General features: G+C 36.5%; 12 protein-coding genes across 19 annotated transcripts; 7 read left to right on the forward strand and 5 right to left on the reverse strand.

Moving 5' to 3' along the window:
• The first annotated feature begins 2,362 nt into the window (after window positions 1-2,362).
• On the forward strand, window positions 2,363-6,876 carry LOC103964215 (endoglucanase 4-like). Its single transcript, XM_009377125.3, has 9 exons — window positions 2,363-2,534; window positions 3,225-3,632; window positions 3,848-3,940; window positions 4,082-4,279; window positions 4,388-4,499; window positions 4,803-4,969; window positions 5,145-5,456; window positions 6,504-6,630; window positions 6,812-6,876. The coding sequence occupies exons 1-9, from the start codon at window positions 2,370-2,372 to the stop codon at window positions 6,874-6,876; spliced, it is 1,647 nt and encodes a 548-aa protein (XP_009375400.3). The 5' UTR covers window positions 2,363-2,369.
• Window positions 6,877-7,440: 564 nt separating this feature from the next.
• On the reverse strand, window positions 7,441-10,027 carry LOC103964191 (pentatricopeptide repeat-containing protein At1g02150). Its single transcript, XM_009377091.3, has 2 exons — window positions 9,585-10,027; window positions 7,441-8,676 (listed from the first exon to the last, which is right to left on the reverse strand). The coding sequence occupies exons 1-2, from the start codon at window positions 9,951-9,953 to the stop codon at window positions 7,441-7,443; spliced, it is 1,605 nt and encodes a 534-aa protein (XP_009375366.2). The 5' UTR covers window positions 9,954-10,027.
• Window positions 10,028-18,593: 8,566 nt separating this feature from the next.
• Window positions 18,594-19,449, reverse strand: LOC125471450. The gene has a single exon (XM_048571825.1). The coding sequence runs from the start codon at window positions 19,358-19,360 to the stop codon at window positions 18,782-18,784; it is 579 nt and encodes a 192-aa protein (XP_048427782.1). The 5' UTR covers window positions 19,361-19,449; the 3' UTR covers window positions 18,594-18,781.
• Window positions 19,450-26,116: 6,667 nt separating this feature from the next.
• LOC103964190 (dol-P-Man:Man(7)GlcNAc(2)-PP-Dol alpha-1,6-mannosyltransferase) lies at window positions 26,117-33,107 on the reverse strand. Of its 6 annotated transcripts, none has more exons than XM_048572181.1 (20): window positions 32,957-33,107; window positions 32,558-32,599; window positions 32,395-32,440; window positions 32,064-32,150; window positions 31,526-31,581; window positions 31,279-31,396; window positions 30,578-30,636; window positions 30,310-30,381; window positions 30,145-30,208; window positions 29,859-29,962; window positions 29,355-29,426; window positions 28,884-28,970; window positions 28,730-28,797; window positions 28,297-28,365; window positions 28,136-28,218; window positions 27,865-27,964; window positions 27,211-27,276; window positions 26,637-26,733; window positions 26,460-26,556; window positions 26,117-26,415 (listed from the first exon to the last, which is right to left on the reverse strand). In XM_048572181.1, exons 1-19 carry the CDS (start codon window positions 33,077-33,079, stop codon window positions 26,479-26,481), a joined length of 1,491 nt encoding a protein of 496 aa, XP_048428138.1. In that variant the 5' UTR covers window positions 33,080-33,107; the 3' UTR covers window positions 26,117-26,415; window positions 26,460-26,478. The 6 variants fall into 6 exon arrangements, 4 of the variants coding, with proteins under 4 accessions (XP_048428138.1, XP_048428140.1, XP_009375362.2 ...); XM_048572183.1 differs by having other exon boundaries at window positions 26,117-26,388; window positions 26,457-26,556; XM_009377087.3 differs by having other exon boundaries at window positions 26,117-26,556; window positions 26,637-26,730.
• Window positions 33,108-33,265: 158 nt separating this feature from the next.
• LOC103964189 (pentatricopeptide repeat-containing protein At1g71460, chloroplastic) lies at window positions 33,266-35,518 on the forward strand. Its single transcript, XM_009377086.2, is given in 3 exon segments — window positions 33,266-34,698; window positions 34,701-34,946; window positions 34,949-35,518. Coding segments are annotated over 3 exon segments (2,040 nt in total). The 5' UTR covers window positions 33,266-33,302; the 3' UTR covers window positions 35,347-35,518.
• A 145-nt stretch (window positions 35,519-35,663) lies between these two features.
• Window positions 35,664-35,984, reverse strand: LOC103964214. The gene has a single exon (XM_009377124.2). The coding sequence runs from the start codon at window positions 35,982-35,984 to the stop codon at window positions 35,664-35,666; it is 321 nt and encodes a 106-aa protein (XP_009375399.1).
• A 9,479-nt stretch (window positions 35,985-45,463) lies between these two features.
• On the forward strand, window positions 45,464-52,760 carry LOC103964213 (probable helicase CHR10). Of its 2 annotated transcripts, none has more exons than XM_048572201.1 (17): window positions 45,464-45,720; window positions 45,822-45,829; window positions 46,509-46,587; window positions 46,697-46,857; window positions 47,013-47,144; window positions 47,591-47,771; window positions 48,005-48,140; window positions 48,223-48,340; window positions 48,993-49,082; window positions 49,337-49,444; window positions 49,543-49,746; window positions 50,063-50,188; window positions 50,266-50,909; window positions 51,611-51,756; window positions 51,998-52,153; window positions 52,262-52,376; window positions 52,468-52,760. In XM_048572201.1, the coding sequence occupies exons 1-17, from the start codon at window positions 45,540-45,542 to the stop codon at window positions 52,490-52,492; spliced, it is 2,610 nt and encodes an 869-aa protein (XP_048428158.1). In that variant the 5' UTR covers window positions 45,464-45,539; the 3' UTR covers window positions 52,493-52,760. The 2 variants fall into 2 exon arrangements, with proteins under 2 accessions (XP_048428158.1, XP_048428155.1); XM_048572198.1 differs by having other exon boundaries at window positions 45,466-45,720; window positions 51,611-51,757; window positions 51,990-52,153.
• A 2,367-nt stretch (window positions 52,761-55,127) lies between these two features.
• LOC125471451 (type III polyketide synthase A-like) lies at window positions 55,128-57,092 on the forward strand. Its single transcript, XM_048571828.1, has 2 exons — window positions 55,128-55,643; window positions 55,965-57,092. Exons 1-2 carry the CDS (start codon window positions 55,433-55,435, stop codon window positions 56,948-56,950), a joined length of 1,197 nt encoding a protein of 398 aa, XP_048427785.1. The 5' UTR covers window positions 55,128-55,432; the 3' UTR covers window positions 56,951-57,092.
• Window positions 57,093-57,561: 469 nt separating this feature from the next.
• Window positions 57,562-62,713, forward strand: LOC125471592. Of its 2 annotated transcripts, none has more exons than XM_048572213.1 (9): window positions 57,562-57,756; window positions 57,861-57,920; window positions 58,559-58,691; window positions 59,217-59,496; window positions 60,394-60,522; window positions 60,615-60,664; window positions 60,954-61,051; window positions 61,146-61,433; window positions 62,022-62,713. In XM_048572213.1, exons 2-9 carry the CDS (start codon window positions 57,876-57,878, stop codon window positions 62,502-62,504), a joined length of 1,506 nt encoding a protein of 501 aa, XP_048428170.1. In that variant the 5' UTR covers window positions 57,562-57,756; window positions 57,861-57,875; the 3' UTR covers window positions 62,505-62,713. The 2 variants fall into 2 exon arrangements, with proteins under 2 accessions (XP_048428170.1, XP_048428164.1); XM_048572207.1 differs by having other exon boundaries at window positions 57,568-57,756; window positions 59,220-59,496.
• Window positions 62,714-68,998: 6,285 nt separating this feature from the next.
• On the forward strand, window positions 68,999-79,886 carry LOC125471597 (E3 ubiquitin-protein ligase BRE1-like 1). The gene is given in 20 exon segments (XM_048572222.1): window positions 68,999-69,526; window positions 70,731-70,892; window positions 71,022-71,106; window positions 71,277-71,504; window positions 71,600-71,761; window positions 72,871-72,915; window positions 72,918-73,048; window positions 73,145-73,228; window positions 73,355-73,474; window positions 73,572-73,758; window positions 73,849-74,009; window positions 74,080-74,151; window positions 75,404-75,480; window positions 75,881-76,075; window positions 77,319-77,391; window positions 77,474-77,560; window positions 77,730-77,867; window positions 77,950-78,152; window positions 78,231-78,396; window positions 79,133-79,886. Coding segments are annotated over 20 exon segments (2,619 nt in total). The 5' UTR covers window positions 68,999-69,415; the 3' UTR covers window positions 79,265-79,886.
• Window positions 79,887-81,159: 1,273 nt separating this feature from the next.
• Window positions 81,160-86,545, forward strand: LOC125471600 (autophagy-related protein 3-like). The gene is made up of 10 exons (XM_048572229.1): window positions 81,160-81,435; window positions 81,880-81,950; window positions 82,341-82,457; window positions 82,533-82,693; window positions 82,823-82,896; window positions 83,117-83,168; window positions 84,387-84,452; window positions 84,935-85,062; window positions 85,618-85,727; window positions 86,108-86,545. Exons 1-9 carry the CDS (start codon window positions 81,275-81,277, stop codon window positions 85,712-85,714), a joined length of 927 nt encoding a protein of 308 aa, XP_048428186.1. The 5' UTR covers window positions 81,160-81,274; the 3' UTR covers window positions 85,715-85,727; window positions 86,108-86,545.
• A 15,526-nt stretch (window positions 86,546-102,071) lies between these two features.
• Window positions 102,072-103,162, reverse strand: LOC125471456 (ethylene-responsive transcription factor ERF034). The gene is given in 2 exon segments (XM_048571837.1): window positions 102,072-102,825; window positions 102,828-103,162. Coding segments are annotated over 2 exon segments (879 nt in total). The 5' UTR covers window positions 103,054-103,162; the 3' UTR covers window positions 102,072-102,172.
• Window positions 103,163-115,172: the final 12,010 nt, after the last annotated feature.

The following is a 115,172-nucleotide window of genomic DNA, read 5'->3' on the forward strand; positions in this document are numbered from 1 at the left end:
AAGAGAAAGGCTTATGCACGAAAGTATCCCAAAATATTGCCAAAAAACCAAAAATGGGCAAGGAAATACCAAATTGACAAGCCAAACATGTCCAAATTTGCTTTGATAAAGGACAACGAAAGCAAAGATGAGTATCAGATTCCTCAGAACCATTACACAAGCGACAAACAGATGCCAAACAAATACCTCGTTGTTGAAGTGCAGCCTTAGTGGGAAGTAAGTATGGGCAATGGTTATGGTGAGCGGGTAACCACGGTTATTTACTCTTAACCATTTAAGCTCTTACTTGCATAACCGTTTACCCGTTGAGTAATTGCATAAACGGGTATACCCATACCCATAATCATTTTATAAACGATTAACTATTTAACCGTTTACCCCGTTGGAGTCAGTGTTAAACCGACGAAACTATTTTGGCGGAGATGAGAAAGGGGGCATCGGGGAGAGAGAGGAGTGAGGTTGGGAGAGGTCGAAATGTTTATAGGGTTTTTAATTTTAAACTTCCAAAATTTTACAAATATTAAAACAAATGGTTAAATGGGTACCTATTTGTAACCGCGGTTAATACTCATAATCATCCATTTATATTTCACAAATAAATGGTTTTATCCATAACCGTTTGTTTATTTTGTTACAATCCTATTGGAATAGGAATGTGATTGTGTAAATCCTAGTAAATATAAGAATTTATCTTATATTCCTATTAGGAGTAGATTACCTATTAAATGTTGTAATCCTAAAGGGTAAAGAATTAACCTTCCCTACTACTATAAATAAAAGCACAATGGGGTGGAATAACACACATCCACAATTACACTCTCTCTCCTTCTCTCTCTATGCCGCACCCTCTTTCTCTTTCTAGCCTCCATAATTGTTCAGTAAATTATACCTACAATATATTTATTTATTTATATGGTTACTCATAACTGTAACCGTAAATTAATAAGCGGGTACCTATACCCACGGATATTTTGTCCATCCCTCATATGAAGTTTGTCATGAGACAACCGTCAAACCAAAATAGAGAGTCGTGGAGGGATGAAAGAATGCCATTTAACTTTAGCCTAAGCGCAATCAAAATGTTTACTTCAAAGAAGCTCATGCCCAAAAGAAAATTAAAATTGCCCCAGTAGAGGAGGATAGTTACTTTTGTCATCTTCCACTGTTAAAAGGAGAGGAAGTATTACAGGAGAAATGACGGGAAATAAAGGATTGATAATCAAATCCTCCAACTATATTTATCAAACCAAAAGAAAACTGACATTCCATAACCAATAAACCAACGACTATGATTATTTAAATAAGATAAAGCACGCTTCAAACCATACCACACTAAAAATCACAAGTAGACATCTTTTATTTTCTTTTCCATATGGTGCAAGAGGAACACGTTGACGTGCAAAAAAACCCCACAAAAATGAAGATTGTGGAGGGCAACAACATCGAGATGACAAATAAAGAGATTCGTCTAGTTGAGTTAAGTAAGTTTAGAACTCTGCTCAGAGCTTCTTCTACAAGACAAAATAAAAGTGGAGAAAATAAATCTTCCTAATGCACAACAACAAATCATAGTATAATTAGTAGTAGAATCACACGATATAAGTCATATTTTTATCATGTTTGCGACGCGGCTTTTCATGCTGCGATATTAATACTGATCACGGTGAAATATAACGTTCTATTTCTACCTAATCTGGCATGTGGTGTTGTTGTGGTGTCTCTCTCATTTAAATTCACGTGACAATTGATTAACAACTCTCTAGATGATTTATTTTGACAAATTCGTGTGTGTCTAACAGAAATAACGAAGATTGATCTTGTACGCATAGATAACTGTTGTAACAGAAAAGTAAAGAAAAGCTAACTACCTGTATACTACGTACCCATCCCAGATAATAAGTAAATCATTCAAGCACATATGGAATGGCTCTTAAAGGTGACTTTGAATTGACCACTTGACCTACAATAATATTGGATAAATAAGTTACCAATTAAGTTACGAAAAAATATTGAATGGGTTAATTGTACCTAGCTTTCTTCCAAACTGTGCAGAATTATATGGAAAATAGGCCAATTTTGATGACCTCGTGGACTTCCATCTACGAAATAAGCCAACTGTGTGTACAATGCACGCATATAATTCATAACATCTAGGCACGCATAAACACGCGTTTAAGTAGTATATAAACAGTTGCTTACTGAGTTTCTTTTCATCAAATCAGAGAGATTATATTGGTTCTTCTCCAAAATTGAGAATTCTTTAAGTTTTTGATATATATATAGTGAAAAAATTGGGTTGTAAAAGAAGAGAAACAATGAGTAAAATCATGTGTGGCAGTTCCCTTCTAAGGTTGTCAATATTAGCATGGATGTTGGCAATGGCCACAGCACAAGTTGCGTCTTCACATAACTACGCAGATGCATTGTCAAAGTGTCTTTTGTTTTTTGAAGGCCAAAGGTCGGGAAAGTTACCACCTTCACAACGAATCACTTGGAGGAAAGATTCTGCTCTAAAGGATGGCTCTGATGCTGGTGTAAGTCTCTCTCTCTCTCTCTCTCTCTCTCTCTCTCTCTCTCTCTCTCTCTGAGTTAATCAATTAATCGCAATACATTGTCCGAAACAGATACTTGTTGACTATTTAGTCTACAAAAGTCAACAATCATCATAAATTTTGGAAAAATAAAAAAAAAAAAACAATAACCATAAATTAATGACTTGCTTGGTTGTGCTTTTAGAATGGCTAAAAACGATTTAAGCTATAAAAAGTCCTTTTAGCAGTGTTCGACAAAAATAAATTGTAATTACTTTAATTACGGTTTATTGAAAGTACTTTTAAATGATTTATACATAAGCATCTACTATAGCTTCATCAAATTAGGTGTTTCTCTAAGAAGCAAGGAATCGAGAACACAGAAAAGAAGAAGTAAGCAAGGATCAACTAGCCCTTTAGTTAATTTGATTCTCGATTTTCAGGTGTTTGCTTAAGAATTTTGAGAAACTCACATTTTTATTTTGATGAAATGATTCTCATGCCCATGTTTTAATTAGTGAACAAACAGCACTCAAGAATCAGAATGATTCAAATTTCCTATTCCCTATGAGTAAACGTGCTTAATTTCATGAACCACTCAAGAGTACGTGGAAGCGCTTAGAGTTTGATAAAGGTTTTGTATCAAGTACTACCTAAATGCATGACATATATATGCTCTTTTTCCATCCAAAGATGGATCTTGTAGGAGGTTACTATGATGCCGGTGACAATGTGAAGTTCAACTTTCCCATGGCATTCACTACAACAATGTTGTCATGGAGCGTTCTAGAGTTTGGACAATCAATGGGCCCGGAGCTTCCATTTGCTTTGGAAGCTATAAGATGGGGGACAGATTATTTGCTTAAATCCACAAATGTACCTGATTCTGTTGTTGGCGTTGTTGGTGACCCCAATAGCGACCACACTTGTTGGGAAAGACCTGAAGACATGGACACCCCTCGAACCTCTTATGTAGTAACTAAAGAAAAGCCAGGCTCAGAGGTTTCAGCTGAGATTGCAGCTGCACTCGCAGCTTCTTCCATGGTGTTTAAAGATTCGGACAGATTCTACTCGGCTTTGCTTCTTAACCGGTCTATTCAGGTATACAGTATTTTCTTTCTAGACTTGTAAATGTATTGTGAGTCAATTAATCTGTCTCGTATATCCAGACAACAATCAATCTGATGATTCTGATCGAGATTCACTGTCTCATAATAAAAAATTCCAAGCATTAGATAGCATTCTACTTATGTTTTGTGCTATGTATATTGAAACTTTTTAGGTTAATAAATTTTCTTTGTATGGTTATTAATCAGGTGTTTGAATTCGCGGATACGTATAGGGGGTCTTACAATGACAGTATTGGTGAAGGAGCATGCCCATTTTACTGCGACTTCAGTGGCTACATGGTATATAACTGATTGATCATGGGACCTTATAATTTGCTTTCCAAATTTAATTACATGTCAAAAATTTTGATACAGTGTCGTGTTAAATAAACTTTTTTCAGCATAAACAATTATGTGCGACTAATAAAACAATTGTTGCAGGATGAACTGCTCTGGGGAGCTGCGTGGTTATACAAGGTAACCAAGGCACCATATTACTGGGACTATGTCCTAGCTAACATACACTACTTGGAGTCCACTGTAATAAGAAAGGTTAATGGCGGTCCGTACTTAACTGGTTCTGTCACTGAATTTGGATGGGATTCAAAGCATTCTGGCATCAACATACTTGTTTCTCAGGTCAGTTTTCAGTTAACACCATTTTCTTCATCTCTTCTCTTTTGATCAACCTACGTTAGGTTTTCAATCCAGCTAAATTTTCTTTTCTTTTATTTACTTTGTTTGCAGTGGGCGATGACTGATCCCAGCATTTCTAATCCCTTTATTCCCAAGGCGGACGAGTTAGTATGCTCTATTTTGCCTGAATCACCTGCTCCAAAATCAGTCACATTTTCACCAGGTAGTTTCCTATAATTGACCCAACTATTTATGTCATTAGTTTTCCAAAATGTGAATCACTATCGTAAAGTATTGAAAATATGTTAATGACGAAAAATGTTAGTCACACTCTTACTTTGTCACTGTACATTTATTTATGTGCGTATTTTGAAATAGTAAAACTAATGAATTTATAAATAAAATTTTCAGCATTTATGCATATCACACACACACCTGCGTAAAAGATCGGTACGTATTTCCCTATCTTGATATACTAATTTTCTACTTTCATATATATATATATATATATATATATATATATCAGGTGGGCTATTGTTCAAACCTGGAGGAAGTAACCTGCAACATTCAACATCCTTATCATTTCTTCTTTTAGTTTATGCTGGCTACATGAAAGCTGCCAACAAAGTTGTGAACTGTGGCAACAATGTTATTATCACTCCAGATAGGCTGGTGAATTTCACCAAAGGACAGGTACATATACGTCTCCATATTTGTCAAAATGTCCGGTCTAAATTTACAGTCTAGCAACATATGTGTAAGTCCGGCCGCAACATATATCATCATCTGTATGCGCGAACAATCCTATTAGATTTTTAATTGTTACATTATAATTTGTGGCTGAAGTTAATTGGTAATTTTAATGCAGGTTGATTATATACTAGGAAGCAACCCATTGGAGATGTCATACATGGTTGGATTTGGGCCAAAGTTCCCTCAGAAAATACATCACCGGGGATCAGTGATACCTTCCATGGATAAGCACCCACAACACATGCAGTGCCATGAAGGAGACTTGTATTTCAAAAGCACCGATCCAAACCCTAATTTATTAATAGGTGCAGTTGTGGGAGGGCCTGCTGAGAATGATACATTTCAAGACTCTCGATATAATGTTCCACAATCGGAGCCAACCACATATATCAATGCACCTTTTGTGGGTGTATTGGCTTACTTCAAAGTTTGAGCTTTCCTAATTTTGTGTAGGACAATTTGGAGGAAGTGACTATTAGCCATCCTAAACAATTCATCATTAGAAAGATCAAGAGTATGAGTTGATGTAGTTCCTTATCATTTGTCAAATATTATTAGAACCTACATAAAGAATGTGATGATCCTTTAGAATTATTATTTACCTTCTAGTAAAAAAATTGATCCTTTCTTCTATCTGTTTTTTTATACAAAGGTTATGTGGTCGTTCTGTCCTCCTACTATTGTTTGTACAAATAAATAAAATTTAGTGTTGTAGGAAATTAAGAACTTATTCAGCATAGCAAGAGGCTTGTAGCTCAGTGAATCAAAAGTATTGTTAACTCTTGTATCTTAATTCCCGAGTTTGATTGCTCCACTCTGATATCTCGTTTGTTTAAGAAAAGACTTTATCACTTTAAACAAAACTAGAAAGAAAACAATTCACGAGTTATACTTAGTATAAACACCCATCCAGATAATGCCATCCACCTCAGCTTTGGGATGACTTAATCCAATAAAGACATTACCAGCCAAGTTTAACGTTAATTATGTATCTAATAAGCAACTGCCATGCCCATATAATGATAGCAGATCTTGGTCCATTGAGTCCAAGAAGGTAAGAACTCCAACCTGTCCAATGCTTCTTCGGCCAAATACGATATACAAGTGGGACTTGCACTATGAGCAAGCTGTGCGAAAAACCGCTTCTTTTTTCCAGTTTCACACCAACTTGGGTGAAATGGGGTTCTAGCGGGAAACCATGGATTTTTTAGTTTTCACCATTGGTTACTACTCGAGCCACTGGAATGGAATGAGATAAGAATCTATGTGAACATGGCTACAGGCTCCTTGCTTGCATGTTTGGATTTACCAACCGCCACACTAACTTCATTGCACATGGAAAATGGGCCTGCAAAGACCACAATGTGTGCGTGTGCGTTTGTGTGTGTGTGTGTAAAAATGCAATAGTATTCCGCTTTTCTCACACAATCATATATAGTCTTGGCTAAGTTTCAGAACTTGTTTCCATGGGCAGTGTCCATGGCTCTTTTGGTTCCAGCCATGGGCAACAAAAGCGCCATTGGCCGAGAAAGCCGTGAGCAATGATTGGGACGATGCACACGCAACGCTTTATGGTGACATGGGTGGATCAGGAACCATGAGTAAGTGAAAGAATTTTTATTTTATTCACTGGTTTCATATAACACCTCTCTCTCACGATAGTAATGAACCCATTTAGTGCCATACGTATGAGAGGAATGTATATATAACCGGCACATACAAAATTTTTGTTTCCGATACATGGATAGTTTTAACTTGATCTATTTCTTGTACTTTAAACAGAAGGCGCATATGGATATACAGTGATCTTTGCCAAGAAGGCTATGACTCGGAGACAACAGCTGTAGAGTACTATTCAACGACGGGCTCGTTTGCGGTGCTTGTTTCGAGGTAATGTGCGTCGATCATCCACAATGGTGTCCTCCTAATGTTGGGACTATCAAACTTACAGCAAACAACTTACGCTGCTTTCGCCCTTACTTCTTGTTTTAACCCTTCAACAACTAATGTTGAAGAGAGAGAGCGGGAGAGACGGCCAAAATTGGCTATATTAACATATCATTTAGGAATTTATAGTTATATGTAATCGACTGCATAGATTCTTGCTCTTTAACTACACAAATTACATCAAGAACTTCATAACAACACTCACCGCAAACGATGAGTGGAGATGGCGTCTCCAGTCACAAATCACCAACATATTCTTCTGCAGAGCAGAATCTTCCGTTCAGAACTCACTCCGATATGAAGGCCCTATCAACTTGGCAGCTCGCATATACCCAGCCACAACAAGTAGAATGTAATCATGGAAAGGAAGGACCACACTGAAACGTGAATGGATCCTATCTCAGTGAAAAACTTTCGGTAAACCCGATAAATTAGAGCAGATTTTCCCAAACATTCAAGAAGTATCACGGGGTAGTGTCCTGCAATTGGTTCAAAAGAATTTCTGACCCGTCATCTGCTTTCTCATCATCATCCTCATTAACAATAGTTTTATCATTAACATCATCAGTTAAGCCAAGAAATGATGCATACAACTTATTTTTTAGCTGTCCTGACTGCCTCAAAAGTCCCATGAAAACCTCTTTGCTTACCGAATCAGATTCTTGCTCACAAAGTTCGAGGAAGGCAGAAACATTTACCGGCTTTGCCCTCCAACTCTTTGATCCCTCAGCAGAAAAAGCTTCTTTCCAGCAGGATAATGCCTCAGAAATTCTCTTCTCTTCCATATGCCCTTCAGCGAGGGACTCCCATGTACTCGAGTTGGGTTTTCCTCCTACATCAACCATGTGGTCATAGAAACTTTGGGCAGAATCAAAATCCCCTTCTTTAATATAAAACACTATAAAAAGATTTGCAATTCTAGGGTCGTATGTTGACTTAACCGTCAGCCATTCCTCATAAAGCTTCTCAGCCCCTTCAACATCACCTAATCTGAGCAGAGAAGACATTATCGCATGGTAACCCAAATTCGGAATGCTGGGAAAAATTGCTTTGTATACATTCCACACCCGATAAGCATCCTCTTTCTTGCCAACACTGCCGTAAAGACTTAAAAGATAATGATAAGGTATCCGATCCCGACCTGTGATTCTACTCTCAACCTTCCTCAGGCAAGCTTCGGCTTTGTCAAGCTTCCCCATCTTGATGTACATTGTAGCCATTGTGCTGAATGTGGTCCAGTTGGGATTAATGGTTCTGTCCACTTTCATCTTTTCAAAAACCTCTTCCATCCGTTCTGCAGATCCTTGGGATCCACGAGACGATAACCAGATATTGTAGGAGTATATATCTAGCTGGATGTTTTTCTCTATCATTTCAGAAATAATCGAATCAACTTTATCATAGTCTTTGAGATTCATATAGAGTGTCATCATCACATTAAATGGAAGAGATTGCAATGCATGACCTTTAGTTCTCATTTTATCCAGTAATGCTTCTGCCTTCTCTTTCATTCTAGCCCAAACATAGGCATTGAGTAGAGCCCCATATATTCTCCTGTCCTTTAATGTATCTGGCAGGCTCAGGAAGTAATTTTCAGCGCTAGCAACTCCCCGAACTTTAGCAAATAAATCTAGTTGAATTGCAGCATCACTAGTGGATATTCTAAACCTGTCTCCCCTGTTGCTCATCCAATCATACACCTGCAGGGTGCATGAAAAATTCAGAACCGATAATACAACATGCCATATTGTCTCTCCAATACGACATGCCATCTTGCCTCTCCAATTCAAAAAATACAGCAAATCAGGTGAAATTTACTACTTTACCACTTCTATCCTCAGACTTCTCCACTCCATGTCATTCAGTAATAAAATCTTACTCTCTCTCGCTTTGGTTCATATGAGTCAAAACCTTCCGTATGGTCATAGAGCCCTTATGATATAAATCAATTTAGAATCCAGGTTACATTTTCATTTGTATGTATTGGCTTACTATAAGGTGACAAACAAAAATTACTAAAAGTTTCAAGACATTGTAAGAGTTGGCCTGTAACGAAAACATCCTTTCAGAGATTATTCCATTTCGCAATCACAGTATACAGATACTTGATGATTTGTCATTTTATACGAACATGCATAATGCATTCCAATATAAGCAATCTCAAGACATCTTGAGAGAATCAGCAGTTGTGACATCTAAAAATCTCATTGTTCCTTCAGCTAACAGACTCGGAATAGGCCTTTAAACTGTATCGGTTGCTTAACACTTTAGGCCAAGAGTTTCCAAATACCGATACTATAACCTAGAGAAACATATGAACTGCATTACCTAAACCAATGCATGATTGTACCGAGACATGAGAAACAAGACTTTCAGACCAATCAATTTAAATAGTAAATTTGATTTTTCACTTACCTATCAATAAAAGTACACTCAGAAACACCAAATTGAAAAACCCAATGTCGAATTTACCCAGGAGCATAAAGACACAGATTCAACTGAAGCATTTCCCAGCAAAACTATGAATGACCCACTAATCAAAACACCCTAAACCCACAAAATAACAGCACAAAATACAAATTTTCAGTATAAATTTCACTTCTTTTACCTCAAGAGCTCTGTCATAGCGCTTGTACTTCCGCAATTCCTTGACCACTCTACAAAGCTCCCACTTGGTGAGCTTCCTGCCCTCCTTCTCCCACTGGTTCAACACGTCAGCAGACCGCACTTCGGGGTCCTCCGTGAGCGATATTTTCCGGTAAATGGCGTTCCATTTGACCATGGGCCTCCGCTCGTAGTCCACGGTGCCATAGTTGTGGACTTGGGATATGGAGCAGAAGATGGCGGGGAGTTTTAGAAAATTTATGGAACCGGGCAGGGTCCGAGTTGGGATTTTGCATGGGAGGGGGCGGGAGTAGGAGAGGGAGGAGGAGAGGATGGCGTTGTGGTGGTGGTGGACGGAAGTGTGGGGAAGCATTTTGTTTGGTGGAGGAGAGTTTATCGTTAAATTTATAGACTAAATTTATTACGGAGATTAAATTTTACAAACCAATAGAAATGGGGTGAGAGAGGGAGAGGAAGTTTGTGAAAATACTTCATGGCCCTATTATTTTCATTTCCTCTTTCTTCTTTTATTTTTTTTCTTTTCCTAAAAATAAATTTATTTATAGTAGAAGTCTAAACTCTCTAAGTAATGATTTATTTTATTTTTTCATACAAAAAATTTTTACTCCAAAGAGTGGACGAATAAACTCACTCTTCATGAGATTCAAACATAAAAATACTACTAAAGTATAGTAGTAATTTGCAATTCTAAAGTAATTTTAAGATTACCACTTAGTACTACGGTCTAATAGTACTCATCTTCATTTGTAAGTGAGATGTCTTAGATTCGATTATCTCCAAAGGCAAAGTTGAATCACATTATTACTAGCTCATCTTAAAGCTAAGTTCACCTTCCCTCCTTAGTATAAATAATATTTTTTGAAGTAATTTTAAAATTACAAAATTTGAGTTCAATTTAATAACCCCAGAACCAAGAGGTTTTCTATGATAAGGATGTCATATTTTTTCAAAAAATAGAAAAGGACTGTCCACATCTTTCTTTTAAGGCTACCCATAATGCATTTTAATTATCAAAACAATCTATATTTTAGGTTTCTTTCGATAATCATCACATAAAATTTTCAAGGCAAATTAATTAGTCATTTTAAATTTTTGAGAAATTATAATTTATTGGATAAAATAAAATGAAACTGTGGATAATCAAACGTAAAGGGGAATGCTAGCAACCTTCTCGTTTGGACATTTTCGTTTAACTTTTCCATCTCTCTATCTCATCTTGCAATGTTGCTTAATGATCATAATTGTCTACTTTTTAGATCACTACTTAAAATCCTCAATGTTGTTGCAGTCCTATTGGATTAGGAATGTGATTGTGTAAATCCTAGTGTATCTAGGAGTATCTTGTATATTCCCTTTAGTAGTTTAATTCTTATTAAAGACATAATCTTATTAGGGTAAGGTTTCTACCAATCCTACTACTATAAATAAAAGCATAAGGGGGTGATGCAATACACACTTCAGAATTACATATCTCTCTTTTCTCTCTGTTGTCGTCGACCCCTCTCCTTCTCTGCCCTTTATACAGTTCAGTCAAATAGGCCTACAATACTTTATCAACACGCTTTTGCTAGAAGCTAAGGAACTGAAGGATCGTAAGAGGAGGATCTCTTCTACAAATTCAAAGGCTTTCAATTGTTTTCTGCCAATCAGGTTCTTCTAAAATAAATTAAGATATTTGAAAAAACTTTGAAGCATGAAAACATTCCCCATGATGCATGAACTCCCTATATTTATAGTTTCCTTTCAATTATATATATTGTATATATGCATATATATTTTGTCAATATATACTTGTTCATACAACATGCAATTATGATATGTGGAATTTGTGAGTCCAAGTATCGAAATTAATTTAAAAGCAATTAGGGTTTTTAACCCTAGAATTCGAGAAAAAAAAGCTAGGATTTTTTGCGGCTGAGCCGCGACATCACTGCCGCGCCACCGTCAATACCACCACCGCCATACCCCATCATTGGCCTGAAGCCTAGCTACATGGACCATCTTGGGACAGAACACTCGCAGTAGCCCTTTGGGCTTGTTGCCTCTGCGCAATACAACTAGGCTTCGACCTGGTTTAAGTTTCACACGAGCATGAAGACCCGAGCCCACCAGCACGTCTGCAGCTTTGCTGGGCCAAAACCCTGCAGCTTGGCCTGATCTACTAGCAAGCCTTTGTGCTTGTTAGGCTTTGTCCTAGCTCCGACCCACAACCAAACAGCCAGCCTAGTAGGCTGGGCTTGTTCCCCCAGCCCAAAATCGAAGCTAGCTTCGTTGGATTTTGCACGCACCCACCTTTCAGGCCAGCCCCGTGCTAGGGCCTATGCACCCACTGCCGTTTCGACTTAAAACGTCAACAGTTTCACTGCTGGGCTCGTCCCAATTACATGGCTCGTGGCTTACAGCCATGATTTGGGCTGCCTTCGTAACCACCCGAGGCCTAATATGCCCTTTAAGGTTTTGCCCTACTCATGGCACCCAAGCCTAATGTTATTAGGCTATGGTTTTTTGAATCCAATTTTTTTAGCATTTTAAATCATTTTAACCCGAATGTTATTATTATTTTTTGCTTCTACGATCGACCTCATATGGTCTAATCCATTGAATTAATTAAAGTGACCAACAGTCCATTAATCAAACAATTAATCCAAAATTATTGGCCTGGAGCCCACTTTTTGGCATTAATGATTCAATAAATTTTTTCGTTTCTTTAAACCGTTGACTATCTTTCGTAGTCCCGACGCACTCACACTTAGGTTCCTTAAGGAATCCATAAATTCACTACACTTTATTGTATGTTGTATTCTGTGTTCTTGCAGGTACTCTATACGAACTAAACGTTCATAACTAAATCGAACCTACAGTTTCGAATTTAGTGTCTTTGAAACCCGAGGATTTCATTCAAAACTTACCACATGAAACTCATAGCTTTCATACTTAAATTAAACCAATACATGTCTATAGAACCCGAATGTTCTATAATGTATGTTTATGGATTTCGATATGATTAACCATGTTTTCTTATACCCTTTGTTTAAGGACATGTCGAACATGAACAAGCACTATTTCACTGCTCTAGAAGTCTCTGGAAGAAGTGGGTTCAAGATGTGAAGCTCCATCTTACTGCAAAGAGTTTTAAAGCTACTATCGAGGAACCAATCGACGTTGAACCCACCGACGAAGCTCAAAAAGCTACTACTATGATCTTCATTCGAAAACACATCCATGATGCACTATAGACCGAGTGCCTCGTGGAGGAATATCCACGTACCTTCTTGCTCGCTCTGGCGGAACGCTTCGATCACCAGAAAGACATTTACTTGCCTGAAACAAGATATGACTAGCAGCATTTACGCTTCCAAGACTTTTAAGTCTGTGAATGAATACAACTCTGAAGTTTGTAGAATCCGATCACTACTTAAGTTCTTTAAAGAAGACTTAACTAAACAAGATATCCTGGAGAAGACATATTCGACCTTCAATGCCACCAATATTGTCACACAGCAACAATATAGGGCACTGAAGTTCACCAAATTTTTGAATTTGATATCTGTTCTACTTCTTGCTGAAAAGCAGAACCAGTTTTTGATGAAGAATATTCAAGCTCGACCTACTAGCTCGAACGCTTCGCCTAAAGTGCATGTGACCAATCTAACAACCACAATTGACGTAAACCTCGTCGTGACCGTGGTAATGGGCGGCAAGGCCCACCATAGGCCCAAGGTCCATCGAATAGAGGCCCACCCAAGGGAGGAAATTTGACCCAAAAGCGCTAACCCCTTGCCCCGAAGGCCCCAAACTTTAAGAATAAGGGAAAAGCTACCATTCAATCGGATTCCATTAAAATAGACATGTGCTACTGTTGTAGATCAAAGGATCATTGGTTACACGTATGCCGAGCTAACCCCGAGGCTATTGTCAAGTATCACTCCCGTCGTATGACTAACTTTGTGCACGTGGAACATCCCGAAGATGCTACTACAACTCCGGAGGTTTCAGATTTTAAGGAGGCATCTGCTCTTACGGAAGAATAAAGTTTTATTTTTCTAAGACATATTAGGGTATTTTTATACCCTTAGTGGCCGAACCCAATAGGAGTGGCTGAACTCCCCCCTAAATTTTAGGTTTATGGTTTAATTTTTGGACAATTTTTCTAAGTCTTTGGAATTATTTGTTTGGTTTGGTTTGTTTTGAATTATGGATAATTATTTTATGGACATTATTTCTCAAACTGATTAATTGAATGAATGGACTTATATTTATGCATGTGACTTATTCAATTAATTTATTTCTAGGTATGACTAGTGGAGAAGTTAGTTGTCTGGCTGATAGTGCAACCACGCACACCATTGCATGAGAAACACTATTTCACTAACTTCGTACCTAAGAATGCACCTCTGACAACCCTCCCAGGCTTATCTAACTTGATAGAAGGATACAGAAAGGCCCGTATAATGTTGTCCAATGGTACTAAATTAACCATTAAAGAAACACTTTATTCTCTATGTTGAACGTTGCTGAGTTTTAGAGATATTCAAGATAATCAATATCATGTTGAAACCACTAAAGAGAATGGTTCTGAATTTCTTTGTATCACTTCTTGCAAATATGGCTAGAAGCGTATTCACGAAAAGTTGGAACGTCTCCTGAGTGGGTTGTACATAACAACCATTCGAGCCCTCGAGACACACCATGTGGCCGGTCCTATGGTTGGGTTCGAAGACACTCTCCTGCTTTGACATGATCGAATGGGACATCCCGAATGAGATATGATGCACCATATCCTCAAACTATCACATGGGCATCACTTGAAATCTTATCCCGGCCATTCGCTTTGCAAAGCATGCTCCCTGGGGAAGTTGAACATTTAACCCTCAATTACAAGATTATTCACGACCCTCTTAACTTTCTTCAAAGGATTCAAGGGGATATTTGTAGACCTATCCAACCAATATACGGACCATTTAGATATTTCATGGTGTTGGTTGATGCATCGACACAATGATCACATGTCTACTTATTGTCCACACATAATGCTGCATTTGCGAAACTCCTAACGCAAATTATTAAGGGTTCACCACCCTGATTATCCGATCAAATCGATTCGACTAGATAATGTTGGAGAGTTTACGTCACAGACCTTTGACAATTATTACATGTCTGTTGGGATTGCAGTTGAACATTATGTACCCCATGTTCACACCCAAAACGGTCTGGCAGAAGCTTTCATAAAGCGCATTCAAATGATAACTCGGACTTTGGTTATGCAAACCAATTTGTCAATATCTGCATGAGGCCATGAATATTGCACGCAGATATGTTGGTATGCCCTGAACCCCACCGCTACCCAACCTCATTCACCGTTACATTTGGTTACTGGATACGAACCTGATGTCTCGCATTTATGTGTGTTTGGGTGCGCAATCTATGTGTCAATAGAGCTGTCACTACGTACCAAAATGGGTCCTCAGAGAAAAATGGGAATCTATATCGGTTATGATTCGCCATCAATTATTCGTTACTTAGAGCCATTGACAAGAGATCTCTTTACCACACGTTTTATGGATTGTCACTTCGATGAGGCAGTTTTCTTGTCGTTAAGGGGAGATAAGATCACTAACGTTCATGTGGAACACCACGAATTGTCATGGATTACTCCCACTATGTCTTATTTAGATCCCCGCACACCTCAGTCTAAAACTGAAGTGCAACGTATTCTAGATATTCAGAGCATCACTCAAAGCATGCCATATCCTTTTACTGATCTAGCAAAAGTGATGAGATTACATATACCCGCTGCAAACGTACCTGCAAGGATGGACATACTTAACGTACGCCGTAACACCGCCGTGGAAGGCTGGACCGTCCCCAAGGGTGGGGCGGCTGCACCTCCTAAACAACAAGGTACACTGGTGGCTAACCAATCACCTGTTTTTACCCTGAAGCGTGGTAGGCCCCCTGGTTCAAAGGATTCACAACCCGAAAGAGGAAAACGGCACAAACTAGTGACCCTAGTTTGAATCCAACCATTGCTTACTCATGTATTCCAACACATGAGGTTATTCTAGATTACGGTGATGTCTTAGACGAGATATAATAGCCTCTCGAGAATCGCGAGATTTCGGTCCATTATTTAATATTAGAAGAGGTTTGGAATCAGAATGAGAAGATTGTCGATGATGCATTCGAGTATACCGTTGCTTCCAGCATCATGTTTAGCGATGACATTGAACCACATTCCGTTAATGAAAGTCGACGTAAAACGGATTAGTCAAACTGGAAACAAGCAATCCAGGTCAAACTCAATTTGCTTGCGAAGGTTTGGGCCTGTAGCTCCTACTCTACCACATGTGAAGCCTGTGGGCTACAAATAGGTTTTCGTGAGGAAGCATAATGAGAAGAATGAAATAGTGCAGTACAAAGCACGCCTCGTAGCGCAAGGCTCTCTCAACGTCTTGGGATTGATTACGAGGAAACGTATTCCCCTGTAATGGACGTCATAACGTTCCACTACCTTATTAGTTTGGTAGTTTCCCAAAAAACTGAATATGCAGCTTATGGACATGGTAACCGTGTGTCTCTATGGGGATCTAGATACGGAAATGTACATGAAAGTTCCAGAAGGACTTCCATTAAATGGTTCAAATAGTTCTAGACCACTGAACACTCTTTCGATTAAATTGAAAAGATCTCTCTACGGATTGAAACAATCCAGATGGATGTGGTATAAACGTTTGAGTGAATATTTGAAAAGTCAGGGTTATGTGAACAATGAACTATGCCCATGTTTGTTCATTAAGACGTCACATTCCAGATTTACGATCGTTGCAGTTTATGTCAACGACATGAACCTCATCGGAACTCTCATAGAGCTTGAGGAAATTGTCGTGCACTTAAAATCGGAATTTGAGATGAAAGATCTTGGGAAAACTTGATATTGTCTTGGCCTAGAGATCAAGCATTGTTCGGATGGAATCCTAGTACATCAATCGAACTACACCCAGATGGTGTTGCAAAGTTTTAATGAGGACAAAAGCGAAGCCTTCGAGTACTCTTATAGTCGTTCATACTCTAGATGCTAAACGATATCCCTTCCATCCCAAGGAAGATGAAGATATTTTGGAGCCTAAAGTTCCATACCTAAGTGCAATTGGTGCTTTATAGTACTTGGCTTAATGCACTAGACCCAACATCTCATTTGTTATTATTCTTTTGGCTAGATACAGCAACGCGCCTACACGCAAACACTAGAATGGTGTTAAAAACATTTTCCGCTACCTCAAGGGTACGATGGATTTGGGCTTATTCTACACCCATGAATCCTCGAGATGAGCCACGGCCCCCTTCTAACTTCGGGTTGATTCCTGCCTCATTGGTTACGCAGATGCTGGTTATCTATCTAACCCATATAGGGCACGTTCTCAAACGGACTATGTCTTTACCATTGGAGACACCGCTATATCTTGGAGGTTTACCAAGCAAACACTAGTTGCGACTTCTTCGAACCATACTGAGATTATTGCCCTGCATGAAGCATCGCGTGAGTGATTTTGGTTTAGAGCAGTCATGGAACATATTCAAAGCACTAGTGGTCTTACTTCCGTCGTTGACCTTCCTACGACGATCTTCGAAGACAATGCAACATGTATCGAACAGTTAAAGAAGGGATACATCAAAGGAGACAACACGAAGCACATAGCGTTGAAGTTCTTTTATTCTCACCAGCAACAATAGCATCAGAACATTGAAGTCAAGAATAATCAATTCCCATGACAACCTGGCCGATCTCTTTACCAAATCATTGTCCAAGTCTACTTTTCAGAAGCTCGTCCAAGGAATCGGTATGCGTAAATTATCTGAATTGAATTGCCTGTAGTTCTCTTATTTAGAAGTTATGTCTAACTCAAGGAGAGTATCCTGAAGCATACTCACTTGATCTTAATGTACTATTTTTCCCACGATTAGGAGAATTTTTCCCACTCGGTTTTTGCTAACTAACGAGGTTTTGATGAGGCACCCATCAGTGGGATGATCATACTCCATTGAGTTCACTAATTTCATCATGTTTGACGTTTGTCTTAGACATTATGCATACTTCTCACTTTTCTCCTTAGTCTATAGGTTTTTCACTTATCTTAGGTTTTACCATAACGAGGTTTTGTGAGTTTTACTACCAATGCATACTTACTTTCTTATATCTGAGACTCACATTCACCCGTTGTGCCGACGACTTCATCAAATGTTCTACCTCATATGCTGAATATTTGATGCGACATTTTGTTTGAGTATTTACACACTCAAGGGGGAGTATTGTAGTCCTATTGGATTAGAAATGTAATTGTGTAAATCCTAATGTATCTAAGAGTATCTTGTATATTCCCTTTAATAGTTTAATTCCTATTAGAGATGTAATCTTATTAGGGTAAGGATTTTACCTATCCTACTACTATAAATACAGGCATAAAGGGGTGATACAACACACACCTCAGAATTACATATCTCTCTTTTCTCTATGTTGTCGTCGGCCCCTCTCCCTCTCTGTCCTTTATACAGTTCAGTCAAATAGGCCTACAACAAATGCAAAACATTAACTAAACCCGAAACATTTAGTCATCTAATGGTTATCCAATAAATAGACAAACCATGCTTCTCATTTTACTGAAATTTTGACCACATTAATCAAATGGTTAAACGATATATCTGATTATTGGTTGATTTTTTTACAAAGTTGATCTTTAAAGGGTGATCTAGAAAGTAGACGGTTCCGGTAATCAAGCAACATTGCAAGATGAGGAAATCTTTAAAGGGTGATCTAGAAAGTAGACGGTTCGGGTAATCAAGCAACATTGCAAGATTAGGAGAGCCAAGAAGGTAGAACAAGAATGTCCAAATGAGAAGGTTGCTAGCATCTCTAATGATAAAACAATTTCATTTTTAACTGATTTTTTGCAAGTATATTAAAGAAATTAAAATTTGAACAATTATGATCATTGGATTAAAACCAAAAAATAGGTCTTTATTTGTGTTAAATAAATATCTCAACCATAATCTTTCGACACAAGCGGGACATTGGCAGATGGAAATTGAAGGGAGGACATCAGGTGCAAAGAAAAATGCTCTTACCAACTAAAGCTACAAGTTACTCGATCAACTCAAGTACCATTATTAAAATCCACAGAATTTTCAAACTGAATCCGCCAACTTGGGTTCTTCGGTTGTTGTGGGGGGAACGTATTCACCAAAACCACAATCCTCTTCCTTAACAAAACCATCATCTCTAACCCTAAAAACTGCATGAACCAAAATAATTGGCACCGTACAAGCTAAAGTCACAAACAGATGTTCGGCTGCGTACGTAAGTATGAGCTCAATCATCGTCCCAATGGCCAACAGAACCAGCACCAACCGCCCTTCGACGGTCTTGTGCAGCAGCAGAGAATCAGGCACTACCCTCAACAGCGCAAGGTACGAGCATCCCACTGCAGTCATTATCACCAAGAAAATTAGAGACATCTGGCGCTGAGGCACTAGGGTTATGGAGAGTACGGTCCATATCAAGAGTGTGTAGTACGATCCGAAATAACCAAAGTTACGGGTGACGCGAACCGCAGCGGCTTCTGGGGTCGCCGGGATGTTGAAGAAGCAGAAGAGCTTGAAGTCCTTGCTCGTTTTTCCGGTTGAATCTTTCGGTTTATGGGGATCATCAGTAGGTGTTGGTGTGGAGATGGTGGACGGCCTTTTCACGGTGCCGTAGTCAGCCATTTTCTGACCAAACAAATATGGTGTTTAATTTGACTTGAAGGGATTAGAAAGGTACTCGCTGATGTTTTGGATCGAATAAGTTATAAGTTTTGAAAGGATAATGCATATTTATATATACACACACGCATGATAGAGAGTGACAGTAGCAACTTCAAGGAAATGATTCAAGACGGACGTTTTAAACAAAGTGACAATTACAGCGACACTTTTGTCCACATTTGAGTGGAAATTTCAGGGTGAATTACAAGAAGAGCGTCCTAGCTAAAAACAAATCTGTTGCTGTGCGGTACGTTTATTTCAAATTCTCGAATTCTCAGATTTGTTTGGTTAATTCTCTTGATACATAAGAGATACTCTTATTACCAATTCATTACGTGACAAGTTTTTAATATACGAATGATATACTTTTTGAATCATGACAAACATATATTCAACAAGTAAATAGGGATGTAAGTAGATAGGATAAAATATTTCTTATTTTGTTCCTTATTGTAAATAGGGTTGTAAGTAATTTCCACATATATTGCCTATTGTATATATTTACAACTTTCAGATATTTTATATGGTTATGAAACCCAGTGGCATAGCATGGGCACTCCTTTCTAGTTTGAGCTAAAAGAAACAAAATGATAAGTTTGGCATGGCTCGTTCAACGTATCCTCTCTTGTTTGTGGGGGTGGGTACTTGGAATCGAAACATGGACCAAACCAGATTGCACCGAATAGTTTGGTTTTTGCGCTTTTGAAACGGTTCAGCTTGAAACCAAATCGCAAGCTGAAAAATGGTTTAGTTTTGGTTCCCAATATCTAAAACCGAACCTAACCGCATAATATAAGAAAAAAATATTTAATTTTATAGCGTTTAGATATTGTAATTTAATTGATTATTTGGTCGAGTCCCACATTTAGTATGAACTCAACCACATCATAACATTCCCACTGCCCAGACTATCAGAGGCTTTCTCTCTAATAATTCGAGTCTCGACCCAGAAACAAAGTCAAGACATCTCCTCCTCCTCTCCCACAACCTCTACTCCTCGCTCCTGTTCATCTCTTTCGAGTAAATCTCTCCTCACTCCTCCAATCTTCAAACGAACCATTACTCGCCCTCAAGTCTTCCTCCCATTTCGAAATTGAACTCCTCCCGTCCTCTCTTGCATGAAAATTTTATTTTTTTGGGTTTTATTAATGTCATAATGCTTTGACGTTGAACTTTGCTTGAACTTTAATTTAAGTACGGTAAACTTAACTTTTTCAATTGGTTGTAATAAGGTAATTCCATAAGGCATTTTGATGTTGAACTTTGTTTCAAGTTGAATTTTAGTATGGTGATCATAATTTTTATTTTTCAAGTGGGTTGTATTAATGGCATAAAATGTTTAATTTGCTAAACTAAGTTTTGAACTTTTTTTTTTTTTGTCAAACAATAGATTTTGTTAGATTAGCCACCGACGGAGTTTGAACCCACATGTTTGCTTGAATGTTGAATACTTATATTAATGCCAATTTTTAACCAGCCTACAAGTGAGGCACAAACCAAAATCAAAATCATTTGAAACTGAACCAAGCCAAAATCAAATGGTTTGGTTCAATTTTGGTTCACACTGTAAAATCGAACTAAATTGAACTTAATTGAAATAAATTTCGGTTTTGGTTTACCCGAAAATCGCATCACACCAAACCAAATCGTTCCCACCACTACTTTCTTTTTCTTTTTGTGTGTGTTTTTTTTTTTTTGTTTTTTTTTGGCTCATTTTCATTAATAAGAATGAAGGAAACAATTCGGAATGAAACATAAATATGCAAGTTAGGGTTCGGTTGATATACATTTGGTTTTTCGTTTTTTGCTTTTTATGCTTCAAATATAAAGGGTGGTGAGGTAGGGAAAGAATAAAAAAAAAAAAGAATGACCAAAAACAAAATCTTGAAAAAGCCACTTGAAATAAGTACTTTTGGTTTTCCTTTTGTACCATTTCTTATAAGTTTCTCTCTCCCAACATTCTTCCAACTCTTCTTCATCTTCCCTTTCAATATACTTATCCCATATTTCAAACAAAAGAAATAAAAAACTAAATGCATAAGGATCGTTTGATAGTCATTTCATTGTTGGTAACTTCTATCCAACAAATACATAAGCCTTAGTTTTTTTTTTTTTTTTTCATTGAAGATTCAAAACTACACTTATATAATGATATTGGTTGATCATCTTTTCTCGTTCGTGCCTATAGAATAGAATACACAACCTTTTCACTTTGCTTGCAGCCTCTTTGTTCTGCTTCATTTCTCCTTTCCCTCTATTACTATTATATATAGTCTATGAAACCAAAGAAATAGAAAAGGATTTCCTGTTTCCAAATTAATACAACAAAGGCATTCAATTTCTCTCATGACTTATGTTTCGACATTATATGCATTTCCTTTACATATTCTATACTCTAAAACGTGACTCTCCTAACATAAAGTTCTGGCTCCCCGCTCAGAGCATGTCATCCATGGTGATCCACAACTTTCCTCACAAAAATCACGAAACAAGCCCCTAATGAAGCTCTCACATTAATCTTATATGATGTGAGACTGCCTTTATTCCGCAACGTAAGTAATTTTCTCTCGTGACCAAGACTCCACCTTGTTTACTAAAAAGAAAGTCAAGTGGGTCCATGCTAGACCCAGCAATTTCCACGTTGTTTCTTATGTTGCTTTTTGCCAAAGTCTCTCATTCATTTTGTAAATCGAAGGTCACAAATTAAATCTCTCCCTGGAGACTTCCAAGTTATAATAATTAATATTACTGAAACTGAGAAAAATTCTCATCTTACAATGTTGTTTGATAATCGAAACTGTCTACTTTTTAGATCATTATTTACAAATCATCTATGCAAAATACTAACCAAGCTCGAAATTGTTTAGTCATCTAAAAGTTTTTCAATAAATAGACAGTTTTTCAATAAATAGACGAACTCTTTCTCACGCAAACACTAAAATTTTGACAACATTAATCAAACGGTTAAACGATATCTAATTGTTGGTTGATGTTTTATAGAGTAGATCTTTGGAGGGTGAAGAAAGTAAACAATTCCGATCATTAAGCAACATTATGAGATGAAGAGAGTCGAGAATGTCAAAATGAAAAAGTTGCTAGCATTCCCAATTGTGAAACAATTTCTCATATAACCAACTTTTTGCAAGAATATAAGAGAAAGTAAAATTGAACAATTCTGATCATTGGATTATAATGAAAAAGTTAGGTCTTCATTTGTCATAAATAAATATCTCAACCATAATCTTTTGATACAAGCGAGATATTGGCGGGAAGATTTGAATAGACACCGGTACAAGAAAAAAATATTTCTATCTACTTGAGCTAAAAATCGTTTGATCAACTCAAATACCATTATTAAAGTCCACAAAATTATGAAACTGAATCCGACAACTTGAGTTCATCGGTTATGGTCAGGGGAATGAATTCACCAAAACCACAAGCCTCTTCCTCAACAAAAAGATCATCTCTAACCCTAAAAACTGCATGTACCAAAATAACAGGAACCACTCAAGCTAAAGTCACAAGCAAGTGTACGGCTGCACTCGTGAGTCTGAGCTCAGTCATCCTCCCAATGGCAAGCAACGCCAGCACCTGCCGCCCTTCGACGGTCTTGTGCAGCTCCAGAGACTCAGTCCTAACCCTCAACAGCACAAGGTACAAGCAGCCCACTGCAGTCATTGCCACCAAGAAAATTAAAGAAAACTTGCGCTGAGGCACTAGGGTTATTGAGAGTACTTCAAAACTTAATAGCCTTTGTGCGATGGAACCTTATGGTTCGTCAGCCAATATTTGACACAATACATGCCATTTTTTTCCTTGGCACCAAATGATTACCTGACGAATTCCTCTTGACCTCCGAAATTATTTCGTCATATGTAAAGTCTTGGACAAAACTCTAGATTTAACCAGCTTAATTTGTTTGACCAACTGGAATTTTTGTCGAATAAAATAACTTGACCCGACGAAATATGGTTCCTCATGCCAAATTTCGTAGGGCAAATATAGCATTTTCTGGTAGTGGGTGTACAAAACAGTACTGTTTATGTTTATTATAGTTATATATGGTGGTGACAGGTGTAATTGTTCGACAATTGTATTGATCCTGAGATGGGAACAATGAACATGTGCATTCCCACTGTTGGAAGAGAGAGAGAGAGAGAGAAAATTTCTACTTATTTTGTAAGACTGTTAATCTGAACGATCAAAATTTAATTAAGAATTTATTTTACTCACTGTTTTAAAAATATCGAGTAAGGATTAGGCGGGCTAGGCAGCCACCTAGGTAGGTTAGGCATGCTAGGAGGTGGCTAGGCGGTTCTATTGTTTTTAATTTTTTTTTTTTTTTAAATTAACTCAAAGGGTTTTATGGGTAACCTATTAAAAAAGAACCTAAATTATGAAATAGTGAATTTTCAATTTTGGTTTTTAGTTTTGAGTTTTTCTTATTTTTACAGGCATTAGTTTGTGATGATGGTAATGCCATGATGACTTAAGTTTTAAGTTTTAACTTTCCCAAATTCTCAATACAAGTTTAATTTATTTTTATTTTTTTGAGTGTAAGTAGGCATTTATTTATATGTTATATAATAACTTTAATTAAATCTACCTAGCTACCTCGACATTAGGTGTCCCAACCCACCACCTGATTATCGCCTAAAATCTTTTAGAATCTTGATTTTACTATTGAGTTGTAAAAGTTTGATGAGTTAGCTTAAAGAATTTTATTAATTTGTCATCAAAATAATGTTTTACGTTAACTAATTAATATATTGCGTTGTTAGATTGTTAATTGAAATGACATTTAAATAAGAATTCACTTGATCACTGAACCAAATTAATAGTCTAAATTATACATTATGACAACATAAGCATGTCTGTCAAATCGACAACTTGTTGGCATGTGAGGGGAAAGTGCATCGAAGTTAACATAAAACATAAAACAAGCATGTCTTGTCCCCCTAACTCTTTGTCTAGAAACTGAGAGAATGATGCTTGGCCTTTGGCCAGCTAGTTGTATAATCACTAGAAAGTGAACTTGCAATTTGTTATTTCTACCTCCTCTGTTCTGTACTCAGAGGACTAGTTTAAATTACACACATCAAATCTATCTATGTGGTAACCCCATTAGGTACTTGTTGATCACTCTAGTATTGTCCGGTTTTAATACTACATAACATTCGATGTTACTAGTGTTTTAATTGATAGATTCAATTTTAGCTATTCATTTTCAGTATCATGACATTCTATTAAAGAATTTTTCCATTTTTTTTCTCTCTAATCACACAACTTGTACATATGGACAGAAAGATAGGGACAAGTCACATGAGATGAGAGTCACAATTAATCGTAGAAACAGTGGCCACCTATACCTCAAAATGGAAGGGGAACTTGGGAGTGAGTGATATACTTATGAAGATTTCAGTAGAGAGAGACAAGGTGTGATATCGACAACGCATAAAATGCTGTCTTATGATGCGCATAAATGGCTCTTCCGACAGTGTGACCCTTCTTACCATCTTGCCAAAGCCCTCCTCGCAGATTGACGCCGGCTTGGAAGGTCGCTGCTGCAACTCTGATTGTTTTGGTGGATTTTCCATTTTTCTTTGAAAACTAGCAATGATGTTAGTTATAGTTTCAAAGGTGTCTATGTAAATAAGCAATGCTCACCACATGAGCTGTTTCATCGATGGTTCCCTTGTAGGCTCCCCTTAGTAATTAACCCATCGGAGGATTTCGTTTGGTTACCTAATCTTCGAACATTTGTTTTTTGTGATTTTTGATGTATGAGATCTTGGAGCATATACACACAAGTTTGACGATTGGATCGTTGAAACTTATTTTGTAGTATGTGCATCCAGTCAAACAATAGATTCAACAAATATTTAGAGACTATTCTATACTGCCAGTAAATAGACGTAAGTTTTTGTGGTATCCGCTAGTGTAGTTGTAAATAATCATCAAAATCGGATCTAAAATGATCGTTAAATCGTGATTTTTCGTTTGTAAACGCCAAAGAATTTGGTCCCATTACTTAATCATTGAAGAAACTTAATATATCAACCATGTATCTCACTTTGCCCCATGAATATATCCACTTGACTCGAGGAAACAAAACCCTAAAACCTAATTTAGCCTTTGCGTGGTTCATTAAGCAAGATTTGACACAATACACGTCATTTTGTAAACTAAATTACATGAAGGTTGATGATTGGATTAGTACTTAAACGTCGATAAACATGTTCATTTTTTGTGTTGATACATCACTTGGTTTGCAAATTTTATCGACAAATTTAAATTCCCATCTTACTTTTATTCTCTCTTGACCTAGACTTCACTTGGTTACTCGAAGAAAGGCAAGTGGATCCATGCGTGGACCTAGCAATTCCCCATTTTGTTTATACGTTGCTTTTTGTCAAAGTCTCATATATTATGTAAATCAAATGTCATAATATTATGTGAATCCCTATGCGTGGACCTAGCAATATATTATGTGAATCCCTCCATGGAGATTTTCCAGCCATAATAATGTTGTTCGACTGAATTTTCTTTCAAGAAAACTTGGCCTTTGTCCACAACATCAGTTCACAACGAAAAAAACCTTTGGTAAGATTGTTCATGTCATGTGACAATTCCGAGAGGCAAAACTAGTGACTGCAGTCCATAACTTTTGCTATGGAATACAATCACAGCCAGAGAAACCTTTACGCAGTATATAAATTAGGTTAAATTTAATAAATTGCATTAGGTCAGAAAAAAAAAAAAAAACTGTTTTGGTGAGATATGGCTACACTATTCATCAGACAATTAAATAACAAGTAAAATTAACGAGCATTCATAGAACTCGTGTTTTCTTTCCCACCCGGGCGTAGATACAGAATTTGTTCTATAGCTTATCTTCCGTACTGTATTTCATTCTAATAAGAAATGGGATCGATCTCATCAGGCTCGACTGTCTTCTCGGCAAGTATCAGTTTATTGAGAGGCCAAGGCTGTCAAAGATCGTATAAGAAATGCAAGGTATCTGTTACCACAGTATCGGTAAGTATTATACGCTTACCTGTTCATCAAAGTCACGAGAATTAACAGCCTGGCCAAATTCTATGCATGACATCTTCGTTTCTTACATTTCCATGAACATAAACCTTGGGCTCTTTAACCTGGAGCAAGGATGAAGTAGTTAGCATCTGATTTTAAAACAAACATGTATCTACTTTTGTGAAATTATATAGATTCGTACCAGTAAAACGGGAGGGAATCCAGTTCTCAAACGAACCCGGGAGAAACCATTTACAGCAAATAGGCACTTGAATCTATCAACGGCAGGATGTTCACTGCTATACAAGAAAACAATGAAATCCGACTACATGAATGAGAGCATCAATGCAAAACAAAATAAGTTTCAATCAAAGAGCATCCAAACACCGTAAGAATGGAGAAGCTTTTGGATTTAGATAAATCTCTACATGTGTCCGTTGAAAGGGTATAAGCATTAGAATTATTGCAAAACAATTTTCTATACTATTTAATCCTGTGTTATGTGGGAATGAACGAAATGCCCTTAACATTATTGATGGTATAGAAAACGTTACTGACGTCTTATAAACAGTTTGCCATACAACGCTTCTTAACAATCTTAAACAGTTTGTTTGGAAAATGTCTTGTTGGCAGAAAACTCTTGATGGATGGTCAATGTTAAGGCAAAAGCAAAGATTTCTCCTCCAAATACACTACTCCTTTAACACATTTGATTCTAAGAATGTTCTAGACAAAGAAAAAGGAAGACAATCGGAATAAAAAAAAAAAAAACTCACTTTATAAGATAGGTGAAATTTCTGCGGTGTAGCTCTTCAGGAGGAATCCCTTCTTCTTTAGAATACCTGCACTGCCAGTAGTTAAATGAACTAATACACAAACCTTTGACAATTTATATATTATTAAAAAACCAGTAATTTTAAATTAAGATGGATTCCAAAATTGAATTTTTCCCAATTACTTCAACATCATCTCTGAATTTTTTTTAACAGAATAGAAAAGGAAAATAGAAAATTTGACATGGGTTCAAAGTTTCAAGCAACATTATAAGTAGCGTATGTTAGAAGGATATACAGTCTTCCATATCCATTTTCCAGGCTAAAGAATCGGAGTTAGCAACCTCGTATACCTATCTTTTAGAAAAACAGAGACATAACTTCTAACAATTATTTATTTATTGCTACACAAGTGTAAGCTCAGCTTCCTCTACCCAGAGGTACAGAGTCTTCGCTCTCACAGTAAATGTTATGTTTTACGAAAGGTGAATGATTATCAATGACCGTAAACCATGTCATCTTGAAATTGTTTCAGTATACACTTGCTAGTTTAAATTCAAAAACGCTAGTCCAAAGAGACAGCTGAGTTTCTGGAATAGCCAACAGCATCATCAGAAGTTATAAGTGAAGTTAAAACTAGAAGAAAATCAATTATACCTCCATGGGAAATTATTTTCACAGAAGCGGGATATTCCATTCATGGCCGAAAACGTATCAATGTGAACCCAATGTTCATTTGAAGTGTTAGCAAGATGGCCTGTCAAAAACTCATCATATAATAATATCAAATTCATATACCAACAGTACCAAAATATATACCGACTAAATTGCTAATATAAATAAAGAGACACAGAACAAGAAGCTCATAATAACAGTAACAAGAAGATACCAACTAAATTGCTAATATAAACAAAGACACAGTACTTACCGGTCTGATGCAAATGTTTTAAAGCATGACCACTGGGATAATTTTCATTGGAAGCCATGAAACTTATGACAGTGCACCCTAGACTACAAAAACATAAAATCAGTAAAGAAGGTGGCAGATTATTCTTTCTGATGAAAGCAAAAGAATTTTAAACATCCAACCTGATCAACAATAATCCAAGCATCATTGGATAAAGCAAGTTCCAGAAAGTCTTCTTCCTATTGTTATAGCTGTAGGAAAGAACAATCAGAATTCATTTAACTGTTAGGTTAGTAATTGAAACCCAAAAAGACGGGAAACGAACAAGCAAGCAAAAATAAAAATGATTTAAACCCAGGCCTAATGATGCAGTAGCACTGGATTGAAGAAAGAAGATTCAATTCTGCAATCCAGTGCCTAGGGCTATAAGAGCAACATCAGAGAAAATTCTTTAATCAAGAATAAGTGTCCTTAGTAGTTTGTTACGATAATCTATTTATACTATTTTACAGTCAGGTTTTATTTATGCCGGAGCAAAAATACAATTACAACAATTTGATCCTATTTTACGAATTTAAAAATAATATGATAACGCCACAAATAGACCATACATACATTCTAGTTGCAGCAATTGCAGCAGATAAGTTGAACATGGGAACTGAGCTAATTATAAAACGAAGCTCCTGCATCATGATCAATAAGGTCTTTCAATATCTAATCTAGAATAAAAATAAGCCCACCAAACTCTATAAAATATGAGCAATATTACCTTGTGGGGAAGCTTAGAGTAAAGTAAAACAAAGGACAAGGTTGGAAGAACGAATAACAAAACCCTCCTCTCAAGAAAGACCCCAAGCTGCAAGAAGATTGTGTATCAAGTTAGAAAGAATAAGGGGTTTGGAGCCCTGGGAACATAAGTGGTAGTATGCTTGCGAAGTTGAATGTATCCAAAATGATTAATCACAAAATACATTTGCTTCCGTATCCATGTCTATATTATTATCTACCCCAAGTAGAGACATTCGTCATACAATTACTCTTGAGAAAATTACTATGTCAAGTGCAGTTCATACTTATGCCAAGTACTTAAGTATTATCAGCCGTCAACTGTATTAAATTAGAAAATGTTCGAAGCACTGGCCAAAGTAATAGATAGATAATCTAAGCAACAAAGGCTCACAAGTAGCAACCGATTACATTATACATGAAAGAGAAGGTTTAGTTAGAACACCAGACTCACCAGAAAAAGAGGGTATGCAGCAAGCAATGACCGCGGGAGTGCTGAAGTGAAGTACCAGTAAAACGGATGTATCTGAATAAAAAGTAATATGAAGGAAAACTACTAACACATATTTATTAGTTTTACATTCACTCCGCTTTGCCCCCAAAAGACAAGGTGATACTCCCACAGAATCTTTGAATAAGAGTTTCTTCTCTTGTACCAAAACAATTAATGAAAAAAAGGATAATACTCCTATTTTAGCATCCACTGAAGAAGGTATCCACCAAAAGTTAACTGTCCCACTCCTAATATATAGCCTAAAATCCCTAAAACGAAACACTAACAAAAGATTCAAATGCATAAAACCAGGCAGAACACACACTACAAACTTGGTGGCAAAAACACTTGAAGACTCGGAAATAGTCTGCTCAATTGGACTAAAAATATGTCTTACTCTTACAAGATTATAAACATTACAACACACTCCAAATCAAATGCGAAACGGATTTGTTGTAAGGATACACCCCACTCTGAACTTCTATTGAGCACAGAGTTGAACCAGAAAACTTCAAATTCAGGCCACAGTAACCTTTTCCACATAATTGAATCTACTATAACAGTAAGGCCTGAAGTACAAAAAATCCAAACAAGAACATTATTCAGAAATTGTTGTTATTTTTGCAACCAATGTTGTGATCTATGCATCTGAAGAAATTGATAGTAGGGTAGTACCTGTAGTAGTAATACTAATACTAATAAATTCTAATAATAGTAACAATAAGAACAATGATAATGATAATAAAACAACCTACGCACAATACAGCACACAAACTGCAGCATTTCAACGCCTTCCATAATGAAATTCTTCTAGTCTGTAATCAAAAAGAAGGATCAATTACTAATTTATTACACGAAGGTACAAATTAAAATGCAAATTGATTATCCACCTTAACCGGCACAAGTAGAAACTTACCAACAAAAGCTCCAAGCCAAGAGGGCCAAGAAGTAACAAAATATCACATCTAAAGATAACCGTAGCAAAAATCTGAATATAAAAACCAAGATGCAAATTAAAAGAAAATCAGGTAAGTGTATCTTAACTGTGAGGAATAAAGCAAACTTACTTCATAAGCATCATCAGCAAAGTCTACAAAAAAAAGTCCAATTGGACAAAAGGGCCGAGATTATAGTATCCTTAGACATTATGATGCATAATCTGATTATAGCATATAGCGACATACCAGGCAGTTTATGGCTGCATAATACTTCTCCTTTAACCAATACCCATATGCCAAATTGACTACAACAAGAAAATACGAAAAATAAATAAAAGCCTCATGACATATGAATAAGCTGTCAGAGCCAATCAATATTTCAATTAGAATGAAAACTAGCATGCATCTGAGGCCAAGCACAGTAAGGGCTATAAAGGTTATAATCATACCCTAAAAAAACAATACAAGGTCCTACAAATGATATTATATGCATCTCCTGTCCTTCTTCTATGGGGTGCAAATGAAAACCCTAGCCCCTAGGTTGCACAAAGAAGAAAATAAGAACTACTCCTTCCCAACTCTTCTGTTTCCCATTTGTGCCATTTGACCCTTTAGTATTATAATAACAAACAGACAGCACTTAAAAATCAACGAAAAAGAAAGACGCAAAATAATGTTTTCCCCTCCATATCCAGCACGTACCTAACGTGTATATCCTTTGTATTCTCAAGTCAACCTTGTTAAAATGATAAAAAAGATACATATTTGGAGTGTCAAATACCATCTACCCGCATGTGAACTTAATTAATCATGTAGTAGGAAGCAGGAAAAAAAATGTTCAAGACAACAAATCTTTGCAGAGGTTCATTAGATAGCCAGTTCTACATCTGTACAATCTTAAAAATATACATCCACAAGGGAAAAAGAATGCACATGAGAAGAATTACCTACGCCCAGAGCTAGTATATTTGGAAGTGGACGAGTACAATAGAACAAAAGGTGGAACTGAACTGCAGTTAGTATCACAAAGAAAGCTTCCACTTGACGTCCAAACTTAAGTCTAACCTGAAAATGGAAACAAATAAAAGGCTTACTTATATTTCTTTTTCTTTTAAGAAACACAACTTAATGAACTGAACAAAATACAAGGTGTACAGTGCACGAGAAGAAAATAAGTATAAAGCAACAGCATACCTGAAGGCGAAAGAAGCATAATGTAGATAATATGATGCCACCTAATGCCAAACGAACTGGCAAACAGAAACTAAAACAATTTAGGAATTGTTATTATGAAAGGCAAGATATAACAAAAAAAAAATTATAATAAAAAAAGATATAAACAAATGTGGAAGGCATTCCCCATGAATGTCATCCAACTTTTTTCTTTCTCAGAAGAAGTAATAAATTAATAGATGACCCCAGGTGCATGAAAAGTATGTAGGAGGCATGCCTTTCAATTCCCACCAAAATGTACCACTGAATGCACAAAACAACGTGCTTTTCAAATAAATCCTCTGTGAGACTTCTCAGACTAGATGGCTTTCCAAATCGCCATTCCAGCAAGCAAGAAGGTCAGCCACAAATCTCAGCATAACCAGTAACCCCAGATACAAAAATAAATACTAATCTATATGGAGATCCGATAATAAGATGGAAACCATGGAATATTTGCTGCCACTCGTGAAGCAACACTCAGATGAATGTAAACTTACAAGAAATTTAAAGCACTAACCTGCTAAAAGACTATAAACCTTTGGCAAATGCAACAGTTCCATTGCTAAAACAGAAGGAGAAGCCAAACTTGAAACAAACAATGCACCTAGAAGAATGACATACCACACAAATCAGTGAAGTAAACACCTTGGAAGATTTAATAATTCATCAACGAATCAGTACAATTTTCAAAAATCTTAACAATTTATCCATGAGATAACACACTAGAACAACTAAAACTGCATAGAAATATGGGGATTGCCCCCAAAGGCTTTATTTGGCTAATTTACTCATTTAGACTTTAAATCACAAACTTAGTAACATCGACAGCGCATATTTTACAAGCTTACCGAGGAAAGTGCGAGGAACGACTCCAGGGAACTCCAAATGATCATACTACCAGGAGGCAAACATTTATCCAAACAAAGTAGTTAGATAGCCAAAAGGACCAACACATTCCAGAAAACATAACAGCTGACACAAGCTTATGAAGAGATAGATATATAAACTCACATTATCTATGCGATTTCGATAATACAGAATGTCATGCATTGCCTGATAACAAGTAAGAACAAGAAACAACAAACAACAAAATTAGAAGTAAGCAAAAGCACTAAAGAAGCTGAAAACGATACGCCGATAAACAATTCAGTTTTCCCAGATAACAAAATCATCTCCCCCCTCATGTTATCAGTGAGCAGACCAAATTTGAACTTCAAATTTTCATTTAAATCCTGTTCAATTTTTTGTATATACTGAAAATTTTTACATTTCCAACATTTTCCACCATTACAAATTACCACAAATCACTGTAATTCAATAATTTAACTCTCTTATTAGTAAATATTTCCAAGTTTTTCACTTTCATACACTTCAGGCAAATAGAGAGAGAGAGAGAGAGAGAAGTGCCACCTGGACATTGAAGCTTTCTTCAACCTTAGTGTAGGGCGCCATGAACACATAAAACGCAGCTATCGATCCAAGTACCAAATCGTAACCATGGCGCTCAAGAAAATTGGAAGACTTGGAAGCCATTGTTTAGAGAGAGAGAGAGAGAGAGAAACACAGACGCAGACAGGAGATAGAGAGAGAGAGAGTTGAACTGAAGTGTGTGGATCTACTAGTGGGCTGGGCCAGATCGATGTTTTATTGGGCTTGGGCTTTGGTTCAGATAAAAATTTGAAACAAGACACTTGACCAAGTAAAACGTCAGTAGAACGTTGTAACTTGTAACAACCGTAGCCATAGCTGATAAGCCATGGAAGCTGTAACAGTAACCTCACCGCCTCTCTCTCTGCACCACCACTGCTTCCCGCCAAGCACACGCATCGCCGCCGCCAACTCTAATGACTGTAATAAACACCGCCAAACCTTCAAGCGGAAAGCTTTATCATCACGGCGGAAACAAAAGACTCCGACATTCGAAGAACACCACGCGTTTCCGGACTCCTTGCCGCTCCACACGAAGAACCCACATGCCATTTACAAGGACATACAGAGCTTCGCAAGGAGAAATAAGATCGAAAAGGCCCTGAGTATCTTGGACTACTTGGACCAGCAGGGCATCCCGGTTAACGCCACCACATTCTCCGCCCTCATCGCCGCTTGTGTCCGTACAAGGTCGTTGGATCACGGCAAGCAAATCCACACGCATATTCGGATTAACGGGCTCGAAAACAATGACTTTATACGCACAAAGTTGGTAAATATGTACACTAGTTTTGGGTCAGTGGATGATGCACAGAAGCTGTTTGATGAAAGTTCTAGCAAGAACGTGTACTCGTGGAATGCCTTGCTTAGAGGCACTGTCATTGCTGGTGGGAAGCGGTACGGTGATGTTCTTGATACTTATTCGGAAATGCGGGTGTTAGGGGTGGAGTTGAATGTGTATAGTTTCTCTAGTGTGATTAAGAGCTTTGCAGGTGCTTCGGCACTGTCGCAAGGTTTGAAGACGCATGCCCTTTTGGTTAAGAACGGTTTCATTGATAGCGCGATTGTTCGGACGAGTTTGGTTGATTTGTACTTTAAATGTGGCAAGATTAAGCTTGCTCACCGCGTGTTTGAAGAATTTGGTGATAGAGATGTTGTTGTATGGGGAGCCATGATTGCAGGTTTTGCGCATAATAGGAGGCAAGGGGAAGCTTTGGAGTATGTTAGGATGATGGTAGATGAAGGAGTAAGACTGAATTCAGTTATATTGACTAGTATTCTTCCTGTGATTGGGGACGTTGGGGCTCGAAAGCTAGGGCAGGAGCTTCATGCTTTTGTGGTGAAGACGAAAAGCTATTCCAAGCAGATTTTCATTCAGTCTGGCTTGATAGACATGTATTGCAAGTGTGGAGATATGGATATGGGGCGGCGGGTTTTTTATCATTCGAAGGAGAGGAATACAATTTGTTGGACTGCTTTGATGTCAGGTTATGTTGCAAATGGGAGGCCTGAGCAGGCATTGCGATCGATCATTTGGATGCAGCAGGAAGGGTTTAAACCAGATTTGGTCACGATTGCCACCATCCTTCCAGTTTGTGCAGAATTGAAGGATTTGAAACGAGGGAAGGAGATACATGCGTATGCTGTGAAAAATTGTTTCTTGCCCAATGTATCTATAATTTCTTCTTTGATGGTGATGTACTCGAAGTGTGGCATCTTTGAGTACTCGTAAGACTATTCGATGGGATGGAGAACAGAAATATTATCCTTTGGACGGCCATGATTGATTCCTATATTGACAACGGATGCCTCTACGAGGCACTTGGTCTGGTAAGGTCAATGGTCTTATCGAAGCACAGGCCAGATTCCGTTGCAATGGCAAGGATTTTGAACATTTGCAATGGCCTAAAGAATTTGAAGCTTGGGAAGGAAATTCATGGACAAGTTTTGAAGAAGAACTTTGAATCCATTCCTTTGTTACTGCTGAAATTGTGAAAATGTATGGGCAATGTGGAGCCGTTGATCATGCAAAGTCTGTTTTCGATGCAATCCCTGTCAAGGGTTCAATGACTTGGACTGCAATCATAGAGGCTTATGCATACAATGACATGTATCAAGAAGCTATCAATCTGTTCGATCAGATGAGATCTAAAGACTTCACTCCGAACCATTTCACTTTCCAGGTGGTTCTATCTATTTGCGATCGAGCTGGATTTGTTGATGATGCTTGCCGTATCGTCCATTTAATGTCTCGTGTGTACAAAGTTAAGGTGTCTGAGGAACAATATTCTCTAATCATTGGACTTCTTGATCGTTTTGGCCGCATTGAGGAGGCTCGAAGATTTACAACATTGAGTTCGTCTCTGTTGTAATGATGGATGGTTGGACCTTCCTTCTTTCATGTATAAATTTCGTAAGCTCTTGAAACTTTCTTTGTGATTACTAGTTTTCTGCAACTTCACAAATGTATAGAGACCCATTGTATCTTCATGTATGAGTAACATGGTAATTTTCAATTTACTTCAATGTGATTGTTGTTACCAATTTACAGTTTTTTTTTTTACCTCCTTGAATTAAGAACTTCATTAGGAATCTCATCAATTGAATCGAAATAAAATTCGAATCCAAACCCAAATGCAGTTATCGAAAAATACATTCTAAAAAACAATTACAGTATAAAAAAGAATTGTTAACCTAATAGAGAATCACACCAGTTAAGCTCAAAAAGGTGATTAGTGGATCCATCATCAAGGGGATTCAAAAAGACATAAACATGTGATCCATCTTGGACTCCATAATCAACGAGCAAAACTCCGTCTGCATCGTCATTCATGAGACGGCTACAATGACGATCATCGCTGTCAGTGTCAAGAATCAAGATCAGACGGTGGTAAGGGAGCTTCTGCTGCGCTTCAATTTCCCGTTTTAGATCAGCAACCGTCGCCTCCTTTCCGACTTGAACATAGAAGAGAGTTCCTGTCAAATTCTCCACCACCACCTTCATTGTCATGTCGAAATGTCGAAGTTTATTGTTAATTAAGACAAATTAAGCTCACTTTTGGTCTCTTTTTTCTTTTTCTTTTTTCCGGTAACAATTTAAGCTCAGTTTATCTAGGCAATATTCATGCAGAAAGCTTGAGGGAGGAGTTCACGTATGCAGCATTCTCGGCAGTTTGTTACATGCACATGCTGATATGCTGATTTGTTGGCTAGGCAGATTAATTAGGGTTTTCGGGACAAGAAGATGTCAAGGGCTCTCCGACGATCAAGACATTGAGAGAGCTAGAGTTTTCTCCGTGTGGAATATTGTGTTACCTGAAAAAAAGCCATCAGATGTCGAATATGTAGGAGAGTTGATAACGATTTAGGAATGTATTGCAAAAGAGGACATGATCCATTAATATAATTAATCCCTTGATTTGAGGTAAATATAATTTGACAACAATCTATGATATGATCGCATACCTAATATGTGTGTGTGGAGCTGTAAACGAGTCGAGCCGAACCAAATATCATTGTGTTCAAGTTTGCCTTGTTTTTTTTTTTTTTTTTTTTTTTTTTGAGCTCGAGCTAGGTTGGGCTTGCTTCTGATACGAGCCGAGCTTGAGCCAGAATAATTGTGAGATTTCTTCAATTATGACAATTCCTAATTTGAAATTGTGATCGATTTGATTCTAAAATATTAGAACATAAATTGAAAACGTTGTTTTTGATCCGATCTATACAAAATATAATCCCCAAGTGACCCATATGGTCAATAATTTGATTCTAAAATATTAGAAAAGAAATTAAAAACATTATTTTGGATCCGTTCTATCAGAAAATATAATCCCTAAGTGACCCATATGGTCAATAATCTAAATGAGAGTACAAGGGCACTTAAGTGTATCTATTATTACTTATTTTAGGTCCAATTTGTATTTTATGTCAAACTGAGAGGGATTTTCAGGAGTGAGGTCCAAATTTATTATGTTACATAATATTATATTTTCTTAATCAATATACCAAGTATACGTATTTTATGCTGTACACAAAATTAACCTACTATTTTATCAATGTTCTGTTATTTAATATACACATTGTTGTATAATATGACATGCAAAGTAACAAGAGCACTCGCAATATTCACGTTACAAATTTTTATTGTATAGTTTCACATTAAATTATAGTGTTATGGTTGTTGGAATTTATATTTGATGAGGTTGTGACTGTTTATGAACAAAGTTGCGATTATTCAATTAATATAAAGTAAGCATCCTAAAATGGTGAAACATTTAAAATACCATAAATTGTTCTTAAAGAATTTTAAAAATTACAATTGAACCAAAAGGAGTTAAAGTAATTCATCACATTTTAATTTTGAATGAATTTAAAATTTAAAATTATAGACGAAAAAAAAAAAACTCCCACGTTAATAGGTGGTTTCATGTTTTTGCTTAATTTCCTTTTTTGAATAATTTTTTTAATAAAAATATAAATTAGTTATTTAAACAAAAATATAACTATAAAGGCCAATTGCCAGGCCTTTGTTTTGTAATTGAAGAGATACAACTATTGACACTTCCAGACAAAACACAATTTTTATAAAGAGTCACTTAGTCCACCCCATGCCAATTGCTTGGGTAATTGGGCAATCCAATCCCCAAAACTCTAAAGAGTCTCTCCACCCCAACCCAATCAATCATGCTATTAGGGAGCCAACACCGCCGGACTCATCACTTAGGCGGAATGGCCCAAGTCTGTGACTAAGTGGATCTGATGTTAGGCTAACAACAGCCAAATTCTCTCTCTTTTTTTTTTTTTTTTTTTTTTTTTTTTTTTTTTTAACGTCAAGTGCGTGGTTTTTAGGCACAGAGAACGGCATATAAGCCAACCAATAAGGTGTGATGGGGCCCGTGCTATAAGCGCACTCAGCCCAGCCTAATGGGGGGCGATGTGGCACATTATGTGCTTTTGGATTTCCAACAGTTAAAATTTTTTGAATTCAATCGTAACGGTTAGTACATGTGGTGACATCTGGGCCATCAAAGTTTATCATCAACAGTCCATATTTTTTTGAATTAAAAAAGATAAAACAACGAAAAAAATCTTATTGCCATTGGGCCCATGCGGCACAATCTGGGCTCTTGGATGCAAAAAAAATGTAATACAATCGTGCACATTAATTAAGTTAGATAAAAATTATAAAAACCTTCACAAAAATACAAAAAAAAGTTTAAAATATTTCCTATAAATACCCAACAATCCTCTTCCACCCTACACCACATTTAATATAACAAATACTTTCAACCAATCTTTCTCTCAAATTTTCTAAATACTTTGGTACAATGCAACCAATAAGAACAAGTCATTCAACCACTTTGAATGTTGGAATGTTCTCAAAGGTTGCCCCAGGTACAACATTGTGCCAAATGGTCCAACATTTTTCATGAACGACACTCCTCTACACTCTACATCAAAAGAAATCTCGCATGTTTAGGAAGTCGGCCCACTTGAAGTATCAAAACTGACCTATCGTTCACATAAACTTCAAGGTATGAAAGCTGCGAAGAAAAAAAAATAAGGTCTTCCAATAGTGATTATACAAAATATATGGAAGAAATTACTCGCCATGGTGCATTGAGTTTGGGGACATGGCTAAACTTGAGGCTAAGAAGGCTGGAGTCTGGAGATACGGCTAGGGTTGTAGCTAATGAGAGAGAAAGAGAGCTACTTACACAAAAAAAATGGAGATACTTAGGGAGGGCTAAGAAAGATCATCAAATTATCTCCAAGTCTCTTGAAGGAATGTCTTTGGATTCAACTATTTTTGGAGATCAGAATGAGCGGAAGTAATGCGAAGGAGGCGTGAAAGAGAAGAGGGACCAAGCGGAGATGATCCTTGTTGGAAATATTGGCAATGCGGATGCTACTTCTCTTACAACAAATCACATAAAATAAATACTAGTATATAATAATTTTCATTGCCACAATAAATTACATAAAACAAACAAAATAAGATAAAATAATACTTATCTTTTGTAGGTAGAGAACACTCTTAGTCGATCCTTGATTAGAACAATATTTTAGGTTAAGGCGTGTAAATTCATTGTCTTTAAGAGTAGATTTCGTCCCTCTAAGATAATGTCTCGGTTTAACAAGTTATGGCGCCCTACCCTCCAAGATACCACAAAATATGATCCTCGTAAGCGTACGCTCGTAATACTTGAATTAGGTGAACAACTCGATTCTTTCCTTTAGTCTGGAGTGAGTGAAGAATATAATAAAACTTTCAAGAATGATGGATCAAAAGGATAGATAAAAGAAGATGAGATGATTGTCATCTTCATCTTTTCACTAGAGAGATTACCACATGTATAATAGAACTATTCCAAAGAGACGTTAGCCAATAAATGTTAATTAATTCAAAGAGCAATTATTATACTATAAAAGTGTAAGGTTATTATAAATGTTAACACTCAACATTTTGTTGACACACTCTACATAAAATTTAATAATAAATAACTCATATATCTTGATATAAAATAACTATTTAAGCCATAAATAGTACACTCCATAAGTTCTTTTAACAGCACAACCTAATAATAATTCAAGAACATGTTGAGATCAATTTTTCTTGTTTTTAACAGCATAACCTAATGATAATTCAAGAACATGTTGAGATCAAATTTTCTTGTTTTCGAGTTGCAGTCTAAGAGTTTAAACTTGAAAACATTTTCTGCAAATTCCGATATCACTTTTTTAAAGATAATTTTCATAAGCTGGGGGTGTAATCGCGATCGCAAATGCTACAAGGAACACATGAGATTTTTTGTAAGGGAAATAAAAAACTGATTCCATTTGACAGTTAAGAATGTCTGGAAAAAAGGAGTTTCGTTTCTCATTTTTTTCGGTTGAAAGGAGAGACTTCAAGAAGAGAAAAGATAGCTGAAGTTTGAAATCTCAGAGAAAAATAGGATAAAAATGTTTTGTCCTATTTTTAAAAAAATTTTTCGGTTGACTTGACCTCTTAGGGCCTGTTTGGTATCCTACTCAAAAACTTGAATTGTTCTTAAAACTAACTTTTAAGAACATTTCTTAGAAACAGTTTTTTTTAGGTTTCAAAAACGTGTTTGGCATTGAACTTAAAAACTATTTTTGAATCTAAAAATTTGAAAACTTGTTTGGTTTAACTCTTAAAAACAACATTTTTTTTAAAATTATGTATTTGTTTTAAGATATACAAAACATATGAAATTAAACCTTAAACATACTATTTTGATATTCATGTGCTAATACAACACATATATGCTCGGTAATCAAATTAAACTTCAAGTCTTAGACAATAAATATTACATTAAAACATTCTAGAAAACCAATAAACTTTGAGACTAATTGTTATTGACGTAATCAAGCCACATTGATCCGGCTATGTGGTCTCTAACATCATTCATAACATTGTCGTCATTCAAATGCATGTTTTCCCCTTCTGAACTTGAACCATCCAAATCAGATGATGAATCACTTTCTGAACTTGAACCAGTGTTGTCCACTTCATTTGAATCCATCCTATATAGACAAACCAATAATTATATTCACTTATGAATGTACAAAGCTAAAAGCTACATTCACTTATGAATGTACAAAACACATACTCAGTTCTATGTAGTATGTACTATATACTCAGTTTTCACGAATTAGATGATAAATAAAAAGGCATTTTATGCATGCGAATATCAAACAAAATAAAAGTAGTGTGACCTAAGAGTAACTCATTTACCTCTTCCAAAGACACAGGCATGACAATACGACTTCACGCAAGTCCCCAGTTGAAAAGACAAGGTTAAAGGAAATCTCAAAAGAAAGGGGGCATAGTTTTTGTATTGCAAAAGTCATACAAATTTACCAGAAAAATGAAAGATCAAAACTTAAGTAGCATTCAGTTCTAATTAGCTAAATATGTAATTAACAAGAAGAATAAGGGCAACTCTAAACCAGCAAGTCTCCCGCTTTGCGAGGGACATAAACCCCATGAATAACAAAAAAGATTGGAACTTTGCCTTCCTATTCATTGTTCTTCATTCACCAAATTAACCCTTAATTTGTAACAGATTAACAAATTTAAAAACAAGATATTCACAAAGGCTCCTATTGAAATTTGTAGGTAAGTAGATGCTATTTGTACCAGAGAATCCAATGTATCTAATGAATAAAAACAAGATATTCACAAAGGCTCCTATTGAAATTTGTCAAGTTCGGTTAGATGGGAAGTGCTTCGACCACTGCACTCATCCCATCTTTCCAGCCTTTGAACATGATGAATCAAATGGAGAATCAAAGCAAATCAAGGGTTCCAAAAAACGGAAGGGTACATGAGAACACAAGTGAAAATCACTACCCTTGTTGAATTCCAAGGGATAAAATCCAAATTGCACAATTTTCGACACCAAAATGAAAACGAGACTTCTCTTATTAAATCCAAACAGGAACCATCGCTAAAATACACAACGTAATTCAAAGACCAAGTCTATCATTAAAGCATTCACAGAGAAAATATGAAAAATTCATTTTTGAACTCAGACATTTGACATTTTGGCTACTCCAAACACCCATCCAATGAAACAAGTATATCACATAATATTTCACATAATATTACTTGCTACATATATGTAGCAAATGTCAGAAATCCATTCTATGAAACAAACAACCATATGAATTTTCTAACCAACCACATATTTACCATGTCAGCATAAAAAAAGGATCTGAACCCATCAGCTAATTCGTGCCATCTATTGATTCAAGATAGCAAAAATCCAGCCTAAAAAGATGATTTTCAAGCTCTTAGCCATCTAATAAACAAACCCCACTTCCAAAAACTCCTCAAAAGTTGAGTTTGAATGGAAAAACGGATAGCAAATTATGACCATCAGACTAACAAAGAATGGATTTTTTAATACACTTTTCATGTAAATTAATCACAACCAGATGGTGGTTCCCAATCCTTTTCTGAAACTAACTAGGTAAAATGCGATTGATGAACAATCAAAGCATTAAAGCATGGTTTTATTTTTTATTTTTTTATAATATATATATATATATATATATCTATATATCAAAGAACAGAGAAGATGAGGAGGAGGACCTTGTTCGATGATCAGATTCTTGAGCTAATAAGGCTTGTCCAGAACGCTCTTCACCGAGAACGAAAATGACTGAGTCCGATTCGATGTCGTTGTGAACAAAAGCTTGTATTTGTTCTTCCTGGAACCAAAATCGATCAGTTTGGATTGCGATTTGCAATGCCACACTATCTTTGCTCCGCTGCTCGGAATATATATACAATACATAAATGAATCACACCAATTAGACAGATAAACTCAATTTCTCACAACCCAACACATAAAGCACATAAATCCAACTTTCTGATCATTTTCTCCATTCCGAGGAACCAAACAAAATAGTAAGAGAAAGACCCATTACCTTGATTTTTCCTGACAGTGAAGAGAATGGCCCAGTCTCGTCCCCAACCAACCACTTAGAGATTCGAAGCTTAAAGCTATTTGCCGGAACCTTCACCCTACTGGCCGGAATCTCTTGGTCGTTCGTGGTTGGTGAGGTGGAAGGCTTGTTCGTGGTCTGCGCAGCGCATGTCACTCAGACCTCCATTGCGATCTGAATCTGTGAAAAAAAAAAAACACTAAAACCTGACTTTTGTTGTTTTCAAATTATAATGGGCTGTTCTTAAATTTTTTTTGAGTCCAGTTTTGCAAAATGGGCTTACCAAACAGGTTTTTTTACTTTAAAACTTAAAAATTGTTTTTGAGTTAAAAACTTTGAACTCAAATCCAATACCAAACAGGCCCTTAGAGATTCGAAGCTTAAAGCTATTTGCCGGAACCTTCACCCTACTGGCCGGAATCTCTTGGTCGTTCGTGGTTGGTGAGGTGGAAGGCTTGTTCGTGGTCTGCGCGGCGCATGTCACTCAGACCTCCATTGCGATCTGAATCTGTGAAAAAAAAAAAACACTAAAACCTGACTTTTGTTGTTTTCAAATTATAATGGGCTGTTCTTAAATTTTTTTTGAGTCCAGTTTTGCAAAATGGGCTTACCAAACGGGTTTTTTTACTTTAAAACTTAAAAATTGTTTTTGAGTTAAAAACTTTGAACTCAAATCCAATACCAAACAGGCCCTAAGAGGTCAAGTCAGAGGCTAGAGCAAGAACCAAACAAAAACAGCTAAATTATACAGCTAGCAGTACACTAGAAGCTAGGCGCATTTTATTTACTGGAATTCGACAAACAGAAGCAATTCTTTCTAACACTGGATAAATCTCCCAACAAGGAAGCAACAACCTTTATTATTTCCTTGTGGGGCTGTAAGGGTGGTGCAGGAAATTACGCAGGGTGGATTAAGATACTTTTTAATTTAAAAAGTAAATGTTGGGTGTTTTCAGTACATGGGATGTGGTTAACAAAATGTGGGGTGTTAATAAAACAGCCCATGGAAGTATCGGTTTTTGTTTTAGAAAGAAAACTCACATCAGGACATGGTAAGCTGCACAGGACCAATTGGCTAACTAACAATATTAGACTAAGTAGTATAATACCAACGTCCCAATTCTTGAGTAATAATGTCAACGTTATTGGCTAGAATTTTAATTCAATCAATAAATGGATTTGAAGGAAAATAATTGTCACAATGAGCATGATTTGTATTTTGAAATACCCTACAAAATTCCAACAATCCTAGCATCACAGATTGGTTAGGTGATTTATAGGGAATATGTGGTAAATCGGAGGTGCACATAATATTCATTTTGGGTTATAATTTCGTATTTGTTTAATTCGGTACGTTATTTAAATTAAGCTAATCATTATATAAACCATGAGCATCTTTATTCAATTGGAAGTGTTCACAAAACAACATAAAAACACAACACAGTGTTGTTCATTGCCAATGCATACAATCGATATGTCCAATCATATCAGGAAGGCCTTGCATTTTACCGTTCTTCAAAAGCCTTTGCATGTCCATTGTCATGGGTTGCCAGAGGTACTTATTGGTGTAAATAGTCAATTTTTGGAGCAAAATCTCATCAATGACTCATAATTGCTTTCCCCATCTTGTTATCTCATCCAAATCCCCCATATGCAAACATCTGCAAGGTAGCAATCAGTTTTTGCTCAACAATGAGATTTATAACATTAAAAGCATTATTCTTTTGCACAAAGTATGAATCGTAGTTGCAAATAGCAATCATGATTTTATTGAACATATATGGTTGCATTCTAAAATTACGTCTAATATACACAGTAGGACAACACAATTTGGGACAAAGTAATCTTTCAAGAGACCATTACCTTATTTTTCCTCTTTCTATTGAGGTTTGGGAAACGATTGGGTCTGTATATTAGCGCCACAGCTTGCATGACACAACAGGTATGTGCGGTTCTCTCTCTTCTTGCTTCATCATGTCTTATTCTACGTTCTTGATTTTCTTGCTCTTCCATTTGGAACAATTCATTTTCTCACTCCTAGAGCTTGAACAATTCATTCTCTTACTCTTCGATTTCTAACAATCTCCTTCACGAAGACATTATCAGAACTCAAGATTTAGACACTATGAAGAAGGATTCAGAGAGATTTTGAATTTGGTGTGTGAGTTTTAGGTTGGATGTGGACTTTATATTGAGAAAAAGGAAAGGATGTGATTGTAGATTATGCTACTTGGCAGTCTATGATTGGTTGAAAATCTTATAAAAAAATCTATCGATAAGAATTTTGAACAAATATTGACATGTGGCGCGACCAGCTTTGATGAAAAAAAACATCTCCCATGTGCGTGACAAGAAATTAGTGATCAAAGAAAATTCACGAAATTTTTTGGGATGAAAAAAGTTGTGAAATCTTTTTCATTCTTTTTTTAAAAAGGTTGCCATATGTAAGAATAATACTTGACTACTGAAAACTTAGCAGGAAATTGTGCACATAAGTGACGTGGCGGGCTTAGAGGACTACGTCTGGTTTTCTTTTTGGCTCAAAAACCTTTTACTTTGGATAATGCTAGAGAGGCTAAATGTGTAGACTAAATTTTGTAAACTAAATGACATGGAAATTAATGATTGAATTATCACTTAAGCTTTGGTTAACATGCTTATTTTTGTTGGTAACACGTCATTTAGTTTGTAATTTTAATATTCAAATTTAATCTACCTATCATAACTTTTAACTTTTATTCTCTCCACTTTGATAACGTTAATCATCCTATTTATTGCCGGTATGTTACGCAGACTAAATTTGTACACAATTTTATGCAAACTAAATAACATAAAAATTAATGATTAAATTATTACTTAAAAGTTAACAAACATGTTCATTTCTATGATTTAATTTACAAATTTTATTTACAAGTTTCGCCTATAATCGTTTCTAACCGCTAAACAGATGTCTTTGTAATGTAAATGCGGAACTGATTAAGGGTATTCTGGTCACTGAAGCCTCTCTCTTCCCTCCACCGCTCTTTGTTCAAAAGCGCGCTCTCTCTCTCCCTGTCTCTTTCTCTCTCTACTGAGTTTGAGAAGGACGATGAATTACGAGCAGAGGCTCAAAGCCGCGGCGAAGATCATACTCACTGATGGCGCACGCGCCGGAGACGCGCGTGTCGACTCTGAAGAGCTCGGCGTCAAGGCTAAACTGAAGCCTCACCAGGTCGAAGGCGTGTCGTGGCTCATACGCCGATACAATCTCGGCGTCAACGTCATTCTCGGTAAGGGGCTTCCTAATGATATTTTTCAATGTGTTTGGTTGCCGAGAAAATCTACGAAATAAAGTTTAAATCTTTGATGAATTGTTTGGTTGAATTTTCAGGAGACGAGGTACAACTGCTGTCACTCTTTTGAAGTCTTCTTACATGTGGTGAATTTGTGATTTTGAAATTTCCTTGAATTCGGTCATTTGAGTTTGAAATTTGGTTATTAATTTTCGAAAAATTGAAGTAATTTTCGATAGTGTACATTATGTTCTTATGAATTTAAATACTGTAATTTTATTGCATAATTAAATTCTTGAGTTTCATTGCATAATTTGGTGTTCCTTAGTGTCTCAGGTTGGAAATGAGCAAAAAAAATTAGTTTCATAGTCTGTACTGTTATCGAACCCCTTGTACTTTTGATTTCTGTCACCAGTATATGATTTGTTGGTATTGGCCGAGGGTTTCAACTTTTAACAGTAGAGTCAATATCGTAACTCGAATTCAGTGGAAGGTGTCAATTTAGCTTAGTTGGTAATGTTCGTATTGTATCCAAGGACAGGACTGAATCGCACCTTCAGTGGGGTTTAGGAAGTATGAGATGTACATATCCTTGCTTGCCAATAGGTTATAGGTCCAAAAGAAAAACAAAAGGAAAAAAAAAAAAAGAATTTAATGAAGATGTTCATATTTATTGTTGAGGATACAACTAGTTGCACATGTTGAGGAGAAGTAACTGGAAACAGAAATATTTTTGGCTGTGTTCATTGTACTTGAAGTCTTGAACCCAAGAGAATGATTGTCAGATGGGACTGGGAAAGACGTTACAAGCTGTTTCATTACTGAGCTATTTGAAGGTTCAGAAGATGTCACGTGGACCATTTTGTGAGTTTCATTTTTGTGCTTTTGGTGTGAATTCCTTGAAGTTCATATTTTCTGTACTGGTGTGTGCTTGATACATTTCTTGTTTCCTTCCATCGGTCATTACACACAGTGGTATTGTGTCCTTTGAGTGTGACGGACGGTTGGATCACAGAGATGGACACATTTGCTCCAAAACTAAAGGCTCTTAGGTATATTGGTGATAAAGAAAATCGGCGCATTCTACGCAGGACAATCTACAAGCACATAAATGAACAGACCTCCTCATCTGATGTAAGTTTCATTCCTGCTATTTACCTTTTGGAAGGAATAAACTATAGATGTCAATCACTATGTTTGGTTGAATTTATAGCTAATTACTATTATTAGCTCTCTAATAAGCTATTTTTTGTCTTGGATTGATGTTTTCAAGTTGGACCAATGGACAGGAATTGTCGTTGCCTTTTGATGTCCTGTTGACAACATATGACATAGCCTTGGCAGATCAGGATTTTCTTTCTCAGATGCCCTGGAGCTATGCAGTAATAGATGAAGCGCAAAGGCTCAAAAACCCTTCCAGTGTATGTTCAAGATGTCACAGATTTTCTCTTATGAATTAAGGAACCCTATACTAGTAGCAACATTTTTCTTATTATGATTGATTAATACTGATACTATACTATGTAGTCCAGTAGTGTGAATCAGGAAAATAATTAACCAGGTACAGCTATTAATTATATGACAGTTTGAACCACTGGCTTTCAGAAACAAAAATAACAGCATACTGCTGATCAGTTTGGTATGCTTTTTTAATTGTAAACCTCTTCCCATGGCAATTGATGTTGGAAATTTTTAACTTTGATTCCAATACTCTGTGACTTCTAGTATGAAGACCATGAAAGTTTGTGCTAGGCAGGCATAATAAGAAAATTTGAGCACACGAAGAAAGGGATGGAAGTTATAATACAATTTTTTTCCCCTGATAATAACTGTCATTACAAACATATATATGTTTCGACGTTAATAGGTTTTGCACAATGTCCTAAGAGAGCGCTATCTCATACCAAGACGGTTACTGATGACTGGCACACCTATCCAAAACAATCTCACTGAACTTTGGGCTTTGATGCATTTTTGTATGCCTTCAGTCTTTGGGAAGCTAGACGAGTTCCTTGCAACATTCAAGGAAGCTGGAGATCCCTCATCAGGTAATGTTCTTACTTGTCATAAGTAAGTTGGGTGGCCTATAATGTGATGTATAATGATTTGTGAACATTTCTTACTTAAAATTCCGCTGCAGGTAAGATCTTGTATCCTCTCTGTGTGGAGATGAGTTCTTGGTCTTATGACCCAACTATTCTGTTGGCAATTATTGAGGAGAATGAACTTTGGGATGTCAAAACATGGTTTTATATACATGGCACTTGTTATTCCTGAACAGGCCATGATACAACCAAAGTCAAGGAACAACTCAAAACCTTAAGAAGTATCTTGGGAGCTTTCATGCTCCGCCGTACAAAATCTAAACTTATTGAGTCTGGAGATTTATCCCTGCCACCGCTTACTGAGATAACAGTGTAAGTTCTTCATCTCTTTCTTCATTGTAGACATACTCTTAGAACATAATGAATATGATGCAAAGATGCATTATCTTGATAGGCTGGCACCATTGGTCAGCTTGCAAAAGAAGGTGTATATGTCAATATTGAGAAAGGAGCTTCCTAAGCTACTTGCACTCTCTTCCGGAGGTTCAAATCATCAGTCCTTACAGAATATTGTAAGTTAGCTTTTCTATTTTTCACCTAAGCGTTTGTTTTCTCCCTTGAATCTTTTCTTATAAATGATACATTGGCATTAAACTCCTTTATCCTATACCATCTACAAAATTACAAATGCAGGGAGGTTATTATATTTCTACGTGATTTTTGTTTTTACCAGGTCCTATTGGCTGGTAGCTGTAAAATAATATTTGGTAAATGCAATTCAAAAGCTGTGTACATAGTCAAATCATTTTTCCAACTGCTCAGTATAATTTATTGAAATTATTAAAATGAATTTAATGATTGTCATTTTTTATTTTGAGCCCAAAGTGCTACATTTTTATAACTGTAACTTTAAAACGACCCGCTAGTTTGCTTCCCAGCTACTGCTTCTCCACAACTTTGAAGAAGTAGAAGAAAAATCAGAAATGTACCAAATGCATGTGTTACTTTTCCTATAACTACAAGGAAGAAGTCGTATAAAAAAGCAGGACCTAAAATAGTGATACCAAAATGGTGCTAACTCCTGATGCAGTATTGTTAGTTCCTTATTCTTGTTTAATCTGGCTTCTTGCTTCAAGTATTTGTGTGCTTATTCAGTACTTCATTGCTTATTGTTATATGCAGTGATCAGCCCTTTTGATTTTACTTCTGCCACTGGCAATATAGGTAATACAGCTTCGAAAAGCATGTAGCCATCCATATCTCTTCCCTGGTATTGAGCCTGAACCATATGAAGAGGGCGAACACCTGGTTCAGGTATTTATATCAACACTTGGTAAATGATAATGACCTACGAGAGTGTAGCCAAGTCATGTAATTTCCAAATTCTTAACTTCTATAGAAGCATTTCTGATTAACATACGATAGTGGAGCTCTAGTTGGTTTGGTTCATTAAGCTAAAATGCCTGATCCCTGAATCTCGATTTAAGTACTTTTAGTATGTATTCTGCTCTCTTGTAATATTTATTTCCTACCAACCATTCTCTGTTTATTTTATATTTTTTGATCAGGCTAGTGGTAAGCTTATAATCTTGGATCGACTACTTCAAAAGCTACATGAGTATGGACACCGTGTGCTTCTCTTTGCACAGATGACGCATACCCTTGATATTCTGCAGGTTTGTTTTTTATGTCCTTCTCCTGTTTCATGCAAAATGATAAATGCTTCAGCTTGTTTGCATGCATTTAACAATTTATATTCTCTTATGTACTGTAGGATTTTCTGGAGTTACGAAAGTATTCCTACGAGCGGCTTGATGGATCAATTCGCGCTGAGGAGCGCTTTGCTGCCATAAGAAGTTTCAGCACACAATCAACAAAAAAAAGTTTGAAGTCTCAAGCTGATCAAAATGGTGCTTTTGTCTTCATGATCTCTACAAGAGCTGGGGGAGTTGGCTTGAACCTTGTGGCTGCTGATACTGTGAGTTTTTGCAAACAGTAGTGTACCTTGTTACTAACAAGAATCTTGGGTCTGACAAGTGATAATCTTATGTCCAGCATATTACTTTAAGATTGGGTAACTTGCTATCAGAGAGAATGACATTAATAGAATAATTTTGAGAGGTTTATGATATATTGCTGTTGAGGAACCTAAAGTAGGCTATGTTGTAAAATTTCAAGTAACATAAATTCTTCCCTGAAGTTGCTTTTAATCACATCATATTTGTATTCTATTCATTTTACATTAGCCATTTCTTTCTTTCCTGACGTTCTTTTGCTCAATTTGCATACGGTAGGTTATATTCTATGAGCGAGATTGGAATCCCCAGGTTGACAAGCAAGCTCTGCAGCGGGCACACAGGATTGGTCAGATGAATAATGTACTGTCAATAAACCTAGTTACAGGACGTACGGTGGAGGAGGTGAGACACAATACATCAGTTGTTGCCTCTAAAGCCTTTGAGGCCATTACATAAATATTTCAAATGTGTCAATATAGGTTATCATGCGGAGAGCAGAGAGGAAATTGCAGCTAAGCCATAATGTTGTTGGGGACAATGTTATGGACCAGGATGGTAAAGAAACAAGTGGAGTTGAACCTAGTGACTTACGATCCATCATCTTTGGGTTACATCTCTTCGATCCTGATGAGGTCAACAATGGTGTGCTTGAGATGTCAGAACTGAATACTATGGCTGAGAAGGTAATTTCAGTGCGGAATAAACAAGTAACTACCAAGGATGAGAGGAAATTTGAGCTTAATCCAGCAGATGTTTTGAATGGAAATGATCTTGTTGTAGGAGAAGGTTCCACTTCTCTTAGTTTCAATTCGGGCTTTGATGAATCTTCATATCTCTCTTGGGTTGAAAAATTCAAGAACGTGTCACAAGAAAATATGGATATGGGAAGCAGAAGAAATCTACTCGAGGAAAAACGTCTAAAACTTGAGACTGCAAAGAAGAAAGCAGACGAGAAGAAGTTGTCAAAGTGGGAAGAGCTTGGATACCATTCACTGTCTGTTGAAGACCCTATCAGCCCTGTGGATAGTGATATGATGTCTGATTCAGGTTCTGTCCAATTTGTTTATGGGGATTGTACACAACCATCAAAAGTTTGCCCCTCTGAGCCTACCATTGTTTTCAGGTAAATTTAATATCACTAAATTCCTCCTCCTGAGTGTTCTCATTATATTGCATTGGATGAGTTAGAACGGTGAATATGTGTTTTCTTGTGGTTCTGATATTTTGCTCTTCAAACAGTTTTCTTTTGTTTGTAAGGCTTCTTAATGCTTGAATAATTTTTCATTCTTTCTTTCCTTGAATCCAACATCGGTTATTTTATAATCCCAAGTGTAATCTCAAGTGTGGCTGGATTGAGCCAAACAAGTGGATGAATCGCCTGCTCTAACATCATGTTAATCCCAAACCAATTGGACGCGTCTGTGGGCACAAGATCTTATATATTGTGATGCAAGACTTTGAATTGTTGTGGGATTTTATATTCTAAATATTAATAGTTGTTACCAAGTTTATTTTATTAACTGTCTTGAGATAATAACCAGGGCCACCACAGAATTGATGAATCTTTGAATACAAAATAAAGATTATTACTCAAGTGAATTATTCGTCAGTGGACTTTTTCTGCTGATGAACTCATTCTGCAGCATGATTCCTTATTATGTCCAGAGATTATGAGAGTTTGCTACCATATGATTTAAGGTTCTATTTAATTATTTTCCTTTGGTATTATAAATGTGCTCAAACTACTTCAGTTTCAAAAACTCTCTGTCTCGGTAGGTGGTTGGGGATTTACTGCCAGACCTTATTTCTATGTTTATTTCACAGCTGTGTTGATGATTCTGGACACTGGGGTCGTGGAGGAATGTTTGATGCACTGTCCAAGCTATCTGCAAGTATCCCTGATGCGTATCAACGAGCTTCCGAATTTGGTGACCTGCATCTGGGTGATCTTCACCTTATAAGAGTTTATGGTTAGCCTCTGGTCTCTATGTTATCTAAATTCATCTCGTCGCTTATTATACAAGGGAATCTATTCTGCACAGAAGTACAAGTACTCGAGAAACATGATTATATCATTTGCAACACAATAATTTGTTGAGAAAACTTTAAGTAGCTCTTGGCTGCACAACGCACTATGCAAGAATTTGTATATCATTTCAGCTTGAAGTATATTTTACAATTTGTAGTTAACTTTCTTCCTTACGGATTCAGATGAGCCTGGGATGGACTCGAATCCTTCTCAATGGGTGGCTTTGGCTGTTGTGCAATCTTATAATCCTAGGCGTAAAGTACCCCGCAGCAAGATTTCTATCCCTGACTTGGAAAGTTGCTTATCGAAAGCATCGTTTTCAGCTGCTCAAAGTTCTGGTAAATATTTGCAATCCAAAAGTGCAGTTTTTTATGTGTTAATGTTTGTTAATTTGGATTCTGACAAGTTAAACCTCTCATATCATACTCTTCTGCTTGATTTTAAAGCTTCAATCCACATGCCACGTATTGGGTATCAAGATGCATCAGATCGTGCAGAATGGTACTCCGTCGAACGCCTTCTACGAAAATATGCTTCTATTTATGGCATAAAGATATACGTGTATGTTTTCTTTCGCTTCTTTCCTTCATCCTCTCCCAACATACATACATACCGACTTTCGCAGCAAACTAATTTCTTGAAATCTTTGCAGGTATTATTTTAAGCGGTCTGCTTGACGTTTTTGACTGATCCTGCGCAAGACGAGGTCCTCGTATTCCACAGATGTAGCTAATAGACTTACGTTAGCAAAATGAACCCGTGCCGCCTTTCTTGTCATGTAAATGTGTTCACCTCCAGAGTAAATATGTTGACCTTTTCCCCTGTTTGATAATGTTCTAGTGTAGGAACTGGGAACATGAAAACATGAAGTGTTGTTGTGTAAAACCCTCAAATGTATGAGTGGTACCAAATATCTTCGGTTAAAAGATTTGAATCTTCCGGTTATTGAATGGCTTTTGAAGAGTTTGAAAAGTTTAAACTCGATATGCTGTGAGTTGAAAATGAAGACTCTAACCACTAAGACAATCTGCTATTCACTTTTTTTTTTCTTTAAGAGAAACGGAAGTTTTTTTTAACTATGCAAAGTTGGAATTAAATTATAAAAATGTACTAAAGTTTTAACCGAGAAATGTAAAGCCTAATTATCATTCATCATCCAATTGAAAGTCAACAAACTGTCAGAGTCATCCAGTGTTATACATAACTTATATAATATGACATGGGACTAATAATATGTGGACAATTGACTTCAGGCGAAAATTCGGATTGAGTTTGGGATGAAATGGACGGACAATGCATCAATCCAATCCAATTAATACTCGAATTGAGATCAGGTTGGGTTTGGCCTTGAAGAACACCAGATTACTACCCTGTAGCCAGATTTAAAGCTTGGTGCCTGTGCATGTAATGCCTTAAAAAAAACAAATATTAAGGCTCTCAAGCGTTTGGTGGACCTCTCAATACGACGTCTTAACACCATGAACTAATGACCTGTATGCTGAACAGCATGAAGGTTGCTGATGTACAAATTCAGGTCGTTCTTGGGGAGTTGCCGGAAAACTTGTTCGCAGCGAAATTTGTGTCTTGGCATGGTACACGAGTTAAACTGCGTATCAAGGCCATCATTCGGAGTTGCTCAACTATTCTGGTAATGATTCCTGGAACTAGTGCTGAAGTTTTTACAATCTTCGACAGTATTTTGCTTATAGTAATGTCTATGTCCTCGTCCATCTTTTTGAAACTTACAAAACCAGGCTTAATCATTTAAAACTGAATGGAGTTTTATCTTGTTTGAGCCCCCAAGGCTGAAGTATCACAACTAACAAGGTCTGCAACTCACTGATTTTAGAGCCTGCTTATTTCTTGAAAGATTTAAATCTCAAAAATATTCATTTGCAAGAATTCAACTTCGTCTAAGTTTCCCGTGGCTAGCAAATGACATTTTAGTATCTCAATCCTACTTCCTACATCATTTGTGCTCCCCTACCGACTCAAATCCTTTCCTCTTAAACTTTCACCTTCAAAAACCCAGAGAGAACCTATGCACCTGATTCGAGACCTTTCTTTTAAACAGTTGCCTTCTTTCTTTTCCAGGAAACTTTGTCTGAGAATCAAACAAAACTCAACCACTGAAGGAAACTTTCCTGTTCCTTGACACCAGGGCAATAAGGCTCTCTCAACAATAATCTATCTTAGACAAACGATTTCCCAAACATTTTTCGTTTAGCCATTCTTTACTTTCTTTTTCATATTGCCTGTGGTCGGCAGGGTATGTATAAGCAACGGTAACTTGACATGAAAAATCTGACTTTCCTTCGTTTTCATTGTGTTTAGGTTGCACATCTTTGTTGCTGCTAACCGGTGGAGTTTTAAGGTCATCTCGATCACATTCACATCTCAATCTTGTAAATACACGGTTGTTGCTACCCTCCTCATCCTAAAACATCTTCCCAACATTCTGCTAACCGCTATCTCAATTTCATTGTTACCCCTCGTCTCAACCATTGGATCATATACAGTCCTTCCACACTCCAAATCCAGCTAAACCAAACTTGTACCCAGTTAAAACCACACCTGCTCGAAACTAAAAACCCACGAAGCACGAACAACGTAAAGTCAACTACCATCGAGTGGGAAGTGCAGCACAGCACAAAATGGATACGGCCACGAAATTGTGGAGTGAAATCACAGAGATTGAGAAGTGAAGCATGCCCGTGCTTTACTAACCAGAAGGCAGGCTATAAGATCCATATTCTTGGTGTTACATTAGTTTGTAAATCTCTTATATCCACCACCTTATGTTGTCACGAGAAATTTGAATTCTTATATTTGTTACATATAGTTAAGAGATTTTTTAGATTTGAATTCCCTTGTTTTGAAAAATTCTTGGGTGCGAATGACCAGTCCACGTGGCTGTCCGATCGCATACACAATACACAAGACACCCCACCTCCTTCAGCTAGCCAAAGCCTGGATGGCCTAAAAAAAAAAAAAAAAAGAGGCAAAAGGCTCTAAAAGAAAAGGCTTGAATAATGTGAAAGGGCGGTAGTTGAACTGTTGAAGAAACAAAAGGTGTCATCAGGTGCAAAGAGTGTGACTGGAATCTAATATGCTCCTCAAGTGTAAAAGATTTCAATCCCAATTCATTTTTCTAATATTCAAATTCAGAGCTGTGTTCGGAATGAGATGATTTAGAAATGAACAATACTACTCTAATTTACGGGTAAGAGAATTTGAACTCAGGCACTCTTCTTTGATTCTACGAAACCCTAAACCCTAACCCTCTTTTTTTAACTACTCATGCTTTTGAAGAAGGTAACTATTTTGTTTTCAACTTTTTTACTGTGTGGTTTTACCAAACCAAACGAAAGGGAAAGATTGTTTTAGTTCCCTCCTGAAAGAGTCACCCTCCTAACTCCTCCCCAACAAAAAAGAAACCCATAAAATCACCAAACCACAATAAATTAGACATCTCTTTCTTTTCATGCTACTCTCCCTCTGAAACCAACTCCTCTCCAACACCACCCGAATCTCCCCCTTATATACACATTCCCTTTGCTTTTCTCCAAACTCAGATACCTTCCTTTGCTCAGTCTCCTCCTCATAGTCTCCTAAAGATGTCGAAGGTTGAGAGAAACGGCACTAATGGTTCTTCCGGGCAATATCGTTCCCCATGTAGGTATGCTCCTACCCCGGGGAAGGCAACCGTCCTTGCATTGGGCAAGGCCTTCCCGAGCCAGCTCATCCCTCAAGATTGCTTGGTCGAGGGCTACATTCGCGATACAAAATGTGAAGACGCCACCATCAAGGAGAAACTGGAGCGCCTGTGTAAGCAAAATTACTTACACTATGTCTTGTGTTAAGTTTCTTAGAATGGTTTCTTTACTTGCTTGTTTCTAAACTACGTTTTTGACTAAATTGTATAATTATTTGGGGAATTGTTATTAGCACTCCAAAAATCTCATTTAGCACTCCAAACTTTTTATAATTAAAAAGAAAAATACACTTGTAAAGAGTGTAGAATAAGATTTTTGAAGTGCTAATAACAATTTCCATTATTTGTACCATATCTGTCGATCTCCTTGATGTGGTACACCTAATACGTACTTAGACGCGTTATGTGATTATTTATGTCTATGTTTTTTATAGGCAAAACCACCACTGTGAAGACTAGGTACACAGTGATGTCCAAGGAGATCCTAGACAAATACCCTGAGCTAGCAACAGAGGGCACAGCCACCATCAAACAGCGGCTTGAAATTGCAAACCCTGCGGTGGTGGAGATGGCGTTGGAAGCCAGCCTTGCTTGCATCAAGGAATGGGGAAGGCCAGTAGAAGACATCACTCACATTGTCTACGTCTCCTCAAGTGAAATCAGACTCCCAGGCGGCGACCTCTACCTCTCAAGCAAGCTAGGCCTAAGGAACGATGTTGGCCGCGTCATGCTCTACTTCCTAGGCTGCTACGGTGGTGTCAGCGGCCTCCGCGTTGCCAAAGACATAGCTGAAAACAACCCTGGAAGCCGCGTCTTGCTAACCACTTCCGAGACCACAATCCTTGGCTTCAGGCCCCCCAACAAGGCGCGCCCTTACGACCTTGTAGGGGCAGCGCTATTCGGCGATGGAGCTGCAGCTGTGATCATTGGAAGCAACCCAATAGCAGGACAAGAGTCTCCTTTCATGGAGCTCAACTACGCCGTCCAGCAGTTCCTCCCTGGGACTCACAATGTGATCGACGGCAGGCTGTCGGAGGAAGGCATTAACTTCAAGCTTGGAAGGGACCTGCCCCAGAAAATTGACGAGAACATAGAGGAGTTTTGCAGGAAGCTGACCGTGCCGGCGAAAGCAGAGCTGAAGAACTTCAACGAGCTGTTTTGGGCCGTGCACCCAGGCGGACCGGCGATTCTGAACAAGATGGAGAGCACGCTGAAGCTGAGTAGTGATAAGCTGGAGTGCAGCAGAAGGGCACTGATGGACTATGGGAACGTGAGCAGCAACACCATTTTTTATGTGATGGAAAATATGAGGGAAGAGTTGAAGTTGAAGAAGAAGGAGGGGAGGGATGAGGAATGGGGACTTGCCTTAGCATTTGGACCTGGGATTACTTTTGAAGGCATTCTCCTTCGCAGCCTCTAGTGGTGTGAATTGTCTCAATAAGCTACGAGGGTTGTGCATGTTGCACGCACACCGATGCGATACATTTTTAGAATTTCATTAATGAAATTATGAATTGGTGTTGTTTCAATTTAAGTTAATTTGGTCATTTTAATGAAATGGAGTTGTTCGATTTTTGATTCATTGCGTATCAGGTTATTATTGAAGACATTAAATAGTTGGTCTTTTCTTTTGAATCTATTTCTTGGAATCATATTTTTAGGGAAGAAACTAATTTTGTAACTGATGTCATCACTTCATGTGTGCATTATTTAGAGAATTTCATGTTTGAATTGGTTGTGCGCCTCTGGCTGCTTCTAATACCTTGTTATTTAACTTTAGAAGCCTTTAAGTGTTCCCGAGATTTTTCCCTCTCGTAATGTTATTTTGTTTCCTACCAAAAAAAAAAAAAACACGTTAGCACGATTCAAAATTCAGCACGAATATACCATCTGACATTTTGCACACAAGTACTATGGTAGGAAAATCTGATAGCTTTTGGGGTATTTTCGTCAATTAGCAGTGTTGTATTTTGGTGGCTTTCGAGCGGTGCCGCGGAAACAACGACAACCTCACACCAAACGACGTAGTTTTCTTATTCTTTTCTGTTCTTTCCTTATTGCTTTGCCGTTAAGCAATTCTCCCTCTTTCTTTCTCTCTTTCCTGCAGAAGAAAAATCTGATAATTTCAAATTTCCAAAAACCCTAATTCCACTTCAATTCAATTCCGATTTTTTTCCATTCGTCCAATATTTATCTGATTCTGAATTAATCGCAGTAGTAATCCAGGTAAATTAATTTCACCAAGATCTCTAAACTTTTCGGTAATTTCAAATTTTTAGGGTTTTTTTAGGCACCTGAATTTACCTTGGAATTATGATTCAATTTTGCAGAAATTGAGGTCTATAATGCAAGATGGAAAGACCAATCCCACCGAAACGACACCGTTGACGGTAACCTATCTATCATTCAACTTGTTTCCTTTTGCTGCTGGCTTAATTAATTAACATTGTTGCAAAAATTTACATTTTGAAAGATTGGGGCAGGTTTAGGTAATTATTTTATGATGTGAAAGCAGTTGCTTTGTATTTAGTGGTTAAAATGGAGTTATTGATATCGCACTGAATCGGGGTTTCCTCTTGAGATTATTAAGGTGTTGCTCAAGGTATATAATGATGATGAGATTAGATTGTGAGGTTTCGATCAACTTTTTTGGTGCACATGGTTTCGCAGAGAATGTAGTATTATTTCTCGGTTCAATTTAGTTTCCAGCAAGCTCGGTTATCGGGAACTAGGGCACCAATTATTGCTTGTGACTAATCTCTATACTTTAAGCACTCTTGTTTATGTACAAAGAAATGAAAATTTAGATGATCCAACCCTTTGGGTTTTGTGGCCGGAATCTGATTGTGTATTCCACTTTTGGTGCTGTCCTCTGTTTATTGCACCCTACGTCGCGTTGCTGGATAAAAGAAAAACTTGAGAAACTTCGGAATTTCTTTCCTTGCTCATTTTCTTTGATATATTGTTTACAATATTTGTAATTAGGAAAAAAACAATTATAATTATTTAGCAACTCCTTTTTTTCCAGGCTCAGAATGGTACCATGAGAAATGATGGGGTCTTTCCTCAGCTGCTTACCTCAGTACCAGCTCTCAATGATGCTGCCTCTTATCTTTCTCAGACAACTTCATTATTTACACGCTGTTTCACTGATTATTCTGGTAAGTAATCATCCTTATTCCATATCGAGATTGTTTGAGTTTCTTATTCTCTTGTTTTCCCTTCTTTAGATTTCTCAACGTATAGTGGGAGTGGGGAAGGTGAGCTGGGGAGTTGGTTATGAAATGTGGTGTCTTTACTGTATAAACCTGGAAAATTGTTCTTTTGCGGCAGTATTTTTTTCTCTGTACATTGTCATTAGTTTGATTTTTGTGTTTTTTTTTTTTTCCCCGGTCTTTCCCTAAGAACAGTTCTCTTAGTTTTACAAGTACTCGGTGCTTATAATTTCTCTGAGTGTGGAAGTGATTTTTCATCAAATAATGAGTTGATCCGTTTTCATCCCCTTAAACCTTCTCCCATGTATGAGAATAATTCAATGAACACTTTGAAATAAGCTTCTCTCATGTACCTTTTGCATTTGCTTTTATATATTTCCTTACCATTTATTATTATGGTGTAGTTTTTATTTTACTTGTGTGCTTTTTTTTTCTGAGTGGTCATAAGTTATGGCTCTTGCTGTTTTGCAGTAGAACCTTCTTCTAGTGATTCAGGGGTTTCCAATGGACATGCTCAGGAAATGGTGACCTTTTGGTCTCGGCCAACTTTCGCCTCCCTTGCTACATCTAGCGATGATGTGTCTTCTTGTGGATACCATTCAGTGTCTGCAGAGTCATCTAGTTCTGCAACTGATGCTCCCTCTGTAGTTGATGGAACAGTGAGAAGTTCTTCAGGAGATTCATCTGGAAACTCTAGTGCCATCATTAAATCTACCAATGGTGGCCAAAGTGGCATTCCTTTATTTCAAGGGTATTTGTTCCTAACATACTACTTCTTGATGACCTATCCTTGTAAAGTCTTCAATTGAAATGTGTTAACCATTAACCTAAAATATTTTCTGAAAAGAAAACTTAGTAGAAGAGAGGAACACTTTACTGCATTGCTTAAGACATCAGTGCATGGAGGACTATGTAGGACTCCAAGCAAGAAGTCTGCAATACTCGTTAGCCGAATATTCACTAATGGACTCAATCTGGAGAGTTTATATTAACAATCCCCAGCCTGCCACAAATAGAGTTAAAACCCAAAAGAAGGATTTGGAAGAGCATATATGCTAACCACAAGCGCAAACCCGCCCAAAAAATTTTAAAACAATTATTGATAAATATTTACCCTAACAGAGAAATAAGAAGCTTGACCCAGAAATTTTTGTATCTTGATGGTTATCACACTACAAGAAGCTAACAAAACTTTTACGGGGAATTGTGGGAAAAACATTCTGGTTATTTTTACAGTGAGTAGGTAAGAATAACAGCAGCAGAAAAAGAAAGACCGAACAAATTTCTAGGCATCAGTGCTGTCCAAGAAACCTACATAGCTTAGAAACCATGAAGTGTTAATAGTATGGGATGGCCCTTATTAGGACCCAAGTAATGCTTGTACCAATTTTGTGCATCAAATCTTGAAATTCCACCAAAATATCCATGCCGCTAAAAACTTACCTCCTCAAGCAACTTCCCAATACAAAGTAGGAATATGATTCATTGCCACAGTTACCAGAGTAGCCTATGTGCCTCTTATTGAAACTAAGCCATACATTTGTCAGAGAAATATCTTTAAGCTTGTATTTCTGTGAGCTTCTTGTTTTTTTTTTTTATTGCATCATCTGGCTTTCAACTTAGAGGTGATTATTGTGTTGAATTTCAGCCTTATTGATCGAGTTCGAAAAACTGTGCGTGGGTCGGCGGATGATATAGGATGGCTACAGCGTGATCCGACAATGCCCCCTGTTGAAGACGGCACTGAAAGGTTCATGGAGATTTTGGGGGATATCAGGTGTAGTATACTGTATTTTATTTTTATTTTGCATATAGATCTTCTTATCTTGTTGACGCCAGTATTAAATGAAATATTTCTCCCCTTGCCAGGCATGGTGTTCACAGATTGCCAAACTCGATGGTTTGTTTGTTGGTTCCAGGTATAATTTCTTCGAATGAAACACAAATGGTTAATAGTACTTTAGTCAGGGAACGGATAAGGAGAAACAACATCTCCATTCCCTTCCCATTTCTGCCCTGATGTGGCTTGCTTGTCTGATGTGGATGATGCATTCAGGATCATTTTTGGGATTTTTTTCGTCAAATTTGTGCTTTTCTTTTCAATCCTATATACTTGGTCTGGAGATTGGAATTCCAAAGTGTTTTATATATCTTCATTTTGCTTATAGTTACATGCTTATGAAGTTTGGTTACTTTTGTAATCAATAGGTCTTTTCAGCAACCATGGACCACTATATTTTGTAAATACAAAAGCAAGTTTATCAAAACTGGGTCTGGTCTGCCATATAGCCAAGATTCATAGTGAGGTATTTATTTATTTATTTATTATTTTTGCTTAAAGAAAGCCCTTTTTCACCTTATTATTATATTCTCAAGTAAGTGTTAATAATCACCAATCAGGCTTCAGTTGAAAAAAATGCTCGAGAGATAAAAGAATACATTGAGGAATTCTATTGGGGTTCCAAAAAGCGTGTCTTGCTTCTGGGACATAGCAAAGGGGGAATAGATGCAGCAGCTGCTCTGTCGTTGTATTGGCCTGATTTGAAAGATAAGGTTGCTGGTTTGGCATTAGCACAGAGTCCATATGGCGGTAGCCCAATAGCTACAGATATCTTGAGAGAGGGACAGCTTGGTGATTATGTGAACTTGCGAAAGCTAATGGAGATTGTGATCTGTAAAGTGATTAAGGTATGTAAGGAGTGCGTGCGTGCATATGACTATCTGGTGTATAATGAAAACAATGGTATAGAAAAATGTTTCTTCATTGTTCCACTGTCATATTCAGTTGAGCTTTCTTGCCTGTCATCATGTTTTCTTTTGGCTCCTGTAGTAGGTTGCACTCGTAGGTGTGACTTATGCTCTTAATATGTATATATATTATTGACTGAGGTGTTTGGCCTGACATGAAAACTTTGGTGAAGTTTCAAGTGCTGCTTAGACTGATGATGGCCATTCAAGATGTGGGTGACGGGGCTTAATTTTGTTTTTTCCTGAGGATGGGGGTAGATGGTGTGAAGGACGCAATTTTTGTGCTTTCATATGCTAGCGGCAGTATGATAGTTGTATTAATCTTAATAAGTTGTGATATCCATGGAAGAAACAATAGAAGTCAAGCATGTTTTCGGTGTTATGGTGCTACTATTATGATTGTTTTGTTTTTCCGATAATGTTTCTGCTATCATTAAACGTGTATTGGAGGTAATATTGTGAAGCACTTTTCAGTTGATTTCTAGAATAATTTTTTTCTGAAATACCATGTCATCTTCTTCTGTGAAGGGTGATTTGCAAGCCCTGGAAGATTTGACTTATGAGAAAAGAAGAGAATTTATAAGGAAACACCCGTTGCCAAAGGATCTCCCCGTTGTTTCATGCCACACTGAAGCTCCCATTTCTCCTGCTGTTTTAGCTACATTATCTCGTGTAGCGCATGCCGAGCTACCTGCCGCTCTTTCTGCAGGCCAAGCAGCAAAACTTCCAGTGGTAATGCCCCTTGGTGCAGCTATGGCTGCCTGTGCACAGCTTCTTCAGGTCAGATATGGCAAGAAGAGTGATGGACTTGTCACATGCTGCGATGCAGAAGTTCCTGGATCCATTGTTGTGCGTCCAAAGCGTAAATTAGACCATGCCTGGATGGTATACTCGTCATTGTCAGATGACCCTTCCGAACCAGATGCTTCTCAAGTGTGTGAAGCTCTTTTGACGTTGCTTGTCGAAGCTGGGCAGAATAAGAGACACGATAATGGGACGAAAGATGAATGAGGCCGATGACCTTTGCGTTTCATCTCTCGTTGTTATTTGTTCGTTGTAAGATGGTATTTTATATCCTTTACAGGGTATGTTGCTCATTTTTTGTATATATTTTCGCTCCTCTCCGTCTTATTCTTTTGATTCAATTGTAGGAAAGTTGAGTAACTGTTGGGCATGGACATGGAAGCACAATACAGTATAAGCGCAAGCTCACTTGATTACTTCTGTTCTTTTTTTCTTTTGATAGAAACGATACGATTTTCATTGAGAAGCTCAGAAAACTGAGTTTTAGAGGTTATACAAGCAGAGGACTATCCCCAGAAAACTATTACAAACAATCCTCCAAAAGGAGCTCAGTAACAAAAGGAGGAGGGCAGTCAATCCACTCGCAATGGTCTCCAATGCTAAGGCTGAAACAAGCGAGACGATGGGCAACCCCATTGGCTTGGTGGCGGACATGGGTACATGCTTCTTCAGTGACTAGGGGAAGCCAAACCTTTGCCTCTTCCACAATATGCCCAATGTTAGACAAATTGGTAGAAGGCTCCGCGAGGGCATCCACAATCTAAAGAGAATCACCTTCGATTATCAAATTTCTAAAACCCCCTAGACGCCGCCCAAACCATACCATCTCGAACAACCAACGCTTCCGCTTGTAAATGAGTGAAAACATCCTTAAAAATCTTACGGTAGCCAGCGACAAAATTACCTCCATCATCTCTAATGACAACTCCTGCTCCGCCTACCTTAAGACTCTCCCTCCATGCGCCATCAAAATTCATCTTCCCGTTGGCAGGAGAGACCATTTAGGGTGGTTGGAGCAGAACTTTAGGGGCGAGATGTAGCTGTTGTGACCCTAACAAAATCCTACAGCCAAGATATAGCTTGGGCTACTGCAAGGTCCGGAGAATCACATTTAGCATTCCATAGAACTAAATTCCTGCAATTCCAAATAGTCGAACACGTCATCATGAAAATCTCAAAGTAATGGGGGTGGGAACCGCTTAATCAGGTCCAAAGCCGAAGCCTTGAAAGAATTAGGGTATTTCACTCTTGGCAAAGTCCCCAACGGGGAAGATATCCAGGCACATCGAGCAAAATGGCAATCCCTAAGGATATGTAAGGTTGACTCAGTACTAGGATTGCATAGAACACACGATAGTTTTGTCACCACACGTTTTTTCTCCAAATTCTAACGCGTTGGGATGAGATTGTTGCAAAACTCCAACAAGCCAACCGCACCTTTGGGGCACACTAGCATTCCAAATTCCCGACCAAAGTTTGGAGTATGAAAGTCCATTAGACGATGATGATATTCCCATGGCAGGCTGTTGGAGCCAATTTCACGCTACGTGATAAGCCGATTTTACAGTGAAATGACCTTTTGGCTCAAAATGCCAAATCATTATATCAGCAACCCGCCTTACACTAATAGGGATATATCGAATTAGCTCAGACTCATTTGCCGAGAACACAGATAAGAGAAGTTCATGTTTCCACCCTCCATACTCCCGGTCAAAAAGATCCGCCACCATGTTGGCCTAGCAACCAATAGGCTTTGGCAAAAAAATCTTGAAGGGGACTGGAAGTGGGATCCAAGGATCGTCTCATATGTTGACACTTGTGCCATCGCCAATTCTCCAGCGGGCCCCCTATTTCATCATCACCCGAGCGGCGCAAATGCTTTTCTAGATGAAGGAAGAGTCCGGCTTCATTGGAGTCTTAATAAATGACATTGATGGGAAATATTTGGCCTTTAGAATTCTGGCAAGAAGGGAATTGGGATCCATAATAATTTTCCAAGCTTGTTTGGCCAGTAAAGCCAAGTTAAACGCACGTAGGTAATGGAAACCTAATCTACCTGTAACCTTTGGAGTACAGAGTTTATCCCAAGATAGCTAGTGAATCTTCTTCTTTCCCTCAAACCCATTCCACCAGAATCTCGCCACTAGTCTGTTTAAGTCATCACAAAAATGTTTTGGCAATAAGAAGCAACTCATAAGATAGATGGGAATTGCTCGCGCCACAACTTTGACAAGTCACTCCTTCCCCGCTGCAACCCTTCCATCCCTGTAGTCTCTTCCAGAGGCGTTCCTTAATAAAGCCAAAGCATTGGTGGCGGTTCCGACCCACAATAGTCGGGAAGCCCAAATAACGATCATGTTTGTCAACGATATTCACCCCAATTACCCTTGCCATTCTCTCCCTATCAGGGCGCTTGACATTTTTACTAAAGCACATTTCGCTCTTTTGTATATTAACTACCTGGCCCGAGGCTCGGTCATAGACTCGTAGTACATCGGCAATTTGATTGTAATCCCCTAGCAATGCCCAAGTGAAGATAAAACTATCATCCGCGAACAAAAGGTGAGAGATTGTGGGTGCATCTTGTCATAGAGAAAAGCCCTACAGAAAGCCGTATCACTCCCTTACATCCAATAGGGCTGCTAGGCCTTCTGCGCAGAGGAGGAAAAGGTATTGAGAAAAGGGATTACCCTGTCGAAAACCCTGGGACGGATGAATGAAGCCCTTGGGAATCCTATTGACGATGACCGAATAGTCCACAGTAGAAACCGCAGCCATAATGAGATTTGACCACGGTGGGGGGAAGCCCAGTTTTTGCAACACCCTCCAAAGATAAGACCACTCGATTCGGTCGTAAGCTTTGCTCATATCGAGCTTGAGCGATAGGAACCCTTTTTTAGCCGTTCTCCATCTAGATAGGGGATTTACAAATTCAGAGGCCGTAATCAAGTTATCCGATATCAGCTTACTACGGACAAAAGCAGTATGATTTGGTGATATGATGCGGGGTAGTAGTACCTTCAATCGATTGGCCAAAACCTTTGATATAAGTCTCATTAACACATTGCATAGGCTTATGAGACGGAGATGCGCCATTTCCTTCGGTTCTTTTGTTTTGGGATTAAGCATACATGGGTGAAGTTAACTTGCCAAAGCATCCTCCTTGAAGATAGAAAATCCAGGACTGCCCAGGTAACATCACCACCGACTATATCCCAGTATTTCTGAAAAAAACAGAGGCCTCATCCCATCAGGGCTTGAGGCCTTTGAGGGGTGCATATGGAAAAAAGGCAGTCCTCATCTCCTCCTTGAAGAAACGTTGATCCAGGTGTGTCCGCATATCCTCGGTTACCCTAGGTTCCATTACATCAATGGTCTCCACACCACCGGTTACATTAGTTGATTCGAAAATGCCGTTAAAATAATAAAGTACACCACCGGTGTAGTTTTTAGGACTCCTATTTAACTTTTTGTGATCTATTTTTTCATCACTATGCCTAAATCAAGTTTCTCACAAACATACCCTTAAGTCATTTTCTGAAAAACAATTGAACAAACGGAAGCTCCAGTGATTTTCAAGTTCATAGTTAGCTTATTTTGACAGAAACTTTGAAGTATGATGTTTTGAGTTTGGTGAAAAAATGTTGCGAATCGAGCTTACTACAAGACTCGAATTAGGCTCAAGAAATTGAATTTAGGCGTAAAAAGTTTTTTGAGGGTAGATGATGAAATTTGGGGCTTTCATTATGGTTATCTTCTCCAAATTCATATTTCTTCCATTTGAAATTTTCGGTGGCAATCGATAGTGGTTGATTGTGGTTGTTTTTACTTGAAATACATTTAAAATGTTATCCTCAACCTTACACTGCTTCTTTTAGATAAATTAATAACATTAAAATGAATTGTCAGGTAATGTGTAGTTTTAAGTCGAATTTTGAATGCTTTATTGTTTTTGTTCCTACCTTTATTGAGTGCAAGTGCAATATTAACTCTATTTAAATAAGAGTCAATGTGACTATGTAATTGAGTGAGAAACATTATGTAATTGAGAGAAAATAACATTATGTTACTGAGTGACAATGATAAGTAATTGAAGCCCATGTGTCTAATTTCTTTCTTTGTGTTAGATTATGTGTGTTCATTTCTTAGTATTAGTGTACTCTTCAATATGTACACGTGTATAAAAGATTTTTTTTGTAAAATTTATTTGTCAAATATAGTTTAATAAAAATGACACAAAAATAACGTTCATGATGATTGAACCTTGCAAATTGGAGAACTATGATAAAAGCACCATGAGGAAAGATTGTGCTATACTTTGGTGATATTGCAATCATCAACAAAGAAGCCATGTCATGCGTCATCTTCAAAAAATGTCTAACTTTCTTCTCCTAATTATTTGTCAAGTGCACAAAAATAAATAAATAAACACAAGACTCTCTTTGACAATGTGAGAACAACTGCAAAAGATGAAGACTTTCTTCAAAAGAGCGAAAAAAAGTCACAACTAGAAGAGACATAGAAATAAAGAGAAGGAAAAAACCAAGAGGGATTGTCGCTGACTCTAAGATAAAACAGGATTGTTCTTGACCCTAAGGCGAAAGGTAGGGTCGACAAAAGCTTTATTCTTAGTTTTTCTCTCCATGAACTAGGGCTATGTTGTACGATTGTAACCATGTTAATTTCTCAATACAATGTAGTAGACCCATCTAATAATATTTTCTTATCTACATTTTTTCAAAGAAATATCAACAAAATAAATTTACATAAATGTTATTCACAATTTAGAAAAGACATAATTCACTCATTTTGTACAATTTAATTTATTAGAATGAAAAAATGCGTATATGATAACTTTTTTTGAGCGTGAATAATAACTCCTTAAATACAATGTACAAAGGCTAGTCTTTTGTCACTAACCTTTCTCTATATAAACCTACTCGATATGGTATTGTAGATGTGAAATTTTATAACTTTTGTGTGCTTTCTTATCTCATTTTTACGGTAAGATTAGGGTTATCAACTTTCGTCTTATTACTTATTTCACATTTACAGGGGGAACGCCGCAACGGTCCTTCCCCTTCTCGCTCATGGGGGAACTCCATCATCTCAGATCTAAACTTTTTAGCTAATTTGGAGATACGAGAACCTCCCAATCAGACTAGCTAGTTTCGTGAAGTCATTTATGCATCGTGAAATTTAACGAAGAGAAGAGAAACAAGAGTCCCACCAAAGGATTTCAGCAGGTAAATTTTATTTTTATTTTTATTTTTTATTTTTTATTTTTTCTGAAATACGTAAAAGCTAACCATAAAATCAAGCTCACCAATTGCTTCCATTACAAAATAAAGAGACAAGCAAAACTCAAATTGAAAAAAAAAAAAATTGTAGTAGGTGTTAATTTTAATTCTTGAAGGGAAGAAAAATTGATATACATTTCACAATATTTTGTGAAATAACTCTTCTATATTTTTATTTTTTGTTTTTGTAATGAATGGATATCAATTTGAATGATTTTGTTTTGATTGATGTATTTGGGTGCTATGCATTTGCATTCTTATACGAATTTCTTTTAGGAAAATTAGTGATTATTCTAAGATGGATTTTTTTTTTAATGTTTGCACTTTCATGTTATTTGTTATTGTTAAAAATTTAAATTGTTTACTATATTCTTTAATCTGAATTTAGATACAGATTTGTTATTAAGCTTTGTGAATTTAGAGACAGATATTTTTTTATTATTAAATTAGGTTAATCTTTCAAAGTCTTAATTTAGATAAAATAAAGATTAACCAAAGTTTTTTTTATTTTTTTATAGTGGAGATTATATCTTTTAAACGACTTCACCTAAACCTTAGTTAACATTTTGTGGCAATAAATCAAGAAAATCTTGTATATTGTCAACCACTGCTCACAAATCTCTCTTCATATATAAGTGAATGATTAAATATGAGAAATAACTAGATAATTTTAATGATATTTCTCACGTGTAAGTACAAAGTCTTAGATTTGAACTCTTGATGATGAGTTCGACAATAATTTTTCGACCCTTAGTGTTAGACTATTATTATATTATTATTAAAAAATTGTAAGAAATGAGTTGCACAATGATTTTTGTTTTTACAATTACTCATTGTTTTTCTTGTTAAGAGTTGTAAACTGGGTAGTGATATTTCTTTTCATTTTATAAGTGTAAAGTTTTAGATTCGACTCAGGTTGTATACCAAATTATGATGATTGACCATTGTGTGTCTTAAAACCAAATCATGCTCTGTTTAATGTAAAGTATCATTGTACTAAATAAAAAGTTGTAAGGCTGATACCTTTTTCTTTTGTATTTTTTTCTTTTACGATAATCGATATCATTAGTAAGTTAGATCGTTAGTTGAAGAGAATAGTCGAAAAAAAAGTTAGTTTATCGCACTAACTAAAACAGTCAAAGTCACTCAAATTGAGAGCCCAACTGGCAACAACATATGCAACCAGAGTGGCAGTTTCATCATGCAGAGACTGGGTGAAACTGACCAAATAATCCCCTGCTTCTCGCACCACGTGCAACCTCACACCCAACCAATCACACGTCATTCTCTACCCCAAAACACCGTTCTAAAATTCACACAATTCCACGCTTGCCCCTTCAGTTTCTTAAATATTGTTGCACAAAATTTACAAAACCATAAAAAAGTCAAATTATTTTATTTATTTTATTTTATAATTTATTTTTTCTGAGTGTTTGTGTGTTGAGGGCTTCCAGTCTCAGCCGAGAACGCGAGAGAGAGAGAGAGAGAGAGAGAGAGAGAGATCTGATGGATCAAAATTCCTTGACAATCTTAAGATTGAGAGATTAGGGTTTTGAATTGCAGTTGTGGAATTTGAATTAGGGTTGGAGAATTTGGGGATTAAGAGAGCAGAAAAGTAAAATAAACTGTTTTTTTCTTTTTGGGAAAATTTCTAGGGCTTTTTCCAGCTAGGGTTTGTGCTGGAATTTTTAGGGTTTGATGGTGTGCCTGCCTAGCTGTTGTATAAAAGGGATTGATTGAATTAGGGCCCGTTTTTCTTATGTGGGGGTGTGTCTGGTGTAATGTGAGTGGAAGTGTTTGCGGGTTCTAGGGTTTCCAATGGGGAGCACAGGTGAGTCTGATCGAAAACGGCGTCACTTTAACTCCTTATCGCCCATGGCTGCTACTGCTAAGAAGCAGCCCATTTTGCCCATTTCTGAGGACAAAAAGGTGTGGTCTTTTGTGCTTGTATGTGCTCATATGTTTTGTTCTTAGTTTGAATTGGAGGTTTCGTATTCGGATTATTGGTATTTGTTGTTTTGTTTATTGAGTTTGCCCGATGATTGGAACAAAATTCGTGCTCTTATCGTTGTTGAAGGATTTATAGTACACCATTGAACTTATCAATTGATCTTAGTTTGAGGAAATTTTACTACTTTATCCAATTGAATTATTTTAGTATACGGATAGGTTGGCACTTTACCGCTTAATCTTTGCAGTTTTTCAGTCTCTGGTTTTTGCCCCAGCTATTTGTGGTGATTTTATTCATTTCAGTTGTGCCTAGAGTTTACGCAGCTATGTATGGAAACTGTAGATAGCGAGTCACGTTGCTCTTATTGGTACAATCTCAGGGATGAAATCCACTTACGTTAAGAATAGATCAGTTGGGCTAGTGTCAAACAGAATAGCCAGACTCTGTGTGAAAGACAAGTTTGACTAGTGCCATTTGAGGATTTTTTTTCCCTTTCGTTTCTTCTCTGTATTGTATGAATCCTTATAAAGGTTTTCTTGGTTTTTACTGATATCTGAATTGGGTGCATCTTTATTTTGTTAAGGGTATGATTAATTGATTTTAATGGTTTATGGAATGTGTGTTGACTCGAACACTATTTCGATTATTAAATAGGTTGGCTTGATATAAAATCATCAAACATGGATTAGGGTAGATTATATGACTCAATACAAATATGATAACAGTTCCTCCTTTAAAGATGATGCGTGCACTCCAGATGTTCTAACTTTTGTTTTCTTTGTGAATTATCATTTCTAAGGTAATGTGGTTGGGCTATGATATATGATAGGGTGGGAGATAGAAGAAAATAAGTGAGAAGTTATTTAGCCCTGATTTGAATGCTTGATGAATAAATGAATAGAACAATCTAAATTTCAAGCATTTCTTTGAAATTACAATGAAACATGAATGTCAAATTCGCTTCAAATCTGTCCTCTTTTGGGGACGAGTTAACAAATGGACCAAATGCTCTTGTCAATCATCTATTCAAGTGATGTAAGATTTATGCATATCTTCCTTTCACTTCCCTCTTGAAAGCTGATAGACATTTTTACTGGCATATATACGATCAGCTAGCTGAAATACATAAATACATGTAATCTTCGTGTTTTTTGAACTTATGTTGTATATTTTGACTTGTAGCTTAACATTACTGTCATGCAAGTTCAAAATCAAAATCTATCGCGGAAGTTAGAGACTCAGAAGATGGAGCACTCTATTCTTGAGAATAAATTTTCTCAAATGAAGGACAAACAAAAGGCATATGATTCCATATTAACAGTGGTCAATAAGTCTTGGGAAGAGGTAGGACACTCTGTGGTGTGATTGTTCTCTATTTCCTTCTTATCTGTTATGATTCTGTTGTCCTTGGTGTTATGGTTATGGTACTCTATATTGATTGTGGGAAATTGTACAATATGTTTTTAACAATAGATGGTTAATGACTTGGAATCTTGTTCCATCCGTACAAGAGAATCGAACAGTCAGAAAGATGCTAAAGACATTTCCATCATGGAAGGTGAGGATCAAACTTGTGTTCAATGTAGTCATGATGAAAATGCTTAGTTAATTCTGGTTTTAGCTTTCTGAAGTTTGTGTGTGTATATTGTATATTAAACTTGGTAGTCGGTGTAAAAGTCCTGAGTTGGTTAACTAATGGTTTTTTATTTTATTATGATTGTTTGTCAGATGGCGCTCCATCTGCATTGCAGGATGCTTTTCTTAACCGTCTTGCACAAGCAGATGCAACTGAAAGTTCATGTACATATAAAAGTTCTAATCAGATGGAAGAAGATAAAGGTGCTACTGGTGAAAAGACTAAGAATATTGTATGTAATGTTGTAGCTGCAATTGACAACCAGTGGTGTGTGAAGGATGCATTGTATGATGCACTTGTGAAAGAGCTTCCAGAAGATGGTGAGAGTTTAGATTAGATGTCTTTCAAATGTGTTATGATCTAGTTCCTTTGAAACCTACTCCTCATATATTCTGTATACTGCTTCTTTTGATAGGCACAAGTAGGCAGAAGACATCGACTGACTTTAAAAATGAAGTTAAGAACTTGAGATTGGCCTTTATCGATATGTTTTTGAAGCACAGAACATTGGCAAGGGAACTGCAGAGCCACCGTGACTTGGATGCAAAGAATAAAGCTGAGCTTAAACGTTTGAAAGGTAAAATTTTATACCTATTGTGTTTTACAGCTTTTTACCAACCTGTGAGATAATTTGCCAAATACTTTCTTAACATTTCTCCTTGTTTGCTCCATCTTTCTTTATATATATATACTTACATTTAATTTTTGTATCTTTTTTGGGGTTGAGAAGGGCAAAGCGGGTCAGGGTGGAGAGCGTTGTTGGGGTGGGGGGGGGGTGGATTTCGCATTGATTATTAATGTTGTCCTTCGTGGGTAGTCTGTCTCTCCAGGATGTAAGAGTCTAATAATCCACCTTGGTTGGTATCTTCTCCTCCCCACAATGAGAGTTTCTGTTGAGAGTATCGCGTTTAAGAATGGGAAAAATAGAACAATCTCTGGAAATTGAAAAACAAGTAGCCAAGATAAATAACACCAAGAATTTACGTAGTTCAGCAATATGTGCCTACGTCCACGGGACAGCAACAACAATCTTTCACTATATCAATAATGAGTACAACCAATAATCTTGCCAAATCTCTAGAGCTAGGACTTGACAAAAAACCTGAAAGAACAAGAACAAGAAATACACTATCTCTTTTCTTTTCTCTCGCACACACTTTACAATATTCTCTCACTCTAATCCCTTGAGTGGTATACAATTTATTGTTTTGCTCCCTTACATTCAAAACTAGTACAATAGCCCCTTTATATAGACATAATAAAGGTGTTCTTCAATAAGGATTACTAATCCTAATTGGAGTCTAGTTATAAATCCTACTTCAATTGAGAAACTAACTCCAATTGGGTAAACAACATCCAATTGGGAAAACAATTTAATCCTCTAAGACTATAATTCCTTATAGATTTAGGATAACTTATCATGGGCTGGAAAAACCTAACAGTTTCTTTCTCTATGAGCGTTCTAGATTGTTAGTTTCTTAAGGTGCAGAATTCTCCATTTTTTCTTGCACTTATTTCTTTTCACTTTGTATTAATGCACTGCTGTTTCCCACAAACAAAATGTTGCTTAATCACCTGCCCTTCATAAAGTAGAAAGGAAGAATCTTTGGATGGTGGCAGCTTTTCATGGTTTGATAGGTCTTTGAATGTTCTGAAAGTTGGTTATGTTTTCGTTGTGTTTTGAAGGGGAGTTAAAAACTGTAGTTGGTGAATTAGAAGACAGTGATTGTCAACTAAAACAGACAGTTACTACCGCAAAGGCACAGTTTCTCCAGTTCTAAATGTTGGGAATAAGCATGTTGATAGGGTAAGAGATAAGCAAAAAGATCTGCAAGATATGGAGTCTACTCTCAAGGATCTAATGGTATTGTGATGGATTTTCTCTTCTTGAATTTTTTGACTGACTTCTGAAAACTTATACTGGATGGGGTAAGCTTATCAATTGATTTAAGCTCTGCAGGACCAAGCTTCATCTCGACTAATGGACATCAAAGGCCTTCATGAAGAAAGGCTAAAAATATTACAGCAGTTATCTAGTTTGCAGGTTCTTTTACTGTGCTACTATTGTCGTTTTCTATGTCAATGCAAGTCCAACTTTACTTTTAATTTCTTGCACTTTTTTTAGTTCATATTCAGTTGTTTTACTAAAATTGGGATATTTTATTGACAGAACGTGCTTAAGAATGTGATGTGTATTTCTTCTTCCCAAGCCTATCTCTTGGTGAGAGATCAAATAGAAAAATCAAAGTCAGAAGTTTTTGAGTGCCAGGCCTTATTTGAGAAACTACAGGTTGTAACTGGTCGGTAGTTTCAGTTAATGCCTTTAACTGTAATTTTTTTGAAAGTTTAGTGTTGTAATGCTGATTTTTTCTTTTGCCATGGAATAGGCTGAGAAGGATAATCTTGTGTGGAGGGAGAGGGAGCTTAATGTCAAGAGTGACATTGCTGATGTTTTTCGAAGATCTTCTGCAGTTGTTGAATCTAGAATTTCTGATCTAGGTGCAGAAATACAGAAACAGATTGGGGAAAGAAAAATGATTGAAGCCAAGCTCGAAGAGGCATCAAGAGAACCAGGTTAGAGGATATCTGATGCTTTTCTTTTGAACTGTGGAATTCTTGCATTTGTTCACAGTATACATGCTGAAATTATGTTCTCTATTTCAGGAAGAAAAGAAATCATTAAAGAATTTAAAGCTTTGGTTTCATCATTTCCTGAGAAAATGGGCACCATGCAAGCTCAATTACGTAAATACAAAGAGGCTGCTTCTGATTTTCATTCTTTGAAGGCTGATGTGCAGTCTCTATCCAGCATCCTTAATAGGAAGGTGGGTATTTCTATTATGTAGTGAAAGTTTGGTTGCATTGAAATAGGTTAACCTTTGCCTTTATAAACAGGTGAAAGAGTGTGAGACTTTATCTGCCAGATCCAAAGATCAAGATGCTGAGATACAAAAGTTGAATGTTGTGGTATGTGTTTCTTGATCTTGTGACTGAATTTATGTTAAGGCTATCATGAGATGGAAGACTTGAATTTGTGAGCTTGTCTTATTTGACCTAGGATTTTTGTTAAGTTTGTTCGTGTACAAGGAGCACTTTTATGTAGCCTTTATTATTGGGATAAAATTCAAAGAGTCATCTCTAAGCAATTGTGTTGGACTATCTCTATTTTCTTTTTGAATGTATGAATATTATTTTATGTTTCGACTGTTATGTTTGGTGGAAGTGATTGCATTTCCATTTGATATGTTGGATATGCTAAAAGCTTCACTAATATTAGTTTAATATATCTAGATTGGTCTGCTATTCCGAATAATTGTTTTTGTTTGGATTGGTGGACTTTCTTTGTTTTTAATTGGCATGCCCACGGCAGACTTCTTGTCTGTCTTGTTTTGTAGTTTTCTTGTTTAAAATTAATAAAAGTCCTGATGATAGAAATACGTACCTTCCACTTGTATTGAGACTTTGAGAGCAAGTAGTTTTGAAAGTTGAAGTGAATCAATTGGTGTCAATCCTCATCAGATTTGTTGGTTCTTTTATGTTATTTCTATTAGAACGATGGAGATTGGTACTTCAATATATGAATGGCGGCACATGTTTGGAAAACCCACCTTGTAATCCCAAAGAGAAAAGTTTAGCAACTAGGAAAGGCAGCATATTCGGTGGCCACTCTTTGAGTGAAAGGGTAGCAACTATAAGGAACTATTTCGATTGAAAGTTCTCCTAGAAAAGTGATGTATATATGTATACACGTTTGGGAAAAAAAAATGTATATACTGGATTTTAATTTCCTGCTCCCCATTGAGTAGGAAATCCATGCTCACAGAGTGTGAGGATCAAAATCCGAAGACTAATAGTTGAAACTACGGTTTTATATTGAATGGCCTATGGAAGATGATGAGAACACATAATATAACTGTCTGGTTTGCTTGTTGGGTTCCTAATGCGTGGTTTTAAATGAAATAAAAATAAAAGTTGAGGTGCTTAGCATTTATTATAGTACAGGTATACGATCCTTCCGTTCTGAACATTTTATAAACTTCGTTTCCTTGGCACGCATGCATATGTACATTTTAGATAGCCACACCCATCGAGTTGCATCTGTTCGTATAGTATTAGATATCAGTGGCTCTCAGATTATAAATTTGCTTTGTACTTTTTTGCCCTCATGTGATTTGTTTTGCTTCATCAAGTTTTCATTTCTCTCATTTATTTGGTGTAGGTCCAAGATTTAAAGGAAAGCGAGTCAGAGTTAAATCTGATTTTGGAAATGTATAGACGTGAGTTGACTGATTCAAGGTAAAGTGCCTGTACTAGTTTTCGGTTATTTAGTTATTCACTACTTCCCTTTTACATATTGTGCAAAGAATGACACTTGAACCATCTACTCAGACTTTTTGAAATGTGCTTTGTATTTTCTGAAATAAAATCGTTTCTGTTTTATTAACTAAATCAATGCAAATTTTGTAAAGGGTGCAGCTGGGTTTCCATATCTGATTCAAGTGAATTTTTGAGATCTCATGTTCCAGTTCACATGCATAGTGATGGCTTTTGTTCAACAGTGTTATAACACTACTGTAATAAATGAGTTCCATAAAATTAATGTGATTATACAATAACGGCTGATTTTCTTGTCATGTGTTGGTTTCGTTGTGCAAATGTAACATGTGTTTGATGTGTGGATTTTTTCTGTTTGCAGGGATGTATTGGAAGCTAGAGATTCAGAATGCAAGGCATGGGCTCATGTTGAAAGTTTGAAGTCCTCTCTTGACGAACGCAACTTGGAATTACGGGTTAAGAGAGCAAACGAAGCTGAGGCTATTTCTCAACAAAGGCTAGCTGCTGCTGAAGCTGAGATTGCTGACTTGAGACAGAAATTTGAAGCTTCCAAAAGGTTACACTTTTTCTGACTAGGTTTTTAATTGCATGATAGGAAACAGATAGTATGAAATGAGTAGAGACACATTGAATCAGTGTTCTACCTAAAAGATGTATCAAATAATACAATGCAGTGGAAAAAAACATAACACCCTCTAATCAAGAGACAGTCTTAAACTGCAACACATGCAGGCCAAAGAACATCAAAGAAATCTAAGTAATTGTTCACATTCAACAAGAAAGGGCACTCTTTAGAGTCATTAGAAACTGAGACCCAAAACAATTTTTTCATTGTCCAAATTTATCTTAAAATCCTGATATTTCTTTGTAGACAAACCATCCGGAACATTACCATTACACCAGAGTCCCATAAAACTCTTTACTTTTTTATCCTCCATTAAAAGAACAATAGTTCTCTTCTTTATGAATAGCTGTGGACATTCATGATTAATTACCCAACTTCAAGCAATGGAGCAATGAGCTAATTACCCAACTTCAAACAAAAAATGGATAGTGCTATCCATACACCCATTTTACTTCTCACACACCCCTCTCAATTTTCGGCTGTCGGATTAAATGAATTGAGGAAGATCCATGGCCAAAAATTAACAAGGGTGTATGGGAGGTAAAAATGGATGTGTGAATAGCACTATCCAAAAAATTTGCTGAATGTCGTGTTTTGGTTCGAGAGAAATGCTAGGATTAGTATGATGTTTAAAGGGTTTTTTAGAAACTAAGAAAACATAAGCCTTGGGTCTTCTGGTTGGGTTTTAACTGCTTGCATGGGTGAAGCATTCTACTCTTTCCCTTCATTTTCGATTTGGACCAACAAAATATGATTGAGCTCTCGTTCTTCGTCTTAGTTACTTTTTATTGAATCCCTGTAATTTATTTATTTATTACTTGTGGAATCTCAATGAGCTAAAAGCCTAAAATAAGGAGTTGGTATGTATATGGTTCACTTTGAACCGTCGTACTTATTTGAAGCATTGGAATAATTCTCCATAGTTCAATTCATCCTTCATCTCAAAAAATGATTGATTGTGTCAACTCACTCATGGGATTGACAACTTTATGCACACTTATGTGAGTTTCCTACTTTATATGGGCTTAAAACGAGATCAAAACCCAATGGAATTATAGATTACATTTAGTTTGTAATGGTAACTAGTACACTGTTGTTTGGCTGTTCCTAGTTCTCCATTCGACATGATTATTGCGTAGAGGAAATTTGACTTTTCCTTCTCTCGGCATTTCAGGGATATTTTGAGACTTTCTGATGTTCTGAAATCCAAAAATGAAGAAAATGAGGCATACTTATCTGAAATTGAGGTTAGTGCTCTTCAGCATATGCGGATGAGAGTTTTCCTTTGTCATTGGATAGTTCTGACATTTTATTTTGATTTTTCTTAAGACAATTGGACAGGCATATGATGATATGCAAACGCAAAACCAACATCTACTGCAGCAAATTACCGAGAGAGATGACTATAACATTAAGGTGATTGACTTGCCATTTTCTTTTGTCTGAAGGTTAAATTTTATATGCTAGTAATACCGAAGGGGAACAAAAATACTCACAGGCATCAGTCCACATGTGGCATGCTAAAGTGTTGAATGATTATAAACATGTTCTAATATTAGGTTTTAATTTGTGGCTCTTGTTGCAGCTTGTTTTAGAGGGGGTAAGGGCAAGACAACAGCAGAATGCTGTACTCATGGACAATAGGAAAATGGAGAGGGAGATTCAACAAGGCCATCATTCTCTTAATTTCTATAACATGAAAGCCGCTCGAATCGAAGATCAGGTACTTTTGAATCTTCTGTAAAACGTTAAATTTGATTCATATAGAGTTAAGTTAAACTGATTGTTCGATTCTTTCTTTACAGTTGAAAATATGCAAGGATCATGTTCAGAAAGTAGCAGAAGATAAGTTGCAAAAACAAATTACGTTGGAAAATACTCAAAAGAGATTGTTAGAAGTCCGAAGGCAATCTCAGCAGTTACGGGAGGCTTTAGCCGCATCACAATCTAAAGTTGGAGAAAGTCGAAAGGGTCTGTCAGAGCTGCAGTTGGAACTAGAGAAGGAACGGTATGGTGGATGTTCTGCTCCCCCTCCTGCAAATGTTTTTATAGTGGTGGTGTCAACTCATACTTTGTTATTCAATAGGTTTGAAAAGAGAAGAAAAGAGGAGGAACTGGAAGTTTTAAAAAGAAAGGCTTCACGGCTTCGAGCAGAGACGGAGGCTTCATCAATTGTTGAAAAGCTTCAACAGGAACTTGGAGAATACAAGGAGATACTGAAGTGTGATGTCTGCCTTGACAGGACAAAACAGGTATTAGCTGAAATAACTTCTATTTATACTTTATTTCCAGTTCAGCAATTCTTAGATTTTAGATGGTTAAAAGTCTAAAATATCAACTTTTGGAGCTGAAAAGGTCCAAATATCAGATGCTATGACAGTTAATATGTGGAGCAACTAGGAAAATGTGAACATCGGTCTGACTTTACATTGAAATGTAATAGAAAGTAAAGAATAAGGGCATCGAATGATATATGAAGCATCACAAATGTGGATTTAATTTTAAGCGAAGGCAACTTGTATGTGAAATGGAACGCATTATTTTCAAGAGAAATGCTAACAACCTTCTCACTTACCTTCTCAATTCTACTCATGCCAAGTGTAATAAACTGACACCGAAAACTAAAATTGTAATTATATTTAAATCCCAATATTTTTCTTTCTTTCTTAATATAATTAAAGTTCTACTTTTTAAGTAATTAAAGTTTTAGTTTTGCTTGCTAATGGAATACACGAGGCATGAATAAAAGTGAGAAGGTTGAAATGAGAAGGTTGCTAGCTTTCCCCAATCAACAATTGTGGTTTTAAAGTCTTTTTGCTATTTGTTTATTTCCTCTTCCACCATCCTTATCTTTTCGGAATTGAAATGTTAAAGTTCAGATGCCAGTGGCCAGTCAGTCATAGGAAAATTTATGTTACTATAATCATCATCGTTATTTTGGTGTCTCTGGTAGAGCACTTATTTTCTTTTCTTTATCTGAATGCCCAGGTTGTCATTACAAAATGCTATCACTTGTTCTGCAACCCTTGTGTGAAAAAAGTACTTGAAACTCGACAGAGGAAGTGCCCGAGGTGTGCCGTGAGCTTTGGACCTAATGATGTAAAACCTGTATACATCTAAAAGGAGACGGATGAAACTTTCGTGAGATCAGCATCATGCATGTGAGGCAAGTGCAAACGATCCGAGACTTGAATTATGGGCTCTTGCAGCTTCAAATGTAATTGTTATCGTAGTGAAAATTAGAAAAGCTCTGTTTAGAAAAGTAGCTCTCCCTTCCCCTCATGAATCAGTACAAATAACCTTAGTTTTTCTGGTTCTGCTTCTAGGATGGTAATAGAACTGAGTTTTTCAGTGAAGTATAAAACTCTTTTTGGTTTTGCCCTTTTTAACTGGTTGGAGCCCTAGAATCTCACCTTATCGTCAGATTTATCTGATCTTGTCATACCGATTGTATTCCCAGAGGCGGTTTTACCCGCGTGATCATAAAAGAACAAGATATTGTGTTGGGGACTGGTAGTCGGTGTTTATTTGTACCCGAGGGCTTTTGTTTCTGCTGAAAACAGATGAAGCTGTGTCCGAGCTATTGGCTGTACAGATTTTAGTTGATATTTAGGGAGTTGTCTAAAGTAGCCTTGTTTTTGCTGTTTAATTTGTCATTTGGTAAGAGCAGTTGGTATGTAAATGTTACTGAGATTGATTATTCATTTGGTTATAAATGCAAAGACGGTCTCGGTTTTGTTCATTTATTAGTTGTAGACTTCCTTTTTGTTCACCATTTGTTCTTTGTACGTTCGGTTTAAGCCTTCAGAGTTGTGAGCCTGTCGGCGTTCTTGCTTGCTTGGTTGGTTACAAGGAAAAATGAAAGGGTGCGGAAGGGACAGGTGAGGCGCGAGAGGAAACAGACCGGTTTGAAGGAGAAAATGACTCTGCACCTTCAGTAACAAATTCATCCGAGTTTACCAGAGCACCCATTTGTATATCGATTCTCAAAAAAGAATAGCAGAAAAGCAAGAAGATTATATTCACACATCCCAAATTACTTCTCTCAGACCTTTTTAATTTTTTAATATTTTTCTATCAAGCGTTAGTGGTGTGTAGAAAATATTAAAAAATTAAAAGTGTGTGAAAAGTAATTTGGGGTGTGAATATAATTTCTCGAAAAGTAACCCCGTTTCTCTTTTTGAAAAGTGATTTTCATACCTCTCTTTATGCTTCTCACACCTTTTTTAATCTTGACCGTTGACCGTTGATTTTGTTTGACTTATTCATTCTGGTAGCCAAAAATAAAGAGAGGTTTGAGAAGCTAAAAAGTGTGAAATCACTCTTCTTCTTATTCATGTCCTTAACTATGGGAAAACAGTATGTGAGTAACCAATTGGCCTTTAAGCTCTTCATCAAAATGTAGTGCTGCTTTGGTCTGCAATCCGCTATATTCTCGTCCTGAGTTCAAATTCTTCATGTTCATTTGGTATTATTTGTACTAAAAAACACACTAAAGTAGAATTTTTAGTTGTGTCAAAATATTAGGTCACTTGTATAGAAATATTTTATATTTAATGTCAATCCGTATTATACAAGACACTTGTGATTCAAGTAACTATATGGAATGACCTAAGTTCAAACCTCTCATCTCTATTTAATATTATTGTTTGGAGAGATTTCTTTTATAACAAGAGATTTGTAGTTTAGTTTGTTAAGAACATTCACTCTTACATTCAAAATGCCGAGTTCAACTATTGACATTCGTCGTCATCCGATATCGTTTTATTTTATTTTTCATAAACACAGAAGAAGATAAAACATGTGTATGCTATGAGGTTAAAAAATGATTTACCATATCAGTTGTGTACAGATATAATAATAATAATTTTTTAAATAAACGATATTATCTAGTGAAAGATGAGTGGGTTAGCCGTCTAGCAATGATACGACGCTTTGACAATAATCAAACCTAATATCTCTAGGATATATATATATATATATATATATATATATATATATAGCATATAGCATGTAGCATATAGCATGTAGTATTCTTACCCACGGTATCGTCTCTACCCCCTCTGTTGCTGAACGCAAAAGGCTGTAGCAAAGGAGCGACTTTGATTGTTTATTTAGGAGAGAAAGGAGATGGTTTTGAAACAGAAGCTGCACGAGGCCTTCAAAGGAACGGTCGAAAAAATCACAGGTCCCCGCACCGTCTCCGCCTTCAAAGAGAAAGGCGTTCTCAGCGTCTCCGAGTTCGTCACCGCCGGCGATAACCTCGTCTCCAAGTGCCCCACCTGGTCCTGGTATTCAAATTTCCCCTTTCTTTTTCTCTCAAGTTTTTAAATTTTATTTCCAAATTCCAATTTTGATTAATTCTCTCAAATTTTCTGAAATTCGAGGTTTAATTCAAAGGAAACTAATGAAAAGGGTTTGAAAACTTTGAGTTTTGACTATAAGAACAAAATAAAAGCTAAAATAAATAGTACATAATTGATTTTTTTAGTTTAAAAATGTGATTTTTCATTAACCTGAGCATCGAAAGTTTTTTTTTTGTTAAAATTCAATTTTTAATCAGATAAAAATTGCAGAAAGATGATAAATTGTGGCTATAATTCTTGTTAATTTCATTCGACTTTAACTTGCGTGTCTATTTTTTCTTCACATTTGATTTTTGTTTTGGTATTAAGGGTTTCAATTGTTATCTTACTTTCCAGTTTTGATTTTCCGTCCTGTTGATATGGTGTTAGGGAATCTGGTGAACCGAGCAAGAGGAAGCCGTACTTACCACCGGAGAAGCAGTATTTGATTACTAGAAATGGTACAGTGACATCGTGTTGCGCTATTTCCTTACCATCCTTTTCTTGCATAGAACATAATGTTCAAACATATGAGTAATGGTAGTGTGTGCTTAGTGTTTTCTGCCTTTTCCTTTTCGTTGTAAATGAAAGAAAACCAAAGAAAGGAAAGTTTTGTCTTCCACAAAGTTAAGTTACCTCAATTAGTTTCCATAATCTACACTGAGTCAAGAATCATATGAGCTAATCGCCTATTATTGTGTGTCCGCTCGGTTGCTTCTCTCTCTCAATTTATGCATGTGTGTGCGAAGTCGCTTGCCTCTATGCTTCACATCTAAGCTCTGTGAGACTGCTGCCATTACTTGTTCCTCGTACCTTTATCTACGCCGGGTAATCTGTTTGTTTTCATTCAGTGCCATGCTTACGAAGGGCTGCATATTTGGAAGAGGAGTATGAAGCTGCTGGTATGGAAGTTCTTCTTGATAATGAAGATAATGATGGCTGGTTGGCAATGCATGGGAAGCCGAAGGGTAGGTTACTTTGGTTAAAGTGCTATCCATACTTTCGCAGAACCATTTACTCAGACATTTTCTTATCTTTATAAGATAGAAGTGGTGAGGAGGAAAACTTACCCTCCATTGAAAGTTTTGAAATCAGCAAGAATAGGGATGTGAAGTCAGTCCCCTCGCATGTTGGAGCAGAAGATGAAGATGATATTCCTGACATGGCTGACTTTGAAGAAGCTGACAACATCGAATTTGATCCTGTAAGTGTTTAGTTGGAGCAAAAAGATGGTTCTTGTCCCTTTAACACTCATGGCTATGATGCATATTGACCATGAAATTGATGCTTGCTCCATCAGTTTAGCATGTCATGTGTGTTGGTTATATTGCAGGGAACATATCTTATTGCTCATGAACCTGACGATGACAATATTTTACGAACCCGAACATATGATGTTAGCATAACGTAAGATTATTTTTTTGTTTTAACTTTTTACCAGGTCCAACATTTTCCACATTTGAACTCGGTAGCATATTTCCTTTTACCAGGTCCAAAATTCTATGATAATGAAGTAGCTTTCAGGATAATTCAATCGTGAGGCAATTGAAGATTGCTTCAGTTTGTCGGTCTGTGTAGTTAATTTAAAGTTGGCATCAATGACATTATTTATGTTACTCACTTGCAGGTATGATAAATACTACCAGACTCCTCGAGTGTGGCTTACTGGGTATGATGAGGTTAGTTTCAGTAACTAGCAATTTTTCTTTTGAATGGTTCCTATGATTGTCAAGAGTTTATGTCATTTGGTATTCAACTTGAGGCAGTTAAAGTTTTGCATGCTAAGAATGTTCTTCAGCCCAATTTATCAAGCTGGAGGCTGCATTTTGAGCTTCAAATGAAAATAAGGGAAAAAGAAAAACTTCTGAAAGGTTGGAATTACAATAGGGGTGAATGAGCTGTCACCAAATATACAAAAATGTCGGAATTACAATAGGGGTACAAAATGGTTGGCATGCAACTAACATTAAGGGACAACAAAAGGAGTACAATCATCTCAAGAAACAGCAAGCATCCAATTCACAGGAAACAGAAACATTTAATTTTAGTTGCTTCCTAGCTTGACTTATAGAGCTAAATAGTCCAATGAAATAAACTCAGAGTGTTTTTCCCTACGATCGTATGCCTGAGTTTTTTATTTTATTTTTTTTGTTTGAGAATTAGATATGTTAATGAAAATGACAATAAAACAACAAAGCGAAAAACAAGTGGTGAAGAAGACCACTGGGAGATCAAGAAAAAGAAGAGTGACAGATATTCCAAAAGAGTGGAGATATATCAAATGTAGTTGTTGGAGACCAAGTTCTTCAAGAAGAAACTAATTAATTGAGCTGACAGCTTAGCTGGAGTGTCTCTAAGCCAACATCTAGCTTGAGTAGGGAAGGGTGCATACGAACCAGCTAAGCCCATATGTGAAGCCCGTATTCACATTTTTGGCTCAGTTTGGCTTGTATTAATCTCTTTGCTTGCTTGCTGACTCTATAGTGAGTATATTTCTTTTAAAGATGGGTAAATACTAAATAGGTACATGTTTTGCAAGAAACTCATTCCTCTCCTTATTTTCTATGGCTCCTGGTGCTCAATAGGGTTAGGCTTAGTATCTATTTTATTACAGTTGGGATTTAATAATTAAAGAAGATAATGAATGTTAAAAAGTTGCAGTGGCTTGTTTCAGTTCTAGCTGTGTTAAGGTAACTGATTCTGTTTATTCCCCAATCCTGGTCATACCTTGGGCTCTGGCTAATTGCTTGTTAAAATATACAATCATTTTTTTATGGCTACACATTTTTAGACTTATTTCATTTTAAACTTGTGTGGGAATCTCAATTTGTCTGGTTTCCTCATTCTCTAAAATTTGACTTGAAGAACTGATTAATCTCCCTTTCTAATGCTGTTAGTCAAGGATGCTTTTACAACCAGAGCTTGTACTTGAAGATGTCAGTCAAGATCATGCACGCAAAACTGTGAGTTGATGCCTCGTATTATTCCTTGCTTTTATAATCAGAATCTGTCTTCCATGGTTCCAAATCATTTGTTCATGGGTATACAGTTGTACAAATACATACAACTCAAAAGGTAGGGAGGGGTGGAGCATTATAAGAATTTTTTTTTTCCATTGTTCTTTGTCGTCTCTACTTGACTCTATTTTGACTGTCTCTAATGTGAAACCATGCCTTGAAGATGCCACATCAAGAGGGTGGTACCTCATTCCACAGGCCACGATGTTTGTTGATTATGCTGCAAAGCCATTTACTCCTTTTTGAGGCTATGAATTTGTTATTTATTGCTCAAGTTCCCTAGGTGGTTGTGTTTTTCTTTCTTGTTTTAGTTTTTATTTCTTGTACTTTTTTAAGGCAGAGAAGTTTGCAATTTGTAAATTGTAATTGTGAGGAGAAATGCAAAAACTTCAAATGATTGTGTTTGACGGTTGAGTATTTGGACACAGGTAACTATCGAGGATCATCCCCATTTGCCTGGAAAGCATGCATCTGTACATCCATGCCAACATGGGCCTGTGATGAAAAAAATTATTGATGTACTAATGTCACGCGGAGTAGAACCAGAAGTTGATAAGTAATTTTTTCTCCTGGCTCACCCATTTTGTATGCATTTATATATCCTTAAGCTAATTGTTTGTCATATGATGCTATCTCCCAGTGGCTAAACTGAGCTTTGTTGGATAGTTGCAATTTTAATTTCCCAATAAAAATGTCTTATAGTCTTACATCATCAATCTTGGAGTTTGTTCTCCATGTTACGTGAGAGTGTTGGTGAATTTAGGTGTTCACTAGGGTATGTTTTGCGCCATGCACAAACCTTGCGTCTTTTGATGCTGGGATGTGGTTGAATCACTAGGATGTCAAAACCATGAGGTGGACTTTTAATGCATGCATATACTTATTGAAAGAACAATTTAATACTATGAACTATCAATTTTGAGATGTTAATTGATTTAGGAGTTTATTTTGTCTCTATTTTAATTTTTCTTATATGTTTCAATTAGGACATTCCCACCAGTTTGTTGTGAGATACGCATCCTACAGTAACGCTTACACCATTTTTTACTAGACTAGTACCTTGAATGGTCAATGGACAACATTCTTATCATTGTGCATTTCTGTGTTGTAGGTACCTATTCTTATTCTTGAAATTTGTTGCCTCTGTAATTCCAACTATTGAATATGATTATACGATGGACTTTGATCTTGGCAGCGCCAGCAGTTAACAACTTCGCAGAGGTAAGTTTAGACTAGGAAAAGGATTTTATTGTTCTTCAGTATCCGTGAAGTAATGCTGGCAACTGTTGCCCCATTAAACTGTTTACCAGTTGACGGTTCATTTGTATTAGTATGTCTATAAAAACTTATTTTTGCCAGTCGGGTTTTGAAAGTGTATTGATAAGTCTGTTCCGATAGCTGTTTCAAGTTCCTCATGGAAATGTACTCTCCTAAGGAAAAAAATCTTAGTGCGGCATCGTCAAAATTAGTATTTGATGCTTTAAAAACTGCTTTACTGGTTATGAAGTGGATATTTGGCGAGATTTTTCCCCCTCCCCCACTAAGAAAGTTGCTGCAGAATGTTATGCATAACCTACTGAATCTAATTCTTGGCTTTTCAGGGGGTCGTAAATGCACTCGGTCGTCGCTTGTCATAGATTGGAGATGGAAGTTAATATGCTGCCGTTTGGAGTACTAGCATATTTTACGCATCCTCGAACAATCTGCTCCGATTGCATTACGTTTGACTGCTTGTACAGATGGCTAAATTGTTTATGGTGAAAATTCTCTTAGGTGTTTGTTGATATGTGTTGCGGTGCATAATTTCCCGCCCATTGTTTTCTATCCTACCCATGCTGCTCTTGTATTTTAACTTTTGTCAATTAGGAACAAGTTAGAAACTCTTCTCGCGTAGTTGCGTGGGCTTGAAGTGATTGATGTGAGATGGACTCAACAAATTAGAAACTATTGCATTCAATTTTACGACACCATGTGGAATAAGAGGCGTTTGTAAATGACTCATTTCAAGTGGGAATTCACATGGTGCATTTTTAATTGTTAATATCTAACATTTTGTAATCCATTTTATACTTGTCTTAATTCCTCGTGTATTTATTGCTATATAATTAATGTAATTAAAATAAAGATACCCGCCTTAGCCCTTGCTCGCCTCTTGGCTAGTGCCTAGAGCTGAATAAAATCTTGCCTCACACATATTTAGATACTCATTTAGTGGGATCCACGGTGTAATGTATTTTAATGATCTACACCGTTTATATTTTAGTTCATCATTTATAGATCATCCTTGTGAAAATAATTGGACAAATCGAATTAAACAAACTTTAAACTATTAAGACATTCATTTGCAATAAAGAAAATGGATAAATATGTTTCTACAAAGAAACGCTAAATTTAATTCAATAGTCATATGTTTTCGGATTTGGTTGATTTTTGGTAGACATGATCTTTAAGTGATGACTTAAAGGATAGTTGGTTCGGATGTTGAAATATATTATAGAATGGACCTCACAAAAACGTGTGTCAAAAGCGCGTCTTCAGTTCTTCACTCATGTATATGATTACTTTTTTTTATAGTTCCCATGGCATCACAAAATTGGATATGTGGGTGTGGAATACGTGTGCCACATCATCAATGTAACACACTTTTTAACGGAAGTTAACGGCATGAATTAATGGTGCACGTTTTGTTAATTCAGGTACCTCAGTTAGCGAATATTTCATTTAAAGACCAAGTCGAAATTGATAAGAATGTTGGAGAACGGTGGGAGTTGAGTGACCATTTTTAATCAGTTGGTGCTATTCACGTAATTATTTTTACTTTTTACATACCCTTCTCGATTTTTAGTCATTGAATCGAATGAAATGAAGAAGATTAATGGACAAAAATTAACAAAAGTATACAGAGAATAAAAAGAAGTGTGTGAATAGCACAAGTCCATGTCATGAAGAAGAGACATCCACCATATCATTCCTTGTATGTAATAATGGAAGGAGATGGTAATAGGAGGGAGAGAATCCTACTCCATAAGCAATGAGCTTTTCTCTCTCCAGAGTCCAGAGTGTCCAGAGTCTAGATCTCTCCACTACAAAAGAGAAAAACATGCATGCATCAAAAGCATACAAGTATCTAATCATTCATTCAGCAAAAGCATTCAAATGCAGCTCTTTCCAAGTTCAAAGAATTCATGAGATCGATTCCTTGCTCGTTGTAAACGTTCTATATAGCTCGATCCCAGTCACAATTACTTCATTGCATGATTGAAATTTTAATATATGACGTCTCTTTTGTGATGAGGTTTATTTCTGCAAACGTTTGTTTGTTTGCTTTTATTTCATACAAGACGACAGTTTAAAATTTTGTCTAAGACTACGACTACAACTTTTTTGTACTAGTGTTGGCTGTAGTTGCGAACCAATTGTCTAATGATTTTGTGGTTACGAGTCTTATGACTAATTAGTGAAATATATAATCAACCAGTCTCTAAATTGTGATTAGATTCTTCATGTGTAGTGTAATCGGTGTCTTTGTCCCCTCATGTTGCTTTCTTTCTTTTTAGGTCTCCATTGTCATCCTCGGACACAATGCAACGCCATTGTACGTAAGATATATAACACATGCAACCCAAATCGACATGATTTTCTTGTTATATATTTAAATTATATGCTGCCAACTGTATATATTATAAGCAATCAGAACACACAATGTTAATCAACCTGTAAAAAATATTCAAAACATACACCTCAAAGATTTAGCCCTTATAAACCAAAACGAAATGTATCATATCAAAGATTAGAACTAATCATACAGGGCACGTTTGATACAAGATTCGCTTGGCTTGGATTAATTATTGAGATTAGATTGGACTGGTTTGACTTGGATTGAGTTGATTCTATTTCTACCCTTTATTTCATATGGTTTAAAAATGAGCTATAATCTTAACTTATCCAAGTTAATTAAACTCATGTTTTCCCCATAATGAAATTAAGTTTAAATAGCTAAATCCAGTCATAGATCGGTCAAACAGCACCCCCATAGGGTGATACATAGTACATACTTTCTAGGTTTGGCAATCGATCTTGTCGTGTTTGCCATGTTTGTATCGTTTTTGTGACATTCTTGAAATCTTAATGTGTTGTGTCAAACTCATTAAAAAAAATGGGTAGATGACCTGACCCGAACTCGACCTGTTAAAATTAACAAGTAATATGACCCAACTCATTACCCAATAAAAAACTTTTTTTTTTTCAATAAGATCACGAGTGTTGATATAATTTTTTTTTTTTTACAATTTTCGCACTTATAAATTAATAATTATGAATTATTACACATTTTCAACTCCACCTAAAAATAGTGTTCACCAGGGTTTCGAGGGTTTTAAAAAATTCAAACGACGATGGGTATATCGTCAAAAGCGTAAAATATGCGCTCATGAGCGTTTTCATATTTGTTTCATATTTTTTACACGTGTAAATTAATTATTATGAATTTTTAATGTAATTTGATTTTTCCTACACAATACCAAAGCACAATAAAAAAATTTCCTACTAATTAATTACAAGTATGAAAAATATGCAAATACTTGTGGTCGTGACAACCCTGCTCTCCTAAGGTCTTTATTTTGAGGACTTGTGAGAACCAAATGCATATTAGCCATAAAATTATATTAGCTTAGATCCAAATACTCAAAATATTTATCAACGTAATAAAGCAAAACCAACTTAAAATCCATAAACCATTAGAAAACTCATTTTTTTTGTTTTGCTTTATCACGTAGTCAAATATTTTGAGCCTTTAGGTCTAACTAATATAATCTTGTGGCTAATATGCATTTGGTCTTCACAAGTCCTTAAAATAAGGTGTAGACATCGAAATTTCGGTGAAACAAATGTTCGCCAATGCATTAAAGTTTTGACGTGTCAAGGCATACATGGCATACGCCACGTGTTGTACAAATTGTACACATGGCGTGTGACTCAACAAAATAGGAAGAAATACCCTTGAAGGATTAAACAAGTTTTTCTTCTCATTTTTGGGCAATGACAAGGCAAGCACACTTCAATCCATTACGGATCAAAGCAAGTTTTTCTCATTTGGGCAATGACAAAGCATACACATTTCAAGTTTAAAATGGTATTAAGTGGGAAATTAGGCCATAAGTTACACCACTTCAAGTTTAAAATGGTATTAAGTGGGAAATTAGGCCATAAGTTACACCACTTCAATTTCAATATTGCATTAAGTGGGAAAATTAGGCAATGGTGCTTTGAAAGGAAAAAAATATTTTTGTGGTGGTGATTCATTCTCAAAGCCTATAAATAGGCTTCTCCATCAAGGTATCAAGCATCAAGGAATTCACAAATACATTTCTCTACTCCCAAAATGGAAGAGAATACTCCTCACACATCCAAAATCCTTGAAGCTTTGAAACTCTAAAGCTCTCAAGCATCCAACCCCCAAATTCCCAAGAATCCCGAAGAATGGAGAAAGCACTCTTCATTCTTCGTCAAACCCATTCTTCAAGATCAAGCCCAAAAGCCCTTGAAGAAATCCACACAACCATTATTCAAGATCAAGCCCTGACGGCCCTTGAAGAAAGTGTTCATCCGTTCATCAACTGTTCATTCAAGATTAAGCCTCGACGGCCCTTGAAGAAAACCAACCGTTCTTCAAGATCAAGCCCAAAAGCCCTTGAAGATCCGCTCATCCATCAACCTTCAAGATCAAGCCCAAAAGCCCTTGAAGAAATCCACACAACCATTATTCAAGATCAAGCCCCAACGGCCCTTGAAGAAAGCGTTCATCATTCATCATCCGTTCATCCTAAGCTCAAGCCCCAACGGCCCTTTGGATGAACAACCTCAACAAATCCACACATCCAATCGTTCTTCAAGATTAAGCCCAAAAGCCCTTGAAGATCCGCTCATCCATCAACCTTCAAGATCAAGCCCAAAAGCCCTTGAAGAAATCCACACAACCATTATTCAAGATCAAGCCCCAACGGCCCTTTGGATCAACAACTCATCCACAAACCTACACCCTACGAAGATAGAATCAGAGGACCAAATTTGAGAGAGATCGTAACCCCAAAATCATTAAACACAAAATATTATTTTGTACACGTTATTCTTGTTTCTTGTTTCAAGGAACTTTCGTGTTCACAAATTTGGCACGCCCAGTGGGACATCTCTACCTCTCATCTTTATCCTCAAATCATCGAAAAACGCAAATGGCATTAAGAAAGGATCAAGCTGTTCCTGCAATCAAAGCAAAGAACAAGAACATCATCGCCGCAAGTGGTGATATTTCGGGCACTATAACCCGAAGTAAGGCAAGAGCTCTTTTTGCCGCGGCTTCCGCCCCTGCATTAACTCTGTCAAAGGAACAAGAGCACCTGAGGCACGAGCCTGTGATCACCCTAGCCTCGCTAAGGGCATCAAGAGGGGAAAGCCTGAGGAAATACTCAGAGTCCCTACTCTCCGACGCTGATTCGAGCGGCAGTACAACTATGCAAGTCATGACCACTGAAGTAACTTCAATCGAGGAGCAGCTAGCTAAGATGAATGAAGCAATCGCAAAGCTTACACAAACTGCAGAGGAGAAAAACTTGCAAACCGCGGGACTCATCAACCGTCTGGAGGCACAGCATGGCGTCAAAATGAAACCAAGCTCTCTTCCAACTAAGAAGACCGAAGAAGGCTTTAACCCAAATGCCTACGAACCCATGTCAAAGGCTAGGCATGACTTTGCTTCCTCTTCAAATCTTGGAAAGAAGGTTTCAAACACCGTCAATGACAAAGAATGTAACCTCACCAAAACTCAAAAGAAGTTGAAGGAGCATGGTTACGGAGTTGACAACAACAAAGCCGGACTTGGCTTCACACCAAATGCACCCGTGAAGATTTCAAGTAAAGTGAAGAAAGCTAGCGCTCAACACATCAGCGTGAGCATTGAACAAGACCAAAAAGAGCCTAAACCTGCCTCTCGGACGTCGGTCTTCGATAGGATGAGCCATTCAAGCTCCATAATTTCAACGCTTAATCGCATTGGTAGTCAAGGCCGAACCTCTGTCTTCAAGAGGCTTAGCGTGCCAACATCCCAAAGCTCTGTTTTTGAAAGGTTGTTAAAACCTAAGAAACAAAGCAACACAGTTATCTCTCCTCTGCGACGATCAGCTTCGGAAAGATTTGAAGATAATGAGAAGCCTTTTGGAAAGGGGAAGACAACACCAAAGGAAGAAAAGTTCGATGGGTTAGCAGAAAAAGGCGACGTTCGAAGCCTGATTCCTTCAAGGATGAAGCGCCAAGCAATCCTAGAGGTCGACACAAAAGGACCACTGAAGGTAAGGAGGCGCATCATCGTCCACACTGGTAAATCTTCATGCCAACAAACCCAAGAGGACGGCACTGAAGATGAAATCCCTAAGAAAGATGTCACTTCTGGCTCTTTCGACTCAAAGTCTTCACCTCGACTGTTGGGGGCATGCTCCAAGTCAAGTGAAGTTGAAGGATGGACTTATGTCACTCCAAAGAAAATGCACAAGAAACATTGGTCTCCTCCACAAGTTCACCAATCGGAAAAGGGGCAAAGCAGCTATCGTCAACCTTCAAAGCTACATGAAAGTGTTGAGGATGATGAAGTTATGACACAAAGATCGTCCGTTGCCATCATGATGCGCGATTTCTTTCCAGAAGACTTCTTCAATTACTCGGTCAAGGCTCTTTCCTATAAAGATTGCGAGGAACGCCTCTCCCAAATCGCTTGACAAATCCACAACAACAACCACAAGCTCCTCGTTCGCACGAGCCTAAAAGGCGACAACCAAGCTCCTCGTTCGCACGAGCCTAAAAGGCGACAACCAAAGCTCCTCGTTTGCACGAGCCTAAAAGGCGATAACCAAAGCTTCTCGTTCGCACGAGCCTAAAAGGCGACAACCAAAGCTCCTCGTTCGCACGAGCCTAAAAGACGACAACCAAGCTCCTCGTTCGCACGAGCCTAAAAGGCGACAACCAAGCTCCTCGTTCACACGAGCCTAAAAGGTGACAACCAAAGCTCCTCGTTCGCACGAGCCTAAAAGGTGACAACCAAACGCTCATTGCCTGCACGAGCTGAAACTGCAAACGACACCAAACGCTCCTTGCCTGCACGAGCTGAAACTGCAAACGGCACCAAACGCTCCTTGCCTGCATGAGCTGAAATTGCAAACGGCACCAAACGCTCCTGGCCCGCAAGAGCATAAACTGTATACGGCAAAATCATCATCAAAACCATCACTCATTTGAACTACGTCATGACTTGATCCCTCCTCAACCAAGGGTACGTAGGCAATTTGAAACTTCAAAACTTCAAGTACAGTCACATCATCAAAATAAAAAAAAAAATAAAAAAAAAAGGGAAATAACACATCTTGGTGATGTATATGTTTTATCTGTATTTAGCACAATACACTGATAAAATAAAGCATGTTCATTGATCTCCGAGAAATTACAAGTGCGTACAAAAAAAAAAAAATAAATAAATAAAAAGATGAAGCTTTCACAAAGGTTGTTCACGTGAAGACCCACTACGTGGCAAAACTCTAGAAGCGGAAGGCATCGGAGCAGAAGGCATCGGAGCGAGAGGCATTGAAGATAGAGCATTCGAGGCCTCAATACTGGGTGGAACGCTAGATGACCCAGGAAAAAGGTGCCTCTGGAGATAAGTCGCAAGCCTTTGACGGTCACTTTGAATTCGACCTTCAGATTCTTGCAGCTCATCAAGCTTCCTCTTCATGCCCGTCGAATAGTTATTTGCAAGCACATGCAAACTTCTATTCTCATACTTAAGCTGTTTGATCTCTTGCTTAAGATTTTCCACTTCTGCCATCAATGATTCCACTTGGTGGGATCGAGCAAGCAGGCGTTGGCCCATGTTGGACACAGAGCCCGCACACTGAACACTGAGAGCGAGGGACTCTTGAACGGCCAACTCATTGGACCGTCCTGAAAGCAGCCTACTATCTTTGGGAGTAAGGAGGTTCCTAGCTACTATCGTAGCTGTTGTTGCATCCGTCATCACGGAGTCTTCACCTGTAAGAGGGCCATTAGAAGATAAAAAAGACGGGCACCATACCTTACCCTGACGTGGCGCACTGCTGAGACTCAAATCTAAGCAAATGTTAGATGGGTTGGCCATTTTTCAAAGGGTGTTAAAAGAGAAGGGTCGGATGGAGAAAAATCTCAAGGGGCTGTTAAAACAAAATACACCGGAGATGATTTTCAGGAATGAGCAACCTTCAAGATGTGCATGTTGGAGGTAATCGATACCTCTATAAAGAGGAGAGGCGACACGACCACCGATTCAAAAATGGAAGAGACACCACTCTTCAAAATCTCAAAAGCCAGATAAAAGGCGTAAGTTAGGCGACGCTTTCTCGGCTTTTCAGAAAACGCGTTCAACTTTGTCAAAACATCTTTGACAAAGCCCCATCTGCACTACTGTTTGCCATTCAGAAATCGAAGAGACGCTTGCTAAAAAATCGAAGAAGCGTTTGTTCAGAAATCAAAGAGGTAACACCCTCCGAACCTCAAAAGCTGGGCCGCTTATTCAAGGATCGAAGAGTCATCACTCTCTGAATTTCAAAAGCTGGGCTCTTCCAGATTTGTCATCACCCTTCATATGCAACCCCAGCTTTGCAGAAATCACAGGCAACTTTGTCAAAGATTTCTGACAAAGTTGAGAACGCGTGAATCTTACTGTTCAATTACCCAACAGTTGTCGACAATGGTAAAGGAACAGTACCACCACTTGCTATTGGGAAATCCCTATATATGTCAACCTTCATCTTTTATGGCAAGGCAAACCTGAAAAAAAAAAATGCCCAACTCTTCCTCACCTCTGAGGGCGCACTCCCAGCCCTGCTCTCAAGTACTCATCTTCAACTATTGATGTACCCCCAAAGAAGATACCAGATGCCTGGAATACAGATGAGGCAGGAGGAAACGGTAAATCGAAGCATGTGGAGACAAGCACAACAAATATATGTGCTGATTCATTCGCTGCTTCTTCAAAAGCAAAAGTATCTCATATCATCAAGGGCGAAAGCAAAGATATCTCATATCATGCTTTTTCCCTATCTTTTCCTTTGCCCTTGTTCTCACCTGCCAAGACAAGGACAGAGAAAGCAATATGTTGGAACCTCCACTCAAACTTGCGCTGCCACCAAGAAGTGATAGTCCATTCAAATGCAAGGTTTGCATTCCATTCCTGTATCAGAAGACAAATACTACAAGAGAAGATGCCAAACCTGCATAAGGAAATACCACTTCTGCAAAGGGAGCAAGTAAGGCAAGTGAAAATGATACATCGAAGCATGTGGAGACAAGCACAACAAATATATGTGCTGATTCATTCGCTGCTTCTTCAAAAGCAAAGGTATCTTATATCATGCTTTCTCCATGTCCTTTCCTTTGTCCTTGTTATTACTCGCATGGCAAAGTGAAAAGAGCAATCAGCCGGCACTTGGAGTCAGTCTTCCGATCTGGAACCGACTACCTGGAATCTATTCCCTGGTTGCTTACCTAGCGTTGCTCTCGAGTAGTCATCTTCAACGGTTGATACACTTCCAGAGAAGAGACCACTTCTGCAAAGGGGAGCAAGTAAGGCAAGTGAAAATGATACATTGAAGCATGTGGAGACAAGCTACAACTGCATATGCTGAGCTATCCTCTAACCCTCTTCAATACGAATTGGAGAGATTGAACAAAGAAACAGAAAAAAGGAGTAAGCTCAGACCTTCGGTGGAGACCAAAAGAATCCTGCTGCCCAGTTCAAGAGTAGCACAAAGGAAAATCAACGATTGGAGGAAACCAGAAAATCTTCCAGTCGAACTCAAGATCAAGCTTCAATGGCCCTTGAAGAAATTTCCAGCCCAGTTCAAGACTAAGCCTGTGGAAAATCAACGATTGGAGGAAACCAGAAAATCTTCCAGTCGAACTCAAGATCAAGCCTCAATGGCCATTGAAGAAATTTCCAGCCCAATTCAAGATCAAGCCCCAACGGCCCTTGGGTCGACATCTACATTAAGGGACTTCAAAACGCATCTTCTACACGTGACAAGCACATGTCTACGACGCGTCTTGAAGTGGGGGCATTTGTAGACATCGAAATTTCGGTGAAACAAATGTTCACCAATGCATTAAAGTTTTGACGTGTCAAGGCATACATGGCATACGCCACGTGTTGTACAAATTGTACACATGGCGTGTGACTCAACAAAATAGGAAGAAATACCCTTGAAGGATTAAACAAGTTTTTCTTCTCATTTTTGGGCAATGACAAGGCAAGCACACTTCAATCCATTACGGATTAAAGCAAGTTTTTCTCATTTGGGCAATGACAAAGCATACACATTTCAAGTTTAAAATGGTATTAAGTGGGAAATTAGGCCATAAGTTACACCACTTCAAGTTTAAAATGGTGTTAAGTGGGAAATTAGGCCATAAGTTACACCACTTCAATTTCAATATTGCATTAAGTGGGAAAATTAGGCAATGGTGCTTGGAAAGGAAAAAAATATTTTTGTGGTGGTGATTCATTCTCAAAGCCTATAAATAGGCTTCTCCATCAAGGTATCAAGCATCAAGGAATTCACAAATACATTTCTCTACTCCCAAAATGGAAGAGAATACTCCCCACACATCCAAAATCCTTGAAGCTTTGAAACTCTAAAGCTCTCAAGCATCCAACCCCCAAATTCCCAAGAATCCCAAAGAATGGAGAAAGCACTCTTCATTCTTCATCAAACCCATTCTTCAAGATCAAGCCCAAAAGCCCTTGAAGAAATCCACACAACCATTATTCAAGATCAAGCCCCGACGGCCCTTGAAGAAAGTGTTCATCCGTTCATCAACTGTTCATTCAAGATCAAGCCTCAACGACCCTTGAAGAAAACCAACCGTTCTTCAAGATCAAGCCCAAAAGCCCTTGAAGATCCGCTCATCCATCAACCTTCAAGATCAAGCCCAAAAGCCCTTGAAGAAATCCACACAACCATTATTCAAGATCAAGCCCCAACGGCCCTTGAAGAAAGCGTTCATCATTCATCATCCGTTCATCCTAAGCTTAAGCCCCAACGACCCTTTGGATGAACAACCTCAACAAATCCACACATCCAATCGTTCTTCAAGATTAAGCCCAAAAGCCCTTGAAGATCCGCTCATCCATCAACCTTCAAGATCAAGCACAAAAGCCCTTGAAGAAATCCACACAACCATTATTCAAGATCAAGCCCCGACGGCCCTTGAAGAAAGTGTTCATCCGTTCATCAACTGTTCATCCTTAGATCAAGCCCCGACGGCCCTTTGGGTCAACAACTCATCCACAAACCTACACCCTACGAAGATAGAATCAGAGGACCAAATTTGAGAGAGATCGTAACCCCAAAATCATTAAACACAAAATATTATTTTGTACGCGTTATTCTTGTTTCTTGTTTCAAGGAACTTTCGTGTTCACATAAGGACCTTAGGAGAGCATGACTCCGTGATCACATCCTCTACGCTTTGATTGATGGGCACATCCTCATTTGGATTTTTAAAACCCTTCAAACCCTCATGTACAAATCCATAATAATTAATGTACCAATGTGAAAAAAATATACAAACGCTTTGCATCCTCTATGCTTGGAAGATGATTACGTTGTCGTTTGGATTTTTAAAACCCTCCAAACCCTCATGAATAATGTTTTTTGTTTGAGTGCAAAATTAATAATAATTTCAAACTTTCAAAGGCTCGTTTAGAAGTGCTTTCAAAATGACTGAAAGTGATTTTGATGAGAGTGCTTTTAGAACCAATCTTTAGTAAAAAGTAAATCCTGAAAAAACACTTAAAGTGCTACTAGTGCTTCTTGCATGAAGCACTTCCAGTGCTTTTGGAACTCAAAAATATTTTCACCAAAAACACTTTCAGTCATTTTAAAATCACTTTCAAATAAGCCATAATTTAAGAACCAGAAGAACTAAGTGTTTCCCCAACTTAATGTCCTTTAAAAGTATATTTTGAGAAAGAGTTAGAATTGAGAAAATAGAAGTTACTAAAGTAAAAAATAAAAAATAAAAAATCTTAAATAGCATTACGAATTTTGAAAAAAAAAAAAAAACATGAATTATCAATATTTATGAGTAATTTCTTTTATGTATTTCGTCTACTAATGGGATTACAATCCCTATATGGCCGAGATAAACCATGAATCCAATGCAACAAAGATATTTTCTTAAACGCCACTCTTAATTGGTGACCTTTATCAATGTATCCATAAGTTAAACGTTCACTGACCAAACGCGCGAGATAGTGAGGATTTCAAACAAACCAATTAAGGAATGTCACGTGTGCAGTAATGAATCATTTTCAAGTTCATATTTCCTACTATATAAAGACATAATGACCAACCATGGAAACGTAAGTGTTCCTCTTCCAAGAAACCCATAGCTTTCGGATTTTACTATTCTTTAGAGTCTAACTTAGACAATGGAGGGGTTTTTATTCACACCACACCAGTAATCAGTATGACAAGGTTTTACCCATCAATTCTTTCATTTGTCACGGGAACACCATAACTATTTTACCCTTGTGTAAAATTCTTTCCTCATAGTTTGGATATTAAAATTAGAATGTGTGGTTGAGCAATAAGCAATAAAATAAATGAGGGTAATAAAAATAAAAATATTTGAGAAGCTTTGTAACCTAAATAGGTGTAAAGAATATTTGAGCATTAGTGGTACCACTTAAGTTGATTTAGTGTGAGTGTGATTGCGAAGGACAATTATTTCAGCATCATTAGTTAAAATCACCAATCTTAACATCTTAGTGACTATGTAGACACCAATTATTTGGCACTAGAGTTTAGATACGTCTTTCATTCTGATGGCAAACGAAGCATCAACATGATTAAAGCCGCTGTTACCCTGACTTAATCCTGATGGACTTTCACAAATCTAAATCCAATCATCCATCTGCGACTTAGTATTATGATTTAATGATATTTTTCTTTACTTGTAAGTGAAAGATTTTAGATTTAATTCTTGTCAAAAGAAAATTTAAACCACATGAATGACTGGTATTCCTCTTCACTCTTATAAGTGAGGGTGGATTATCCCGTTTGTGAGGGAAAAAAAAAAAAAAAAAAATCCAATCATCCATCTTTTGTAATCAAAAGTTTGTCACTACTGGCAAGCACTAGTCAATATCATCTGGTTTAACACTCTCACCGCGACGCATGATTACTCATAACATCCAAAGAGCATCGCAATATATATTTATTTTGTATTTATATATGTTAAAAATGTGATAATCAACATTGTTACTCAGTTATATTATAACCACTGTTCTAAAAACTTCTTCCTGGAAAAGCCTAGGCGCTAGGCGGTTGGCTACGGTCCCGATTAATGCCTAGGTGTTTGAAAACTAAGAAAGGGCACCTAAACCTGCTGAGGCGCCATCCTAGACCGCCTAGGCACCCTCCTAACCTGCCCAGACCCACCTAGGCACCCGTCCAGGTTGCAACTCACTTAGACAAAAAATAGATAACTTTCATTTTGTATTTTATTTTTTTAAATAAATTGTAAGAGACTTATTGAATACTTAAATGAACACACATTATATGCTTGTTCCCCATGTTTTTCCTTATATTCCAATACTTCATAATATATATGTCATTCTATTTTGTAGTTTATGATAAAATTATATATATTTTAAGTATAAAGACACTTATTTACACGAAATATAATAGATTTATTTAAATCCGCTTAGGCGTTAGGCCATAGCCCGCCGTCTGACTAGCGCCTAGCAGATTTTAGAACCTTAATTATAACAAAAAAAGTAATGATAAATTTTTAAGCTTAATATGGTCATCATAAAAAAATCTTGCTAATATTAGGAGTCGAATCTTCTACATATAAATTATATATTATTTTGTTATATTTTTTACACGAATTTATTCACTAACAAGTAATACTTGATGGGACAGCATTCCAAATATGCGTAAAAATTTCTCTAAAAATAGAGAGAAGGGATTTTATGTCATTAGTTTTGTCTCACGCCGCTGTGTTTAGCTAGTCGTTAATTATTTGTTTAGAGGAAAGTAATAGGAGCTCAATGATTAGAGACTCGTGAGTCATTTTTTAACATAAAGCGTGCCAGTTGGCATTGTATGCAAGACATGACAATTTTCTTTATTTTCTTGAATTTAGGCCAATGGGCAAATGAAGTGTGGCAAATAACGAAGGGGGAGATAATAATGAATACTATGAACAAGATAACCACTAATACACTGGGTTTTAAATTTCATTTAAGTCTAATGGAAGCATTGGGGCCCTTTTAGGGTTTCCCCACTAAATTAATTTACACCCTAATTCTACACACACACACATACACCTAACTATTTCTTTAATTACTTGGTATTGTCACCTAGTTTGAGCACCCTACATGGTTGTCTACATTCTTTGGACTCCACATTAATTCATTTCATTTTCTTAATTATATCAACATCAAGCCACCTGACATTACCGTCTAATATTATTTTTCTTCACTTACAAATTAGAGGTTATAAGTTTGATCAACTCTGATAAATGGGAAATTCGATACTCATTATTTTGCTAGTTCGTTGTATGACTTGTCCCAAATCTCTAATCCCTTAGTATAAACACACCGTTGTATTGAAAATATTTGGGCAGATCACTTCTAATGGAATCTTGAAGTGTTTGCTACATACACTCACATAGTCTAACTATTTATGATTTTCTTTTCGGGTAATAACTATGCATAATTTTTGGCTCAACAAATATTTCTTGTTTAGTGGCATGCATATATAAAAATGAAAAGAAATAGAGATTGTCCATCTTCAACTTTGACACTACTTGAACCCCCCACGAATCTTTCACTTCAGTTCATTAGATAATTTTGTAGAATCATATTGTTCTTCAAGTTTTTCATAGTAAATCTAAGATTTGAAGACGAGAGAATAAGAGTCGAACTTTTATTATGAACAACAAAAATATTTTATTACTAGTTCTATGCATTGCTTGTAATTTTGCTTATTATTATATAAGCATAAAATTCAAGAAATATCACTGTATCCTTGACATTCGAATATTAAGTGACCCTATAAATTTAGCTAAAAATGGTCGTGGGTAGTTTCTAAGATTTGAAGACGAGAGAACAAGAGTTGAACTTTTATTGTGAGTAATAATTATATTATTATTAATTTGATGCGTTGCTCGTAATTTTTCTTATTATTTTACACGCATAATTTAGGAAATCACTCTATTCTTGACATTGGAACATTAGGCGACCCTCTAAGTTCAGCTAAAAATGGTAGTGGGTAGTTTCTAATTAGCTAAAAAAGATTTCCACAATGATCCTAATACACGATACTTACATAAATGAAGACAATAAAGGAAGTGAATTGTTATTAGCACTCAAAAAATTTCATTCTACACTCCTCACAAATGTATTTTTTTCTTCTAATTATACAAAATTTAGAATGTAAAATAAGATTTTTAGAATGTCAATAATAATTTCTTAAAGAAAAAGTAATTATAAAGACATCATTAGTAATTCAAGTACTTCATTCTCCAAGTACATTTCCGAGAGAGAGAAATTGAAAAATGAAAGAAAAAGAAAAAAGAAAAAAGGAAAAAGAAAGAAGGGTAGTATAAACCTTTGAAAGTGGGTAGCTTTTAAAAGTCATTTAACATAAAATTGCTTAAAATCTTGGAAGGTGGTTAACTTTATGGTCTTCTTCTCTGAACCCCATGAAACCCTCTCACTAAAGAAAACTTAGGACTGGATCCCCTTGCGTATAGAATTAAAGGAAACATCCAATTCTATTAGTGAAAAGTAACAGCTAAATCGTGATAGTTCTTTTATTACTAATGTAGTGTTTACTGACCGAGTTTTAAATTAGATTGGATAACAAGACGGAAATATAATTACATTTATAGTTAATTTCAGAAAAACAATCATATAAATAGAAATCTAACACTGTTTATTCTGCTCATATAGTACACTGGGGAAAGATTGTGCTCTTTTCTCTTTTCCAAGGCCAATTATAAGCAAACTAACAAATATTGTTTTAAGGCTTATTCTCTAAATTGCCTTATGAAACTGTCATTTAGTCTCGATTTATATTTTTGAAACTGGTTTTGTCTTACTTTACCTTCTGAAACTGCCATCTCTTGGTCTAAGGTAACTCTAAATTCAAGAGCATTTTGAGCATTCAACTTCTTACACCTCTTTGTCTTGCCTCCATCCTTCCTTTCGGTTTAGGCAACTGATCTTCTTGATGAAACAAATTGAAGTCGTGAAAGAAGAGAACGAAATTGGACAATTTATTATGTTTGAATTTGATTTTTTTTTTTTCACTGAATGTGGTGAAATGAGACTAAATGAGTTGCATATGACAGTTTTTGAAGGTAAATTGAGACTAAATGACAGTTTCATGGGCAATTTAATTAGTAAGTTTTATTTATTTATTTTTATTTTTAACAAATTAATGCATCCACGCTGTTATTTATGTTTGGACAATGCAGTGATCGAATGTGATCAATTTTGAAACTTAATTATTTATTTTTGATAAAATAAACAAAAAAAAAAGAGAAAAAAAATGCAGTCCTTAATCTGTACTAGCTAACTAATACTCCCACAAGAATGGCTCCTCTAGCCTGAATCCAGTGTCAGCTGCACACAAATGCCAAGTTGAAGAAGAATAATAGCAAAAATTATCGCTTCCATCTTTCCCATCCATGACAAGATCTGGTAGGTCAAACAATTGCTCCTCATCATAATCTGTTGAAGCAGAAGCACAAGTGCTACTTGATTCTTGAGCATTGGACAAAGTTGAATTTGCTGACATGGGGAGCTTGGCCTCTGCTTCTTTAGTTTCTGCTTCACAAATAAGCTGCTCTTCCTCAGAAGCAGAAGCAGATGCTGCTTCTGCTGCTGCCTTGGCAGCTGCAGCTTGGATGTCCTTTGGAGACTTGGAGTTTGGCTGGGGAAGTGCTTGGGCCAGTTCAGGGAAATTGAGATAAGCAGAAGCACCTTTGATGGCTAGAGCTGCCACATCATGAGCTCTAGCTGCCATTTCAGCTGTTTGGTATGTCCCTAACCATATTCTTGATTTCTTCCTCGGCTCGCGAATTTCCGACACCCATTTTCCCCAACTGCGCATTCGTACGCCGCGGAAAGTCGGGTGCTTGCCATTACTGTCATCACTAGTTGTCCTCTGCCTCTTCTTGTTGTTGCCTTGCTCCTTCTCATTGTTTGGCTCTTGCCCTTTTTTGGAGTACAATTCTCTGATAGAGAAACTCGTGTGCTTTTGTGATCCGCCAATGAATGGGAATTCGTTATCGTGGAGGAGGAGGAAGAGGAGGAGGAGGAGGAGGAGGAGGTGGTAGTGGTGGTGAGGAGGTTTTCTTGAGCATCACTCTCTATGTTGATTTGGTTTGCCATGATAGGGGGCCTAACTAGCTCCAGAGTTTTACAGAAACAAATGTGAGTGGTGCATAAAAACATAGAGGTGTTGGGCTTTTATGATTCTCTATAAAAACAAAAAATTGAAATTAAAATATAAAGGAAAAGAAAAAAAGAAGAATATGTATGAAGAAGCATGGTGGGGTCCAATGGCATGAGAGAGAGAGAGCATATGGGTAAATAGACTTGTAGTGTATGCTTTGAGAGCGCATATGGGAATGGATTAGCAGGTACGCTTTGAGACCATCTTTTGCATCCACAATTTGCTTTTCTTTTATTTAAGATATGTAAATTTGTTTTTTTATCTTCCCATCTTATCCTTGCTTGGTCTATCTTTTTCTCTTTTTCACTTTTTCATGTTAAATATATATTTGTTTTGGTCACAAAATTTGGTCTTTCCTTTTCTCCTTATTCTCTTTTTTTTTTCACCTTAAATAAATATATTTTTTTGGTGACTAAGCATATTCATTTTTTATGTGAAGAACATAAAAAATTATTTGAGATTTTGGTAGGCCTCACTGTGGTCTCAATAATTCTCACACTAGAGGTTTGTTTAGTTTGTCCAATTGATTTGAAAGGAAACTACCTATATATTTCACGTTTATTTTATTTTTCTAGGAGTTAGGGTGTGTTTCTTAACATAGTAGTTAGTAGAGTACATCATGTACCAATGTCCAAAAATATTAAATAATTTTTAAACACTTTCTTTTGTCTTTTTCCACGTTCTTATTTATTTCTGGCATTTAGTTTAATGAAACTAAAAGAAAATTAAGAAATGGAAAAAGAATAAAAGTTGCAAAAATAGGACAAAAACCTATGAGTATTCTAAGTTTATTCGTTCATGTCATATATAGAAGGCCTTTAAGGGAAGGGATCCATATTTTTAAAATGAGGATTAGTTGTGGGACCCACACCACATTGAACTTCAACAATCAGAACCTTCTATTTTTCAAGTTGGACCTCATAAATCATCCTTGCAAAATATTAGCCAAATCGGAAATATTTGAGATATCTAATTGAGTTAAAAAAACTGACGAACACTTTGTTTTATAAGAAACAATGAAGTTTCATTGTGATAATCAAATAGGCAAATAGTTTCAGATTAGATTGAATTTTTGCAAGAATGATCTATGAATAGAGACGTACAAAATGGAAGGTTCGGATCGTTAAAATTCGACGTAGAGTAAGCCCTACAACTAGTCCCCATTTTTATCCAAAAACGAGGATCCCGTTAGATACAGGGCCTGATCATATACGTATTCTACCTTCAACTTGGTCCAATTATATCTCCATATTGCTCTGGCCTCTGCTACAACCTTGTTTGATATATTGTACCAAAGATTCTTAGAAAAGATTCTTAGCATAGTAGCCATATTTCAATTGGTCTATTAATTTAATTTTAACTAATATTATGTTTGATCTTCATTAATTTAATTTTAAAATTAAATGAATGGACCGATTGAAATATGGCTACTATGCTAAGAATCTTTGGTATACAAGACAGCATAAGCAGATGATGAAGTGTCAAAAACCCATAAAGTAGTCACACAAAGATCCGATCTTAGGGATGAAGACAATAAATGCAGCCCATATACACATGAATATTATTCAAATACTAGGAGACTACCACCTCATGCATTTTCTCCATAACTAATTATGCTAATCACTGTCTTAATTAGTTTCGTATAATCCTTGATTAATTAATATGTTGTATTTGCTATCAACATATCTCTTAATCACCGTATGTTGATCAAGTTTCAGGATATTTAGGGATCTAATGAATTAATTTATCCTTATATTTCCTCAAGATTTTTTTTTTCTTCACATAGTTAACTTTTTATTTCGAATTTTTGCATTAGAAATTCAAGGGCATCATGTTACTTTGAATTTTATTTTTTGTTTTTTTTATTACATCGATATTTTTTACATTAAAAGAAGAGGGAGTTCGGCTAAGCAACACACAATGGGCAGCGTAATTTGGTATTATTAAATCTAAAACATACAAGAGACACTAACTCACATCATGTTACTTTGAATTTTGTTAACTCATATCTCGTGCACTTTAGATACAATTTATTTATAATTAATAAGCAATTGTCATGTTATGTGCTACACCAGTTAGTGTTATGTTAACAAGTAACTACCATATATATGTTCTCATGTTCAGATTTCACTTATATTTGGGCCTACTCTAAGTATCATTTATTTACAACTAATAAGCAAGTGTTATGTTATAAGATACATCATTTAAAAAGCTGGTTAATAATTGGTGCTGTATTCGACATGGGTAATGCTCAGGAGAAGAAATTTGTAGACTAAATTTGCAAACAAAATGATATGTCACCAATAAACACGTCAATTAACACTTAAATAATAACTCAATCATCAACTTCCACAAAATTTAGTTTACCAAATTTAGTCTTCCTAACATTACTCATTCAACATATACTAGGGATATTGCACCATCGTGTATTGTTAGGATGAAAAATTTCACATATTGGTTGTGTTTTGACAGCATTGAGAGAGTAATTTAGCTCTAAGTTGTTGGCTTTGTTTGTGGTCTAATCACCAACTCATAAATTAAATTAAGAAATTTGGATTAATACTGCACTTGTTTTTCCTAAAACAGGACAACCCCCCACCTAAGAAACCTTTTCAAAATTAGTAATACTAAGAGAATCAAATTTTTAGATTAAATTTACAAATCATGTAATGTGTCATAAATAGAAAATAAATACATTGATATATACTTAAGTAATAATTCAATTATCAAAAACCATAGTATATAATTTTCATAGTCTCCCCGCATTACCCGAATTTTTTTTTGATATTCGGGTAATGAGGGCAGACTATGAAAATTATATTTTGTAAATTACATAGAATGATTGTTGATAATTGAATTATTACTTAAGTATTGAACAACATATTTATTTTCTATTTGTGACATGTTACATGATTTGTAAATTTAATTTAAATTTTTAATTCTCTTCCTTCATTCAAAAAATTTAATTCTCTTTAGTATTACTAATTTTGGAAAGGTTTCTTAGGTGGGAGTTTTCCTGTTTACCATCATTGTATGTCTTGGTATGGTCCATGGCATGGACCAAACAACAACAGTAAAATCATATTCTGAGAGGTGGGATGTGTTCAGACGTGGGCTTCAAGGAATTTAAATTTACGTAAGAGAAAAATAAATTCTCTCTTATTATATATAGCAATAAAATTGACCGATACATGGCTTATGGTGCACGTGGCACAAATACATTGTCATCATAACGATTTTTGTAATTGAGGAATGCTATGTGTTAGGAAAAAAAAATGCTAACGCGTAAGTTTTTCTTCATTTAGTATTGTATTATTAACACGAGTTGTAGTTGTAATTATACTGTTCTTCTTGCAGAGGTATTGAAACTTTTAAGAATAGTACTTGACTCCTTAAGAATGAGTGAGAATTCTTACTCAAAACTTTTTTTAATTAACTCACAAAATTTCGTACTTATAATCAGAACAATCATATTATAAAGCACTTTGTAAAGATCATTTCTAAAAAAAATTAAAAATTAAAAATTATGTCGTTTTGTCAATCAATTGTAGCAAATACTAAATAGATATTCGGTTTGTTTAGTCAAACCAACTGTAATATTTTAAACCGTCTATATATTTGATTTGACTAAATAACTTTAATTTTTTGTGATATTTTGACATATATTATCTTTACAGAATAATATGTTGGGGCTCTATTGATAATTACGAAGTTTTGTAAACCAATCATGAACAAATTTGAATAAGAATTTCTACTAAATCATTAGTAACCAAGTATGTTCCAACTTTTATTGAGGCCTCGTTTGGCAACTCGAACTGTACTGACTATTTCTGTCGGATAGGATAAATAGCTACCGGATAGTACTGATTAAATTAGTCGGGTGTTTGGTGCAGTATCGGACTAGTGACCGTATTATTTATACTGTGTTTGGTATTATACTAGATAGGAGGAATCAAACTTAAAAAAAAAAAATTTAAAAAAAGTGAAATCATTTTTTTGTTCCCAGATCTCTCTGCACCCCCCAAACACCCTCCCTTTCTCTCCATTCTTCTTCCCCAACTGCAGAAGAATCCCAAATAATTGTTACCTAGCTCTCTCCGCCACCCCCCCCCCCAAACTCCCTCCCTTTCTCTCCCATATTCTTCTTCCCCGACTAAATAATCCGGGCATTTTGGTTGGTTTTATTAAGCGGGTGTATACCGTATTATCCTATCCGACCGGTTAAATTAATCCGGCGCTTATTTAGTACGAGTGAACGCCAAACATCCGAGTTCGTATAACTAATCATATCCGATCCTTTATCCAATCTGCTAAACAGGGCCTAAGAGAGGTTTGGTTTCAGTCCTCACTAACAACAATGCATCGAAGATGCATGCGTCCAGCTTGAAACCACACAACAAAATGGGGACACTAGGCACGTGAACGTCACTATATCATAATAGATGTTGCATTGGGGTAAAGGAAAATTAGATCCCGGTCCAGAGTACGAACAAATGCCGCAAGCGACCGGACAATAATGAAATCAACACATCTATCCTTCCATTGTTGCTACAAAAACAACAAAGAATATACACTATGACTTAAGTTAATGAGCACCATCACGGTTATGAAAAGTATAACTGAATCTAGAAAATCAGACGAAATATTTAAAATTTCCAAATTGAAAAGGAACTGAAATTTGGAATCCTCAAGAGTTTATATTATTTCTTATTTGACAAGAAAAACTTCACAAGTTTTGAGTCTCACTTATCTCTGATTGGAAATTGACTGAATCGGAATATGTATACATGTACAAACATTGCATTGTGCACATATTCTTAGGGACCATGTTCCCATACTTGAAGTTATTGCCACAAAGGTACGTGGATGGACCTCATGCATGTTATTATGCGACTAAATTGTCAAATTTTCATATTGTACAAAGAGTCTAACTTTCCATATTTTGGCTCAAGTCCGAAACTTGCATAACCCAGAAAGTGAATTCAAACTCAACTCTTATTGTTAAAAGGAAAAAGTTTTGAGTTTCGCTCATCTCTAATTGGAAATTGACCGAATCGAAATATGTGTACACGTACAAACATTGCATTGTGCACATATTCTTAGGGACCGTGTTCCCATACTTGAAGTTATTGTCACAAAGGTACGTGGATGGACCTCATGCATGTTATTATGCGACTAAATTGTCAAATTTTCATATTGTACAAAGAGTCGAACTTCCATATTTTGGCTCAAGTCCGAAACTTGCATAACCCAGAAAGTGACTTAAAACTCAACTCTTATAGTTAAAAGGAAAAAGGGGGTTTGAGTCATACGTTCAAGAGGAGGTAGTACTTGTTAATTGTTCACGTCCACTTCTATTGACAGGTACGTGCATATTGTGTGTCACAAACCCTAGAAAAATTGCCACTATAAACGACACCTCCAATAATGCAATCTAGTGAACCTCAATTTTTCATCTCAAATATTACCAAAAGTTTCATATTGGTTATTATCAATACTAAAATAAAAAAATTAATGGAAAAGTGATAATATATATTGATGATGAAAAGAATCATAGTCTATAGGAAGAAAACTTAACCTGAATCGAAAAAAATTAAACAAGTTAGATTACGTATCAGGATTTGATCAGTAGTTGACGAAGCAACCTACTCCTTAATTATTTCAAGTCATTCTAGAGAAGAAAACATGGCCTCAAATTCAATCACAAAAATAAAAATAAAAATAAAACCCTAGTTTGGGTGGGTACACATCTCCACCCTCCGAAGTCATTCTAGTGTAAACAAGTAGTTTAATTTCATAGCATAAGTTACTTTTGCCGTGTACGGTTTCGGATTGTTGCGGTGCCTTGAGAGGCTTGCTAAAGTAATGCTTTGGAATTGGGATCTAGCTCTATTTTAATTTATATTTATATCACGTGTTGAATACAATTGGTGCAAACAATTTTTCAATTTTTCACATGTAAGTCCTCAAAGTATTGCACCTTAAAGAAAACTACTTCAGACTCAGTACACTATAAAGTTAAAAATAAAGAAATAAAAAATAAAAATAAAAATCTATTAACTTTGTAATTGAAAATTACGAATCAATTAGAGCACGACAAGTACATTGGTTTCTGAGATTTGAAATCGATAGAATTGGTCTATGAGTTTGTCCACAATAAATCATTTTGGTCATTTCGTGAAAAATATCCATAAAATAAGGGTAAAATGATAAAAATACCTTCAATTTTTGTTAAATATTTTGGCCTATTGTTTATTATATTAAGGATAATTTTGTCATTTTGATCTTTATTTAACATAATTTTTCACCAAAGGACCAAGATGATTGATGGTGGACAATCTCAAGTACAACTTCTATTGATTTCAAATCTCAATGATCAAAGTGAGGAGTTAGACAAATTTTAAGGATCATTTTAGTTTGAGCTCTTGAAAGTGTTTTTGTATATACAGCTGAACTCTTGAAGTTGTTGAAGTGGTGTTTCTAGATTACAAATGTTGGAGTGTTTTTTTTTTTTTTCTTCTCTAATTTGCTAACAATGTTTTAGCTAATTCCCATTAAAGATCTTATTTAGACCCAACAATTTTGTTTCGGGACACAACATGCATTCCACCCACGTCTTATTTTAAAGAAATTACCATTATTCTCTCACGAGAACCAAGTTTAGTTCATGAAATTCCCTCACTTAAGTAAAATATAAAACCTAACATCTCAATTTCTCTCTACACCCAAGCAAACACATATGGGGCAACGTATGCCAAAGGAATTAGAGAAGAAAAATAAGATTTATTGTATGTCAATGTGGATGTGATTGTTTTGGAAAAGTAGGGTCTTCTTGTTATATTAGTCGCTTATAAAATTCATAAATTATCATGCAAGTAAACATAAAAATTAATACATACTAATAAACAAAACACAATGCTAATGCACATGAAAATAGATTAGAAAAACCTGAAAATATGGTCGAGTCAAGAATTAGGTTCTTTCTTCTTAAGATAATCTACCCACTACGGTGCCCTTGGTTGCTTGGTGCTTGTCTCCCAAGACACAATGACCAGTAGTGAACCATGGTTGTGTTGAACTCTCTCAAAAATTCACTTAATCTCTAAGCATGATATGACTCACATGAACTTGTATGATTCCACATTTTTGATTGACTTTTGACTCAATATGATGAGCCTTTTATATAAATGTAGAAGTGACTCTTCAAGAACTCTTCAGAATAGTTATCTTTTCCTTAAGAATCAATAGCTGCATCTTTTCAATTAAAAGGAAAAGGTTGCACCCTAAAGAAAGTTAAGATTTCACTATAAAACTAATTGACAGTATGGAGAGTAACCCAATTACTTATTAACACATACAAGATCTATCTTTTTTCCGATGTATAATTCACTCTCAACACACCCAATCACAAACTTATTCACAAATAGTCACAATTCATCAAATATAATTTTCATACACATAAAATTTAATTCATTTTGAATTAAATTTTCTAACAGGTTGTAGGTTGCGATACATGCTATCAATAGAAGGTGGTAGAGATTTGCCATATCTAATTTCCTCAAATATCAAATGAAGTTAAATGGGATTTGATTTTAAAATGAAAAAAAAATACGACACGAGGAAAGCAATGTCGTAAATGTCAACCTTGCTCAGGTCTTCTAGATACCAACTTACTTTCTGAGACATTGCTTGACTGGAAGATACGATCGAGCCACCAAATCAGCCCTAATTGATCATTAAGTTTAATTGCATGATTCGTGTATTCATATTTGAGAGATCAACTATGACACATGTTCACTAACATGATAACGTCACATGTCAATAATATATATATATATATATATATTATTAGCACGAAACGCTATCATAACAATACACTTGTGTCATATAAATCTTTCTCCATACTTAAAGGTAGGGTCGTTTCTGAATTTTCGGGTGCCCTATGCAACATTTGTAATAGGGGCCATTCTTATAAGACAATCTTCAAAAATAAAAAAAATAAAATAATTGAACAATGTATTGAATGTATTGATGCTCAAAAGAACTACCGAACAAATTTTGCGTTTCTTTTTCTTTAACAAAGAACCTATCAATATCTCATTTTTTTAGATTGAGTCAGTTGTTCAACTTTTCTTTTTCTTTGGTGCTTTAAGTAGCCAAATGGTTATTTTCTAGTAGGTGTCATGCTTTATATCTCAAACAAGATCACAATTAAATTATAGTAAGTATGAACAATGAAACTTGATAGCCGCAGCCTATGCGTCTAGTGATTTTTTATGACTGCTCATTTCTTGTTGTGACGATTACTTGATTAATTCTTGAGTTTTTCCTGAAAAGTTCAAAAGAAAAAAAAATATTATAGATGAGAAATACTTAAAATTTTAAATTCCAACTCAAGATATTTAAATCAGTAAATATCTTACTGTAGTCAAAGTATGCATCACTCTGATCACTTGAATTGTTTTCGTGATATGAAAATTTCTCTTCAATTGCATGAAATTATGAATAAAAAGTACAAAAGAAAAAAATTATTATAGACTAGAAATATCTAAATCTTCAAATTCCAAATCAGTATATTTATATTAGTAAATATCTTACTTTAATCAAAGTCTGCATCACTCCAATCGCTTGAAGTCTCAGTGATAAAAATTTCTCTTAACTGCATGAAATTATGAATCCGGGTTTAATGGTTTTTGGGATAAAGAGTAGTGGAGAAGGGAGGTCCATGAGCGCAGCGTGGGGGGTGGGGCGTCTGGTGTGACAAATAAAAGTGGATTCTAACTCTTAATTGATAATTGAAAATTGATAACCTTTTCGGTTTGACTCTGACTTCTTTGTTGTATTTAATTGATTACATTTTATATTGCTTTATAATACGTGTAGGCTTGTGGTTTGTGGGCTCTGCTAACATTTATATATATATTTTTTTTTGCTCGAATTAGCATTTTTATATGTTATTTCTATATTTAATATTATTTTATATAATAATATATAAAATAATATTAAATATAGATTGACTCGTGGGTAATACGATAACTAATCAGGTTGATAAGAACATGCTAACAAAAAGTTCTTAACAAGTTTACACGAGAGTAACTCATGTGTAACCCGTTTCAACAAGTTAAGAAAAAAGTTATTTTGATAATTTTAAAATTTAAACTACTAAAAAAACTTATTATAAAATAAAATAGCCAAAGTGTATAGGTATATATTGTATATTAAATATGTATTATTATATTATTATTATATAAAAATTTAAAAAATGTAAGTTTTATTTATTTATTTATTTTTATAGTATACTATAGACAAAGACTGATATTAAAAAACATAAAACATATCAAGTAATTTAAAAATACCAAACACATTAAAAATTTATAATAATTAATTTACAAGTGCCAAAAATATGAAAAAAAATATATGCAAATGCTTGTGATCGCATTGAGTGATGAATATATTGTTGTTTGAATTTTTAAAACTATACAAACCCTTATAAATGGTATTTTTAAGGGAGTTCAAAACAAATAAAATTCATAATCATTAATGTACAAGTCTGAAAAATGTAAAATAAAGCCTCGTGATTGCATCCTCTATACTTAGATGATGGTTACATGGTTGTTTACATTTTTAAAACCTTCCAAATCTCATGATTAGAAACACACCTCAACCCGGAATGTCAACTAGGATTCCGAATCGAGTTGTGCTGGCCGCCACCTAGAAGGTGACGAAGCCATAAAGTGTAGTGATGTGGAAAATGTGAATAAATTTAAACCTAAAAGTGCCTAAATACGAGAGTGCGCTGTGAGCGGAAATGAACCCATTTCACATGTGATGTCAAAGAATAAATACAATATAGTAAGATAGAGTAAGAGTGATACCATCGATGGTAATCATCTACACCAAGATTTGCCAATAATCCTCGTTGGTATGAAAGCTCTACTACTAGAACCTGGAGGGGCAAAAAAAAATAAGGGTAAGAGGGCCTGAAAATAAAGTTTTAATAGAAACCTCATGAAAACGTTATAACCCCTCATTGTAAAACCTGTATAGTTTCCAGAAAATCATATTACGTGTAAGTATGAAATCAAATGCAAATCAACCGTAAATCCAGAAATATTCCAATCACTACATATCGGCAGCCACACAATAAAATCAAGTGCTCATCAATCCATGCTGACACGCGAGTCGGAGTTGCCTAATGCAACTTGTACGACAGTGTCGGAGTTGCCTATTATTGCCTAAAACATAAATATAGTCATGCCATAACTCAATCATTTCAAATAACATCGTAAACTCACCTGAACTTACCTACGCGTCCCGCGTTCACCTTAGCACTTCCAAGCATTCAGAACAATTATATGCAGGGAATATGCATATGGATATGCCATGATGCAATCTAAAACTTAACCATATCATAGTATTTAAAAAAAATAAATATATATATATATATATATATGACATGGCATAAAATGCATAAATCAATTCAAAAGAATTTGTGGAACTATCAATCATATATATACTATAAAAATGAAAATACCCACTCACTTGAGGTCCGCACAACAACTCTCTAGCACGAATATCTAGGCGTCACGAAAGATCATTGCCTAGAACAAATATTCAGTCACGTCTCAGAATTATTATTGATAGAACACGTAACTTACATAATACAAATCCCCAATGACGTTCTAGAATGATTTGAGACCCATTGACCGAAAATGAATCGTCGGTCAAAGATCAACGGTAAGGTTCACAACCCTACGTAACTCAATCCAGAAGATCCGCATCTCGGATTTCCGATCCGTAACTTCTAAAGATCCACATTATGCTTTTAGAACATCATACTAAGGTTTCATTATGACCCAACGGTTAAATCTTCGCCAATTGCAAAATTCAAGTGGCGGTCAACGTTTTATTTTATGAACTTACAAATCCAATTCGGGAAGATCCATTTGTCAGATTCTCAATCTATAAGTTTCTAATATCCTAAAATATTACGTACTATATAATGTACTAAGGTTTGGTGATGATCCAATGGTCGGATCGTCAATTTCACATAATGTTCAAGTAGTGGTCTTTATCAAAACTATGTTCAAACGATGAGATTTCATCAATTGGACTTCACCTATGGAATTGGGGTGTCAAACTTAGCTTAGAAAGGTCAGGGGGTGACTCGGCTCACGCGCCGTTGCACATGGCGGTCGGCCGCCCCGATGTGCCTGATAATTCAACTATCTCCAAAAATTCTCAAATTTTATAGAAATGAAGATCTTAGAGTAAAGCAAGTTTTATACTTGTGACCAAGTCCAATTTGACCAGGAAATGCTCCAATTTCACTCAAACCCACCGAAACCCTAAAATGGGTGAACTTCGATTCTCCTTCCTCGGTATTCCAACGTCTCTACCACTAGTTGGGTCTTGTTCTTGGGTCCAAGGGAAGTTGACTAAGGGTAGTTGTGGGTCATAGAACTCGCGCGGATCGAAGGAATCACCGTCGAGCACCTCCGGTGCTCCGGTGAAGTTCTACACAGTTTTGGACCTAAAACCCTTTTAATTTGGGTGGAGATGGTAGAGGGGAGGTTGTAAAAGAGATTGCAGGTGATGGATGGTTGAGTTTCACCTGAAAAATGGATGAGATTGGCCGGAATTCACACCATTTCGAAACCGGATTGCGGAGCATGGATGGGTCGACGGGAAATGGTGGTTCTTTCTCGCCCTTCTTGATTGGTCCCTCATTTCCTCCTTCCCCCCCCTCCCAATCTTTGATTGGTCCTAAAAAAAATATATGATTGGGTCGGTCCTCAACCTTGATTGGTTACAATTCCCACATGGTGGGAGTTTTAATCAATCTAAAATTCATAGCTTAGTAAAACGACTTCAAATGTCCGTAACTATACCGTTAAAACCTGGACTCGCAACCGGCTTTCGCCTATGCTTTGGCTGCTTCGAGATCTATTCAGAGACATTAATTCTGACTTCGAAACGGTCAACAAAAGTCAAACATCTTCGCCTCTAAGGGTATTTTTGTAAAATCACTACTTTAAAATTTATAAAACTTAAAATTAGGGACAAGTTGTCACAATTAGTGTTTTTTATGAGTGCAAAATTAATAAAATTAATAGAA

Source organism: the organism of the source record quoted next, unplaced genomic scaffold (assembly GCF_019419815.1).
Source record: "Pyrus x bretschneideri cultivar Hongxiangsu unplaced genomic scaffold, Pyrus_bretschneideri_v1 Contig109, whole genome shotgun sequence".
NCBI classification, from domain to species: Eukaryota; Viridiplantae; Streptophyta; class Magnoliopsida; order Rosales; family Rosaceae; genus Pyrus; species Pyrus x bretschneideri.

Excerpts from the sequence above, each read along its gene's own strand:
- LOC103964215 (XM_009377125.3), top strand. The coding sequence starts at position 2,370 with ATGTTGGCAATGGCCACAGCACAAGTTGCGTCTTCACATAACTACGCA. Across the intron at positions 4,500-4,802 it reads ATCAGTCACATTTTCACCAG|GTGGGCTATTGTTCAAACCT; the intron begins GTAGTTTCCTAT and ends TATATATATCAG. Across the intron at positions 6,631-6,811 it reads GGGTGGATCAGGAACCATGA|AAGGCGCATATGGATATACA; the intron begins GTAAGTGAAAGA and ends TACTTTAAACAG.
- LOC103964191 (XM_009377091.3), bottom strand. The coding sequence starts at position 9,953 with ATGCTTCCCCACACTTCCGTCCACCACCACCACAACGCCATCCTCTCC. Across the intron at positions 8,677-9,584 it reads GCTATGACAGAGCTCTTGAG|GTGTATGATTGGATGAGCAA; the intron begins GTAAAAGAAGTG and ends TGCACCCTGCAG.
- LOC125471450 (XM_048571825.1), bottom strand. The coding sequence starts at position 19,360 with ATGGCTGACTACGGCACCGTGAAAAGGCCGTCCACCATCTCCACACCA.
- LOC103964190 (XM_048572181.1), bottom strand. The coding sequence starts at position 33,079 with ATGGCTTCCAAGTCTTCCAATTTTCTTGAGCGCCATGGTTACGATTTG. Across the intron at positions 32,151-32,394 it reads CGTTCCTCGCACTTTCCTCG|GTGCATTGTTTGTTTCAAGT; the intron begins GTAAGCTTGTAA and ends TCATTCTTCTAG. Across the intron at positions 31,397-31,525 it reads TATGCTTCTTTCGCCTTCAG|GTTAGACTTAAGTTTGGACG; the intron begins GTATGCTGTTGC and ends TTCCATTTTCAG.
- LOC103964214 (XM_009377124.2), bottom strand. The coding sequence starts at position 35,984 with ATGACAATGAAGGTGGTGGTGGAGAATTTGACAGGAACTCTCTTCTAT.
- LOC103964213 (XM_048572198.1), top strand. The coding sequence starts at position 45,540 with ATGAATTACGAGCAGAGGCTCAAAGCCGCGGCGAAGATCATACTCACT. Across the intron at positions 46,858-47,012 it reads AACAGACCTCCTCATCTGAT|GAATTGTCGTTGCCTTTTGA; the intron begins GTAAGTTTCATT and ends ACCAATGGACAG. Across the intron at positions 49,445-49,542 it reads ATACCCTTGATATTCTGCAG|GATTTTCTGGAGTTACGAAA; the intron begins GTTTGTTTTTTA and ends TATGTACTGTAG.
- LOC125471451 (XM_048571828.1), top strand. The coding sequence starts at position 55,433 with ATGTCGAAGGTTGAGAGAAACGGCACTAATGGTTCTTCCGGGCAATAT. Across the intron at positions 55,644-55,964 it reads GGAGAAACTGGAGCGCCTGT|GCAAAACCACCACTGTGAAG; the intron begins GTAAGCAAAATT and ends TGTTTTTTATAG.
- LOC125471592 (XM_048572213.1), top strand. The coding sequence starts at position 57,876 with ATGCAAGATGGAAAGACCAATCCCACCGAAACGACACCGTTGACG. Across the intron at positions 60,665-60,953 it reads GGTTTGTTTGTTGGTTCCAG|GTCTTTTCAGCAACCATGGA; the intron begins GTATAATTTCTT and ends TGTAATCAATAG. Across the intron at positions 61,052-61,145 it reads TAGCCAAGATTCATAGTGAG|GCTTCAGTTGAAAAAAATGC; the intron begins GTATTTATTTAT and ends ATCACCAATCAG.
- LOC125471600 (XM_048572229.1), top strand. The coding sequence starts at position 81,275 with ATGGTTTTGAAACAGAAGCTGCACGAGGCCTTCAAAGGAACGGTCGAA. Across the intron at positions 81,951-82,340 it reads GTATTTGATTACTAGAAATG|TGCCATGCTTACGAAGGGCT; the intron begins GTACAGTGACAT and ends GTTTTCATTCAG. Across the intron at positions 82,897-83,116 it reads ACATATGATGTTAGCATAAC|GTATGATAAATACTACCAGA; the intron begins GTAAGATTATTT and ends ACTCACTTGCAG.